This window comes from Ambystoma mexicanum, chromosome 13, assembly GCF_040938575.1.
Source record: "Ambystoma mexicanum isolate Mex_15411 chromosome 13, UKY_AmexF1_1, whole genome shotgun sequence".
In the NCBI taxonomy this organism is placed as follows: domain Eukaryota; kingdom Metazoa; phylum Chordata; class Amphibia; order Caudata; family Ambystomatidae; genus Ambystoma; species Ambystoma mexicanum.
This window is the reverse complement of record NC_090938.1, coordinates 44,748,917-44,892,016: the sequence shown is the minus strand read 5'-3', so window position 1 is coordinate 44,892,016 and position 143,100 is coordinate 44,748,917. Positions and strand designations below refer to the sequence as shown.

Sequence of the window (143,100 nt, the reverse complement as noted above, 5' to 3'; positions counted from 1 at the left end):
GGTGCGAGGGTGTACAGATCATCGACCCTTTCTATTTTCCTGGGAATCCAAGCACCGGGAGACAAATCTTGTGTGATGCCCCATCTGCCAGGAGACCCACATGGTCCACATCAAGCTGGCTCGTGAAAGATTAGTGAAAGTGACGTGTCGATGCAGTAATCCAGTGGCTTTATGTTAGCATGACATAAATAAGCAAAGAAACACACACTACTAGTGTTCCGCTCTGCGGCTACATATGTTTCGCGCATACGTGCTTTGTCAGTGTGATGTGTATAATGGCAAACAGGAATGCACATGCGCAGGGGTGGACTGGCCTTTAGAGAACTCTGGGGATTTCCCAATAGACTTCTGCACCCTGGGCAGGGGTGGACTGGCCTTTAGAGAACTCTGGGGATTTCCCAATAGACTTCTGCACCCTGGGCAGGGGTGGACTGGCCTTTAGGGAACTCTGCATATTTCCTGGTGGGACTCTACATGCTGGTTAGGGGTGGACTGGCCCATAGGGAACTCTGGAGATTTCCTGGTAGGCTTCTGCAGCCTGGGCAGGGGTGGACTGGCCTTTAGGGAACTCTGCAGAATTCCAGGGAGGCCTCTGCACCCTGGGCAGCGGTGGACTGGCCTATATGGAACTCTGGAGATTTGCAAGTAGGCTTCTGCCCGGGGATCGTATTTCTCCAGCTCTGCAATCTCTTCACTGGCTGCCCGTGGCTGCAAGGATCAACTTCAAGACTCTCAGCATTGTCTACAAGTCTTTCTGAAGCCTGGGACCGCTCTACCTCCAACTTTCTCTTCCAAAACATCTTCCTTCTCAAGCTCTTCGTTCAGCCACCTCCAACTCTGTGAGGGTCAGATGCTTCTCCAAGCCGAGATTTGGAGGCAGATCTATCTCCTCGGTTGGGGCCTCCCTCTGGAACAGCCTCCCTGCCTCTCTCAAGCTTGAGCAGAACCACCTCCGGTCCCGGAAGCAACTCAGGACCTTCATTTTCGCTTCCACTTTCTCTCTTCCTCTCCCCTGCTGATGCACCTGAGTGCTCCGGGCACTGGTCACCTGGTCACCCTCTGAACTTGGGCCCAGGCTCCTGCATGTCCAGTTGCCCTGCGCACTGCCTCCGGGCACCCCAGCACTGAAGGGTGTGTATCTGCAACCCTACAGTCCCTTCTCTCTGCACTTATGAGCCACCCCCTGGCTGCACTTGTGAGTTAACTGCACTTCCCCCTCCCCCTGGCACTTCTCCCCTCCCCGCCTCCCTGCACTTGCATGATCTGAATGACACAAGACCTAGCACGATTGTTATTTTGTCCTCCCTTGTTGTCCCCTCCTTGTCTTGTCGCGCCTAGAAACACTTGTCTACAGGCGCATTATAGATGCCACATCAGATCATATATCATATCACCTTGCCCCAATAATGGGCATTGGTGGCTAGAAGCAGGCTGCAGCCGCTTTATTTAGCAGGGGTTCACTTAATGGCAGCACTGGCTCGGGTTCCACGCCCGTGCCCCGCATAAGGAATAATGATTGCTCCTGGGAAGGGAGGGCTCAGGAATTGTTCCCGCTGCTGCACAAGCACTCATCTGAGGAGCCGCAAAGCGGTCCCGATTCTGCTCTTCGGCCTCTAGTCAGGCCTTGCCTCCTTACTTCCGTGGCCACCTACATTCTGGGTGATATTCTTTGGGACTCAGCCCTAGGTCCACGTGACCACTTACTTTCTCCCCGTGGACTCTGCGCGGTCTAGTGCCCACAAGTGCCACGAGCCTACATTTGTACCTGCACAGTACCCTTGTGGTTCAGACAGCTGCAGCGCACGAGCAGAACTGTTGGGACGTTTGTGTGCCGCTTTTAAGTAAGGGCCTTGCCGACTTCGCTTTTATTACCACACCCTTTGCTATGGCCTGGAGGATAGCTCGGGGTCAACGTGTTTGTCTTGGGAGCAAGACAACACAGAGCAACGCAGGTTTGAATCCCGGTCCTGCGCTTAGAAACTGGTATTGGCTATTAAGCGCTTTATAAAAGACTAATTAATTAACCCTGCACCTCTTCCTGTCTAGCCGCTGCTCCCCCCCTTTTCTGTGTTTTGAACCTCTCTCCTTGTGGTGCCCCATTTTTAGGGGTAAGGGGGTATTAGGTCTCACCAGCCAGTGTGCATCGCTGCTAAGACTGGCAGCTACCAAGGCCTGCCCATGGTTGGCACAATAAAAAATAGAAACCACGAGAAGTGACCAGGGAGAGCGAGGCCGAGAGTGACGCGTTCTCCTGTACTATCCTGCATACAAGGACAGCCAGGACACTCACTCCCCACATTCCCTGCAGCAAAGAAAAACTCCCTTATACAAATAGAGGCGTCTCAATGCCCTAAATGCCAGGGTGGAAAGCAACACATGTGTGCCTGGCGCTGGAGGAAACAGTGCACATAAAATAAAACAGCCAATTAACTGCAAAGGTACAATTGTATTATTATTTTATGTGCTCACTGTGTTGACTTTGGCAATATGTCACTGGTTTTTCTTGCCAAATATTGACTTTGCATTGTGTTTTGGTGTTTTGAAAAATTCATGCAGTGCCTCAAAAGGTCACTAGGGCGCGCTCAAGGCTCAGAGTGACAGGGCCAAGTCTCTTAAGCAGTCACAACGCCCTTGACCACGGCAGGCGAGCTGAAGGAAACAGTCCATTCCGTGGAGAGCTGGCAAAGGTTCATTACCTCCACGTCCTCTCTTCCTCGTCCCAGTACTTACCTCATGAGGCACCCGCCTCGGACACAGGACCTTCTTCTATTTCTTCTTATTTCTATAACTCCTCCCCCACACCCACGTCACTTAGTTTAATTTTTCCTGCAGGTTGGGCTTGTTTTTTCTTCCCAGCGCGGGGCGCTGGGGAGCTCCGAATGCTGGCCCCCTGGTGGGGCTGTGTGGCGGGGCCTTCGGCTCCCTCAGGTGTGGCAAGACTCCTGGGTTCCCTGCGGGGCTTGGGACCCGGTTGAGTCAGGCTGCCTTGCCTGGTTTCTGCTGGGCTTTGGCCAGCGCAGGGCATCGTGGCCCGGGTTCTGGGAGAACGGACCCGGGTTAAGGTAAGGAGAAGGGGGCATGTTTTTCCTGTTGCATGGCCATGCTGCATGGGCGGCTGTGCACGGATTGGCGGCTCCTTTTTCTTGTTTGAGCCACGTGCTCCGGAGGAGGGGGGGCTCCTCCTCTGGTGCTGCAGGCATGTTGCCATGGGAATTAATTGATGTTGTTCCTATTGGTTGTTGTTCTTTCTGGCCTCTATTTGAATGTGGGAGAGGCACGTTAGCAATTGTTTGTATGTGGAGCCTTGATTCGGTGTACAGGGGTCTTTGGTGAAGCAGGCTTCCTTGGTCACTGTTTTTGAGCTTACTCAACATGGGAAAACATTCTGCAAAGAGCAGGCATCTGGTCCTGTCTTCTTCTTCTTCGTCTTCCTCTTCTCCTGATTTACACAGAAAGAGAAAGAAGAAGGCTAAGCGTTTTTCCCTGACCAGAAAGGAGTTGAAGAAGCTGCTTAAGCATCGTAGAGGGAGTCGCACACGTGCTCATGGACACAAGCGCAGGCGTCTGTCTTCCTCATCCTCCTATTCTTCTGGCACTGAGTCATCGGCCTCTTCTTGTTCCTCTTCGGCTGATGCTGTAGGGAAGTATCTGGACAGAGAGGGAGTGGAGGAGGTGCTGGCTCAGGTTGGGGATTGCATGGGATTTTCAGAGCCCCTGGTGCCGGTGGAGGGGGCCGACCCTTCTATTCCCCAGGATAGGCATACACCTAGGAAGGGGTTGCCATTGGTTTCCGATATCCAGGGAAAAAATCCTCCGTGAATGGCATGACCCGGAGAAGATTGCAATGCCCCGCTTCATGTCCAAACTTTACCGTTTGAAGGGCGAGACTTTGCTGTCTGATCCAGTTGAGGTCGACGATATCCTCGCCAGCCTGGTGGGTCGCTCCTCTATGTCGGCCGAGGAGGCGGCCGTCCGGGATCCAGTGGACCGCCGAGTTAATTCCGGCCTTAAGAAGGTTCATGCAGGGGCGCATCTGGCCCTTCGAGCAAATGTCTATGGTTCCTACACAGCTGAAACAGTGTAAATGGTTTCAGGAAGTTGAAAAAGGATGTCAATGAAGGCTCTGATTGTGCCCTTTTGCTTACAGACATGCTGAGACATGTTGGGTTTTTGGCTAAATTGGCTTTTGATGGGGTGCGTGGCTCAGCCATGGCCATGGGGGCTGGTGTATCTGCCCGGAGGCATTTGCACCTAAGGGACTCGAAGACTGATGGGTCTCAGAAGGCGGCTGCCCTGAAACTTCTTTTCACTGGGTCCAGCCTTTTTGGTGATTGCCTTGAGGATAAGGTGCACAAAGTTTTTAGGGCGGACAAACATGCTGACAGACTTCGACGCAAGCCTCCTTCAACGGCCAAGAAGTCTTCCTCTGGGGCTGGTCCAGTGACCAGCAGGTCTTTTCCTGGCTCCTCATCACATTCTTTTCGGAGAGCCAGGGGGGGTCGGGGTCCTCCACGCTCTTCACGTCCTGGGCCAGCACCTAAGTCCTGACGGTTTGGAATTGCCGGTGGGCGGGCGGCTCCGGCAGTTTTTTCCAGTATGGGAAAGGTGGTGTTCCGACTCATGGGTTCTGGACACAGTACGATGGGGGTATCGAGGGCATTTCCTGTCTCCTCCTGTCCAGTATTGCATGGTTCGGACTGTGGTTCCCAGGTCTCGGCTCAAGAGGTTGGCCATGGACGCCGCGCTTTCCGAATTAGTGTTGAAGGCGGCCATCATGGCCGTTCCTCTCCCTGTGCTGGGTCAGGGGTTCTACTCACGGGTGTTCCTGGTCCCCAAACCTTCGGGGAAGTACCATCTAATTCTGGACCTCAAAGCCCTGAACTGCTTTGTCCAAAAGGAACACTTCAAGATGGAGACTTTACAGAACATTCTTCCGATGTTATTAAAGGGGGATTGGATGACATCTCTGGATCTCCAGGACGCTTATTACCATGTGGCTCTCCGTCCCTGGCACATGAAGTTCTTCCGCTTTGCAGTGGGATCCCGACATTTTCAGTTCAGGGTGCTCCCGTTCGGACTGCGATCTGCCCCCAGAGTTTTCACCAAGCTGGTGGCTCCCCTGGTGGCGCACTTACATCTGCGGGGCATTCAGATATTTCCCTACCTGGACGATTGGTTGATCAAAGCGTCCTGCCGGCAGACTGTCATTTCTCATCTCCGATTGGTCTGCCAGGCATTGCAGGACTGGGGTTTCCTGGTGAACTGGCAGAAGTCCCAACTGGAGGCTTCTCAGGATCTAGTTTTCATTGGTGCACAGGTTTGCACCAGGATGGGGAAGGTGTTCCTGTCCCTGGAGAGGGTCCGTCGCTTGCTGACTGTTCTGGGCAGGGTTCTCGGGAGGCAGTATGTCCCGGCCCGCCTATTGCTGAAATTGCAGGGGCACATGGCTTCTTGCGTGTTTCTAGTTCCCTGGGTCCGTCTTCATCTATGCCCCCTGGTGTCCTACTTTCTCTCCCACTGGCTCCCTTCATCTCAAGCTTTCGAGGCTTTGATTCCGGTGTCTCTGGCGCTGCGGGTCTCCCTGCAGTGGTGGTTGAGGGTTCCGAAACTACGGGCTGGGGTGTCCCTGATCATTCCTCCTGTGACCACACTTGCTACTGACGCCAGTGGAAGGGGCTGGGGAGCTACGTGGGAGTCCTCTCTGCTCAGGGGTTGTGGGATCCAGAAGAGAGCCATCGGACATCCAATTGGCGAGAGTTGTGTGCCATTCTCCGGGCTCTGGTGTACTTCAGGAGGTTGCTGATGGGCCGGGCAGTTTTGGTCCGGACGGACAATACGACAGCTTTGGCATACGTCAACCGCCAAGGGGGTTCCGGCCGCTCCTTGAATGCCCTGGCAGCTCAGATAGGTGCTTGGGGGGAATCACATCTGGTGTCCCTGGTGGCTTCACATATCAGGGGGGTGGACAATGTTCGGGCGGATCTACTCAGCCGCCGGTTTCCCTCCTCGGTGGAACTGGTCCTCTCGACCCAGGTTTTTGCAGAGATCTGTGTCAGGTTCGGGACCCCTATTCTGGACCTGTTTGCATCTCCAGCCTCAGCAAAAGTTCCCCTCTTCTGCTCTCGTTTTCAGACAGAGGGTGCGTGGGGGGTGGACGCCCTCTCTGTGCAGTGGCCTCAGGGTCTCCTTTATGCTTTTCCACCTATTCCTCTTCTGCCTCGGGTGGTTCAGCGCATCAGAATATCCAGAGTGACTGTATTGTTGTTCGCTCCGTACTGGCCCCGCCGGAGTTGGTTCCCCTCTCTGTTGGAGCTTCGGTGCCAGGAGCCTTGGCTGGTTCCGAAGTGGCCTTGTCCCCTTCTGGGGGAGCTACGGTTGGGGGTCCGCCAGATACAATGGGCAGTGTGGATATTGCACGGCCAGGCTGATATCTCAGGGGTTTTCTGGTCCTGTGGTGGATTCCATAATGAATGCTCTTAGACCCTCCACTCTTTAAGGCTTACGGCAGACATTGGAGCCATTTCCGGGACTGGTGTGGGTGGTCTGGGATCCCCCCCCTGCGTTCTGGCCTCCCCGCTATCCTTCAATTCCTCTGGGATGGGTTTGACAAGGGCCTGGCGGTTTCCACGCTTTGCTCTCAGTGGGCCTCCATAAAATTCCTTTTGGGGGACTCTGATGGGCACTTGGATGGGGAGGTGTTGGTGGGGAAGTTGCTCAGGGGTTTTTCTTCTTCCCGTCCTTGTACTTATAAGGGGTTTCCTTCTTGGGATCTCCCTCTTGTCTTAAAGTTTCTTCAAGGGCCTCCCTTTGAGCCCATTTCCGAAATTGATATGAAACATCTGACGCTGAAGACTGCTTTTCTGATTGCCATAACTTCTGCCCGTAGGCTTGGGGAGATTGGGGCTCTGTTATGTCACCCCCCTTTCCTGAGGGTTCTGCCGGACTCGGTGGTGCTAAGGTGTGATCCGAAGTTTCTCCCTAAAGTTGTTTCTCGTTTTCACACCTCTCAGGATCTGGTTCTCCCTGCCTTTTTTCAAAATCCGCAAACGCCAGAGGAAGTGGCTTGGCATGACATTGATGTGCGGCGGGCGGTGTTGGAGTACTTGGCTAGAACTGCCCCTTTCCGCCGCTCTGACAGTCTTCTGATTACTTTTGGCCCGGCTGGGGCTGGGCGTAAGGCATCTGTAGTGTCCATTAGCCGATGGATCCGTCTTGTGGTCTCCATGGCCTATGTGGCTTCGGGCCTGCCTGTGCCTGCGCACGTTCAGGGGCGGTCCACCAGAGGTTTGGCGGCCTCCTGGGCCGATGTTAGGGGGGTTTCTCTACAGGAGATATGTAGAGCTGCCACTTGGGCTGATCAGAGCACCTTCATCAACCACTATAGGTTGAATGTCTCCCACTCGGGGGTTGGTTCCTTCGGGGTTGGAGTTTTGTCTGTGGGGATGTAAAATTGGAGTTATTAAAGGTGTGTGTTTCTGCACTGTTTTGACTCTGTGTCTCATTGGGACCTTTTTCCCCGTTTGTTGTTTTGGTATACCTCATGAGGTAAGTACTGGGACGAGGAAGAGTGGACGTGGAGGTAATGTTCTGATTACTTCCCGGTAATCTTCATTATTCCTAGTCCTACTCTTCCTCGTCACAGTACTGACGACCCTCCTCACCCTCCCTGCGGGGAAGGTCCCATACTACGGCTTGGTAATATGAAACTAAGTGACGTGGGTGTGAGGGAGGAGTTATAGAAATAAGAAGAAATAGAAGAAGGTCCTGTGTCGGAGGCGGGTGCCTCATGAGGTAAGTACTGTGACGAGGAAGAGTAGGACTAGGAGTAATGAAGATTACCGGTAAGTAATCAGAACATCCCAAACAGCCAATCAGGGCAGGGGAATATTATGGGTTGAACTGGGTTGCGTGAGCTGTAGGCATAAAAAAAAACATACAACACAAGCTACCAATAATGGAGTCACTTAGTGGCTTAATTAATAATCATTTAGCATTTATATAGCGCTACGAACCCTCAAGCATCTGAGCGCTGCTTATTATTACCCATGGTGTGTGGTGCTCATTTATCGACCTTGGAAGGATAAAAGGGCATTTGGCCCTCCTGGGATTCAAACCTGCTTCGGGAGGCTCTGCACAGATGTCAAAGCTAGCACTCTACAGAAGCGAGCGCTTTACTGGCTGTGCTATCGGACCAATTATTTTAAGTGGGGTAAAGCTGAAGACCAAGCACCTTTTATATCTCAGCAAGACCACTGGGCAGAATAGCACAGTTTTGAATAAATCATAACCACTGGCTATTTGCTCTGGTGGTCAGCCCTCCAAAGTAACGTTGCTCAGCCAGCCAAGACCTTTACAGAAGGGGGCAGAATATATACAAATCAGGCCTAGTCCCTCCCAGCCCCCCAAAAGAGCCAGTCCAGTCCGCACTGCTCGGTCACATCCCTTCTGCCGGAGACCACAAGCATCCCCAGGCATGTTCCAGGCTCATTGGGCGACAACGGCGAGGTGTGCCTGGGATCTCTATGCCCAAATTCTGGGTGTACCCATCCCACTTGGGGTAACTATCGCAACACTGAAGAGTGATGGCTGAAAAACAATGGTCTGGAGGGTTGCCGAGAGCAAGGACACGAGGGTCTAACACCAGGAGAGGAGAAATAGCCAGATGCCCGCCACCCTGGTAAGGCCTCGTGAGTGGGCACGTGGCTCAGCCATGCAGCCTTGCTCATTCTCAGTTGAGAGGCCCTTACCTGTTTGGAACATGTGAAAGCGCCCAGGGATTTCAACCTTAATAAGAGTAATATATATGCGGCTAAACCATGGGTCTGGGGATGCTCTGGGTAGCCTGGTCTGTCGCTGCTGGACCCCACTGATAGGCAAATGGCTATTTCTCCTGTGGCACGACACTTGGGGGTGTGACGCTGTTGAAGCCCACTCAGCATGTGACGGGAAGGCCACAGAGGGCCAGGAACCGGCCCCAGAGACTCATAGAAGAAATGAACTGAAGTACAACATTATGTTAAGTAAGGGGGGGGTTGACGTTGCTGAAGCCCACGTCGGTTTCATGTGGACAGCGACACGGGGCTTATGGGAATGGGCAGGGGCGGGGGCTTGGAATGGAGTAGCAGGGAATAAAGACACACGTTCTATCTCTCTGCCTGTGCCCGCCTCTTTTCTCCCAAACACATGCTGCGCTGAGAGAAGCCGTGTAGGCCATAGTGTTGACGCAACCCGCGGGGTCGGATTTAACATTGGCGACGAGGCGGGCCGAGTCCCTGCCGCGAGGAGAAAATCATGTGGGAAGGAGGAATCGTGTGCGTGGAAGCACCGTTAGCCCTGCCTCGGGTCCTGGATGCTGGGAAGGCACGAGTGACAAAGAAGACGGCGCTGATCTCCGGCCAGGTCCCGGAGAGTGCATGTGCTTGCGCAATTAGCCAGGCTGCAGGAGCCGGCACGTGAAGAGAAGCAAGCTGCAGGCCCAAGTGCAGCCGGGTTGAGGGCCTCAACTCGCTGTGGAGATCATCACACGACAAACCAAGGTCAATTACACTTAAGGGGGCCCTGCAGATTTCCCAACACCAGCCCCACTGCAAAACCAGCAGAGCATTAAAGATAGGCACCGAGTGGCCCACTTCACAGCCAGTGACACAGGCCTCATGAACACAGTCCATACCCACCACCACCCAAGATGTCGGATGATGAGAACCCGTCAGGATCCCAGCTGACAGTTCCCCTCACCCTAGCAGCGGTCCTACCCTCTAGATCACAGGACAGCCTCATCACACAGCTACCCACACACTTTGATCTGTCGGAGACCAGCAGTCTAGGCCCCGATGGAAGAGATGGGTCAGAGATTTCGAAGTGTGCATCAAGGCCATCGGGCCCCTGGAGGAAGACAAAAAACACAGCCTCCTCACGTCAGGTTCTCCCACGTCAGGGTCTCCTTGCCACAAGGTTCCAGTAAGCACCAGGTTCTCCCACGTAAGGCTCTCCTTGGTGCAAGGTTCCAGTAAGCGTCAGGTTCTCCCACATCATGCTCTCCTTGCCGCAAGATTCCAGTAAGCGGCAGGTTCTCCCAGCTACAGGATCTCCTTGGTGCAAGATTTCAGTTAGTGTCAGTTTCTCCCTGTGTCAGGCTCTCCTTGCTGCAAGGCTCCCGTAAGCATCAGGTTCTCACATGTCAGGCTCTCCTTGCCGCAAGGTTCCAGTAAGCGCCAGGTTCTCCCTACATCAGGCTCTCCTGGCCGCAAGGTTCCAGTAAGCGCCAGGTTCTCCCTACCCCAGGGTCTCCTGGGTGCACGATTTCAGTTAGTGTCAGTTTCTCCCTGTGTCAGGCTCTCCTTATCGCAAGGTTCCAGTAAGCGTGAGGTTCGCCCTACATCAGGCTCTCCTGGCCGCAAGGTTCCAGTAAGCGCCAGGCTCTCTGCGCATCAGGCTGTCCTTGCTGCAAGGTTTCAGTTAGTGTGAGGTTCTCCCTGTGTCAGGCTGTCCTTCCTTCAATGTTCCGGTAAGTTTCAGGTTCTCCCCGCGTCAGGATCTCATTACCACAAAGTTCCAGTAAGCATCAGGTTCTCCCAGCGTCAGGCTCCCCTTGGTGCAAGGTTCCAGTAAACATCAGGTTCTCCTCGCATCAGGCTCTCCTTGGTGCAAGGTTCCAGTAAGCGTCAGGTTCTCCCTGTGCACTGTACTCTTGGTGCAAGGTTCCAGTAAGCAGCAGGTTCTCCCCGCGTCAGGCTCTCTGTGACGCAAGGTTCCATTAAGCGTCGGGTTCTTTCTGTGGCAGGCTCTCCTTGCTGCAAGGTTCCAGTAAGCGTCAGGTTCTCCCCGCATCAGGCTCTCCTTGATGCAAGGTTCCAATAAGCATCAGGTTCTCCCTGCTTCAGGTTCTCCTTGGTGTTAGGTTCCAGCAAGCATCAGGTTCTCCCTGCATCAGGCTCCCCTTGCTGCAAGGTTCCAGCAAGCATCAGGTTCTCCCTGCGTCAGGCTCTTCTTGCTGCAAGGTTCCAGTAAGCATCAGGATCTCCCCGTGTCAGGCTCTCCTTGCTGCAAGGTTCCTGTAAGCATCAAGTTCTCCCCACGTCAGGCTCCCCTTGCTGCAAGGTTCCAGCAAGCATCAGGTTCTCCCTGCGTCAGGCTCTTCTTGCTGCAAGGTTCCAGTAAGCATCAGGATCTCCCCGTGTCAGGCTCTCCTTGCTGCAAGGTTCCTGTAAGCATCAAGTTCTCCCCATGTCAGGTTCTCCATGGTGCAAGGTTCAGTACGTGTCAGGCTCTCCTTGCAGCAAGATTCCAGTAAGCATCAGGTTCTCCCCACGTCAGGCTCTCCTTGGTGCAAGGTTCCAGTAAGCGTCAGGTTCTCCCCACATCAGGCTCTCCTTAGTGCAAGGTTCCAGTAAGCCCCAGGTTCCCCATATCAGGCTCTCCCTGCCGCAAGGTACCAGTAAGCGTCAGGTTCTCCCTGCTTCAGGCTCTCCTTGATGCTAGGTTCCAGTAAGCTTCAGGTTCTCCCTGCATCAGGCTCTCCTTGGTGCAAGGTTCTACTAAGCGTAAGGTTCTCCCCATGTCAGGCTTTCCTTGGTGCAAGGTTCTGGCAAGTGTCAGGTTCACCCTGCGTCAGGCTCTCCTTGGTGCAAGGTTCCAGTAAGCGTCAGGTTCTCCACGCGTCAGGCTCTCCTTGGTGCAAGGTTCTGGTAAGTGTCACGTTCTCCCTGCGTCAGGCTCTCCATGGTGCAAGGTTCCAGTAAGCCTCAGGTTCTCCACGCGTCAGGCTCTCCTAGATGCAGGGTTCCAGTAAGCGTCAGGTTCTCCACGCATCAGCCTCTCCTTGGTGGAAGGTTCCAGTAAGTGTCAGGTTCTCCCCGCTTCGGGACCTCTCCTTGCTGCAAGGTTCCAGTAAGTGTCAGGTTCTCCCAGCGTCAGGCTTTCCTTGCTGCAAGGTTCCAGTAAGCATCAGGTTCTCCTTGCTGTAAGGTTCCAGTAAGGGCCAGGTTCTCCCTGCATCAGGTTCTCTTTGCCACAAGCTTCCAGTAAGCGTTAGGTTCCCCCACATCAGGCTCTCTTTGCTGCAAGGTTCCAGTAAGCGTCAGGTTCTCCCCGAATCAGGCTCTCCTTGGTGCAAGGTTCCAGTAAGCGTCAGGTTCTCACATGTCAGGCTCTCCTTGCCGCAAGGTTCCAGTAAGCGCCAGGTTCTCCATACATCAGGCTCTCCTGGCCGCAAGGTTCCAGTAAGCGCCAGGTTCTTCCTACACCAGGGTCTCCTGGGTGCACGATTTCAGATAGTGTCAGTTTCTCCCTGTGTCAGGCTCTCCTTACCGCAAGGTTCCAGTAAGCGTGAGGTTCTCCCTACATCAGGCTCTCCTGGCCGCAAGGTTCCAGTAAGCGCCAGGCTCTCCGCGCATCAGGCTCTACTTGGTGCAAGGTTCCAGTAATAGTCAGCTTCTCCCTGCGTCATGCTTTCTTTGGTGCAAAGTTCCAGAAAGCGTCAGGGTCTCCCCACATCAGGCTTTCCTTGGTGCAAAGTTCCAGTAAGAGTCAGGTTCTCCAACATCAGGCACTCCTTGCCGCAAGGTTCCAGTAAGCGCCAGGTTCTCCCCGCATCAGGCTGTCCTTGCTGCAAGGTTTCAGTTAGTGTGAGGTTCTCCCTGTGTCAGGCTGTCCTTCCTTCAATGTTCCAGTAAGTTTCAGGTTCTCCCTGCGTCAGGATCTCATTACCACAAAGTTCCAGTAAGCATCAGGTTCTCCCAGCGTCAGGCTCCCCTTGGTGCAAGGTTCCAGTAAGCATCAGGTTCTCCTCGCATCAGGCTCTCCTTGGTGCAAGGTTCCAGTAAGCAACAGGTTCTCCCCACATCAGGCGCTCCTTGCCGCAAGGTTCCAGTAAGCACCAGGTTCTCCCCACATCAGGCGATCCTTTCCACAAGGTTCCAGTAAGCACCAGGTTCTCCCCGCATCATGCTCTACTTGATGCAAGATTTCAGTTAGTGTCAGTTTCTCCCTACGTCAGGCTCTCTTTGCCGCAAGGTTCCGGTAAGCATCAAGTTCTCCCCGTGCCAGGTTCTCTTTGTCACAAGGTTCCAGTAAGTGCCAGGTTTTCCCCACATCAGGCTCTCCTTGGTGCAAGGTTCCAGTAAGCGTCAGGTTCTCCCCATGTCAGGTTCTCCTTGGTGCAAGGTTCCAGTAAGCGTCAGGTTCTCCCCGTGCACTGTACCCTTGGTGGAAGGTTCCAGTAAGCGGCAGGTTCTCCCCGCGTCAGGCTCTCTGTGACGCAAGGTTCCATTAAGCGTCGGGTTCTTTCTGTGGCAGGCTCTCCTTGCTGCAAGGTTCCAGAAAGCATCAGGTTCTCCTTGCCGTAAGGTTCCAGTAAGGGCCAGGTTCTCTCTGCATCAGGTTCTCTTTGCCACAAGCTTCCAGTAAGCGTTAGGTTCCCCCACATCAGGCTCTCTTTGCTGCAAGGTTCCAGTAAGCGTCAGGTTCTCCCCGAATTAGGCTCTCCTTGGTGCAAGGTTCCAGTAAGCATCAGGTTCTCACATGTCAGGCTCTCCTTGCCGCAAGGTTCCAGTAAGCGCCAGGTTCTCCCTACATCAGGCTTTCCTGGCCGCAAGGTTCCAGTAAGCGCCAGGTTCTCCCTACACCAGGGTCTCCTGGGTGCACGATTTCATTTATTGTCAATTTCTCCCTGTGTCAGGCTCTCCTTACCGCAAGGTTCCAGTAAGCGTGAGGTTCGCCCTACATCAGGCTCTCCTGGCCGCAAGGTTCCAGTAAGTGCCAGGCTCTCCGCGCATCAGGCTCTACTTGGTGCAAGGTTCCAGTAATAGTCAGCTTCTCCCTGCGTCATGCTTTCTTTGGTGTAAGGTTCCATTAAGCGTCGGGTTCTTTCTGTGGCAGGCTCTCCTTGCTGCAATTTTCCAGTAAGCGTCAGGTTCTCCCCGCATCAGGCTCTCCTTGACGCAAGGTTCCAATAAGCATCAGGTTCTCCCCGCTTCAGGTTCTCCTTGGTGCTAGGTTCCAGCAAGCATCAGGTTCTCCCTGCATCAGGCTCCCCTTTCTGCAAGGTTCCAGCAAGCATCAGGTTCTCCCTGCGTCAGGCTCTTCTTGCTGCAAGGTTCCAGTAAGCATCAGGATCTCCCCGTGTCAGGCTCTCCTTGCTGCAAGGTTCCTGTAAGCATCAAGTTCTCCCCATGTCAGGTTCTCCATGGTGCAAGGTTCAGTACGTGTCAGGCTCTCCTTGCAGCAAGATTCCAGTAAGCATCAGGTTCTCCCCACGTCAGGCTCTCCTTGGTGCAAGGTTCCAGTAAGCGTCAGGTTCTCCCCACGTCAGGCTCTCCTTAGTGCAAGGTTCCAGTAAGCACCAGGTTCCCCCCACATCAGGCTCTCCCTGCCGCAAGGTACCAGTAAGCGTCAGGTTCTCCCTGCTTCAGGCTCTCCTTGATGCTAGTTCCAGTAAGCATCAGGTTCTCCCCGCGTCAGGCTCTCCTTGGTGCAAGGTTCTGGGAAGCGTCAGGCTCTCCTTACCACAAGGTTCCAGTAAGGGTCAGGTTCTCCCCGCATCAGGTTCTCCTTGCCACAAGCTTACAGTAAGCATCAGGTTCCCCAAGCGTAAGGCTCTTCCTGCGCAAGGTACCAGTAAGCATCAGGTTCTCCCTGCATCAGGCTCTCCTTGATGCTAGGTTCCAGTAAGCTTCAGGTTCTCCCTGCATCAGGCTCTCCTTGGTGCAAGGTTCTACTAAGCGTAAGGTTGTCCCCATGTCAGGCTTTCCTTGGTGCAAGGTTCTGGCAAGTGTCAGGTTCTCCCTGCGTCAGGCTCTCCTTGGTGCAAGGTTCCAGTAAGCATCAGGTTCTCCACGCGTCAGGCTCTCCTTGGTGCAAGGTTCCGGTAAGTGTCACGTTCTCCCTGCGTCAGGCTCTCCATGGTGCAAGGTTCCAGTAAGCCTCAGGTTCTCCACGCGTCAGGCTCTCCTAGATGCAGGGTTCCAGTAAGCGTCAGGTTCTCCACGCATCAGCCTCTCCTTGGTGGAAGGTTCCAGTAAGTGTCAGGTTCTCCCCGCTTCAGGACCTCTCCTTGCTGCAAGGTTCCAGTAAGTGCCAGGTTCTTCCAGCGTCAGGCTTTCCTTGCTGCAAGGTTCCAGTAAGTATCAGATTCTCCTTGCCGTAAGGTTCCAGTAAGGGCCAGGTTCTCCCTGCATCAGGTTCTCTTTGCCACAAGCTTCCAGTAAGCGTTAGGTTCCCCCACATCAGGCTCTCTTTGCTGCAAGGTTCCAGTAAGCGTCAGGTTCTCCCCGAATCAGGCTCTCCTTGGTGCAAGGTTCCAGTAAGTGTCAGGTTCTCCCCATGCCAGGGTCTCCTTGCTGCAAGGTTGCAGTAAGCATCAGGTTCTCCCCGCATCAGGCTCTCCTTGGTGCTAGGTTCCAGCAAGCATCAGGTTCTCCCTGCATCAGGCTCCCCTTGCTGCAAGGTTCCAGCAAGCATCAGGTTCTCCCTGCGTCAGGCTCTTCTTGCTGCAAGGTTCCAGTAAGCATCAGGATCTCCCCGCGTCAGGCTGTCCTTGCTGCAAGGTTCCAGTAAGTGTCAGGTTCTCTCCACATCAGGCTCTCCTTGATGCAAAGTTCCTGGAAGCATCAAGTTCTCCCCATGTCAGGTTTTCCATGGTGCAAGGTTCAGTACGCGTCAGGCTCTCCTTGCAGCAAGATTCCAGTAAGCATCAGGTTCTCCCCAGGTCAGGCTCTCCTTAGTGCAAGGTTCCAGTAAGCACCAGGTTCCCCCCACAGAAGGCTCTCCCTGCCGCAAGGTACCAGTAAGTGTCAGGTTCTCCCTGCTTCAGGCTCTCCTTGATGCTAGGTTCCAGTAAGCGTCAGGTTCACCCCGAATCAGGCTCTCCTTGGTGCAAGGTTCCAGTAGCCGTCAGGTTCTCCCCATGCCAGGGTCTCCTTGCTGCAAGGTTGCAGTAAGCATCAGGTTCTCCCCCCATCAGGCTCTCCTTGGTGCTAGGTTCCAGCAAGCATCAGGTTCTCCCTGCGTCAGGCTCTTCTTGCTGCAAGGTTCCAGTAAGCATCAGGATCTCCCCGCGTCAGGCTCTCCTTACTGCAAGGTTCCATTAAGTGTCAGGTTCTCCCCACATCAGGCTCTCCTTGATGCAAAGTTCCTGGAAGCATCAAGTTCTCCCCATGTCAGGTTCTCCATGGTGCAAGGTTCAGTACGTGTCAGGCTCTCCTTGCAGCAAGATTCCAGTAAGCATCAGGTTCTCCCCACATCAGGTTCTCCTTGGTGCAAGGTTCCAGTATGTTCTCCCCACATCAGGCTCTCCTTAGTGCAAGGTTCCAGTAAGCACCAGGTTCCCCCCACAGCAGGCTCTCCCTGCCGCAAGGTACCAGTAAGTGTCAGGTTCTCCCTGCTTCAGGCTCTCCTTGATGCTAGGTTCCGGTAAGCGTCAAGCTCTCCTTACCACAAGGTTCCAATAAGGGTCAGGTTCTCCCCGCATCAGGTTCTCCTTGCCACAAGCTTACAGTAAGCCTCAGGTTCCCCAAGCGTAAGGCTCTTCCTGCCGCAAGGTACCAGTAAGCATCAGGTTCTCCTTGGTGCAAGGTCCCAGTAAGCGTAAGGTTCTCCCCATGTCAGGCTTTCCTTGGTGCAAGGTTCTGGTAAGTGTCAGGTTCTCCCTGCGTCAGGCTCTCCTTGGTGCAAGGTTCCAGTAAGTGTCAGGTTCTCCACGTGTCAGGCTCTCCTTGGTGCAAGGTTCCGGTAAGTGTCACGTTCTCCCTGCGTCAGGCTCTCCATGGTGCAAGGTTCCAGTAAGCCTCAGGTTCTCCACGCGTCAGGCTCTCCTAGATGCAGGGTTCCAGTAAGCGTCAGGTTCTCCACGCATCAGCCTCTCCTTGGTGGAAGGTTCCAGTAAGTGTCAGGTTCTCCCCGCTTGAGGACCTCTCCTTGCTGCAAGGTTCCACTAAGTGTCAGGTTCTCCCAGCGTCAGGCTTTCCTTGCTGCAAGGTTCCAGTAAGCATCAGGCTCTCCTTACTACAAGGTTCCAGTAAGCATCAGGTTCTCCTTGCCGTGAGGTTCCAGTAAGAGCCAGGTTCTCCCTGCATCAGGTTCTCTTTGCCACAAGCTTCCAGTAAGCGTTAGGTTCCCCCACATCAGGCTCTCTTTGCTGCAAGGTTCCAGTTAGCGTCAGGTTCTCCCCGAATCAGGCTCTCCTTGGTGCAAGGTTCCAGTAAGCGTCAGGTTCTCCCCGCATCAGGCTCTCCTTGTTGCAAGGTTCCAAAAAGCGTCAGGTTCTCCCCGCTCCAGTCTCTCTTTGCTGCAAGGTTCCAGTAAGCATCAGGTTCTCCCATTGTCAGGCGTTTCCTGCTGCAAGGTTCCAGTAAGCGCCAGGTTCTCCCCGCATCAGGCTGTCCTTGCTGCAAGGTTTCAGTTAGTGTGAGGTTCTCCCTGTGTCAGGCTGTCCTTCCTTCAATGTTCCAGTAAGTTTCAGGTTCTCCCTGGTCAGGATCTCATTACCACAAAGTTCCAGTAAGCATCAGGTTCTCCCAGCGTCAGGCTCCCCTTGGTGCAAGGTTCCAGTAAGCATCAGGTTCTCCTCGCATCAGGCTCTCCTTGGTGCAAGGTTCCAGTAAGCACCAGGTTCTCCCCACATCAGGCGCTCCTTGCCGCAAGGTTCCAGTAAGCACCAGGTTCTCCCCACATCAGGCGATCCTTTCCACAAGGTTCCAGTAAGCACCAGGTTCTCCCCGCATCATGCTCTACTTGATGCAAGATTTCAGTTAGTGTCAGTTTCTCCCTACGTCAGGCTCTCTTTGCCGCAAGGTTCCGGTAAGCATCAAGTTCTCCCCGTGCCAGGTTCTCTTTGTCACAAGGTTCCAGTAAGTGCCAGTTTTTCCCCACATCAGGCTCTCCTTGGTGCAAGGTTCCAGTAAGCGTCAGGTTCTCCCCATGTCAGGTTCTCCTTGGTGCAAGGTTCCAGTAAGCGTCAGGTTCTCCCCGTGCACTGTACCCTTGGTGGAAGGTTCCAGTAAGCGGCAGGTTCTCCCCGCGTCAGGCTCTCTGTGACGCAAGGTTCCATTAAGCGTCGGGTTCTTTCTGTGGCAGGCTCTCCTTGCTGCAAGGTTCCAGTAAGCATCAGGTTCTCCTTGCCGTAAGGTTCCAGTAAGGGCCAGGTTCTCTCTGCATCAGGTTCTCTTTGCCACAAGCTTCCAGTAAGCGTTAGGTTCCCCCACATCAGGCTCTCTTTGCTGCAAGGTTCCAGTAAGCGTCAGGTTCTCCCCGAATTAGGCTCTCCTTGGTGCAAGGTTCCAGTAAGCATCAGGTTCTCACATGTCAGGCTCTCCTTGCCGCAAGGTTCCAGTAAGCGCCAGGTTCTCCCTACATCAGGCTTTCCTGGCCGCAAGGTTCCAGTAAGCGCCAGGTTCTCCCTACACCAGGGTCTCCTGGGTGCACGATTTCATTTATTGTCAATTTCTCCCTGTGTCAGGCTCTCCTTACCGCAAGGTTCCAGTAAGCGTGAGGTTCGCCCTACATCAGGCTCTCCTGGCCGCAAGGTTCCAGTAAGTGCCAGGCTCTCCGCGCATCAGGCTCTACTTGGTGCAAGGTTCCAGTAATAGTCAGCTTCTCCCTGCGTCATGCTTTCTTTGGTGTAAGGTTCCATTAAGCGTCGGGTTCTTTCTGTGGCAGGCTCTCCTTGCTGCAATTTTCCAGTAAGCGTCAGGTTCTCCCCGCATCAGGCTCTCCTTGACGCAAGGTTCCAATAAGCATCAGGTTCTCCCCGCTTCAGGTTCTCCTTGGTGCTAGGTTCCAGCAAGCATCAGGTTCTCCCTGCATCAGGCTCCCCTTTCTGCAAGGTTCCAGCAAGCATCAGGTTCTCCCTGCGTCAGGCTCTTCTTGCTGCAAGGTTCCAGTAAGCATCAGGATCTCCCCGTGTCAGGCTCTCCTTGCTGCAAGGTTCCTGTAAGCATCAAGTTCTCCCCATGTCAGGTTCTCCATGGTGCAAGGTTCAGTACGTGTCAGGCTCTCCTTGCAGCAAGATTCCAGTAAGCATCAGGTTCTCCCCACGTCAGGCTCTCCTTGGTGCAAGGTTCCAGTAAGCGTCAGGTTCTCCCCACGTCAGGCTCTCCTTAGTGCAAGGTTCCAGTAAGCACCAGGTTCCCCCCACATCAGGCTCTCCCTGCCGCAAGGTACCAGTAAGCGTCAGGTTCTCCCTGCTTCAGGCTCTCCTTGATGCTAGGTTCCAGTAAGCGTCAGGCTCTCCTTACCACAAGGTTCCAGTAAGGGTCAGGTTCTCCCCGCATCAGGTTCTCCTTGCCACAAGCTTACAGTAAGCATCAGGTTCCCCAAGCGTAAGGCTCTTCCTGCGCAAGGTACCAGTAAGCATCAGGTTCTCCCTGCATCAGGCTCTCCTTGATGCTAGGTTCCAGTAAGCTTCAGGTTCTCCCTGCATCAGGCTCTCCTTGGTGCAAGGTTCTACTAAGCGTAAGGTTCTCCCCATGTCAGGCTTTCCTTGGTGCAAGGTTCTGGCAAGTGTCAGGTTCTCCCTGCGTCAGGCTCTCCTTGGTGCAAGGTTCCAGTAAGCATCAGGTTCTCCACGCGTCAGGCTCTCCTTGGTGCAAGGTTCCGGTAAGTGTCACGTTCTCCCTGCGTCAGGCTCTCCATGGTGCAAGGTTCCAGTAAGCCTCAGGTTCTCCACGCGTCAGGCTCTCCTAGATGCAGGGTTCCAGTAAGCGTCAGGTTCTCCACGCATCAGCCTCTCCTTGGTGGAAGGTTCCAGTAAGTGTCAGGTTCTCCCCGCTTCAGGACCTCTCCTTGCTGCAAGGTTCCAGTAAGTGCCAGGTTCTTCCAGCGTCAGGCTTTCCTTGCTGCAAGGTTCCAGTAAGTATCAGATTCTCCTTGCCGTAAGGTTCCAGTAAGGGCCAGGTTCTCCCTGCATCAGGTTCTCTTTGCCACAAGCTTCCAGTAAGCGTTAGGTTCCCCCACATCAGGCTCTCTTTGCTGCAAGGTTCCAGTAAGCGTCAGGTTCTCCCCGAATCAGGCTCTCCTTGGTGCAAGGTTCCAGTAAGTGTCAGGTTCTCCCCATGCCAGGGTCTCCTTGCTGCAAGGTTGCAGTAAGCATCAGGTTCTCCCCGCATCAGGCTCTCCTTGGTGCTAGGTTCCAGCAAGCATCAGGTTCTCCCTGCATCAGGCTCCCCTTGCTGCAAGGTTCCAGCAAGCATCAGGTTCTCCCTGCGTCAGGCTCTTCTTGCTGCAAGGTTCCAGTAAGCATCAGGATCTCCCCGCGTCAGGCTGTCCTTGCTGCAAGGTTCCAGTAAGTGTCAGGTTCTCTCCACATCAGGCTCTCCTTGATGCAAAGTTCCTGGAAGCATCAAGTTCTCCCCATGTCAGGTTTTCCATGGTGCAAGGTTCAGTACGCGTCAGGCTCTCCTTGCAGCAAGATTCCAGTAAGCATCAGGTTCTCCCCAGGTCAGGCTCTCCTTAGTGCAAGGTTCCAGTAAGCACCAGGTTCCCCCCACAGAAGGCTCTCCCTGCCGCAAGGTACCAGTAAGTGTCAGATTCTCCCTGCTTCAGGCTCTCCTTGATGCTAGGTTCCAGTAAGCGTCAGGTTCACCCCGAATCAGGCTCTCCTTGGTGCAAGGTTCCAGTAGCCGTCAGGTTCTCCCCATGCCAGGGTCTCCTTGCTGCAAGGTTGCAGTAAGCATCAGGTTCTCCCCCCATCAGGCTCTCCTTGGTGCTAGGTTCCAGCAAGCATCAGGTTCTCCCTGCGTCAGGCTCTTCTTGCTGCAAGGTTCCAGTAAGCATCAGGATCTCCCCGCGTCAGGCTCTCCTTACTGCAAGGTTCCAGTAAGTGTCAGGTTCTCCCCACATCAGGCTCTCCTTGATGCAAAGTTCCTGGAAGCATCAAGTTCTCCCCATGTCAGGTTCTCCATGGTGCAAGGTTCAGTACGTGTCAGGCTCTCCTTGCAGCAAGATTCCAGTAAGCATCAGGTTCTCCCCACATCAGGTTCTCCTTGGTGCAAGGTTCCAGTATGTTCTCCCCACATCAGGCTCTCCTTAGTGCAAGGTTCCAGTAAGCACCAGGTTCCCCCCACAGCAGGCTCTCCCTGCCGCAAGGTACCAGTAAGTGTCAGGTTCTCCCTGCTTCAGGCTCTCCTTGATGCTAGGTTCCGGTAAGCGTCAAGCTCTCCTTACCACAAGGTTCCAATAAGGGTCAGGTTCTCCCCGCATCAGGTTCTCCTTGCCACAAGCTTACAGTAAGCCTCAGGTTCCCCAAGCGTAAGGCTCTTCCTGCCGCAAGGTACCAGTAAGCATCAGGTTCTCCTTGGTGCAAGGTCCCAGTAAGCGTAAGGTTCTCCCCATGTCAAGCTTTCCTTGGTGCAAGGTTCTGGTAAGTGTCAGGTTCTCCCTGCGTCAGGCTCTCCTTGGTGCAAGGTTCCAGTAAGTGTCAGGTTCTCCACGTGTCAGGCTCTCCTTGGTGCAAGGTTCCGGTAAGTGTCACGTTCTCCCTGCGTCAGGCTCTCCATGGTGCAAGGTTCCAGTAAGCCTCAGGTTCTCCACGCGTCAGGCTCTCCTAGATGCAGGGTTCCAGTAAGCGTCAGGTTCTCCACGCATCAGCCTCTCCTTGGTGGAAGGTTCCAGTAAGTGTCAGGTTCTCCCCGCTTGAGGACCTCTCCTTGCTGCAAGGTTCCACTAAGTGTCAGGTTCTCCCAGCGTCAGGCTTTCCTTGCTGCAAGGTTCCAGTAAGCATCAGGCTCTCCTTACTACAAGGTTCCAGTAAGCATCAGGTTCTCCTTGCCGTGAGGTTCCAGTAAGAGCCAGGTTCTCCCTGCATCAGGTTCTCTTTGCCACAAGCTTCCAGTAAGCGTTAGGTTCCCCCACATCAGGCTCTCTTTGCTGCAAGGTTCCAGTTAGCGTCAGGTTCTCCCCGAATCAGGCTCTCCTTGGTGCAAGGTTCCAGTAAGCGTCAGGTTCTCCCCGCATCAGGCTCTCCTTGGTGCAAGGTTCCAAAAAGCGTCAGGTTCTCCCCGCTCCCGTCTCTCTTTGCTGCAAGGTTCCAGTAAGCATCAGGTTCTCCCATTGTCAGGCGTTTCCTGCTGCAAGGTTCCAGTAAGCATCAGGCTCTCCTTGGTGCAAGGTTCCAGTAAGCGTCAGGTTCTCCCTGCGTCAGGCTCTCCTTGGTGCAAGGTTCCCGTAAGCATCAGGTTCTCCCACGTCAGGCTCTCCTTGGTGCAAGGTTCCAGTAAGCGTCAGGTTCTCCCCAGGTCAGGTTCTCCTTGCCACAAGGTTCCAGTCAGGTTTTCTCCTCATCAGGCTCTTCTTGCCGTAAGGTTCCAGTAAGCATCAGGTTTTCCCCGCCTCAGGCTCTCCTTGCTGCAAGGTTCCAGTAAACGTCAGGTTCTCCCATTGTCAGGCTTTTCCTGTGGCAAGGTTCCAGTAAGCATCAGGCTCTCCTTGGTGCAAGGTTGCAGTAAGCGTCAAGTTCTCCTACGTCAGCCTCTCCTTGGTTCAAGGTTCCAGTAAGCATTAGGTTCTCCCTGCATCAGGTTCTCCTTGCCACAAAGTTGCAATAAGCGTCAGGTTCTCCCCACTTCGGGCTCTCCTTAGTGCAAGGTTCCAGTAAACGTCAGGTTCTCCCCGCATCAAGTTCTCCTTGCCGTAAGGTTCCAGTAAGCATCAGATTCTCCCCACGTCAGGCTCTCCTTGGTGCAAAGTTCCAGTAAGCGTCAGTTTCTCCTACATCAAGCTCTCCTTGCCGTAAGGTTCCAGTAAGCGTCAGGTTCTCCCTGTGTCAGGCTCTCCTTTGTGCAAAGTTCCAGTAAGCGTCAGGTTCTCCCACATCAGGCTCTCCTCGCCGCAAGGTTCCAGTAACCGTCAGGTTCTCCCTGCATCAGACTCTCCTTGGTGCAAAGTGCCAGTAAGCGTCAGGTTCTCCCACATCAGGTTCTCCTTGACACAAAGTTCCAGTAAGCGTCAGGTTCTCTGCGCATCAGGCTCTCCTTGGTGCAAAGTTCCAGTAAGCGTCCGGTTCTCCCACATCAGGTTCCCATTGTCGCAAGGTTCCAGTAAGCGTCAGGTTCTCCCAGCGTCAGACTTTCCTTGCCGCAAGGTTCCAGTAAGTGTCAGATTCTCCCTGCGTCAGGCTCTCCTTGGTGCAAAGTTACAGTAAGCATCAGGTTCTCCCCACATCAGGCTCTCCTTGCCGCAAGGTTCCAGTAAGCGGCAGGTTCTCCCTGCATCAGGCTCTCCATGCCGTAAGGTTCCAGTAAGCGTCAGGTTCTCCCCGCATCAGGCTCTCCCCGCGTCAGGCTCTCCTTCGTGCAAATGTTGCAGTAAGCGTCAGGTTCTCCCTGCGTGAGGTGCTCCTTGCCGTAACGTTCCAGTAAGTGTCAGGTTCTCCCTGTATCAGGCTCTCCTTGCCACAAAGTTCCAGTAAGCATCAGGTTCTCTGCGCGTCAGGCTCTCCTTGCCGCAAGGTTCCAGTAAGCGTCAGGTTCTCCCTGCGTAAGGCGCTCCTTGCCGTAATGTTCCAGTAAGCGTCAGGTTCTCCCTGCATCAGGCTCTCCTTGCCACAAAGTTCCAGTAAGCGTCAGGTTCTCTGCGCGTCAGCTTCTCCGTGGTGCAAAGTTCCAGTAAGCGTCAGGTTCTCCCTGTGTCAGGGTCTCCTTGCCACAAAGTTCCAGTAAGCGTCAGGTTCTCTGCGCGTCAGGCTCTCCTTGGTGCAAAGTTCCAGTAAGCATCAGGTTCTCCCACATCAGGCTCTCCTTGCCGCAAGGTTCCAGTAAGCGGCAGGTTCTCCCCGCGTCAGGCTCTCCTTGCCGTAAGGTTCCAGTAAGCATCAGGTTCTCCCCGTGTCAGGCTCTCCTTGCCGCAAGGTTCCAGTAAGCGCAGGTTCTCCGCGCATCATGTTCTTCTTGCTGCAAGGTTCCAGTAAGCATCAGGTTCTCCCCGTGTCAGGCTCTCCTTGCCGCAAGGTTCCAGTAAGCGCAGGTTCTCCGCGCATCATGTTCTCCATGCCGTAAGGTTCCAGTAAGCGTCAGGTTCTCCCTGCATCAGGCTCTCAATGCCGTAAGATTCCAGTAGGCGTCAGGTTCTCCCCGCGTCAGGTTCTCCTTGCCACAAAGTTCCAGTAAGCATCAGGCTCTCCCCGCGTCAGGCTCTCCTTCGTGCAAAGTTGCATTAAGCGTCAGGTTCTCCCCGCGTCAGACTCTCCTTGCCGCAAGGTTCCAGTAAGCGTCAGGTTCTCCCTGCATCAGGCGCTCCTTGCCGTAACATTCCAGTAAGCATCAGGTTCTCCCTGCATCAGGCTCTCCTTGCCACAAAGTTCCAGTAAGCGTCAGGTTCTCTGCGCGTCAGGCTCTCCTTGGTGCAAAGTTCCACTAAGCGTCAGGTTCTCCCTGTGTCAGGGTCTCCTTGCCACAAAGTTCCAGTAAGCGTCAGGTTCTCTGCGCGTCAGGCTCTCCTTGGTGCAAAGTTCCAGTAAGCGTCAGGTTCTCCCACATCAGGCTCTCTTTGCCGCAAGATTCCAGTAAGTGTCAGGTTCTCCCCGCATCAGGCTCTCCTTGCCACAAAGTTCCAGCAAGCGTCAGGTACTCTGCGCGTCAGGCTCTCCTTGGTGCAAAGTTCCACTAAGCGTCAGGTTCTCCCTGTGTCAGGGTCTCCTTGCCACAAAGTTCCAGTAAGCGTCAGGTTCTCTGCGCGTCAGGCTCTCCTTGGTGCAAAGTTCCAGTAAGCGTCAGGTTCTCCCACATCAGGCTCTCTTTGCTGCAAGATTCCAGTAAGTGTCAGGTTCTCCCCGCGTCAGACTTTCCTTGCCGCAAGGTTCCAGTAAGCGGCAGGTTCTCCCCGCGTCAGGCTCTCCTTGGTGCAGAGTTCCAGTAAGCGCAGGTTCTCCGCGCATCATGTTCTTCTTGCTGCAAGGTTCCAGTAAGCATCAGGTTCTCACCGTGTCAGGCTCTCCTTGCCGCAAGGTTCCAGTAAGCGCAGGTTCTCCGCGCATCATGTTCTCCATGCCGTAAGGTTCCACTAAGCGTCAGGTTCTCCCTGCATCAGGCTTTCCATGCCGTAAGGTTCCAGTAAGCGTCAGGTTCTCCCCGCGTCAGGTTCTCCTTGCCACAAAGTTCCAGTAAGCGTCAGGCTCTCCCCGCGTCAGGCTCTCCTTCGTGCAAAGTTGCATTAAGCGTCAGGTTCTCCCCGAGTCAGACTCTCCTTGCCGCAAGGTTCCAGTAAGCGTCAGGTTCTCCCTGCATCAGGCGCTCCTTGCCGTAACGTTCCAGTAAGCATCAGGTTCTCCCTGCATCAGGCTCTCCTTGCCACAAAGTTACAGTAAGCGTCAGGTTCTCTGCGCGTCAAGCTCTCCTTGGTGCAAAGTTCCAGTAAGCCTCAGGTTCTCCCACATCAGGCTCTCCTTGCCGCAAGGTTCCAGTAAGTGTCAGGTTCTCCCCGCGTCAGACTTTCCTTACCGCAAGGTTCCAGTAAGTGTCAGATTCTCCCTGCGTCAGGCTGTCCTTGGTGCAAAGTTCCAGTAAGCGTCAGGTTCTCCCACATCAGGCTCTCCTTGCCGTAAGGTTCCAGTAAGCATCAGGTTCTCCCCGTGTCAGGCTCTCCTTTCCGCAAGGTTCCACTGATTGTCTGGCCCTCCCTGGCACAAGGTTCCAGGCTTATGGCAAACTCGTCAGCAGCATACTGTGTTTCAACAAATATTGTGCAGTGTCCTTGGCTCCAATAGACAGAACAGTGGGGCCCCTGAGGCCCACATATCAGGACAGTTGGGATCCTGAGACCTGCCAATCAGTACAGTGGAGCTCCTGTGGCCTGAATTCAGTACATTGGGGCCCCTGAGGCCTACCTATCAGTGCAGTAGGGCCCCCAAGGCTTGCCAGTCCGTACAGTGAGGTCCTGAGTTCTGACAATTAGGATGCAGGCGCATGCGCTGTGCTTTATGCATCAGAACCCCAGCTATGAAGCGCTGGAGTGCTTTAAAACAAGGGGGGGGGGGCAGTGCCAGCCCTCCATAGCATGGACACAGTTAGAAGGCTTTGCTATACAGTATCCCCTTGGAAGGCGGCGGGGGCACGGGGGGGGGGTCTCCCCTGCTAACGCTGCTGTTCTCAGAGTATATCACACCCACCAGCTCTATAATCACGGACTTTGATTTTCAAAACAAGTTCGATACAATCGGGAGAAACTACCATGAAAGAAGACCCTGCCATAAAGCACACCCCCTACCTCCCCCCCCACACCGCTCGCCTAGCTAAATGAATACCTCAGCAGGTGCCCAGTGCTTATGCTAAACTTGACAGTATCAGCCTGGCAGGGTGAGGAGGGTGGACTTTACACCGAAGTGTGCGAAAGGGGCAGGGTGTCAGTATGAAGATTTCAGAGGGGGCTGGAGGGGGGGGTCGCGAAGTATCCTTGGGGTCCCCCACTGGGGTGATAAAGGGAACAGACCCCACACTTCAGGGCAGGCCGCGGACACAGCTCATCTGCACATCTGCCCACCACAGACGCAGGCCTCCTAGTGGGGCCCTGAGTTCTGGCAATCAGTCTCGTGGGGCCCTGAGGTCGGGCAATCAGTCTAGTGGGGCCCTGAGGTCGGGCAATCAGTCTAGTGGGGCCTGCGTTCTGGCAATCAGTCTAGTGGGGCCCTGAGGTGTGGCAATCATCTAGTGGGGCCCTGATGTCTGGCAATCAGTCTAGTGGGGCCCTGAGGTATGACAGTACAGTGGGGCCCTGAGGTGTGACAGTATAGTGGGGCCCTGAGGTATGACAGTACAGTGGGGCCCTGAGGTGTGACGGTATAGTGGGGCACAAAAGTCTGGCGATCAGTCTAGTGGGGCGTTGAGGTCTGACAGCATAATGGGGCCCTGATGTCTGGAAAGCAGCACAGTGGGGCCGCTGATGTCTGACAATCCATATGGACATGGGGTTCTGATAAGCAGTGTGGCGGTGCGAGTCCTTACAAAAAGTACAGCAGCGCCCTGGGCAACAGCATAGAAGGGCTCTGGCCTCTTGGTGCAAAGCAGCACCCTAGGGTCTGACTAACAGCAAAGCAGCACCCTCATTGCAGCCGCTCTCTGCATCACCCAGAGCCCCAGCACCCTGGCTCGCTTAAGCTGTGGGAGTAGCCTGGAGGCATGGGAACACTTCATGCGCCCCCCCCCCTGCCCCCGCACCCCAGGCCTGACGCAGAAGCGTGCTCGGAATGTGGGAGGGCATCCACCGGGTAAGTGGACTTCTCGTGGCTTTTGTTCTTGCCACACAATAGTTGTCTTGGGGAAGCTTTTGTGAGCCGTGTTGCTGCTGCTGTAAACGCTGAACAGGTGAGCACTGTGCAATGTCCTTTCCTCTGTGCACAGAGTGTTCACCTGTATCAGGTAACCCCGGGGATGGGACGGAAGCCCAGTCTGCAGCACCCCCTTCTCCTGTGCAAATACAGGGCCACGATGCACAGGCCTGGCCTAAAGACCGCCCCTGCCCCCTCTCCCCATGCAAATACAGGGCCACGATGCACAGGCCTGCCTAAAGACCCCCTCGCCTGTGCAAATACAGGGCCACGATGCACAGGCCTGGCCTAAAGACCGCCCCTGCCCCCCCTCCCCCGTGCAAATAAAGGGCCACGATGCACAGGCCTGGCCTAAAGACCGCCCCTGCCCCCCATCCCCGTGCAAATAAAGGGCCACGATGCACAGGCTTCGCCTAAAGACCGCCCCTGGCCTCCCTCCCCCATGCAAATAAAGGGCCACGATGCACAGGCCTCGCCTAAAGACCGCCCCCTGCGCTCCCCACGCAAATAAAGAGCCAAACTGCACCGGACTGGCCTACAGCCCACCTCCCTGCTACCAAATAAAGACACTTCACCGGCCAGACCTACATCCAACCCTCCTGCTACCAATAAACACACTGCACCGGCCTGGCCTACAGCCCAGCCCCCTGCTACCAAATAAACACTCTGCACCGGCCTGGCCTATACCTCACCCCCCTGTTACCAATAAACACACTGCACCGGCCTGGCCTGTAGCTCACCACCCTGCTACCAAATAAACACACCGCACCGGCCTGGCCTACAGCCCAGCCCCCTGCTACCAAATAAACACTCTGCACCGGCCTGGCCTACAGCTCACCCCCCTGCTACCAAATGAACACACTGCACCGGCCTGGCCTATACCTCACCCCCCTGTTACCAATAAACACACTGCACCGGCCTGGCCTGTAGCTCACCCCCCTGCTACCAAATAAACACACCGCACCGGCCTGGCCTACAGCCCAGCCCCCTGCTACCAAATAAACACTCTGCACCGGCCTGGCTACAGCCCACCCTCCTGCTACCAATAAACACACTGCACCGGCCTGGCCTACAGCCCACCCCCCTGCTACCAATAAACACAATGCACCGGCCTGGCCTACAGCTCACCCCCTCCTACCAATAAACACACTGCACCGGCCTGGCCTACAGCCCACCCCCCTGCTACCAAATAAACACACTTCACCGGCCTGGCCTACAGCCCACCCTCCTGCTACCAATGAACACACTGCACCGGCCTGGCTACAGCCCACCCTCCTGCTACCAATAAACACACTGCATCGGCCTTAGCTACAGCCCACCCCCTTGCTACCAAATAAACACACTGCACCGGCCTGGCCTACAGCCCACCCTCCTGCTACCAATAAACACACTGCACCGGCCTGGCTACAGCCCACCCCCCTGCTACCAAATAAACACACTGCACCGGCCTGGCCAATAGCTCACCCCCCTGTGACCAAATAAACACACTGCACCGGACTGGCCTACAGCCCACGCCCCTGCTACCAATAAACACACTGCACCGGCCTGGCCTACAGCCGACCCTCCTGCTACCAATAAACACACTGCACCGGCCTGGCCTACAGCCCACCCTCCTGCTACCAATAAACACACTGCACCGGCCTGGACTACAGCCCACCCCCCTGCTACCAATAAACACACTGCACCGGCCTGGCCTATAGCTCAACCCCCCCTGCTACCAAATAAACACACTGTACTGGCCTGGCCTATAGCTCAACCCCCCCGCCCCCTGCTACCAAAGAAACACACTGCACCAGCCTGGCCTACAGCCCACCCCCCTGCTACCAAATAAACACACCGCACCAGCCTGGCCTACAGCCCACCCCCCTGCTACCAAAAAACACACTGCACCGGCCTGGCTACAGCCCACCCCCCTGCTACCAATAAACACACTGCACCTGCCTGGCCTACAGCCCACCCCCCTGCTACCAATAAACACACTGCACTGGCCTGGCCTACAGCCCACCTCCCTGCTACCAAATAAAGACACTGCACCGGCCAGACCCACATCCCACCCTCCTGCTACCAATAAACACACTGCACCGGCCTGGCCTACAGCCCAGCCCCCTGCTACCAAATAAACACTCTGCACCGGCCTGGCCTACAGCCCACCCTCCTCCTACCAATAAACACACTGCACCAGCCTGGCCTACAGTCCACCCCCCTGCTACAAATAAACACAATGCACCGGCCTGGCCTACAGCTCACCCCCCTGCTACCAAATGAACACACTGCACCGGCCTGGCCTATACCTCACCCCCCTGTTACCAATAAACACACTGCACCGGCCTGGCCTGTAGCTCACCCCCCTGCTACCAAATAAACACACCGCACCGGCCTGGCCTACAGCCCAGCCCCCTGCTACCAAATAAACACTCTGCACCGGCCTGGCTACAGCCCACCCTCCTGCTACCAATAAACACACTGCACCGGCCTGGCCTACAGCCCACCCCCCTGCTACCAATAAACACAATGCACCGGCCTGGCCTACAGCTCACCCCCTCCTACCAATAAACACACTGCACCGGCCTGGCCTACAGCCCACCCCCCTGCTACCAAATAAACACACTTCACCGGCCTGGCCTACAGCCCACCCTCCTGCTACCAATGAACACACTGCACCGGCCTGGCTACAGCCCACCCTCCTGCTACCAATAAACACACTGCATCGGCCTTAGCTACAGCCCACCCCCTTGCTACCAAATAAACACACTGCACCGGCCTGGCCTACAGCCCACCCTCCTGCTACCAATAAACACACTGCACCGGCCTGGCTACAGCCCACCCCCCTGCTACCAAATAAACACACTGCACCGGCCTGGCCAATAGCTCACCCCCCTGTGACCAAATAAACACACTGCACCGGACTGGCCTACAGCCCACGCCCCTGCTACCAATAAACACACTGACTGGCCTGGCCTACAGCCCACCCCCTTGCTACCAATAAACACACTGCACCGGTCTGGCCTACAGCCCACCCCCCTGCTACCAATAAACACACTGCACCGGCCTGGCCTACAGCCGACCCTCCTGCTACCAATAAACACACTGCACCGGCCTGGCCTACAGCCCACCCTCCTGCTACCAATAAACACACTGCACCGGCCTGGACTACAGCCCACCCCCCTGCTACCAATAAACACACTGCACCGGCCTGGCCTATAGCTCAACCCCCCCTGCTACCAAATAAACACACTGTACTGGCCTGGCCTATAGCTCAACCCCCCCGCCCCCTGCTACCAAAGAAACACACTGCACCAGCCTGGCCTACAGCCCACCCCCCTGCTACCAAATAAACACACCGCACCAGCCTGGCCTACAGCCCACCCCCCTGCTACCAAAAAACACACTGCACCGGCCTGGCTACAGCCCACCCCCCTGCTACCAATAAACACACTGCACCTGCCTGGCCTACAGCCCACCCCCCTGCTACCAATAAACACACTGCACTGGCCTGGCCTACAGCCCACCTCCCTGCTACCAAATAAAGACACTGCACCGGCCAGACCCACATCCCACCCTCCTGCTACCAATAAACACACTGCACCGGCCTGGCCTACAGCCCAGCCCCCTGCTACCAAATAAACACTCTGCACCGGCCTGGCCTACAGCCCACCCTCCTCCTACCAATAAACACACTGCACCAGCCTGGCCTACAGTCCACCCCCCTGCTACAAATAAACACAATGCACCGGCCTGGCCTACAGCTCACCCCCCTGCTACCAAATGAACACACTGCACCGGCCTGGCCTATACCTCACCCCCCTGTTACCAATAAACACACTGCACCGGCCTGGCCTGTAGCTCACCCCCCTGCTACCAAATAAACACACCGCACCGGCCTGGCCTACAGCCCAGCCCCCTGCTACCAAATAAACACTCTGCACCGGCCTGGCTACAGCCCACCCTCCTGCTACCAATAAACACACTGCACCGGCCTGGCCTACAGCCCACCCCCCTGCTACCAATAAACACAATGCACCGGCCTGGCCTACAGCTCACCCCCTCCTACCAATAAACACACTGCACCGGCCTGGCCTACAGCCCACCCCCCTGCTACCAAATAAACACACTTCACCGGCCTGGCCTACAGCCCACCCTCCTGCTACCAATGAACACACTGCACCGGCCTGGCTACAGCCCACCCTCCTGCTACCAATAAACACACTGCATCGGCCTTAGCTACAGCCCACCCCCTTGCTACCAAATAAACACACTGCACCGGCCTGGCCTACAGCCCACCCTCCTGCTACCAATAAACACACTGCACCGGCCTGGCTACAGCCCACCCCCCTGCTACCAAATAAACACACTGCACCGGCCTGGCCAATAGCTCACCCCCCTGTGACCAAATAAACACACTGCACCTGACTGGCCTACAGCCCACGCCCCTGCTACCAATAAACACACTGACTGGCCTGGCCTACAGCCCACCCCCTTGCTACCAATAAACACACTGCACCGGTCTGGCCTACAGCCCACCCCCCTGCTACCAATAAACACACTGCACCGGCCTGGCCTACAGCCGACCCTCCTGCTACCAATAAACACACTGCACCGGCCTGGCCTACAGCCCACCCTCCTGCTACCAATAAACACACTGCACCGGCCTGGACTACAGCCCACCCCCCTGCTACCAATAAACACACTGCACCGGCCTGGCCTATAGCTCAACCCCCCCTGCTACCAAATAAACACACTGTACTGGCCTGGCCTATAGCTCAACCCCCCCGCCCCCTGCTACCAAAGAAACACACTGCACCAGCCTGGCCTACAGCCCACCCCCCTGCTACCAAATAAACACACCGCACCAGCCTGGCCTACAGCCCACCCCCCTGCTACCAAAAAACACACTGCACCGGCCTGGCTACAGCCCACCCCCCTGCTACCAATAAACACACTGCACCTGCCTGGCCTACAGCCCACCCCCCTGCTACCAATAAACATACTGCACTGGCCTGGCCTACAGCCCACCTCCCTGCTACCAATTAAAGACACTGCACCGGCCAGACCCACATCCCACCCTCCTGCTACCAATAAACACACTGCACCGGCCTGGCCTACAGCCCAGCCCCCTGCTACCAAATAAACACTCTGCACCGGCCTGGCCTACAGCCCACCCTCCTCCTACCAATAAACACACTGCACCAGCCTGGCCTACAGTCCACCCCCCTGCTACAAATAAACACAATGCACCGGCCTGGCCTACAGCTCACCCCCCTGCTACCAAATGAACACACTGCACCGGCCTGGCCTATACCTCACCCCCCTGTTACCAATAAACACACTGCACCGGCCTGGCCTGTAGCTCACCACCCTGCTACCAAATAAACACACCGCACCGGCCTGGCCTACAGCCCAGCCCCCTGCTACCAAATAAACACTCTGCACCGGCCTGGCTACAGCCCACCCTCCTGCTACCAATAAACACACTGCACCGGCCTGGCCTACAGCCCACCCCCCTGCTACCAATAAACACAATGCACCGGCCTGGCCTACAGCCCACCCTCCTGCTACCAATAAACACACTGCATCGGCCTTAGCTACAGTTCACCCCCTTGCTACCAAATAAACACACTGCACCGGCCTGGCCTACAGCCCACCCTCCTGCTACCAATAAACACACTGCACCGGCCTGGCTACAGCCCACCCCCCTGCTACCAAATAAACACACTGCACTGGCCTGGCCAATAGCTCACCCCCCTGTGACCAAATAAACACACTGCACCAGACTGGCCTACAGCCCACCCCCCTGCTACCAATAAACACACTGCACCGGTCTGGCCTACAGCCCACCCCCTGCTACCAATAAACACACTGCACCGGCCTGGCCTACAGCCCACCCCTTTGATACCAATAAACACACTGCACCGGTCTGGCCTACAGCCCACCCCCCTGCTACCAATAAACACACTGCACCGGCCTGGCCTACAGCCCACCCTCCTGCTACCAATAAACACACTGCACCGGCCTGGCCTACAGCCCACCCTCCTGCTACCAATAAACACACTGCACCGGCCTGGCCTACAGCCCACCCCCCTGCTACCAATAAACACACTGCACCGGCCTGGCCTACAGCCCACCCTCCTGCTACCAATAAACACACTGCACCGGCCTGGCCTACAGCCCACCCCCCTGCTACCAATAAACACACTGCACCGGTCTGGCCTACAGCCCACCCCCCTGCTACCAATAAACACACTGCACCGGTCTGGCCTACAGCCCACCCCCCTGCTACCAATAAACACACTGCACCAGCCTGGCCTACAGCCACCTCTCTGCTACCAAATAAACACACTGCACCGGCCTGGCCAATAGCTCACCCCCCTGTGACCAAATAAACACACTGCACTGGCCTGGCCTACAGCTCACCCCCCTGCTACCAAATAAACACACTGTACTGGCCTGGCCTATAGCTCAACCCCCCCGCCCCCTGCTACCAAATAAACACACCGCACCAGCCTGGCCTACAGCCCACCCCCCTGCTACCAAATAAACACACCGCACCAGCCTGGCCTACAGCCCACCCCCCTGCTACCAAAAAAACACACTGCACCGGCCTGGCTACAGCCCACCCCCCTGCTACCAATAAACACACTGCACTGGCCTGGCCTACAGCCCATGCCCCTCCTACCAATAAACACACTGCACTGGCCTGGCCTACTGTTCATCTACCAAAGAGACCTTATTGGATGCTCAGACAGCCTCTTCTGTCCAATAGAAACAACCAGTTTCAATCCCTCTGTTTGTGGCTCCTCACAAGGGTCCAGGGAGTTTTATTTGCTCAGAAGCAAGACGGCAGGGATGTCCATTTCACCAAAATGCCAGGGGTAGCGGACGTGACATCACATGACCCTTGACCCCCTGATGACATCACAGGAAGTGATGTCATTTGACCCCACCCCGAAGTGATATTGCAGGAAGCGATGGAACACGACCTTTCACTCGTTGACAAAACAGGAAGTGGTATCACATAGCATTGTACACTACGAAAAATATGGTTACGATATCACTTTTATGTGATGTACATTTCATACAAGAATGGATCGCCATATGTATCATTAAGATCAGTGTGTATAGGCTCATATTACCATGTTACTGTGAATGCAAGCAGACATCCATGACCAAATGATAATAATGTGTTATTATATAGCACTTATGCTCAAGCGCTTTATATAGAAAAAATATACACCCAATATCACCCAACCTGTTTTGGTACTCATTTATCAACCCAAGAAGGATGAAAGGCTGAGTTGAGGCGTTTAAGAACAGACTAAATCAGTGACTCCCCCCTGACGTGTGCCTGAAATAAACCTTTAATGAGTCTGGCAATTATTGTATAGAATTCCTGAAAGACACATTATTTGGGATTCCTATTCATTCTTATTTAGGATCTGAGGTGAAAGTGTTAGACTTGTGGCACTCCTGTTCTTATTTTTCTTCTTTTTTTTAAGGGGCCTGAACAAGAAAGCCAGCCACTCCAGAAGTAAAGAGCCACATGGTGCTGGCCACAGCTCAGGAGCTTGCAATACAAAAAAAAAGGAGCGACCTCTGGCGACCCCTAAATGACGTCCCTGCAAGATGGGTAGGCTTTGGCTGAAAATGTATTAAAATTCAGATTGAAATCGCATCTAGAAAGTGCTGAAATGTGTAGATGTTGTGTGTCTTCAGTCTTCTGTGGGCCAAGGAGTGCAGCTCTTCACCCTGTAAAGTACCCCGTGCCATTCCTGACGCTTTACACATTTTTCTGAACACTCCCGGTTAATTTGGGGTTTGTTTGCACATTTCCTTAAATTCTCCCAACCTTACTCCCCATTCCAATCCCATACCATACCATGAGGCTGAGGGTTGTCCAACTCCAGGCCTCGAGGGCTTAATCCATGCCGGGTTTTCAGGATACCCCTCATTAATATTCATGAGATGAATTTGCATGCAATGATTCTAAAGGTTTGCACATTTTTCCTCATGGATATTGCTGCAGGATACCCTGAAAGCCTGTCAGGAATCCGGCCCTCGAGGCCCAGAGTTGAACAAACTCATGCCTGGCCCTGCCAGTCTATCAGAAGCACTGGTCCAGCCTGCAGGTCCAGCATCCGCATTTATTTATAGTCCAGTCCTGGTGATGCTCTGACCGCGTCTTCCGTTCCACCCAGGCTCTCCAATCGGCCAGGGTTGGGCGCTTCATTTAATGTTATAATTAACACACACTGCGGGGTGTGTGTGAACTGGATCTTGCAACACTGTCTGCGCAGGTGAGTCACTAGGCTGTGTGATGAGTGTCCACACACGGACCAGCGTTTGGGCTAAGCCTCTGAAGTGACTCTGGCCTTGTCTTAGCCATGTGTCCACCAGCCCAGGTTTGGGGCGCCTTTAAGGTGTTTCAAACACACACCTATTCCAAAACGAAACATTGAAACACAAAATAGCCACCCGTCGCTTCCCCTTGAGTTGGGTGAGTGCAAATGTAAGGTTGTGTAAAGTGGTCTTGTATGGTGCAACATCCGCCATTTTGATGACCTGAGAGAACCAATCACAGATGAGTACCGCATGGATACTGTAATGATCATGGATACCTAAAATGCAAAAGAGAGATCTATATGGGAAGCTACATAATGAATATCACAGAGGAGACGGAAGAAAACTATTGGGAAAGACGCCTCACTGTTGAAAAAATTGGCAAAACTCTTGATGCATTCAAATTTGTTGAAACGTTAAACTTGAATCAGGAGGAGTAAGGGTCTGATCTGTAAGAGAAAGCTAAGAGTAGTCCTAGGTAATTAATGATTGAGTTACCTTGATTACCCAAACCCTGGAATAATGGAACAGTGGATCATAATGTAACGGAGAGACTACGACAATGATCTGGTAATTACTGTCTGAAGAGAATTGGAACTAAGGAAGTTTTAACAAAGGAACAATGATTTTACTAAAGGAATAAGGATGTGATGTTTAAGGTTTAACTATACTTAACCAATAAAAAAAAAAAGATACCTTCATACTTGTTGCATGGCAACAAGCAGGGGGGTTGCTGATGGGTCTGCTATAGATAGAATCAGGAATATCAAATAACCGAAGGTTTAGAGAATTGTACTAACACAAGGATGTAATTATTGACCTCCTCTCTGCCAAGTAAACTGCTTGGACTGTGGTCAATAACTGCTGTTATTGACTGCTTGTGAGCATTCTGGCTTCAGAAGAAACAGCAGAGAGCATTTCCCTGTATTGAAGAAATAGCAAAGCAATTGCCCAGCAAGAGTTCTCCCAAGACTTTGAGAGCATTTATTTTGCTGCTACTTCAAAATGACAAATAACTTCCGATGTAATGCAAACATGCTAAAACGTGGCAAAATGTCCATTCTCTCCTATAGAAAAACATGATTTGTTTTCATTGCACCTTGCATATTTATGTTAATACGGTTCCAGTTCAGCCAAGCTTAAAATTAACTCTTATAAAGGCAACCTTGTTATTTAAAAACTACAATACCATGTTTAATTCACCAACACATTTTGTCTATTTACTCACTGGTTTATAGTCATAAAATCGAATACAATAATGTCAAAAGTCAAAAAAATCGAAAAAATTATGTTGAAAAAAAAAAGTCTAATTTCTTTTTTATTACATTTTTTATTCGAAATGGGGGGTTCCCCCCAACCACCGTTTTTTTTGTTTTGACCTTTTTTTTACATGCGGAACCCGAAAAAAATATATATAAATAAAAAAATTAAAACAGTCGACTTTTTTTTCGACATCATTTTTTCGAATTTTTTGTAATTCAACATTATTTATTCGATTTTATGACTGCACACCTTACTTACTATTAACATGTTATATACCTCACTGCCACAACTCTCAAACCTTTCTTGCCATTATCCCTTTTTTGCTAATAGCCTTGTAGACCTCAGAAAGGTAATTTTAGTTTGGAATAGTCTCCCTTCCCCAACGTGTATCCCTCAGCTTTGCTTCTGGACATAACTTTGAGGCAGATCATTAACCTGTGATAATGCTCACATTACTTACAGGTAATCTTCATTACTCCTAGTCCTACTCTTCCTCATCACAGTAATTACCCATGAGTACATGAGTACTTACCCTTCCCTACAAGAACTTTTTTTAGAGGTATATACTTCCCACTTATCCAAAATACATCAGTACATAGCAAGCCTGCAAAGACACCAGACCCTTCCACACCACGGGTGGGTTCGGAGCGCAGCAGTACTGTAACGAGAGAGAGTATGACTAGGAGTAATGAAGATTACTCATAAGTAATCTGAGCATTACCTCCACATCCCTCTTCCTCGTCCCAGTACTTACCCATGCCAAAACCAGTGGAAGGGTCAGAAGGTAAGCAGGAACCCAAAGGACAACCAGCAGAGCAATTGAACAAGCAAATACTACAGCTGGGCCATGGACAGCACCCCCAGCCCAAAGGAACCATCCCGACAATCACCCACATTGAGCCTTTAATGTGTCATAAAGGTATTAGGTTCCGCACAGGTAGCGGCCCTGCAAATCTCATGCAAAGGAACCCCTTGAGCATCGGCCCAGGAAGCTGCGATACCCCTGGTAGAACGACCCTGCACACCCAAGGGGATAGAAAGACCAGAAGCCAAATAGGCTATAGAAATCACCGACTTGGTCCAGCGACTAATGGAAACAACTGAAGCTTTCCTCCCACCCCGGCCGCACCAAAAGTCACCAGAAGACTGTCAGAATGCCGAACTGATTTCATCCTGGTCAGGTACTCCAGGACAGTACGATGAACATCAAGGGAGTGCCAAGAAACCTCCCCAGGAGAAACAGGATCCAGAAAAAAAGCAGGGAGCACCCCCTCCTGAGCCAAATGAAACTTCGAGGCAACTTTAGGCAAGAACCGGGGATCACATCTCAACACCAAGAAGTCAGGCAACACACGCAGAAAAGGAGGACGGCAAAGCAGAGCCCCAATCTCCCCCTGCCGCCGAGCAGAGCTGATGGCCACCAGAAAAGCCGTATTAAGAGTTAAATAGTTTAATATCCACCAGGCCAATGGGCTCAAAGGGAGAAGACTGAAGGAAACGCAAAACCAGGGACAGATCCCAAGGGCCGGAACCCGAACACACAGGAGGCCTAGAAGAAGAAGCCAGGCTCTTAAGGAACCGGCACACCAGACCCAAATCCAACCGAGTCACAACAGGGCCTTCAACGCAGGAACGCAAAGTGGCCACCGCCAAACCTTCATCGAAGCCATCCTGCAAAAACTGTAGCACCCCCGGCACACCACAACCATGGGGGGAAACACCGGCCCTACCACAGCAGCCAAGAAAATGGGCCCAAAGACGATCATAGGCTTTCAAAGTACTAGTCCTCCTGGAATGAAGAATGGTTTCCACCAGTGGAGCCGAGAGACCCAAAGTTAAAAACCTTGTCCTCTCAGGAGCCAAGCTGACCAGCGGATCCACCCGTCCACCGTGAAGAGGGTATGGCCAGCTGGGAATCCTCCAGACCTCCCGCAACTGGAGATCCATGAGCAACGGGAACTACCCCCTGCAAGGCCAAAAGGGAACCACCAAGACCACCAGAGAAGGATTTTCGGAACCACCCGGGAGATGAGAGCTAAAGGAGGAAAAGCATACAGGCCCCACCGATGGGAACCAGGAGCAGAACCTGGGAACCTTGGCCAAGGAGGGGGAAGCAAACAGATCCAACACCGTAGTCCCAAACCAGTGAGAAATCCCCACAGACACCTGGCCGGACAGCGCCAACTCCCAAATGACCAGGAACGCCCGGCTGAGGCGATCCACCACTACATTCTCCACCCCACGAATGTGCACAATGCTGCTTGGCCCAAATCCCTATGGAACCCGCCAGAGAATTCATGGCATCGAACCCCAAACCCCCTTATTTTGACATACGCCATGGCAGAGGAATTGTCGGTTTGAACCAACACATCTGTAATGTTTTGACACTAACCTGTCTCGTGCAGCAATTTACGAGGCAATTGGGGAGTCCCCTGAGGCCCCTAACACCTCCCTCCTCCCTAAGAGGGAACCGAAGGGGTGTGCAAGGGATCCCAGGGAAACCCTCCTGGGGGAAAAAACCCTGCTGGAATGGACGAGAAGCTGGATCGGTCGCGTCTCCGCTGGCTGCAGCTCCTCAAGTTTTACAGGAATCACTGGATCGGGTCACTGAAGTCCTGATTTAAAATAAGTAAACGAGAGATGAGAGAAGGAACTAGGTACGAGAGGAATCAATATAATGATTGGGTAAGTACCTAATTTGTCTGAAAGGGGGGACTATCTGTGGACTGCGGAACGGGAAGGCTAGGCAGGATGGTACGGCTGTAAGAAAGAGTAGAAAAGAAAAGGTAAGCATAGGTAGGAGGGATAGAATAGTAAACCCCCTAGTTGCGAACTCACGTAGCGTCTGTAGAGAGTAGCGACGCTCTGGGCTTCGGCTCTGCTGGACCATATCCGGAATCCGTGAGAGAACGAGATGACGTCAGAGGACATCTGACTTGTGAACGTGAAAACACTGCACCGTAACCCAGAGGATGAGAAGCCATCTTGGAAGAGGGGAAAACGGCGAGTGCACGCAATCTCCAGCGTCGCCACAGGGAACGCCGGTGCCAGCCAGTCGTGACAGTATGCCCCCTTTCGAGGGTAACACCTCCTGGTTTGCCCGGATGACACCTGTGGAAACGGCGAACCAGTAAGGGGGCGTGAACTGCCGAAGCCGGTTCCCACGTACGGTCAGCCACCGAGTAACCCTTCCAGTGGATCAAATACTGCAGTCGACCGCGATGATAACGGGAATCACAAATGCCCGAGACTTCGAACTCCGGACCTTCCATAGTAGCCACTGGAGGCGGGTAGGCCCTTATAGATCGACCAAAACGATCCGATTTGTGAAGTTTGAGTTGCGAAACATGAAAAACTGGGTAGATCCTGGACCAAGAAGGTGGGAGCTGTAACTCAAAAGCCAAAGAACCTTTCGCTCTCAATACTGTAAAAGGACCAAAATATTTCGGAGACAATTTAGAGGGAACCAGATGTCTGGGCAGAAACTTTGCTGAGAGCCAGACCAAATCCCCCGGGACAATCACTGGAGTCGATGAACGATGCAAGTCAGCATAACGTTTAGAATGCTCTTGAGCTTCCAGTAATGCGGTTCTGGCCAAAAGATGTCCCTGTTGAATGTCGCCCATTAGGGCGTCCACATCTGGAAAGGCCGAAGCTCTGAGAAGAGATGAGGAATAGCAGGAAGGATCGTACCCATAGGTACAATGAAAGGGACTAGTTTTGATAGAAGCATGAGGAGCATTATTGTAGGCAAACTCTGCCAAGGGTAACAAATCCTTCCAATTGTCCTGTGCCGCTGATACAAAACAGCGCAGATACGTTTCCAGAGTCTGATTTAAACGTTCAGTCTGCCCATTAGTTTGAGGATGGTATCCCGAACTCAAGGCTCTCTTTATGCCTAAAGCAGAGCAGACTTGTTGCCAATATCGAGAAATATATTGGGAACCTCGATCTGACACTATGCTGTCAGGAAGACCATGCCGGGAAAAGATGGAGTCTATGAACTGTCTTGCCATCTGTGGAGCTGTTGGTACTGAGGGTAGAGCCTGGAAATGAGCCATTTTGGTGAAATAATCCACTGTTACCATAATGGTTGTATGATCTTTAGACACAGGTAAGTCAACGATAAAATCTGTGGAAATCAATTGCCAAGGACGAGTAGGTATTTGGGCTAGAGCCAGCTTTCCCAACGGTTTACTGCGAGGAACCTTGACTTGCAAACAGATCACACAAGAAGAGACGTAATCAGTCACGTCCCTTCTTAAGGTTTCCCACCAGAAATGTCTCAGTATGAGTTCTTGGGTACTGGCTATTCCACGATGTCCAGCAACCATAGAATCGTGACACATGTGCATGACTTCCGTTCGGAGCAGGAGTGAGGGAATGTACACCTGATGACCCCGGTAGAAACATCCGTCTTCGAGACTTAGTCCCCATTTGTCTGCCTGACCTCTAATGGAGTCCATTAAGACTAGAGTTTGGGCTGCTACAGAGTGGAGGAAGTCCTGGACCATAGATATGAACGTAGCATGAGGAAACAATCTCTCGGTCTGAAAACCAGATTTGCAATCCGGATCTCTGCGAGATAGAGCGTCAGCTTGAAGATTGGTTTTACCTGGAATTATAGTGAAAGTGATATTGTAGGGAGAGAAAAAATGGGCCCATCTTGCTTGCCGGCTGTTACGAGTCTCAGCGTATTGTAAACTCTTGAGATTCTGATGGTCGGTGCGGACCTCAATGGGATGTTGGGAACCCAACAGGAGATGTCTCCATTCCTGAAAGGCCCGTTTTATCGCCAGCAACTCTTTCTCTAACACCGTGTAATTGATCTCAGAGGAAGAAAAAGTCTTGGACAGAAAGGCCACAGGGTGTTCTGGTCCGTGAGTAAAGGCTTGTTTAAGTACCGCACCCAACGCAAAATGGGAGGAATCAGTTTCCACTATAAACGGTAAGCTTTGATTTGGGATTCGTAAGAGAGGAGCAGAAGTAAAGAGAGTCTTCAAAGTATCAAAGGCTGACTGGGCGTCTTCTGTCCAATAAAAAGGCTTTCCCTTCTTGAGTAGTCTTGTAAGGGGCAGAACGATTGATGAAAATCCGGCTATAAATTTCCTATAGAAATTCGAAAACCCCAGAAATCTCTGTAGTTCCTTGACAGAACCAGGAGAGGACCATTCCAGAATAGCGGTCACCTTGCGAGGATCCATGGAAATTCCAGTAGGGGACAAAACGAACCCCATGTACGTGACTGTAGTCTGATGGAATATACACTTTTCAGGCTTGCAATAGAGGTGATTACTTTGTAATCGGTGTAACACCTGACATACGTGTCGGTGATGTTCTTTAGGATTCCTGGAAAATACCAATATGTCGTCAAGATACACCACTACCGTATGAAGAAGGAGGTCTGAGAATATATGGTCAATGAACCTTTGAAAAACTGCCGGGGCATTCGCGAGTCCGAAGGGCATTACTCGGTATTCAAAATGTCCAAAAGGGGTACGAAACGTGGTCTTCCACTCATCCCCTTCCTTGATTCTAATGAGGTGATATGCCCCTCTGAGGTCCAACTTTGTGTAAATAGTTGCCCCTTTTACTGCTTCTAGGATGTCCGGTATTAAGGGCATTGGGTATCGATCGGGAATCGTGATCTTATTAAGACCCCTATAATCAATGCAGGGACGTAATTCTTCCGTGTCCTTCTTAGCTATGAAGAATAATGATGCACCTGCAGGGGAAGTCGATTCCGTAATCAAACCGTTTCTGAGGTGGGTATCCAAATACTGCCATAGGACTAATTTTTCCTTCTCGGAAAGGATGTACATCTTTCCAAAGGGAAGTGGCTGAGAGGAGTCTAGACGGATGCAACAATCATCTCTCCGATGAGGCGGAAGTTCAGAAAATTGGGAAGAGGAGAAAATGTCCTGAAACTCTTCGTACTCAGGAGGAACAGGACTAATCAGGTCTACTATCCTTTGAGAGGCCACAGGGTTAGATGAAGGAGCACAAAATCCAACTGATCCTTCAGTAAGACAGTGTTGGGTACAATATTCAGATCCCAAAAAAATGGAACCGGCTGCCCAATTTATGTATGGGTTATGTAGTTTTAACCAGGGCAAGCCCAGAATGACAGGGTAGTGAGCTGCTTTTATTATATCAAATACGGCTTCCTCCCTATGTGAACCAATGAGCATTGTCAAAGTGTGAGTCGGTTCTCGGATAGGTCCCGATATTAGTGGGGTTCCGTCTACGCCTTCAACTGGTATCGCGATAGCTTTGGGAGATCGGGGAATATTCAGTTTTCTCGGCCAAAAATCGTCCATGAACCAACCAGCTGCTCCACAGTCAACCAATGCTGGGACAGAAACGATGTTTTCATCTGGCAAAGAAAAAGTGACGCGCAAGACTACCATGTCCAGCGAGGGAGACAACCTTGTAGGAGATTGGGAACCTGTATCAGTTACCCCGACCGTAGGTCCCCTTACGGTTGAGGTCTGGCGTTTCCCGAACGAAAAGGTTTTCTGAGAGGAGCGACTGGGCACTCGTGCACGGTATGATCAGAAGAGCCACAATACATGCATAGTCCCTGGCTTCTTCTACGGGCGCGTTCCTCTTGAGTCAGAGGACCCCGTGTAGTGCCTAACTGCATAGGTTCGTCTGCAGTGGCTGTTTTAGAGAAGGATACTAATTCTGGCGCAGAGCGATGGCTTCTCCCTTTCCTCTTCTCTGCATGCCTTTCTTGCAGTCGATAGTCCAGCTGCATGGTTAATGAGATTAGTTCAGCTAAGGTGTTTGGTCTCGGAACTCGAGCCAATTCATCCTTCAACTCCTCACTCACCCCTCTCCTAAACAATGTGATAAGTGCATCATCGGCCCAGGATGTGCCTAAGGCCATTTGTTTAAAGCGGGTAATAAATTCTAAGATTCCTAAAGAACCTTGCTTGAAGTCTAGGAGTTTCTCTTGAGAGGAGACATTGTATTCTCTCCGAGAAAACATAGCTTTTAGACTCGCCGTAAAAGCAGGCACAGAATCCAATATGGCATTATTGGAAGTGACAATAGGCGTGGCCCAGGCTAGTGCGGGGCCCGTGAGATGAGTAATCATATATCCCACTCTATCTCTGTCTGAGGGAAAGAATGATGTCTTAAAAGCAAATTGCACCGTACAAGCATCCAAAAATTCCTTTAAAGAATGCGGGTTTCCGTCATATTTCCCGCCTGGTAGAGGGCCAGGAGGAATTTCTGAACTAGTGGGGGCCTTATTGAACATTTGCTGTTTAAGGATTGCATTTTCATGCTTTAAGGCTTATACCTCGTGGGACAATCCTTGTACTGCGGTCGTCAACTGCTGCACTTGATCTAAGGCTGCCTGCAAAGTAGTCATGATGTGTATCTAAGCCTTCTTCCCCTAATTAGGCGTCGCTAGCTGTAATGTTTTGACACTAACCTGTCTCGTGCAGCAATTTACGAGGCAATTGGGGAGTCCCCTGAGGCCCCTAACACCTCCCTCCTCCCTAAGAGGGAACCGAAGGGATGTGCAAGGGATCCCAGGGAAACCCTCCTGGGGGAAAAAACCCTGCTGGAATGGACGAGAAGCTGGATCGGTCGCGTCTCCGCTGGCTGCAGCTCCTCAAGTTTTACAGGAATCACTGGATCGGGTCACTGAAGTCCTGATTTAAAATAAGTAAACGAGAGATGAGAGAAGGAACTAGGTACGAGAGGAATCAATGTAATGATTGGGTAAGTACCTAATTTGTCTGAAAGGGGGGGACTATCTGTGGACTGCGGAACGGGAAGGCTAGGCAGGATGGTACGGCTGTAAGAAAGAGTAGAAAAGAAAAGGTAAGCATAGGTAGGAGGGATAGAATAGTAAACCCCCTAGTTGCGAACTCACGTAGCGTCTGTAGAGAGTAGCGACGCTCTGGGCTTCGGCTCTGCTGGACCATATCCGGAATCCGTGAGAGAACGAGATGACGTCAGAGGACATCTGACTTGTGAACGTGAAAACACTGCACCGTAACCCAGAGGATGAGAAGCCATCTTGGAAGAGGGGAAAACGGCGAGTGCACGCAATCTCCAGCGTCGCCACAGGGAACGCCGGTGCCAGCCAGTCGTGACAACATCTCGGCCCAGCAGCAGGGGAGCAAACCACAGGAGAGCCCGATGAATGGCTACCAATTTCCTCCAACTCGAGGAGAGAAGGAGACCCACCCAGACCCACAGCCCCTGAGCAGAGAGAGACCCCAGGAAGGCCCCGAACCCCAAGCTGCTAGCATCGGTGGTCACAACCACACGGGGGAGACGATCCAACCCCACCTCTCTAAACAGGGAAGAAGTCCTCAACCACTAACTCAGAGAAACACGTAGGCCATCTGAAATCGGAACCCTCAGCTCCAGAGAATGCGACAAGGGAGACCAGCGAAGCAGAAGATGGACCACCAGAGGACGAAGATGGAGACGGGCCCAAGGGACCAGAAAGATACAAGAAGCCATGTGCCCCTGGACAACCAGGAGCTCCCGAGCAGTCGCTCAGGGACGCCGGAACAAAGTGATTGGAGCCTGAGAGCCCTGGGCTTGGGCAAAATAACCTTCCCACCCTTTGTGCAGAACCAATCCCCTATAAATACCAGGTCCTGGGAAGGGGCCAACTGAGATTCCCCCCAATTGATGAGGAACCCGCACTCCTGGAGCGACTGACAGATAAGCAGAAGGTGGGATAGAACAGTGCAGTCGAGATCCGCCTCGACCAACCAGTCATCCAGGTAAGGGGAACAGCTGGACTCCCGCCAGATGTAATTGAGCCACCAAGGGAGCCGCCACCTTCATAAACACATTTCAGCCGATTTCAGCCCAAAGGGAAGGACCCAGAACTGGTAATGCCCCCCCCCTCACAGAGAACCTGAGGAACTGCATGCAAGACGGGTGTATGGGTACATGATAGTATGCATCTTGCAGATCTAAGGAGGCCATCCAGTCCCCCCCCCAGAGGAATAATCTTCTGCAAAGACTCCATCCGAAAATGAACAGTCCTGACCAGGGCATTCAGATGTTTCAAGTCCAGGATCAGACGAAACTTCCCCCGAGGCTTCGGAACTAAGAACACCCCAGAGTAGAACCCTGGACCCCACTGGGGCCGGGGCACCGTCACAATGGCCCCCTTGGCCAGAAGTTCGGCCACAGTCGAAGACATGGCCAACCTCTTGACGGGATCCTGGGGTACAATAGTCATGATTGAGGACAGCTGAAGAGGAGGAGACAGAAAATCCAATCGGTAACCTTCCTGGACAACCTGGAGGACCCAGGCACCTGAGGACCACTGCTCCCACACAGGAAAATAATGATGGAGGCGGTCCCCACGGGTCCACATTGGTTGTCAGGACTTCTGATGGCCGTACGCTGGCTTAGCACTCCCTGGCCTGGGATGGAATCCCCTGGAGCGATGAAAAGGACCATGCCTGCCCCCAGTCCCACGACTCTGAGGAGCATCACCCGAAGATCTCCGGACCTGAGGAGCCAGCTTACGCCTCAACCTGTCAGCGTGTCTATGAGTCTGGGACACCTGATGAACCTTGTGCTCAATGGAGTCCCTGAAAAGCTTACTGCCCAGAAACGGAAGCCTAAGAGCGGCAGCCTTCTGGGAGTTGTCGGATTTCCAGTCCTGTAGATGAAGGTGACAACGAGCAGAAATGCAGGCACCCGGGCCATGGTGGTGCCCCTGACACCATCATAAGAGAGATCAGAAAGGTTTGATTTACGGTCCACAGGACCCCGAAGAGCAGCGTCCTCGGCTGCCATTGAGGAGCGCCCCACCGAGCGGGACAGGATATTATCCACAGCGGCAGAGTCCGGCAGAACATCCTCAGCACCCTTCAGAGGATAGAGATGAGCCATGAAGCGTGGCATGGCGATGTGCTCTGGGTCCTTCCACTCCCGCAGCACCTTTGACTTGATATTCGAGATAAGGGGAAGCCGCATCTTAGGAGTGTGCTTACACTGCCGGATCTTGGGGTCAGAGGAGCACTCACCCGCCACAGGGACTGAAAACCCCATGGAGTCCAGACCTGGGAAATCACAGTCTCAACCTCATCTCTGGAGAGATATTTCATTTCCAGCTCCTCATCAGACTCAGAAACCAACGAAGACTTGTCTGAGGCAGCGGAAGAAGAGGAGGGGGGCTGGCCCTATGCCCGCGCCTGCCCCGAGAGCTAGCACACTCCTCACCAGGGGAGTTGCTAGGCCTGGAAAAGACCCGGGGCTAAGCTGATGTCGGAACTGTTGGGACTGGGGGCTAGCTAGTCTTTTGGCTGTAACTCCTGAGATTCTATCCGGGGCTACAACCAAAAGATCAGGGGCTATAGCCCCCTTAGCCCCCCCCTAGCAACGCCCCTGCTCCTCACTGGTCTGCTTCACAAGGCCTTTGATATCTTTCTGAGTCAGGGAAAACTTCAAAGCCAAGGACTTCTGCTTTCTATGCTTCTTTCTGGAGTGACGATGTGCAGGACTCCACGACCACATGCCTCCTCTTCCCCGAATGCTTGCCAGCACGATACCACACACCCAGAGCATAAAACAGCCGAAGGCCACAGAAAACGCAACCCGGCAACAGAGCATGTCAGGAAGCCGAGCCCCGGGACTCAAAAGGAGAGCTGCCCCACAACCAACCAGGCAATGAGCCACCCAGCGTAGCTGCAATAGGAGAGACAAACCACGCCCCCAAACAGGCAGATGCCGGAAGAGGGTATGGGCCAAGGGACGTCAACACAAACCCCCAAAATACAAGCGCCAAGTGCTGAAAAATGACATCCACAGCGGAGTGGGAACCCAGAGAGTACCAGAAACCCAGGGACCCGCTCTGCTCAGCCTATACGGGCCTCTGAAGCCGCTGGTCGCAGGAAAACGAAAGGCCAACTAGGACCCCAAGCCCTGAAGGGGATCCCGGCCACAGCCAACTCAATCGAGCCCCCAATCCTGCAGGAGGCCCGGTAGTGCTACCTTCCACCGCGCAAACCGCCACTGCCCCGCAAAAAACCGCAGCACGGAGGGAACCGCAACGTCATCCACCGGAGTCCCACAACAGAAGCCAGTCTCTGCTGAAGACAGGAGAGAAAAAAACAGATGGTTTGTCGATAAGTGGGAAGTCTATATCTCTATAAGAAAAAGTTCCTGTAGAGGAGGCGGAACCTCATGATTAAGTACTGTGACGAGGAAGAGTAGGACGAGGAGTAAATGACCTTTCCCTGCATCTCTAAGGCAATATTATGAGAATGTTGAATGGTAGGAGCAACAGTGATATTCTGGAAAAATCTATCCGGGTAACAGATAAAACAATATCCAAAGTCGATTCGATTTGTGTGTACAGTCATGACATCGGCCTCACAGGTGCTGAGTAGAGGGAAGCGGGGGCAAAGTAGGCAATTGTCCTCTTCTGTAGCAACGAGGGCAGGAACCACACTTTGCCCCATTGAGATAATGACACTTTTCAGCTGCCGACTCTACTTCCCAAATGAGACCGCCCCATTGTCAGCGCTGCAGGCGATGGAACACCATTGGCTTCTGAGCAAGGACCCTGCGGTGCACTGGCCCTAATGCAGTGGCTTTGAGCGGTTGCCAGTCATTTGGTCGAAATCAATTGGTCGACTGGACAACTGGTCGAATCAATTTGGTCGAAAACCAAATGGTCGAATTTTTTTTTTTTTTTTTTTTTACCCCTTTTTTTTTTTTTTTGGGGGGGTCCCCCCCCCAACCCCCTTTTTTTTCTTTCTTTTTTTTTTTTTAACACGAAAACCCACAAAACACATATATAAATAAAAAAAAAAAAATTCGACCATTTGGTTTTCGACCAAATGACGTCGACCAAATTGCAGTCGACCAGTTTGTAGTCGACCAAATGACTGGACACCGCTTTGAGCAGGAGCAGAGATCCGCCTGCAGAGCTGAATTCTTTACAGGTGAGGGACGGCCACCACAGCGGGAAGCTGCCAGGTAGCACAGCAGGTTCAGTGACTGTTGCCGAAATATTATATGGTGCGATCAACCTATAAATCTTTTGAGTTTTTTAAAAATGATTTCTGCAAAATGTGCTCTAAAATGCACCCTTTGCACCCGGGAAGCGGTTGAGGGTGTTTGCTTGCTCATATTCTTGGGTGGGAGGGATTTTTGCTGTGCAGTGAAACATCTAAAGTAGGCACCGAGGCTTCCATTAAGTGGAATGGATACAACCTCAATTTAGCAAGTGACTGAATTGGATCAGGTGCAATGAATGAATTTTGGCAAAAGTGTACATTCTAAAAAATGCCAAGGTTAGGGGGAGAAGTGAGAATATTTGAACAATTAGTCGTCACGGAAGTCTGTCGTCAGTTATTGTGGAATTAAAGCTCCACCGGGAAGATTCAAGATGGGTAAACCCACTCCCAAAACATAATACAAAACTAAGGAAAGGGAACCCGGGTATACATACGCACAGCTCGCGAATGTGTACGCCAGCGGAGGAGACTTGGAAAGTTAAATAGCCAACAACGATAGAAGAACTGGGGCCGACTGAGAGAATAAAACAGTGATGTGAAGCCTTGGAAGAGAGCGGATTCAGTAATGTATTTCAGAAAGGCTATGGTACCACCATATAACCTTGGGACGAGCAAGCGGGAGCAGCACTGGCGTGGAAGAGCTCTGGATTTGCCATTCTACCACGTAAGATATGGAAGCCATTGCAGTCTCCCCAGGTGGGATCTGTTGGATACTACAATGATCCAACTCCCAGGCAAACGAGCCAACATTTGCTTGATCCTCTTTAAAAATATTGGCAACATGGAAAAAAGTATACTTACCCATAAATAGAAAATGGAAAGCGAAATTGACCATCATGATGTAGATTAATCGCTTTGATTGACCTCCCCAGAAAAATCTTTGCAAAATGTTTTGATAAATGAGCCAACAGATTGGGTGGAAGAAAGAAGTAACTTATAATTTGCATAAACGTATACGTCTCTTACTGATGACAAAGCAAGCATTCACAGATAAAAGCAATATAATATGCAGCACATTGAGATCTTACTACAGCAATTCATGTAGAGGACAGTAAAACAAATTATGGGGAAAACCTGTGAAGTGGGCTGCAGAGGATATCTTATTCAAGGGATCATGACAGAAAAGCACAGCAGCAGCCGACGTTTGGGGAAGTGCCTCTTAAACTGCAGTGATGAGGAGTGGCCTGAAACTAGGCTGCCTTTATGGTTTAATGTATATATGTGGCGTTTATCTGCAGCGCTCCAAATGATCTGTGCCTTTCCCTCGAAGTTGGGTAAGCAGTATTTCACATCTCCGGCCAACACTCGAGATATCACCAGGAACTGCGGCCACTGCCATCAGAATGTGATGCTTATGTAAGGGGGCTGGGATGCTGCTGAGTCAGAACAAATTGAAAATCATGATTTTTGGTAAACACTCGGGTATGTAGGGAGGGAGCAGACCCAGTCACTGAGAGGGTGCCAATATCTAAGAAAACGGCTGGGTGAAAATGAAACGTATGGGTAGGTGCTCAACATTGGAGGAGACTGCTTATGGCTGTCAGGCGGCAGGCCTTTAATAAAGGCATTTAAACAGAAAACACCCCTAACTTTATTTCATGGAATAAAGGGCTACAGACGATAAGATTTGGAAGGACTCTGTAGAAGGGTTAATTTAATGAGAAACATTGGGAGGAGCGTAAGGAACAAGCATAAGACTGGTAAGGGCTGGCATGATTCTGTGCCCCTTACACTCCCTTGCCTTCCTACAGTACATTTCTTACTGCAAGAAATTCTGGTTTACAAATCAGATAACACTCGAGGGGTGATGAGGCAATGTTTATTTGTATAGTTTTGATCAAGAAATGCATTGATTTTGAGGGATATGGTACAAAATGTAAAATGAATACAAGCAAAGCCCTCTTTAATATATATATATATATTGATCAGAACATCTTAGAGATGTTATTAAGGTTGGAATTTGGGAGGATCTGCTTTTACAGTTGGAATTGGAGAGGATTTGGTTGTACGGTTGAGACCGGAGAGGATTTGGTAAAATGTTGGTGAAGATTTCTTAATACGGTTGGTATTGGGGAGGATTCTTAATATGATTGGGATTGGAGAGGATTTTAAAACACAGTTGGGATTGAAGAGGATTTGGTTTTATGGTTGGGATTGGAGACGATTTGGTATTAACAGTTCCGATTGAAGAGGATTTCCTAGCACAGTTGGGATTGGGGAGGATTTGGTAATATGGTTGGGATTTAAGATGATTTCATTGTACAGTTGGGATTAAAGACACAGATTTAAAGATGCATCCTTCTGATCCAACCAAGAACACCAAACAACTAGATTACCTGATCAGAAAAGAAATCAACAGAAAATTTCACGCAGTTATATTAATCAAATACCATCGGGCACAGAGAGTACCTAGGGGACTTTGTATGCCCCTACGCCCCACTCTATGTAAGGGGAACAAGGAGTTCGTAAGAAAATGGGAGAAGATTCTGAATAAGTGTTCACTGGATCTGATCCTCTTAATGATTCAACAATTATGTAATGAACTCAAATTGATTACAACTGAAATTGAAGACATCAAGACTGAATTGATACAGACATGGAGTAAAGTGGAAATTACAAAGAGTCTTGAGGATATTAACACCAAGCTGGATAGTTAAAGAAGAACTTGAAACCAAAAAGTACGCAAATTTAAACGTCACACTTGTGATTGCCACAACAATGAAGTTTATACATGGATTTACAAATATAACAAACCAAGCCGTCTGCCACGCAGAACCTCTACTGACCATTCCAGTTCCGACTCAGACCAACAGAAAGGCAGACCATTACCAGATAGACCCACACAACAGCAAAATCCAGAAAGCAATAACACCAAGGACACCAGCAAAGGCAGACAACCGGATGCAAGGCCAACAACTTCACCAAGGCAGCAACCTTTTTTAGGATCAGGCGGCAACCGAAGAAAGGAACCAGGAGGGGGAGAAGAAAGACGCGACACATCAGACTTTCAGAGCCAGTATCCGAGCAGAAGAATTTAGTCATCAACCTCTCAGCCGGAAGTCTAAATGCAATGGAAACACGCATCCTACAGAAAGGATTAAACTTTGTTCCCACATATGGGTTAAATCTATTTGACACCACAGTTGAGATATTGAAATGTATACGTATATTGAAACTTCGATCCGATTTCTCCAACATTTCTGCTGATACAGCCCAACCAGACACAGGGTTCCTAGAATTACGCCCCAAAAGTAATTTGGTACCTCCACTTCCACACGGTACAATAGATGGCTTTCACAAGACTCTACTGAAAGATCTAGAACAGGTATCCTACAAGACTCCAAGACACAGGAATTTGAACAAAGGTGAAATGACCATCATTAGAAACCTGTATGAGGACAATAGCATCGTCATCCGCCCTGTGGATAAAGATGGAGCTCTAGTGATTATGAACGCCACAGATTACAGTGAAGAATGTAATAGACAATTGAGCGACACAACAATATACAACATTCTGCCTGAAGACCCGACAAAAGAAATTTAAAAAACTACTGAATCCTTGCCAGCAATGGCAAAAGATAACATTTGGATCACTGATAAAACAAGGATATTCATGACTACCAATTACCCTAAAATACCACACTTTTATTTGTTACCCAGGATCCACAAGTCTTTACTGAAACTGCCTGGACTCCCAATCATTGCAGCAACACATGGGATCTTACAACCAATGGCTATATACATTGATCAAATCTTGCAACCCATCATTCAAAAATTCCTGTCATATATCAAGGATACCACACAATATATCAAGGATACCACACACTTTTTGAATAGGCTGCACAGGATCGAAATAAATGACAATGATATCTTGGTAACTATAGATGTATGTAGTTTGTACACCTAGATACCACATGATCTAGGCCAAGAAGCTGTCGAGAGGATACTGCTTAAAGAGGACGAAGTTGGATCATCAAAGGAATGGATCATGATCATGTTAGAATTCATCTCACAAAATGCCTACTTTGAATTTGAAGGTAAATTCTATCTACAAACCAGTGGAACAGCAATGGGAGCCACAATGGCCCCGCCCTACGCTAATGCCTTTATGTTAAAATTTGAGGAAGACCAGATATGGATTGGAGACGATTTGGTAATAACAGTTAGGATTCAAGAGGATTTGATAGCACAGTTGGGATTGGGGAGGATTTGGTAATACAGATGGGATAGCAGAGGATGGGATTGGAGAGTATTTGGTAATATGGTTGGGTTGGAGACAATTTGGTAATAACAGGATTGAAGAGGATTTGATTGCAGAGTTGGGATTGGGGAGGATTTGGTAATACAGATGGTACTGTAGAGGATTTAGTAGTAGACATGGGATTGGAGAGGATTTGGTAATATGGTTTTGCATTCAAGAGGATTGGAGGATTGTATATTAGAATTTAAATTGGAATGTTTTATATACGTTTGTACATTTTGTACATTTGTAAGAATTAGGGCTAGATGTACTTTACAATTTTTTATGAAATAATGTGGTCATATGGAGTGAATTTATTAAGAAAATTATTATATATTGTCTATTCCTGAATAGTGAATAACTGTGGATCATATTATTATTTTGAAATCTTAAATGCTATAAATTGTTATTAATGAATATGCATTTAAGGTTTTTTGGACCATATAAACACTGAATGCAAATTGTATTTATATATAAATACATAGATTATTGAATCTCAAAATCTGTCCCCTTATATCCAACATACAGCACTAAAGGACGAGATATTATCTTCAACTAAAGAGGCCCATGTAATAAGCCACCTATCAATACTTAATATTTATTGGAATGATGTGGATGTTCATCCTGTTTGTATGTTGGACAAGATCACTGATGCTATTGACGTGGGCCTGTCATTCGACCACCCATCTATTGTTATCTGTGGGCATTTTAATATGCCTTCCTACGCCTCAACTGGCAGCTCCAAGGTAAGACCATCCACTATGGACAGGAATAGGAAAACATGGCTCTGGTGCCACTTTGTGAAAAATAGGGATTTTCATATGTCTAACTGCCACTTTGAATCTAATAAAGTTTGCCACCTGACGTGGTAAAGGGATACCCAGGAATCTTTCCTCGACTACATCTTTGTTTTGAGAGACTTGGAGTCACTGATAACAAGTTTGGAGGTCATAGTGTCTGATAAAAGTGATCATAAGTGGCTAAAGCTAGCCTGGAGAGCCCCCTAAGTAGCCTGCCATTCGCTGCTTGGCATACAGGTCATGGCCGCAACCCAGGGTAATTGTCTCTGTTTGGATGCAGACAAAGTTGACCAGCTTGCGACGGATCTATCTAATGCATTCAAATGATCTAGGGCAGCTAATTTATCCATGATGGTAGGCTATACACAGCTGTTGGCAAGTTTGAAAGCAAAGAATGTACATGGCCAGGTGCATCCACAACAAGAAAATCAACATAACTTCGATTCTGTCTTAGTCTCAAAAAGGAAAGAAATGAGGAAAGCTCTCCACGCTATAAGACATGCCTCGACAAGGGACAAGGCATTGGAAATTAAATTAATTAAATCCAACTATAGATCATGGTGTAAAATTCACAAAGCAAGTGTCTGGCAAAATTATGCAGAATGTATCCTGATAGTTATGAAGGGCAAATCGTCAGCCTGGCTGTGGACCCTCTTAAAATCACCCTGGGACACCCAATGTCACTTACAAGCCAGTGGAGTATGTTAATGTTAAAGTGTTAATGTTAAAGGACATTTGTACCGCGCACTATCACCACCGTAGTGGTCCCTTGGCGCTCTGGCGGCTCTGAAAGAGGAGGGGAGGATGAGTCAGTGGGAGGAAGCAGGAAAAGTGCAAAAGAGCAGTGATGTGCTGTTGGCGGCCTCAGCCCGGTGGGTCCGTTGGCTGGCCCTGGGGTGTTTTCAGCTGGTAGTCGTCATGTGCTGTTGTGCAAGGCTATGTGTGTTTTTTGTTTTGTTGTTGCAATGTAGTGAAGTTTGAGTGGTTTGTTGTGCTGTAGATTTTGGTTGTTTGGTTTGGGGTTTGAGAGGTGTATGCAGAAAGGGAAATTGTTAGTAGGGTTGGTTAGTTTGCGTCTATATCCTGAATTGAAGCGCTCGGCTTGTGTAGTCTCCCCTGTTGCGGCTCTGTCCTGATCTGGGTCTGACTGGTATACAGGTTCCATACTCCTCTAGTCCCCGCCTCTAATATGCTCTCTGATAGGTCCCCTTATCCTCCATTTAGACTCTAGTGGGCCTGCCAATGTAACCTCTCAGGTGGTGGGGAGATTGCCAGTGCCGATAATTCCACACCAATGTGGTATCTGGCGGTAATTAAATTGAGGGGCGGGCGAAAGTGTTGGTGGGATTGTCTGGGTTAGTTGACTCAGTCTCTGTGCGTGCCACCTGTGTTCCTGTCTATCCGATGTCACCCGTCCAGCTGCCGTGGGCTTTACTCTCCCCGGTCAGGGATTGTCCGTGTCTTTTCGGTTTAGTTATCCTTTTTTCCAGTTTCGTTTTCCAGGTTTAGTCTGTGTTGTTGTAGAGCCAGGTATTTAGTGATTTCCTGAATTTTAGGTGATCTTCAGTGTTTCTTTGGGATGTTGTTCCAGGTTTTTGCGGCTAAGTGGTAGAAATTGTTTGGCCAAAATACTATTTCAAGCTTTTCGAAGACCCAACTAAGACTGGTATTAGAGAGCATAAAACCTGAGTGGATTGGTCCTTACCCAACGATTTAGAAGATCTGATTGTAATGATCCAAAAACTAAATCCTTCCAGAGCTCAAGGCCCGAATGGGATTTCTAATAAAACATTTAAGGAACACCCAAACTGTGGGCTAGGATTTTGGATATTATCTTTCAAGAAATCCGGAGGACAAAGCAGACACCAAAATCATGGAAGAGGGCCAATAAAATTCCAATCTTTAAGAATGGAGGGAGGGCTGAACCATCCAACTACAGGCCCATCGCCTCCTAGACGCTATGGGGAAGGTATATGCATCCGTAGCACTGAAAAGATTGATCAAATGGCTGGAGCAGTCCGGTTTACAGGATCCATTTCAAGCACAATTCGTAAAGGGCCTAGGGACGATTCCCCCAGCATTTATCATCTCGATATTAAAAACTAAAGCCCTGAATTCCAACATTAAAATACACCTGGCTTTTTTGGATTTCACAAAAGCTTTTGATAACATCAGTAGAGATGAATTATGGGCTAAATTAAGAGCGAAAAACTGTCCAGAAGACCTACTAGAGCAAAACGAGGGCCTTTACACCGAAACCTCTGTCAGATTACCGCTTTCAACAGCCGGCGAGTTGAGTGAAGAAATTCCTACATTCGAGGAGTCAAGCAGGGCTGCGCTCTGGCCCCAGCTTTATGCAATTTCTATATTTCAGATTTGGATGTGAACATGGCAAAGATACAATGCTTCCCGCCAAAACTGGGTAATATGATCATCACTCACTTACTCTATGCTGACGACGTCGTCTTGCTAGACAGTACTGAAATAGGCTTGCAGCGGCAGTTAGCAGGCCTGCATAAATATGCTGTGGCCAACCAACTGCAGACTAACAACGCAAAGGCAAAAATGGTAACCCTTAAAGAAGGACAGAGAGATAGAACATCAAAGAAATTCTGCAGGTATTTGGGTAAGGAAGAGGTGACAACGGTCCAGTCCTTCAGATACCTGGTTATAATGATCTCTTGGAGCAGAACGGAAATGGAAGCAGTCAAACTCTTGATTCTAAAAGTATGCACCCTGAGAAGTCAAGCCCTGATTATTAAAAGGAAGTTTTGTAAATTTTCTCTGATACCTATCCCTGAATTTTACAAATCCAAGGTTATTTCAATACTTACATATGGGTCGGAAGCTCTTATGAACATTCTAGATAAGTGGTGGCCGCGATCGATTTTGGAAAAAACTCCTGGGAGTTCCGTCCTCTGCACCAATACAAGTGATTCGGAAAGAACTTGGCTTAAACTCCCTTCTGATGGCAGTGCAATGGAAAAAACGTTCCTTCTATGGAAAACGTTTGTCAGTTTCGGCAGTACCCATGATAAAAGCTATCCAAGAGGAACTACATAGCAGATCCAACCCAAGGGTCAAAGCATGGGAGAAAGTCTGTATCGAGTTGAAAAAGTCCTTTGAAATCCAAACAGACGATTTGTTATATTCCCCAGCTTCAGTGAAAAAGAAACTGAGATTAGACGATTGGATAAAAACAAATGACGAGAAAGCACAACTAAGTCTCTACCAAGATCTGGCAACAGAGTCCAGGAAAAGGGGGGGTTCCCCACCCATACATCATCAAATGCCCAGACCCTGAAGTCAGGCCATGCTTTATGAGGATTTGTTTTCATCTTTGTTTAACTGGAGAGATCTTTGCAATAGGAGATACAACACAAGCAAGGACATCAGGTTGCAGGTTCTGCCTGGGGAAAGACAGCAAAGGATCTCTTAAACATCTCTTTGTATCCTGCCCCTTCTTCACAGAACAAAGGACTCGCTATTTTGGCCGCTTCCTGGTTAAGCTTGAAACCAGACCCTCAGGCATGTGGTGGTCACACTTGCTGGCAGGCCATAAAATGTCAGTCACTTTAGCTATGGTGGCCTTCCATAAGACCATTTTGGAAAAAGAGCTGGAAAAAAGGAACTTGAGTCACAACATATCATCTCCTCTGAGTACTTCTACAGGCTTAACAGGCGGCGCTGGAGTGCCCCGTGAGTTGGTCTGTGCGCATGTCCGCATTGTGACATGATTGATTTGGCTAAAGGTTTATCTGTAAACTATATAGCTTTATAATAAAAAATAAATATATATATATATATATGCATAGCTGACCCACTGTCGCAGACTAGACAGGGACCAAATATGGGTTGAATCTATTTGACACCACAGTTGAGATATTCAAATGTATACGTAAATTGAAACTTCAATCCGATTTCTCCAACATTTCTGCTGATACAGCCCAACCAGACACAGGGTTCCAAGAAGTACGCCCCAAAAGTAATTTGGTACCTCCACTTCCACACGGTACAATAGATGGCTTTCACAAGACTATATAGCTTTATAATAAAAAAGAAACATTATATATATATATATATATCGCAGAGTAGACAGGGACCACCGGCCCTTGGCTGTGGTAATGGGCCCTACAATTCAAAGAAAATGCTGCCAAACGCTACCTCTAAAAGTAGGGATAAAATATCCCATTGGCCGACTGGGCAATTATTGTGGATAATCTTCCACCTTGACCCCGCCCACACAAGACGTACAAGGTCTTGGAATTACCCCACTAGCAGTGTGCTCTATACATTCCAGGAAGAGAACACTAAATATAACATAATACGTCTAATGTGTGCATGTGGGTAGTGCGGTGGGAGTGGGCGGCGCGCCTTCTCAGTTCTCACCAGAGCATCACCTGACATTCCCTTACGATGATGTCACTGTGGGAAAGTGGCTATTATGGGCTTTATTTCCCACTTACACTTCATTTGATTAAATCTCATGTTACAATGGTGTGATGAGAAACCACAGGCCTGTGGGGTTTACTGCACAGCTTCTGTCGCCAGAGCAGAGTCCTATTGGGTAAAACTGTGGTTTGGGAGCGCAGGAAGCATGCCGGAAAAGGAGTATATGGCGAAAGCAGGCAGGCACGAGAGAGAAAGAGAAAAACAGAGAAAGAGAGAGAGAGAGAGAGAGAGAGAGAGAGAGAGAGAGAAAAGAATCTAGGCCCGGATAAACGAGGCTTTGCTAGTTGCTGCCCCACTCAGCAGCTTACCACACTCGACACACCCGCTGCCACTTCAGCTCAACCCCCCAGGTGTTTATTGTTTGTTTCTTTTTATTTTTTCACAATTCAAATTCTCTGAAGACCTAGCAGGAAGTCGCTCCATTCTGAAACCGAGCAATGCTTCCGGTATCACTAGGCCTGCTAGTGCCTCGCATGATGTGCAGCAAAAGGCGCTATATATTTGCTTTGGCGCTGTTTGCGCAATCTGCCCTGAGCAGTAAATGTGTTTATTCGGACTGCTCCACCTCTTATCCTTCATGCAACGCACACTTAGCAGCCTAGGTATGTATGTTCAAAGGTTGTGGACAATAATATAACTAGCGTAGGTGTTTGCATATTGTGAACTTTATGGTTTCAGGCGGTGTCCAGTCAAAGTTTCGAAACAATAGTTTCAAAAAGAAAAGTTGCCAATGTATTTTTTTTTTAATATTAAAGGGTTTATTTTAAGTTTGTATGGCAAAATAAGTGTTTAAAAAAAAAGAAAAAACAGGGGTTTGGGGGCGGACCCCCCATAAAAAAAATGTAACAAAATGTGTTTTTTTTTACACTTTTGTGTCAGAACTTTTGTCATTCGAAACTATGACTGTCGAAACAGTCACTATGAACCTTTCAGCCGCAGATCCATGCGCTAAGGGGTATGCAGCCAGTAACTTGCCAGATATTTTGGACTACGAGTCCCATGATTCCTCGCCATGGACTATGCTGACTAGGGCTCATGGGAGTCGTAGTCCTAAACGCCTGTCCAGCGAAGGTTTCTTTTTTTTTAAATTTATTTAACATTTGTAGAGCGCCCCAAACCTGTAGGTATCAGGGCGCTGGAGAGCGGGTAATACACATTACAGGAGTTACCACAGGCAACAATAGAAAACATAGGTTTGGCATGCTGGCCTAGTTTAAAAAAAAATGTTTCTACATGCAAAGGTTTCGACACAAAAGCATCGAAAAAAAGTTTTGAATGCATTTTTTTTATGTTACAGGTTTTTTTTCATATAGAAAAAAAAGTTTGTTTTAAAAAGGAAACATGGGGTTGGGGGTGAACCCCCATACATTTTTTTTTTTAATGCATTCGAAACTTTTGCTTTCGATGCTTTTGTGTCGAAACTTTTGTATGTAGAAACTTTGACTGTCGAAACAGTCACTATAAACTGTTTGGCATATATCATATTAAAGACATTTACAGGCATAAGTTATTTACAGATACTGATCATTATACCTACGGGAACAATGTAATATTTACACGTGCAATCTTATTCACATAAGTAATTTACAAATGAAGTAGAGCAGGTGTATTTACAGAGGCATATTGTATAGGGGTGATACTGTAAGCATTGAAGCAAAGAGGGCTACACATTGGATGTGAAGAACCAGGCTTTAAGTTTTCTATGGAATGAAGTGTGGGAAGGATCAGCTCTCATGTCTACTGGTAGGGCGTTCCATCCTTTGGCTGCCACAACTGGGAAGCTACGTCCCCAGCCTTAGTTCGTTTGAATTTCGGAACAGATAGAAGGAAGGCTGAAGCAGAGCGTGTGTGCTTGGTGGTTTGGGTTGGAGTGAGCAAGTTGGTTAGATATTTAGGAGCTATGTTAGTGGGACATTTGTGGGTGATTGCCATTGTTTTGAATTTGATCCGGTCCTGAACCGGTAGCCAGCGCACTTTGCGTCTGATTTCAGAGAGATGTTCTCTTCTCGGTATGTTAAGTGCTGCCGTAAGGCGTTGTTTTGAGTGACTTGTCGTTTTTGATGCTGCTAGTCGCAGTGCCAGCCAGGACGATATTACAAAAGTCGAGTTTCGACAGGATTAGGGCACCTGCTGAGGTTAGGCAACTCTCTGCTGATAAGTAGGGTCTGCAAGCGTTAATGAGTTTGGCAGTGTAGGCTGCTGATGAGATTACAGAGTTAACTTGTCTGGAGAAGGTTAAGGAGGAGTCCTAATACACGCCCAGCGTTTTAACTTCTTTTGAGACAGTCATGGTATTTCCATCAATTATGAAGTTTTTGTATTTGGGGTCAAGTAGCTCTGTTTTGTCATCGTTTAGAGAGAGTTCATGTTGGACCATCCATGATTGGATCATCTGGTAGGTGTCGTTGAGGATGGTAGAGTCTGTGTTGTAGTCACCGGTAAGGTGGATTAGAATTTGTGTATCGTCCGTGTAGTTTTTATAGGACACTCCACGTTCATCATGGGGGTCAAATAGCAGCTTGGTGAATATGTTGTAAAGTGTTGGTGACATGCAGGATCCTTGAGGTACCCCGCAAAGAATGGGGGCAGGGGTGGCGTTAGCTAGATTGGAAAAAACTCTCATAGTACGCTCAGAGAGAAATGATTTTATCCAGGCGATGGCATTGGGTGAGAAGTGTGACTCTTTAGGCACTACGCAATTACAAGTGTGCTGATGTATGTCAGGTCAAAAGCCAAGCAAACAAAAGAAATTCTTTAAAATGTCCAGAGTTCACGATTGTGCATTGCTTGACCCCTTTAGTGATGTCACTTTCATAAATAAATTATCTTTATAAACTTTGATATAGTCCTTAAACGTCACTTCAGCTTCAAAAACAATTGTTGCTTAACATCAATCAAAGTAATGGTACTCAAATGATCGAGTTCAGAAAGATGAAAGGAGGAGGCTGCACCCCTGGGATTTGAACCGGTGACTTGCAGGTTACACACAGATCTTTGCAGCAGGTTCACTAAGCCTCAGAACCGTGATGCAGGTGATTGAGGCTTCAGAACCGTGATATGGGTGATTGTGACATTAGAACCGCGATGCAGGTGATTGAGACCTCATAACCATGATGCGAGTGATTGAGGCCTCAGAACAGCGATGTGGGTGATTGAGGCCTTAGAACCGCGATGTGGGTGATAGAGGCCTCAGAACTGTGTTAGGGTAATTGAGATCTTAGAACCGTGATGCAGGTGATTGAGACCTCAGAACTGTGATGCGGGTGATTGAGACCTCAGAACCGTGATGCAAGTGATTGAGGCCTAAGAACCATGATGTGGGTGATTGAGGCCTCAGCACTGTGATGCAGGTGATTGAGACCTTAGAACCGTGATGCGGCTGATTGAGACCTCAGAACCGTGATGCAAGTGATTGAGGCCTCAGAACCGAGTTGTTGGTGATTGAGACCTCAGAACTGCCATGGGGTTAACTTCGTCATCTTGTTCGCCATTGCTCCGACAGTGAATGGCGCTATGAATTAGTGCCATGTTGCTCCCTTATATTAAAGTGACTCCGCTCAAGGCGCTTGTTTTATGTTGTTTCCCAATATGACCAAAAATTACTTGTAAGAAATCTCTCTACTATTTCTAAGGATTATCGGAAAACAAATGGCTTCCCCCCTGAAGAAGAGTCAACGAGTCAAAACGAGTTGAGTAGCGATTAGAGCGAGAAAGAGAAAATGCTAGTCAAGTGTTCCCCGCCATGATCCATATGATTCATTCCATGCTCATAAGCTTTGCTTAAACCTTTGTCATTTGTTCTTTCTTTTTGTCCTAACTATTGTGACCATTATCTAATAGTGAAGATTTTGCAATAATTTTGATGGGCAATTTTCCATAAAAGCCCTTTATTGTTTATCAACTTTTTATTTTGGGCTTACAACAGTTACACCGTAAAGTATACATCTTTCTGTTAAAGCTTTAAGAATCAAATTCAAACACGATCTGGCATGGAAGTGCATCTTACGCCCCACTTCTGAGAGCAGTGGGGTACAGCCACTGAGGTGTCTGACTAAGTGTTCCCTGGCCCCCATCTCAAACCAGAACCAACCAAAACTGAATCCACCCTCTACAGCAGCGAAGCTAAGCCAGCAGTAGTGCAGCGATGGCTGGAAGAACGGGTACCCCTCGAACCCCATGCACAGGTTCACAGCTTCACCACCAACATCGGCAGAAACTGCTCCCTAACACCTCAGCTGCTGGGCTAGTATGCAGGTCTATGCAAATAGGACGAGCATACCCGTGCCCTCATGTCACGCAGACATGTCTCGGGAGCTGGAGCTGGTGCCTTGGAGCCAACTGGTATGTCTTGGGTCCCCCTTGCGGTGTATGTGATGCCTGACATGGGTAAAGAGCTTACGCCTACCCGAGGCTCCAGGCCCAGCATTTCCCTGAAGTCACCTTTTAACTCTAACCCTCACAGACACCTCCTAGTGCCGTCGGGGCGGGCGATGTACTCACAGCCCAGTCTCCCTAAGGCTGGAGAGGCACCAAAAGATCTAGAATTCTCCACAACTACGTGCGACACAAACAATGCAAGGTATACAGCAATCACTACTCAGAACCACAGGGCCAGTGAGTACAGAGGTGCCCTGGGAAACTCGAGATCCAGAAGAGCCGAGTAACTTTGCTGAAAATGTTGGGGGGCCTGGGGGGAGACGGGGACATGACATCAAAATGAAAGGGGCCCCTGCCAAATGAGGGGGACAAAATAGTGTGCCTCAAAAGTTGGGGGGGACAAATAGTCTTGTCACCTCCTAAAATTACGCCCATGCAGACAGGAGACCTCAGTTGAGGAAGGCCCGGTCAGTGCCTTAGGTGGCGCTGCTAAATGAGTCAGGGCTCATCAAGAGGGCGTGGCCTAACGGCGGGGGTGCCTGCTGGCCTGTTAGGCCACGCCCCCTTGACCAGCCCTGGCTCAATGGGCTACTGGCAAACCCTGCTGTTAGCAAGCTTTGTCTCTTTAAGAGGGAGAGAGAGCTCACGTGGGGAATGAGGTGGCAGCGGGGAGGAGAGAAAGGAAAGGGCAGTACGCATGTTGAGTTTAATAAAGAAAGACGTACAATCATCTCCGATGTTGCATCCTCCTTTATCGAGCCATTCCGGCCCAACAACTGGCGACGAGGCAGTCTACCTGCGACCCAGAGTCCTCCTCTCCAGCTGAATCCAACGCTCGACTCCGGTGCGCATTGTACAATAATCCATCATACGCGTTGGTGATCCGCCGAGCGCCGACGCACCCGATCCCGGGCCTCCATCTGGAACATACGCATGATACTCCACGCTGCTGGAGCAGCACAAACTACGCCTGCAAAAAGCCGCGTGGCAATCTGCCAACGACCGTCCCGGTTTCCAACTAGCAGGAGCATGACAGAGCACGATGCACCATCAGGTGGGTGGCTCCTCCTCCCCGACAACCGCTAGTCCCAGCAATACTACGCAGCACCTGCACTACACGCTGCATAGCGCCTGGGCGGTCCCGGATGCTACGCACACACGCACAGGCTGCTCCAGCTAGAAGCAGACCCTCAGTGCCCATCCTGCCCATGCCACAAGCAACTCCTCAACTGCCAAGGCGGGCCTATGCCCTCGTGCAACTGGGACACATCAAGCATCCATCCCTATGCACCACGTTCGCCTCCCTGCCTCCACACTGGTAGTGCGGTGTGTTAGGAAAGATTTCATATGTGTATGTAATTTTCCCTCCATGTGTCAACCCCCAAACTTTTTGCTGCTGTTAAGACACCACTTACTGACTTTGCCAGAGAAGCACAGCCTTCCGCCGCACTCCTCTGGGCTTTCGCTCACTTTTTTGGGGGAAACTGACATGCCCTTAAGACAGTCAGCACTGGGAGACTTTGTTTCCCTTAGTCCTTTCCTCATGTTGCAACTTTTGTGCAACATGTAACAAGTGTGCAAAGTATCTTACCATACAGCACTCTTGGGTCTATAGTCATTTCCAAAGGCCCTAGATACTCTCGCTGGACTTTTAATGAACTGTGCAGATGTGTCATGGACAGGACTGGTGGCAGCTATCGTTTTGCATTATGTTTAACCCTTTCCTGCCATGTTACCACGTTAACCGCATTTGGCACGAACAGGTGGCCTGGCTCCAAAATTGTTATTGTTATTGTTATTGTTATTTTGCATTTATATAGCGCCTTATATACCATTGGTATGGTCTGAAGGCGCTGGTAGGTTGAACGCCCTTGGGAACCGAAGTTCAGGTCAGTATAGAGAGTAGAGGGAGTCCAAAAGTGCGTGTGCGCACTAGGTATGTGTGCAGCTGGTGCGGAAATTGAGTGGTAGCTGCTTCTTAGTTGTACGTGTGGTGGTTGAGAGGTCAGGAGTATGTGTTTGCTCTGGTCGGTTTTACCCAGAACGAGTGTGGCTGCGTTAGGCCTGAGGAGAACGCCTGGCTGGGGGGTGTGAATCCAGCAATGATTACTTAGAGTGATGTGGAGTAAGAGGGAGATGTGGATATGAGAACAGTTATACCGAATGGTGTCATAGTATCTCTGTGTTCTAGATGAGTGGTGGTGTAAGAGGGAGAGTAAGCGTGGGGTGTGGTATGATGTATGTTTTCAAGTGTTTACTTCATTCCAAAGCATATTAAGCATCGTCTGTTGTACAAATTCGTCCGTTCCTCATATTCGTCCGCTCCACACATTCGTTCAGTCATTATCATCGTCTAGTTCACACCCTCGTACACTTCTAAACGCTGCTGGGAACAGTTCTGAATTCAACTTTCACAGAGAGGCTATTGGGTGCAACTTTCAAGTGTAACTGGGTACACTTCTAAGATGCAATTGGGTACACTTCTAAATTAAGGTGGGAACCGTTTTACAATCAGCTATCAGATAGGCTATTGGGTGCAGCTTCTAAATGCAATTGGGTATATTTCTAAAATGCTGTTGGATACACTTCTAATTGCAAGAGGGTACAATTCTAATTCAACTTTCTCTGAGGAGGTGCGGGGTACAGTTCTAGTTGCGAGTGGGAACAGTTCTTTATTCAACTTTCACAGAGAGGCTATTGGGTGCAAACTTTCAGGTGCAACTGGGTACACTTCTAAATGCAAGTGGGAACAGTTCTAAATTTCAGCTTTCACAGAGAGGCTATTGGGTGCAGCTTCTGAATGCAATTGGGTACACTTCTAAATGCCGTTGGGTACATTTCTACATGTAAGAGAGAACAGTTCTAAATCAACTTTCTCACAGAGGCTAACCGGCGCAACTTCCAACTCTAATTGGATACACTTCCAGGAGCAGGTGGGAGCAGTTCTAATGCGGGTGGTAACGGATTTAAATTCAACTTTCGCAGAAAGGCTATTGGGCGCAGCTTCTAAATGCAATTGGGTACAATTCTAATGCAGGTGAGGACAGTTCTAAATTCGACTTTCTCAGAGAGGCTATTGGGTGCAGCTTCTAAATGCAATTGGGTACACTTCTACATGCCAGAGGGAACAATTCTAATTCAACTTTCTCAGAGAGGCTATCCGGCGCAACTTCAACTGCAATTGGGTACACTTCTAGATGGATGTGGGAGCAGTTCTAATGCGGGTGGTGACAGATCTAAATTCAACTTTCACAGAGAGGCTATCGGGCGCAGCCTCTGAATGCAACTGAGTACACTTCTAAATGCAAGTGGGAACAATTTTAAATTCAACTTTCACAGAGAGGCTAATTGGGGACAGCTTCTAAATGCAAATTCTAGTGTATCTTTCTCAGAGGGCTATCTGGCGTACTTCTAAATGCTAACATTCACAATTCCATCTAAGAGTGGACATGCTAACATTCACAATTCCATCTAAGAACATGCTATCATTCACAATTCCATCAAGGAGTGGACATGCTAACATTCACAATTCCATCAAGGAGTGGACATGCTAACATTCACAATTCCATCAAGGAGTGGACATGCTAACATTCACAATTCCATCTAAGAACATGCTAACATTCACAATTCCATCAAGGAGTGGACATGCTAACATTCACAATTCCATCTAAGAACATGCTAACATTCACAATTCCATTGAGTGGACATGCTAACATTCACAATTCCATCAAGGAGTGGACATGCTAACATTCACAATTCCATCTAAGAACATGCTAACATTCACAATTCCATCAAGGAGTGGACATGCTAACATTCACAATTCCATCAAGGAGTGGACATGCTAACATTCACAATTCCATCTAAGAACATGCTAACATTCACAATTCCATCAAGGAGTGGACGTGCTAACATTCACAATTCCATCAAGGAGTGGACATGCTAACATTCACAATTCCATCTAAGAACATGCTAACATTCACAATTCCATCAAGGAGTGGACATGCTAACATTCATAATTCCATCATGGAGTGGACATGCTAACATTCACAATTCCATCTAAGAACATGCTAACATTCACAATTCCATCAAGGAGTGGGCGTGCTAACATTCACAATTCCATCTAAGAACATGCTAACATTCACAATTCCATCTAAGAGTGGACATGCTAGTATTATGGCACTCTATGTTATTGGTAGGTAAGGTAGAGTGGCAGGGGTTTTCAGGAGTAGAGTGATTGCTCTACTCCCCACCCATGCCACACTCACGGTTTTTGTTGGTGTTTGTTGGCTTCCTTGGCGTCCCCTGCGGACACCTGCTGACACATCCTGGAGCCGCCTCTGTAGGAGCCGCCCTTCGCCAGAGGGGCTGCCGGGCAGAGGGCTGCCCTGGGAAAGTCGGGGATAAAGGGGAGGTGGACGAATCAGGGCAAGGGGAGGACAAAGGGGGCGGGACTGAGGGAGGGAAGCTGCCGTGCAGAAGGGAGGCAGCAAGGGCCTCCTGGCCCCAAAATGGTGGCATGGGGGGGCAGGGGCACAGAGATTCCTTTGTGGGGGGCATCTGGGGTCGGCTTGCCCTGCGCAGCACTCACCTGCTTCCCGATGGTAAAGGAAGCAGGGAGGCTGCCGCGGGTCGCTAGACCCGAGCCCACGGGCCCAGTTAGCCAATGGGGAACGGGGGGCGGGATGGGAGGCGGGAGCAGGGATCCAGGAAGGAGCGGGGAGAGGGGACGCAAAGAGGGTGCAGGGGCCTGGGGGCACAGAGATTCCTTTGTGGGGGGCATCTGGGGTCGGCTTGCCCTGCGCAGCACTCACCTGCTTCCCGATGGTAAAGGAAGCAGGGAGGCTGCCGCGGGTCGCTAGACCCGAGCCCACGGGCCCAGTTAGCCAATGGGGAACGGGGGGCGGGATGGGAGGCGGGAGCAGGGATCCAGGAAGGAGCGGGGAGAGGGGACGCAAAGAGGGTGCAGGGGCCTGGGGGCACAGAGATTCCTTTGTGGGGGGCATCTGGGGTCGGCTTGCCCTGCGCAGCACTCACCTGCTTCCCGATGGTAAAGGAAGCAGGGAGGCTGCCGCGGGTCGCTAGACCCGAGCCCACGGGCCCAGTTAGCCAATGGGGAACGGGGGGCGGGATGGGAGGCGGGAGCAGGGATCCAGGAAGGAGCGGGGAGAGGGGACGCAAAGAGGGTGCAGGGGCCTGGGGGCACAGAGATTCCTTTGTGGGGGGCATCTGGGGTCGGCTTGCCCTGCGCAGCACTCACCTGCTTCCCGATGGTAAAGGAAGCAGGGAGGCTGCCGCGGGTCGCTAGACCCGAGCCCACGGGCCCAGTTAGCCAATGGGGAACGGGGGGCGGGATGGGAGGCGGGAGCAGGGATCCAGGAAGGAGCGGGGAGAGGGGACGCAAAGAGGGTGCAGGGGCCTGGGGGCACAGAGATTCCTTTGTGGGGGGCATCTGGGGTCGGCTTGCCCTGCGCAGCACTCACCTGCTTCCCGATGGTAAAGGAAGCAGGGAGGCTGCCGCGGGTCGCTAGACCCGAGCCCACGGGCCCAGTTAGCCAATGGGGAACGGGGGGCGGGATGGGAGGCGGGAGCAGGGATCCAGGAAGGAGCGGGGAGAGGGGACGCAAAGAGGGTGCAGGGGCCTGGGGGCACAGAGATTCCTTTGTGGGGGGCATCTGGGGTCGGCTTGCCCTGCGCAGCACTCACCTGCTTCCCGATGGTAAAGGAAGCATGGAGGCTGCCGCGGGTCGCTAGACCCGAGCCCACGGGCCCAGTTAGCCAATGGGGAACGGGGGGCGGGATGGGAGGCGGGAGCAGGGATCCAGGAAGGAGCGGGGAGAGGGGACGCAAAGAGGGTGCAGGGGCCTGGGGGCACAGAGATTCCTTTGTGGGGGGCATCTGGGGTCGGCTTGCCCTGCGCAGCACTCACCTGCTTCCCGATGGTAAAGGAAGCAGGGAGGCTGCCGCGGGTCGCTAGACCCGAGCCCACGGGCCCAGTTAGCCAATGGGGAACGGGGGGCGGGATGGGAGGCGGGAGCGGGGAGAGGGGACGCAAAGAGGGTGCAGGGGCCTGGGGGCACAGAGATTCCTTTGTGGGGGGCATCTGGGGTCGGCTTGCCCTGCGCAGCACTCACCTGCTTCCCGATGGTAAAGGAAGCAGGGAGGCTGCCGCGGGTCGCTAGACCCGAGCCCACGGGCCCAGTTAGCCAATGGGGAACGGGGAGCGGGATGGGAGGCGGGAGCAGGGATCCAGGAAGGAGCGGGGAGAGGGGACGCAAAGAGGGTGCAGGGGCCTGGGGGCACAGAGATTCCTTTGTGGGGGGCATCTGGGGTCGGCTTGCCCTGCGCAGCACTCACCTGCTTCCCGATGGTAAAGGAAGCAGGGAGGCTGCCGCGGGTCGCTAGACCCGAGCCCACGGGCCCAGTTAGCCAATGGGGAACGGGGGGCGGGATGGGAGGCGGGAGCAGGGATCCAGGAAGGAGCGGGGAGAGGGGACGCAAAGAGGGTGCAGGGGCCTGGGGGCACAGAGATTCCTTTGTGGGGGGCATCTGGGGTCGGCTTGCCCTGCGCAGCACTCACCTGCTTCCCGATGGTAAAGGAAGCAGGGAGGCTGCCGCGGGTCACAAGGTTCTTTGTCCTGTCCTTTGGCCATCTTGCCCCTTCACCTTCCCCAGGTTGTCTCGACCTGGGCCAGTCCATATTTGGTCATGCATTTTCCTGCAAATCCCAATGCTTTGGCAGGCTTCTGCATGCCTTGTGTGTGTGCCTCCAGGAGGTGGGCTGGGATGTCTGGTCCCAATACACATCCTGGGTGCCAGAGAGTCTGGAGTGTTGTGAATGCCTGAGACCACCGTGGTCTGTGTTTGGTCCACGTATGGAATTAGTGTTTGTGAGCAGATCTCCCATTGAGTCCTCTCTGTTTTGGCACAAAGGCAACTTTGGATAAGAGGAGGCTGGAAACACCACTACCAGGTCGATCTCCTGAGTGCTCACTGAACAAGGGATAGGATCCAAGTATCCTGCAACTATGAAGCTGAGTCGAGGAACCGCTGGTGACCCGCTGGAAGGTTTGACACCCTGAGCCCACTATCGTCCCATGGGACCCCTCTGCATCTGGTCGTCCTAGAAGGTCTGAAGACGCTTCAACCCTTTGGAATAGTGGGACCAACTATTCTCAGCACCTTCACCAAAGCCTGCAAGTTAGCCTTCTCGGAAGTGTCCCTGGGCCAACCAGTGGGCTGACCAGCTTACACAGGACCTTTGCTCTGTCTCTGCCGTCATTTTGAGGAGGCCCTCGAAACTTGGTGTACTGCTAGCTCTTTGTCCACGGCACCATCACACTGAATTTCATACACTTGGCATTCCCAGGTCAGAAATTAGACGAGTGCGTCCGGACCGGAGTAAATGCGGTTACCGTGTTGCCCTGCTGTGGCATCGTCCTTTGCAAGTCTGCTGCATTTGTGAACCTCTTGCCCCTGAAGCCTGCTGCAGTGAAACTGGGGCGATTCATCCACCCAGAGTGGAGAAATCACCACTGTCCCGTTTGGGAATCCTCGCTGGATCTCAGGAACTAAAAGGTGCCGAGACGACCTTTTTGCCGCTGTCGAACCTGCAACCGAATTGGACTAAACTGCCGAAGTTTGGGTCTCTTTGCCTCAGGGACTGGTGAGTAATCTTTACCCCAACCGGTGGCCCCTAGCGCAAGAGCCCAACTTTACGCACAAGTGGCCCTTGGGGGCCCCTCTCCTGTCCACTGCTATTGCGAAATAGCGTCTCCATCCCGAACTCTCGAACTGCCTCTGCCTTCAAGTGGAGATCCTTCTTGAGTAGTGGGCACTTATTCTTCATCGCCTTATCCACCTTCCCGAGCTGCTAGAGACCCCTGAAGAGACCCTGCTTTTCCCATTGGAATAACCGCATGCATTGGCACACATGTACTATTGAATACAAGGCTCCTCTCTTCTTAGGGCTTGGTCTGCCTCTTAGATAGGTGAATAACTGATGTTGAACTGGGTCTAATGATTACGTGCACTGCCTGTTTTCTTCCCCATCTAGGTGGTCTACATATTACGTGCTCATAACTCCTTAGACCCCTCGGTCTTGTATATATATTGTATTGATTGTGATGTGTTGGTTTACTTTCGTATTATTGTGATTCTTTGCTATGGTCGATGTTACAAAGGCCTTGTAATAAATGTGCCTATATTTTTAATATAACAACTGTCTGGAATAATTTGTAAGTGTCCTTGCTCTGTGTGCTCATTGAGGTCCTTCAGTCACCCTCCCTCCTCCTGAGACTTAGTCTTGACCACCTGCCATAGCTACCCTGATTGGTCTGGCTTGTCCAGAGGTTACCCTGTTCCAAGAAACTAGGTTGGCCTTCTGAACCTCTGCCCGTCCAGGTCAGAGTTCAGAAATCCTTCTTAACAGGGTGCACCTACAGTGATCAACCAGCCATCCATCGTGTAGTGGGTGCCGCCCACAACAGTCATTGACCGGGGATGTCTGCCCCCAAGGACTTCCTGCGGGTGGATAACCTCCCTTTGCCAGCCTGCCTACTTCCCATAAATAGACCCACACCTACCGGTACACGTATACCTCGACTGCCACACCTGCCACTATGAGTGCACCAGCTGCACCTGCGCCACAACCGCCTGCTATGCCGGACCCTCCCGCAAGGTCCACGCCCACCGCGTGGAGCATGCTACTCCCGTTCACCATTACCCTGCAGGCAGACAAAGGCCTGCGGTGGGTAGAATGGCTGAAGGACTTCATGAACTTCATAAAGGTGGCAGGGGAGGAGAATTCACACTCATCAACGACCACCAGGCCCTGCTGTCTCTTACCAAGATGCCCACCCCCCGGATCGGACAATGGGGCATCAGACTCCAAGAATACGACTTTGAGATTATCCATAGGCTTGGGGAGAAAACAACCCCGCTAATTATCTATCTCGATATCCGGCAGGCAAGCCTATCTCCAGAGCCGGAGACACGGAGTACATAAACTACGTGGCCTCCAATGCTCTTTCCCCCACCATTTCCTTATAGACAGTTGCAACAGCATCCCCCGCAGATCCCTCCATGGCATTAGCAATCAGCCTAACCGAGAACCACAAGTGGAAGGACTACCGTGAGGCCGTGCTGACCCACTCGGGGCTGTGAAGAGACGTAATTGAATGACTCGCCAAAGTACACACAGAACTGGCTGCGAAGGACAATGCATTGCTACTGAGAGGGTGCTGACTAGTCATCCCTGTGACGCTCAGAGCAGAAGTAATCCAGATGCCACACGAGGGACAGAGAGGTGCTGACAACACTAAGAGGCAACTCTGGTGTCACGCGTGGTTCCCTTTCCTGGATTCAATGGTTGCTAGGTGGGTGTAAAACTGCATTGCGTGCCAATGCACAGCCAGAGCAGAGGCACCGGTCCCACTCCAGCCAACACAAATCCCAGAGAATCCCTTGGAAAGGGTAGCCGTTGACTTTTATGGACCCCTGGAAACAGGGGAATACCTCCTACTGTGCATAGATGAACATTCAAGATTCCCCATCGTAAAGAGAAGAGTAACCACAGCATTCGCTCATGTGACAGCAACATTTGACGAAGTGTTCAGTGAATGGGGAATCCCCGGCACAATCAAGTCTGACAACGGGCCTCCATTCAGTGGACATGAGGCTGTATCCTTTTGAAACACATGCAGTTTGTCCATCAGAAGATTACTCCCAGATGGCCGCAAGCCAATGGAATGGCCGAGCGGTTAATGGCCTCCGTTAAGAAGACGATGCAGAGGGCCCGCATTGAGGGAAGTGACCCTCATCAAACGCTCTTTCGGCTGCTGCAGGACTACGAAAACATGTCCCACGTGGCTACTAACAAGGCCCCAGCTGAGCTAATGATGAGATATGCAGTTCGCACCTGCATCGTAAGACACCCAATGACCCAGCAAGAGGCCAATTCAGAGGTCATAAGAAGGGACACGGAGCGGAAAGAAAAGTTCTGAGTGGAGACAGACGTGAGAGGAGGGGCCAAGCCCAAGGAGTTTCGAGTAGGAGTTGAGGTGCTGGTACAGCATGCGACTTCGAAGAAGACGGATACTTGGTTCGCCCCACAGCCATGGTAACGGATGAGAATGCGGACAAACAGGTGACAAGGAACAGTACCCAATTCAAGCATTTCGTCAAGAGGGAGATTGAAAGACCTCCATCACCTGACCCCGATCCTGAGCCTCGAGAGCCGTGTAACAGAGCCGGTGGGAGCAGCGGGGCTGCCCATGAGTGGCGAAAGGAGTGCAAGGCTCCAGCGGACCATCAGAAGACCGCTTTGTCTAGTGGAAGAGTGCTAGGCGGACGTCAGGACATTTGTCCAGGGGTGATGTTAGCAAGCCCTGTCTCTTTAAGAGGGAGAGAGAGCTCACGTGGGAATGACGTGGGAGCGTGGAGGAGAGAAAGGAAAGGGCAGTACGCATGTTGAGTTTAATAAAGAAAGACGTACAATCCTCTCCGGTTTCGCGCCCTCCTTTATCGAGCCATTCTGGCCCAACACCTGCGGGGCAGCCTTTTGTATAGATCAGCACCCTCTCGCTATGTGGGATAGGGTGCTGATCTCTGCCTTTATTTTCTAAAGGCTTGCCTATTCAGCCTTAATGGTGGCGCTGCCCCTCGCCAGCCGGGGAGGGGCAACGTCACCATTAAGGCTGAAAGAGTGAGGCCTCTGGAAGCACAGGCCTTTTTCCTAAAGACTGAAACTCCCGCCAATCCGCGGGAGCTTCACTATTTAGAAAGAAAGGCCTCTGCTTCCAGCGGCCTCACGTGGTGGCGCCGGATCTTGCTTGAAGGGATGCCTCGCAGGTGCAGCGCCACCATTATGGGTGAAAGGCATTTTTTTCTTAAGCTTGAAGCTCTCGCACACGAGTGAGAACTTCAGGCTTTTAGAAAAAAATCCTATTCATGCAGTGGCCGGGGCTGCCATGGGAGATTAGTGAGCCCCGACAGGGCCCCGCCTCAAAACGAGATTTCAGAGCCTGCCAGGGCTCGTCCCCAGCTGGCCCCGGCCCACTTAAAGCCCTGGCAGGGTATATATCACCCCAAGAGCCTGTTTGTGGGCCCTACTAGAATCGAAGAGGCGAGCACGTCCACTCAAGAGCAATCTTTCCTAACTCGTGGGTGCAGGCAGCATAACCATTGAGAGAGGGATAGGTGTGCCATGTTTGCCGGGCACACAGCTCTCCCTGTTTACGGCCATCTCTGCTAGAACGTAGCTCGCCCACATACAAACCATGTGTGTGTTGACTGTTTACCGCTATCTGCTCCTTTTCCCCTTATTTTCCGCCTGTGCGTGTTTGAATTATGTTAATGCTTTGTCATACAATGTGTTTTTGGCTTTCCGTTACTGTCTGACTACCTTAAGAGCGCTTTGAAGCAGACCCCTGAAATCTAGCGCTATACAAAACTATAAAATAAATGAACACATGGAACATATTTGCCTAGGAAACTGTCATTGTTAAATCCCTCCACAAAAACCCCACAGCAGACCCCAGTGAGCCAGCCAACTGCCACTGAAACCACACAACGCCTTTCACCAACAGGCTCTCCAAAACATGATGCAAATACCAGAAGCTTTGTGACTAAGTCAAGGTCAACAACCCCCTCCATGAACCCCAACACCGATTCAGGCGCCTGAGAGGGGTGCAATCCACACTTGGCTGAAGAACACGGCGGGCAACAGCAACATTGGTGCACTCACCCCACTGGGAACCTAAGCAGCTTTCTACACCATTAGTCATGAGGTGCTACTAAAGCGCCCAGAGGACATTGGGGTAACGAGGAATCGCCATACACTGGCTCGTGTCCTTGCTGAACACAACAACAAAAAACAACACTGATGGCTCTTTCATTTCTTTTCCTTTCAACTTGAAACGTGGAGTCCCTCACGGCTCCAGACTGTCCCCTCTTCTGTTCAACATATACACAACTCGCACCTTTCCTGGAACTCATTAGGAACTATGCAGATGACACCCAACTTGCCTACAAACTCATCACTCACCCAACAAGGGACACTACGTACCTCAACGCGTGCCTCATAAACGTGGACTCCTGGATGACAGCGAGCGGCCCACAGCTCAACTCACCCTAAAAAGACTGTCTGTCTGCCCAGCAGCTCCAATCCCCTTACCGAAAGTAACGGGACTGTGCCCACTCCCGAAACCACTGTGAGTTACAGTGGACACTGACCTCACACTAGAACCTCAGATCAAAGCCATCATGAGGGCGGTCTCTTCCAACTCTGCCTTCATGATGCATCGTGCCCTACCTGACTGGCACACACAGAACCATGAAAGCCATCTCTCTGCTGCTCTGGAGACTGGATTATGCCAACAGAACTTCCGCTTGGGCTTCCAGGGTATCTACTCAATGGACTACAAACACGCTACCAAAAGATTTCTCCATGGACCAAAAAGGCGCAAGCGTGTCGCCGCACTATACCGCACACTCTCGCGTACCCCCATGAAAACAGGATCCATTTCAATACCCGATGTATCGCTCACCGCTCTTACTATGGCAGGGGAGTGGAAGCCATCAGAAGGACCTTCTCGCACTACATACCATCGAGAACACTGGTCCAGCAACCACAAACTCGAAACTGTTCGAACCTTCAACTCAAAAGGACGAGGAGGCTCCATTTTCTCTTCCCTAGCAACCAGACTCGGGAATCGCTTAGCAGAACACCTCCGTACAGAGGAAGACCACCTAACCCTCAGAAAGCCTCAAAACAACAGACTTCTCAACTAACCACCACACGCTCACAGTTCGTGACGCCATGATCTGTAGACCAGCATGTCTCCAAACTACAGAAACCACCAGGAGCCCTCCTTCACCCCACCAACTAACCGACCGGGGCGGCTCATCAATAATGTGCAAGAGGACGCTGACCCACCAGTACCCTCGGCCATTAGGGAGAAGCCATAGCTTAAATTGTCAAAGGAAAACATTTAATTTGGGCAGTTTCTGTTCCCCAGCTTGCACGGCCAATGGACCCTGCAAGGATGGGGGAGTGTTTCCCTACTGTGGCATGGAACATTTTACTGGAGTATCTTTGATAAAGCATGCCTGATAAGTGTTCTTACGTGACTACCCTGGACTTTTGGTGCAGCCAGTCTAGCTATTTGTTACTATGGCATGGCATTTTTTACTAGCATCTATGATAATGTAAAAATGATAAGCATGATTACTTTGTCTAGACTGGCCTACAGTGTAGCCGGATTGGACAGGTTTTCTTATAGTCTCATTATTGGAATATTCGCAAAGCAAACATGAGTATGCTCTGATATGGGAATACTGGAATATATTGGCAGAGCCAGCCTGGAGATGTTTTCTTATAGTCTCATTATTGGAATATTCGCAAAGCAAACAGGAGTATGCTCTCATATGGGAATACTGGAATATATTGGTGCAGCCAGCATGGCAATGTATGGGCACAGCCAGTGTGAACATGTTTATACTGGCACAGAGTGTGGGCAAAGGCCTCATGGGCATGCATTAGGAAAAGCTCCTGTGCATTGTTGGTGACTTGCATCTATTGTATTTTTGCACGAGATACCCTAGAAAACCAATGGCAAACTGTATGGCTTTTTGCCCAACTGTTCACAGAAAGTTTGCTCTATAAGGCACAATTTTAACCCACAATTCAAAAAATATTCTGGGGGGAGAAACCCCTTACCGCCCTTGCTTGTTTCGGGCTCCCTCGCTAGGCTTGGTTGCTCTCGTATATTTCTGGAAAATATTTGCTCCCCTCCAACAAAACAAAAAATCACCAGCCAACACTAATCCCAATACACCCTACACGTGGCGTACTCCCTGAAACCCAACAAGATGGCACCCAGCAGCAACAAAGACTAACAAGCCACAGACCCACTGCACCCACAAGCACATGGGATCTCGCCGCAGAAGGCCCCTTTACGTTACCCCTACCCCCCAAAGCCCCCGAAACCACGACCATGCTCATACAGCACTCTGGGACGCCCCCCTAGTGACTCCCATCACAGCCAACAGCACCTGGACACCAGCCCCTCGGCCTTTTATCATTGCAAGTTTCATGAAATGAGTACCAATGGATTGGGTACCGATAAGCAGCTGTTATCAGCGGCCAGCTGCCCCTGGGGGTGGGCACGGCCTCTGTTTAAATACACCTGCTGTGTGCGCATGATAACGTCATGTAGATGGGTGGCCGGGACCCGGCCTGTCACCCCATCCTGTATGGATTGCCGGTGTCTGTACATGAGCCCTAATCCCCATGCCTTCCTGCTGCCCCTGATGCCATCAGCACTTGCAAAGTGCATGAGTGACTATCAAACGGCCACGAGGGTTTATCTCGCCTCGAGTACCCAAACAAGTCCATCACAGCTCCCCGCCCCCCTCCGCCCCACAAATCCACTTACTGTCATCCGGGGCGGGGGGTCTGTGATCTCCCAGCCCCTGATGACATGTCCCCCAGCGGGCTTCCCTCACGCCCACCCCGGGATGCCAAAATCTGCCACCTAGCTGCCAGCGGGCGAGAGCCGTGCAAATCCTCCAGTCTGCGGGGGTCCCGTGTGACCCCCGCACTGTCACCCCTCCTGCTTCGCATTTGCTGAGTCAGTACTTCATAATAAAAGTTGCGCACTTTTTATTAGGAAAACGCTGCCGCACCAGGAAGCAGAGGTTCATTTTATCGGAAAGGGGGCGGTGAAGCGGGGAGCATTCAGCGTAAGTTCATTTCACTAGTACAGTTACTTCTTTGATAGTTGAGTGGACCCGCACCCCAAAAATAAACGGCAGCAATAAAGGAGCAGATAGGCTGGAGAGTCGCGCCAGGCTGGCCTGCTGCTTAAAGTGCATAGTAATAAAAGGTGCGCTCCTGAAATTCCAGCCTGCTTTTCACTTTGCAGACAAGCTTGGGCTGCGCCAAAGAAGTGAAAGTAGAAGGAAGGTGTCCGGGGGGAGGAAGAGGTTTGGGGCCGTTTGTTGATGAATAGCTGACGGGGCGGAGTTATGGACAGGGGCGGGCGGGCTGGCCAATGGGCGCCGTGGGCGGGGCTAGAACGCGACCGATACAGTGTAGCGGGGAAAGGAGGAAGTTTCAGAAGAAGGTGAGAGGCGATCGCAGTTGATCACACAGTGTGTGTGCGCGCGGGAGTCCTGTTGGAAGACACCCCTCATTCTCCGGGCACCCCTGATTCAGCGACCACCACGCATCCTACCCCGGACACCCCCCCACCCTCCCCCATGGAGCCCCCGGCCAGGCACAGCCTGCACCCGGGCTCGGCCCTGCAGGGGCTGCTGCTCCTCAAGCCCCCCCAGAAGAAGCAGGCGGTGAAGCGACACCACCACAAGCACAACCTGAAGCACCGCTACGAGTTCCTCGAGACCCTAGGCAAGGGCACGTACGGGAAGGTGAAGAAAGCCAAGGAGAGATCCGGCAGAGTGGTAAGTGCCTGGGGACACGGGGGCGAGGGGGTGCAGCGGGGTTCAGGGCCTGGGGGCGCCTCTTCATGCTCGGGCGTCTCCTCTGCATGCCCGGACTTGCTGGAGGGGAGGAGGTCCTCGGTTTGGGGTTCAGTGAGTCTCACTTTTATTGAGTGGGGGGTGCCCCCCAACCACCCACATCCTTAAAAATGGTTGGGGGTGTCAACCTGCTGGATTAGAGGGAAGAGAAGCCCCACTTTCACTGAGGGCTCAGCTGCTGGTCTCGACCACTCTTGGGTGTTGTGGTGAAGGTCTCCTCCCTAGCAGGGTCCTGGCTCTGGAGGGTCTTCAGAATAATATTGTGAAGGGCTTAGTCTGGGCCAGTCTTTGATCCATTTCTTCTTTACACTTCGGGGGTTCTTTTGAGGTTCGGCTTCACTTGCTCATGCTGAGCGCCGCCTTGCTTTTTGTGAAGTATGGTGTTTTTACTGGAATAAAAAAGGCGCTGCTTTTATTGTAGGCCGCAGCGCCTTTCCACCTGCAACTTTTCCCATTTTTATCACGCGGTGCACAGCCCGGTGGCGGTTGTCTTAATATGAGAGATGTCCTCGGGGCTAGGGCGAAAACCCTGGTATTTGTTTTTTTTTTTAAATATGTTGTTTCTTGAATTGTCCAATTGGTTGAAGTTGCGCTACCGCTCCTCTGCCCGCCTGTTCCCTTCTGCTGCTGTCAGTGCTGTACCCTCAGAAAGGCCAGCTGAAGAGACTTCTGCGAGGAGGTGCTCAGGCCCCGGCTCATCGTGCAGGTGTCAGGAAAGACCCCAAGTGGCATTTGCCAACCCTGTCCCCATAGCTTTCAGGAAAAGCCCAAAGCAGCATTTGCCAACCTTATCCCCATAGATTTCAGGAAAGGCCCCAAGCAGCATTTGCCAACCTTGTCCCCATAGATTTCAGGAAAGGCCCCAAGCAGTATTTTCTAGCCCTGTCCCCCTAGGTTACAGGAAAGGCCCCAAGCAGCATTTGCCAGCCCTGTCCCCATAGCTTTCAGGAAAGGCCCCAAGCAGCAGTGAAAGGCCCCAAGCAGTATTTTCTAGCCCTGTCCCCCTAGGTTACAGGAAAGGCCCCAAGCAGCATTTGCCAGCCATGTCCCCCTAGGTTACAGGAAAGGCCCCAAGCAGCATTTGCCAGCCCTGTCCCCCTAGGTTACAGGAAAGGCCCCAAGCAGCATTTGCCAACCTTGTCCCCATCGATTTCAGGAATAGCCCCAAGCAGTATTTTATAGCCCTGTCCCCATAGCTTTCAGGAAAGGCCCCAAGCAGCATTTGCCAGCCATGTCCCCATAGGTTTCCTGAAAAGCCCAGAGCAGCTTTTGACAGCCTTGTCCCCATAAATGGACGCCAGGAGTGATATCACGCTCGTGGCCCCTCACCAACTCTCCTATCACCTGTTGCCAGATCTCTAAAAACCCACTATCTTCTGACCGAGGCGGGGAAGTGCTGCGTAGGGGGCGACGAGGGTATTCCTTGGGAGTAACTCCTGTCCGTCCACTTATTGGGGACTAGGGGGGGCGGGGAGGGCCTTATTATTACAGGAACTTTTGGGTTCCAGGTGCAAGTACTAGGGTCAACATTGTCCAAATGCAGAAACTATTCTTTCAACGCATGTGTGCACCAGGGCAGTGCATGTGTGCACCAGGGCAATGCATGTGTGCACCATGGCAGTGCATGTGTGCACCAGGGCAGTGTTTGCACTAGTGAGGAGTGAATGTGTGTCCTGTTGCACCGGTGCCAAGTTTCTGTAGTCTGGCTGTTGGTGTCTCTGTAGATGTGGGCACCTCTCTCAGAAGTGACGGCCCACTTCCCTCTGTGCCCCGGGCATAGAGCAGCCCCTACTGTTGATGCCAGGGTCGGACTGGGGCATGGGTGAAAAAGTGGCCCACAGTTGCAAATGGCAATTCATTCCTTTTGTGACAGACTGTTTGAGTAGTACCCAAGGGGGAGGTATTTGATACGATGCAAATTGTGCATTTCAAAGAATATTTATTCGGCAACACTGGTCAAAACTACTAGCCACATGGTGAAGTGACTCATCAAACTGGCCCACATGGGCCGGGAAAGAGCCCACTTCGACCAAAAAAGCTCCCCCACAATAGCATTTTGTGTTTTTGGTTCAGGCATTGCCCTATGGGCCAGTCCTTGCCTGCTTGCTATAGGCCAGTCTAAGCTTGCTTGCTATAGGCCACCCGAGCTTGCTTGCCTGTAGAATACTGAGACAGTGTCTGTGCAGCCCCAACGACGGGACTGAAGGAACCATCCTGAGGAGGTGTCCCACCGCCCCCCCAAGTCCATGGACTCGGACTCCGCCTGAGTTCATAGGGGCACACAAGGGGGGCCCAGTGGTAGCGGCTCTGGGGTCCCCCTCTATATGTGGGATTGGACTATGAAAGAAATGTGCTCTGGCAGCTTACTGTTTGGCTGGCAGCATGGGCACGTTTTGGGTGTACTCTGTTGGCACAGGGTGCTTTTAAATGCAGATTGAGTCATTCTCCGTGCTCGGATCTGCCAGCAGGGGTGAGCTCCAGTCCCATATTGGCCTGGCACACGCAGGACATTTTCTCCCACGCATTTGACGGGGACCCCTTTCCTTTAGATGTTGTGTCGCCCCCAACACTTTTAGCAACGTTGCTCCACTGGCTGGAGGCAGTGCTGTACGGTTGGGGGTACCTGGCCTTCCACAGACTCCACGTGTGATCCTGCGCTGCTCGCTCTTTGGACGAATGCCGGGGGCCTCGGCGATATTGGCTTTTTAGGGGGGGGGCATAATATAATATAAATGGTGCATTTCTAAACTGCCCCAGGTGCACTTGTCAGCCCGCTCCATGTTTGCGGGGCAGGAAGCAGCGTGTACATTTTAGTCAAGTCCTAGCCTGCTCCGAGAGAAGGGATGCGGTGTGCACGGGCTTCCATGCTCCATCAGTCCAATTCTTCCTGCTCTGTGCATCGACTCCATTGCATGGGTTCTGGCTGCGTGCATGTCACGTGAGCACTCTGCCGCGCTGCACCCTGGGTAGGTCCAGTGCTGCCTCGCTGGGACCTGGTACCCAGCTGCTTGCGGCCCCTCGGGCTCCCGATGCTCCGGCAGACTCCTCCCCGGGGTGTGTTGTCATTTGTTGGGGTTGCTGTTGCTTTGGGGACCAGTTCTGTGGAAGCGAAGCTGTTAATCCGTCCTTGTTGTGTGTACTCACAAGTCTGAGCGCTGGGCCTAGCCCTGCACCTTTAGGAATCGAGAGACACCCTTCGCTCCTCACGCTAGCACGTGCCCCTGCTTGCCCTAGCTCGGCACTAATGGAAACCCAAGACGGATGGAGGGAAGGCTTTGAATTAATCATAACCACTGGCGTTGCTCTCGACATCTTGTGTTCCATCTTGCTTAGGCTGTCCTGTTGCAGGAGGGGTCCACGCAAACGATCCTTCCTCCTGCCACCTAAGCATTCTAGCCTGGCATGTTGTGCCATGCTCCCCCCCCCCCACACGCGTGTCCGCCCCATTTGTCGTTGCCAGTCAACCATGCACTCTCTTTTAGGGAGGGAAACGAAATCCAGAACGTAGTGGATAGAACGTTTTGGGCAGTGTTGCGGGCACCAGTGGGCAGTCGTAACACTCGTTCCCGGCGGTGTGTGCCACCGCAGGTCACTCGTGCCTGTCTTTGCTTTTCAGGTGGGTTGGGGGGCACATCCACACAGCCCCACGCGTGCATCACGCTGCTAAGTTTTAGCACGCCAGTAGTTGTGTGCTGTGCTTTTACAGCACAGCTGCCGAGAGGGTGATTGGCTGAAGACCTGCTTCTGCATTCCTGGGTGACGTGGAGGCCATATGCCAACGCTTTTTCTGTTCCTGCAGGTGCATTGGGTGGGGGAGGGGGTGGCAATGTTGCTGCGACGCACACTGGCATGGAGGCCAGCAGGTGTTTGATCACCTGCGTGATAAGTGAATTCAGGGAGGGTAAGCTTCCTGGCGCTTGGCCTGGGTCCTACCATGGGCCAGAGTCAAGCCTTGGGCGTAAGGACACGTCTTTTATGATGGGGGCACTGTAGCTGGCGGGCACGCGCGGCGGCGCAGGAGTGCATGGCCGCCAGCTACTGTGTGTAAGGTCTCCCGTGCAGTCACTCACACCACCTGCGGGCAGAATCTAGCGCTGTGCTCACGTAGAGCTCTTCACAGGCTCCAAGACGCTTTAGAATAAGTGCAGGGGTGGACTGGGACCAAAAGAGGCCCTGTAAATAATTTTCAAGTGGCCCCATATTACACATTTTCAGCAATCCCCTCCTTTTTCCACTGGTCCCTGGGACCCCACAGACAAGGAATGGCCTTTTTAAAGCCTGTGACACTGGGATGGGCGAGTGGCGAGGTCTGGATTGCACCCCCTGACCATGTTCCAAGAACCCTCCTTAATACCTTAGAGACGGATCTCCCTCAGCCAGGAATGAAGATGAGTGAGGGCCTCCTGTGAGGGAAGGGGTACAGGAGAGACCTTCACCCTTCAGTCCTGTCAGCGATAGCCTTCCACAGGTGGCAGCTGGAGTAGGGGCTTCCTCCAAGCTTTGGGGTCTCTGGAGTGGTGGGGGGCTCAGCTGGTCAGGGGGAAGACTCCTCTCAGAGCCTGTCTAGACTCTGTGTTACAGGCCGAGTGCACACGCCTTTGGGGCCTCGAAAGCCATCAAACCTTTGGGGTGTCTTCACATCTCCTTGAAATGGGTCCTTGGTGTGGTCAGTGCTAGCTTCCAACTGGCAGAGTTTCTTTCTGCCTTTTTTTTCCCGGGATCCAGTCGGTAACTCCTAAAAGCTAAGAGGTCCTTTGCTTGCATTGCCCATGTTTCGCTGCTCCTTGCTGGCTTCTTCAGCGATACATTGCTCTCCTTTCTCCCATGAAGAAGGCATCAGAGGGTGGCAAAACCTCAGGCCAACCAGGCAGAAGTCTTCCTTTGTGCCTGCGTGCTACCGGGCAGAAGTCTTCCTTTGTGCCTGCGTGCTACCGGGCAGAAGTCTTCCTTTGTGCCTGCGTGCTACCGGGCAGAAGTCTTCCTTTGTGCCTGCGTGCTACCGGGCAGAAGTCTTGCTTTGTGCCTGCGTGCTACCGGGCAGAAGTCTTGCTTTGTGCCTGTGTGCTGGATGGGCAGAAGTCTTCCTTTGTGCCTGCGTGCTACCGGGCAGAAGTCTTCCTTTGTGCCTGCGTGCTGGATGGGCAGAAGTCTTCCTTTGTGCCTGTGTGCTGGATGGGCAGAAGTCTTGCTTTGTGCCTGTGTGCTACCGGGCAGAAGTCTTCCTTTGTGCCTGCGTGCTACCGGGCAGAAGTCTTGCTTTGTGCCTGCGTGCTCCCGGGCAGAAGTCTTGCTTTGTGCCTGCGTGCTACCGGGCAGAAGTCTTCCTTTGTGCCTGTGTGCTGGATGGGCAGAAGTCTTCCTTTGTGCCTGTGTGCTGGATGGGCAGAAGTCTTGCTTTGTGCCTGTGTGCTACCGGGCAGAAGTCTTCCTTTGTGCCTGCGTGCTACCGGGCAGAAGTCTTGCTTTGTGCCTGCGTGCTACCGGGCAGAAGTCTTGCTTTGTGCCTGCGTGCTACCGGGCAGAAGTCTTGCTTTGTGCCTGCGTGCTACCGGGCAGAAGTCTTCCTTTGTGCCTGTGTGCTGGATGGGCAGAAGTCTTCCTTTGTGCCTGTGTGCTGGATGGGCAGAAGTCTTGCTTTGTGCCTGCGTGCTACCGGGCAGAAGTCTTCCTTTGTGCCTGCGTGCTACCGGGCAGAAGTCTTGCTTTGTGCCTGCGTGCTACCGGGCAGAAGTCTTGCTTTGTGCCTGCGTGCTACCGGGCAGAAGTCTTGCTTTGTGCCTGCGTGCTGGATGGGCACAAGCCTTGCTTTGTGCCTGCGTGCTTGATGGGCAGACGTCTTGCTTTGTGCGTGCGTGCTTGATGGGCAGACGTCTTGCTTTGTGCCTGCGTGATGGATGGGCAGAAGTCTTGCTTTTTGCCTGTGTGCTACCGGGCAGAAGTCTTGCTTTGTGCCTGTGTGCTACCGGGCAGAAGTCTTGCTTTGTGCCTGCGTGCTACCGGGCAGAAGTCTTGCTTTGTGCCTGCGTGCTACCGGGCAGAAGTCTTCCTGTGTGCTACCGGGCAGAAGTCTTCCTGTGTGCCTGTGTGCTACCGGGCAGAAGTCTTGCTTTGTGCCTGTGTGCTACCGGGCAGAAGTCTTGCTTTGTGCCTGTGTGCTGGATGGGCAGAAGTCTTGCTTTGTGCCTGTGTGCTGGATGGGCAGAAGTCTTGCTTTGTGCCTGTGTGCTGGATGGGCAGAAGTCTTGCTTTGTGCCTGCGTGCTACCGGGCAGAAGTCTTGCTTTGTGCCTGCGTGCTTGATGGGCAGACGTCTTGCTTTGTGCCTGCGTGCTTGATGGGCAGACGTCTTGCTTTGTGCCTGCGTGCTGGATGGGCAGAAGTCTTGCTTTTTGCCTGTGTGCTACCGGGCAGAAGTCTTGCTTTGTGCCTGCGTGCTTGATGGGCAGACGTCTTGCTTTGTGCCTGCGTGCTGGATGGGCAGAAGTCTTGCTTTGTGCCTGCGTGCTGGATGGGCAGAAGTCTTGCTTTGTGCCTGCATGCTGGATGGGCAGAGGTCTTGCTTTGTGCCTGCATGCTGGATGGGCAGAAGTCTTGCTTTGTGCCTGTGTGCTGGATGGGCAGAAGTCTTCCTTTGTGCCTGCGTGCTGGATGGGCTATGCCCTGTGTGAGTTGAGATCACTTTGCATTGTAATGTCTCCCTGGGCACCTGACTGGTTCATGCTGGTCTCGCTCTGCCGTGGGCACTGCCTTTTCATTTCCTGCACTTTTAGTTTGTGCTATTAAGTGGCTTAGTTTGGGCCTTCTAGGTGGCGCTCGCACCACCTATAACTGAAATATATTGCATTAGAGTGCAGATGGGGAGAAATGGCACATGAGGATGGCCACACAGCATGTAGGTGTTGCTTGGGTTTTTGCCCACCAATTGGGTGCCCATTGAGATGCTAATCTCTATGGCCATTCCCACCCAGTTCCTGGCCCTCCCTGCCCAAAACACCTCCTCATGGGAAATCTTTGAGCTCGCTTTAATCAAGCCTTACCATCAAAGTTTGCACTCGAAGTGCCTGCCAGTGCTTTTTCAAAGCATTGTTTTGAGAGTTAATTCGATCTGTAAACCTGCTACTGGTGTAATAAAAATGTCTTAACCAGGTCTGCCTTCAGCCACTTGATTTATAAGTACTAGGTGTCATTAAAGTCCAGTTAAAAACCAGCACTGGCAAAGCCAACAGTTTCAGCTGGTGTATACATAGTAGGCATTTGCCAGGCACTATTAGATGCCCAGGTACTCTCACTATTTTGCAGTTGCTACCATCAATGGCCAGTGAGTACCACTACGGCTGTGCCTGGCAAGTGTCTTTCCCATGCCTACACAAAATCCAAAACTGTTGTCATTGCCACTGTCTTTTTGCCCCCCATCCCCTGTTTTTCGCCCAACAAAAACTTTGTAGCTGAGCCAGCCCTTGGGGGCGAAACACCAGCCGTTCCCATTGTGCCATGGTATATGGGCGCTCCTGCAGAAGGTATGTGCGTCGCTGGGATGGTGGAAGGCACGGCCTACTTGGGTATCATTTGCTCCAGGAAGTAAAAGTGATACGTGTGAAGCACTCTGCGACCTTGGATGTGCACTACTCTTCTGCTACTCTTCTGCTCACCGGAGTACGAGCAGAGGAAAGTGAGGTGCGTGGGCAGGGGCGGCATAGACATAGTAGGGCCTGAGCGGGCACGGCCCACCAAAAATCTGTAATACCAACTCAGCAGCGCTGTGAGGGCATTTACAGATGTTAATGTCACTGCGGTGGGACCAACTACATCAGCTTCAGGCCCAACTTGTTAGACAATCCTGGCTACGGGAAAAGCCTGGCACAGGTACCCTTCCATAGCGCCATGATTTACCCGTAATCTGCCTCACTCCGGGTCATCGATTACTCGTTATCGTATGACAGAGACGTAGACGGGAAAGGGCTTGAGCGGGCAAGGCCCACCCATGCCCACTCAGCAGCACTATGTGGGCATTTAAAGATGACAATGTCACTGTGGTGGGCCCAACTACATCAGCTTCAGGCCCCACTGGTTACACAATCCTGGCTACACCTCCTGATCACAGTATGTCCGTCCCCGGAGAAGGGCTTTAAAGTTGACCAACTCCACTTTTTTCTTTTAAGGGCCATGGGACTCAATGCCCCCCACATTCCCCCCCCTACACGCCTTTAATATCACAGACATAACACAACATACATCCTTTTAATGTCAAGCAATGAATACTGCGAAACAAGATTAATAGGGTGGGTGAGGGGAAGTGATGGCTTTCGTGTTGAAGGTGTCGCTTGCACCTAGCATCCCAGATTCCAGCGCCAAGAGGCCTCCCAGGCGGAGAACGCGGCGCTCCATACGTGCTCATGATAGTACTATCTACATAGGTGCCTTAGATTGGAGGAATGGACTGCTCGGCTCTCTAGAGCCGTCCAAGCAATGAACGTCTTCCAAATGATCCGTTTGAATGTAGCTGGTTGTTCTCTCCGGCATCCCTGCCCCTGGACGCTCTACAGTCTGGACACACACTCCGCATCATAAATGCGGCACTAAACTCCCACGCGCCCACTATTGGCCTTCCCCCCGCATTTCATGGCCCTCCCCATTTACAGCCGAAAGTGCCATGAAGCTGTTGGGCGTCACAGGACACGGCTGCCTTCACTGCACAATAGAAAACTCCACAGAGAGAGAGGGGGTTTCATCTCTGTACGTGTGTACGCATTCTATATACTAATGGAACGTTTAATGAATGCATTTAAATATAAAAAATGGAAAACCATAAACTGTTATCGGTAATGCCCGCATTACAAAGTTGACCATGTTTCCAGATTGAAACGTGGGGCATTAGAAGGCCAGCAGAAGGCGTGTGGCCCCCATTATAGAAGAGGGAGGGGGCTAAGGGGGAAAAGCCTGTGTTTTGGAAGACACTATTTGGAGAAGCAAGTGTGCTTCTGTAGATTTTCAATGCCCTTTTAAAAAAAATTAAAAAAAAACTTTCGTAAATTACATTTTCGGTTAAAACTGGTCAGATAGCTCAGCGAGTACAGCGCTCGCTTTGACATCTGTGCAGAGCCTGCTGATGCAGGTTCGAATCCCGGCAGGGCCAAACTCAGCCTTTCATCCGTCTGAGGTCGATAAATGAGCACCACACACCGTGGGTAATAATAAGCAGCGCTCAGATACCTGAGGGTTCGTAGCGCTATATAAGTGCCCAACCAACCAAAACCAACCTAAACCAACCTAAGCCAACCTAAACCACGCCCGCAGGCAGATGTCGGGCCCTACCAACATTTTCTACGTTCTACTTTATTTTGTTTATTATTATTAAGTGTTTTGGTTCAGACATAAGTTGTATAAACCTTTCACTTGCACAAAAAGACAAAGACACCCTCCAGGCCAGGGAGCACAAATGCAGCCGGACCAATGGGAGTCCTGAGGCTTCCGCTCCGTGTCCAAAAACACAGCCAATACACGGAGTAAGGAGCGCCCCCTACCGTCTGTCATTCCTCTAGTGATGCCAGGCCAAGGATCGCCCCATCCTTCTCCGTCACTCCTAGAGTGATGCCAGGCCAAGGATCGCCCCATCCTTCTGTCATTCCTAGAGTGATGCCAGGCCAAGGATCGCCCCATCCTTCTCCGTCACTCCTAGAGTGATGCCAGGCCAAGGATCGCCCCATCCTTCTGTCATTCCTAGAGTGATGCCAGGCCAAGGATCGCCCCATCCTTCTCCGTCACTCCTAGAGTGATGCCAGGCCAAGGATCGCCCCATCCTTCTCCGTCACTCCTAGAGTGATGCCGGGCCAAGGAACGCCCCATCCTTCTCTGTCATTCCTTTAGTGATGCTGGGCCAAGGAGCGCCCCATCCTTCTCTGTCATTCCTAGAGTGATGCCGGGCCAAGGAACACCCCATCCTTCTGTCATTCCTCTAGTAATGCTGGGCCAAGGAGCGCCCCCTACCGTCTGTCATTGCTATAGTGATGCCAGGCCAAGGAGCGCCCCACCCTTCTCCGTTATTCCTAGAGTGATGCCAGGCCAAGGAACGCCCCATCCTTCTCTGTCATTCCTCTAGTGATGCTGGGCCAAGTAGCGCCCCCTACCGTCTGTCATTGCTATAGTGATGCCAGACCAAGGATCGCCCCATCCTTCTCTGTCATTCCTAGAGTGATGCCGGGCCAAGGAACGCCCCATCCTTCTCAGTCATTCCTCTAATGATGCCAGGCCAAGGAACGCCCCATCCTTCTCCATTATTCCTAGAGTGATGCCAGGCCAAGGATCGCCCCATCCTTCTCTGTCATTCCTAGAGTGATGCCGGGCCAAGGAACGCCCCATCCTTCTCTGTCATTCCTAGAGTGATGCCGGGCCAAGGAACGCCCCATCCTTCTCCATTATTCCTAGAGTGATGCCAGGCAAAGGATCGCCCCATCCTTCTCTGTCATTCCTAAAGTGATGCCGGGCCAAGGATCGCCCCATCCTTCTCTGTCATTCCTAGAGTGATGCCGGGCCAAGGAACGCCCCATCCTTCTCAGTCATTCCTCTAGTGATGCCAGGCCAAGGATCGCCCCATCCTTCTCTGTCATTGCTATAGTGATGCCAGGCCAAGGAGCGCCCCACCCTTCTCCGTTATTCCTAGAGTGATGCCAGGCCAAGGATCGCCCCATCCTTCTGTCATTCCTAGAGTGATGCCAGGCCAAGGAGCGCCCCATCCTTCTCAGTCATTCCTCTAGTGATGCCGGGCCAAGGAACGCCCCATCCTTCTCTGTCATTCCTCTAGTGATGCCAGGCCAAGGATCGCCCCATCCTTCTCCGTCACTCCTAGAGTGATGCCGGGCCAAGGAACGCCCCATCCTTCTGTCATTCCTAGAGTGATACCAGGCCAAGGAGTGCCCCACCCTTCTCCGTTATTCCTAGAGTGATGCCAGGCCAAGGATCGCCCCATCCTTCTGTCATTCCTAGAGTGATGCCAGGCCAAGGATCGCCCCATCCTTCTCCGTCACTCCTAGAGTGATGCCAGGCCAAGGATCACCCCATCCTTCTGTCATTCCTAGAGTGATGCCAGGCCAAGGATCGCCCCATCCTTCTCCGTCACTCCTAGAGTGATGCCGGGCCAAGGAACGCCCCATCCTTCTCTGTCATTCCTTTAGTGATGCTGGGCCAAGGAGCGCCCCATCCTTCTCTGTCATTCCTAGAGTGATGCCGGGCCAAGGAACACCCCATCCTTCTGTCATTCCTCTAGTAATGCTGGGCCAAGGATCGCCCCATCCTTCTCTGTCATTCCTAGAGTGATGCTGGCCAAGGAGCGCCCCCTACCGTCTGTCATTGCTATAGTGATGCCAGGCCAAGGATCGCCCCATCCTTCTCCGTCACTCCTAGAGTGATGCCAGGCCAAGGATCGCCCCATCCTTCTGTCATTCCTAGAGTGATGCCAGGCCAAGGATCGCCCCATCCTTCTCCGTCACTCCTAGAGTGATGCCGGGCCAAGGAACGCCCCATCCTTCTCTGTCATTCCTTTAGTGATGCTGGGCCAAGGAGCGCCCCATCCTTCTCTGTCATTCCTAGAGTGATGCCGGGCCAAGGAACACCCCATCCTTCTGTCATTCCTCTAGTAATGCTGAGCCAAGGAGCGCCCCCTACCGTCTGTCATTGCTATAGTGATGCCAGGCCAAGGAGCGCCCCACCCTTCTCCGTTATTCCTAGAGTGATGCCAGGCCAAGGAACGCCCCATCCTTCTCTGTCATTCCTCTAGTGATGCTGGGCCAAGTAGCGCCCCCTACCGTCTGTCATTGCTATAGTGATGCCAGACCAAGGATCGCCCCATCCTTCTCTGTCATTCCTAGAGTGATGCCGGGCCAAGGAACGCCCCATCCTTCTCAGTCATTCCTCTAATGATGCCAGGCCAAGGAACGCCCCATCCTTCTCCATTATTCCTAGAGTGATGCCAGGCCAAGGATCGCCCCATCCTTCTCTGTCATTCCTAGAGTGATGCCGGGCCAAGGAACGCCCCATCCTTCTCTGTCATTCCTAGAGTGATGCCGGGCCAAGGAACGCCCCATCCTTCTCCATTATTCCTAGAGTGATGCCAGGCAAAGGATCGCCCCATCCTTCTCTGTCATTCCTAAAGTGATGCCGGGCCAAGGATCGCCCCATCCTTCTCTGTCATTCCTAGAGTGATGCCGGGCCAAGGAACGCCCCATCCTTCTCAGTCATTCCTCTAGTGATGCCAGGCCAAGGATCGCCCCATCCTTCTCTGTCATTGCTATAGTGATGCCAGGCCAAGGAGCGCCCCACCCTTCTCCGTTATTCCTAGAGTGATGCCAGGCCAAGGATCGCCCCATCCTTCTGTCATTCCTAGAGTGATGCCAGGCCAAGGAGCGCCCCATCCTTCTCAGTCATTCCTCTAGTGATGCCGGGCCAAGGAACGCCCCATCCTTCTCTGTCATTCCTCTAGTGATGCCAGGCCAAGGATCGCCCCATCCTTCTCCGTCACTCCTAGAGTGATGCCGGGCCAAGGAACGCCCCATCCTTCTGTCATTCCTAGAGTGATACCAGGCCAAGGAGTGCCCCACCCTTCTCCGTTATTCCTAGAGTGATGCCAGGCCAAGGATCGCCCCATCCTTCTGTCATTCCTAGAGTGATGCCAGGCCAAGGATCGCCCCATCCTTCTCCGTCACTCCTAGAGTGATGCCGGGCCAAGGATTGCCCCAACCTTCTCTGTCATTCCTCTAGTAATGCTGGGCCAAGGAGCACCCCCTACCGTCTGTCATTGCTATAGTGATGCCAGGCCAAGGATCGCCCCATCCTTCTCTGTCATTCCTAGAGTGATGCCAGGCCAAGGAACGCCCCATCCTTCTCTGTCATTCCTTTAGTGATGCCGGGCCAAGGAACACCCCATCCTTCTGTCATTCCTCTAGTAATGCTGGGCCAAGGAGCGCCCCCTACCGTCTGTCATTGCTATAGTGATGCCAGGCCAAGGAGCGCCCCACCCTTCTCCGTTATTCCTAGAGTGATGCCAGGCCAAGGAACGCCCCATCCTTCTCTGTCATTCCTCTAGTGATGCTGGGCCAAGTAGCGCCCCCTACCGTCTGTCATTGCTATAGTGATGCCAGACCAAGGATCGCCCCATCCTTCTCTGTCATTCCTAGAGTGATGCCGGGCCAAGGAACGCCCCATCCTTCTCAGTCATTCCTCTAATGATGCCAGGCCAAGGAACGCCCCATCCTTCTCCATTATTCCTAGAGTGATGCCAGGCCAAGGATCGCCCCATCCTTCTCTGTCATTCCTAGAGTGATGCCGGGCCAAGGAACGCCCCATCCTTCTCTGTCATTCCTAGAGTGATGCCGGGCCAAGGAACGCCCCATCCTTCTCCATTATTCCTAGAGTGATGCCAGGCAAAGGATCGCCCCATCCTTCTCTGTCATTCCTAAAGTGATGCCGGGCCAAGGATCGCCCCATCCTTCTCTGTCATTCCTAGAGTGATGCCGGGCCAAGGAACGCCCCATCCTTCTCAGTCATTCCTCTAGTGATGCCAGGCCAAGGATCGCCCCATCCTTCTCTGTCATTCCTAGAGTGATGCCGGGCCAAGGAACGCCCCATCCTTCTCAGTCATTCCTCTAGTGATGCCAGGCCAAGGATTGCCCCATCCTTCTCTGTCATTCCTCTAGTAATGCTGGGCCAAGGAGCGCCCCATCCTTCTCTGTCATTCCTAGAGTGATGCCGGGCCAAGGAACGCCCCATCCTTCTGTCATTCCTCTAGTGATGCTGGGCCAAGGAGCGCCCCATCCTTCTTTTTCATTCCTCTAGTGATGCCGGGCCAAGGAGCGCCCCATCCTGCTCTAGCATTCCTCTAGTGATGCTGGGCCAAGCAGTGTCCCATCCTTCTTTATCATTCCTAGAGTGATGCCGGGCCAAGGAGCGCCCCATCCTTCTCAGTCATTCCTCTAGTGATGCTGGGCCAAGGAGTGTCCCATCCTTCTCTGTCATTTCTATAGTGATGCCGGGCCAAGGAGCGCCCCATCCTTCTGTCATTCCTCTAGTGATGCCAGGCCAAGGATCGCCCCATCCTTCTGTCATTCCTAGAGTGATGCCAGGCCAAGGAGTGCCCTATCCTTCTCCGTCACTCCTAGAGTGATGCCGGGCCAAGAATTGCCCCAACCTTCTCTGTCATTCCTCTAGTAATGCTGGGCCAAGGAGCACCCCATCCTTCTCCGTCACTCCTAGAGTGATGCCAGGCCAAGGATTGCCCCATCTTTCTCTGTCATTCCTCTAGTGATGCCAGGGCAAGGAGCGCCCCCTCCTTCTCTGTCATTCCTCTAGTAATGCTGGGCCAAGGAGCGCCCCATCCTTTTTGTTCATTCCTCTAGTGATGCCGGCCAAGGAGCGCCCCATCCTTCTCATTCATTCCTAGAGTGATGCCGGCCAAGGATCGCCCCATCCTTCTTGTTCATTCCTATAGTGATGCCAGTCCAAGGATCGACCCATCCTTCTCTGTCATTCCTCTAGTATTGCTGGGCCAAGGATCGCCCCATCCTTCTCCGTCAATCCTAGAGTGATGCCGGGCCAAGGATCGCCCCATCCTTCTCGTTCATTCCTATAGTGATGCCAGGCCAAGGATCGACCCATCCTTCTCAGTCATTCCTCTAGTGATGCTGGGCCAAGGAGTGTCCCATCCTTCTTGTTCATTCCTAGAGTGATGCCGGCCAAGGAGCGCCCCATGCTTCTCCGTCATTCCTCTAGTGATGCCGGCCAAGGAGCCGCCAATCCTTCTCATTCATTCCTAGAGTGATGCCGGCCAAGGAGCGCCCCATCCTTCTCTGTCATTCCTCTAGTGATGCCAGGCCAAGGAGCGCCCCATCCTTCTGTCATTCCTAGAGTGATGCCGGGCCAAGGAGTGCCCCATCCTTCTCAGTCATTCCTCTAGTGATGTCGGGCCAAGGAGCGCCCCATCCTTCTTCATCATTCCTAGAGTGATGCCAGGCCAACAATCGCCCCATCCTTCTCCGTCATTCCTAGAGTGATGCCGGCCAAGGATCGCCCCATCCTTCTCGTTCATGCCAATAGTGATGCCTGCCAAGGAGCGCCCCATCCTTCTCATTCATTCCTCTAGTGTTGCTGGGCCAAGGAGCGCCCCATCCTTCTCTGTCATTCCTAGAGTGATGCCAGGCCAACAATCGCCCCATCCTTCTCAGTCATTCCTCTAGTGATGCCAGGCCAAGGATCGCCCCCTCCTTCTCTGTCATTCCTCTAGTAATGCTGGGCCAAGGAGCGCCCCATCCTTCTCCGTCAATCCTAGAGTGATGCCGGGCCAAGGATCGCCCCATCCTTCTCGTTCATTCCTATAGTGATGCCAGGTCAAGGATCGCCCCCTCCTTCTCTGTCATTCCTCTAGTAATGCTAGGCCAAGGAGCGCCCCATCCTTCTTGTTCATTCCTCCAGTGATGCCGGCCAAGGATTGCCCCATCCTTCTCAGTCATTCCTATAGTGATGCCAGGCCAAGGATCGCCCCATCCTTCTCCATTTCCTAGGGTTCACCGCTTTACTTCAACAACCTTTGCAGGGGGTCGGAGTGGGGGATGAAGAAAGAAATGCATCTTGAGACTGCTAGAAAAAAAAATGCTGGTAACCCACACTGGTACTGGGGGGGGGGGGCGAGAAAGGAGAGGAGCGCATTCAATATTCACCTCCCTGAGGTGCTCGCAGCAGGCAAAGAAGCTGGCAGTGTAAGGAGCGTAAGAGGGTGAAGCAACGCTTGCGTAGGACTAAGGATGCACTGTGGCAACTGGAACCCCTCGGGGGTGGACTGCCCTAGGGAGAACTCTGGAGAGAGGGCCGAGCCCACTGTATATTTCAAAGTGTCCTGACCTTAGGCCGGGTCCACTCTACATGTTACCCCAATATGTTTCTTTTGGACCCACTAGGTGGCCACGGGTGAAGGCCGTGGCCACGGTACATGTCTTTCCGGACCACTAGGCAGGGCCTTCGTGTTCAATGGCCAGGGCCGTATTGCACCCCTTGGCATGTTGCCCCACTTCTCACTGTAGCTGTACAATTCCACTTTTGTAAAATCAATTTTTTTTTTAACACTTTTTTTTTTTTGTTAAACTTTTGTCGTATAACTGGGGTGATATTAGCAATGGGCCACAAATAACCCAGAATATTTTGCTGAAATATCTGTGGTTATTATACATGTGACACTTTCACTCCCGATCCCGTATGCAAAAACGTTTGAGCTCTGAGCGTGGTCCCCGGCGCCTCACCCAACTCCCCAATTTCACATGGTATCCTCCCCACCTCTAGTGTGATTCAATTTAATCCTTTTGCCTCCTCCAAAAGGCATTTTTTTCAACTTTTCGTTTCTGAATATTTGCGAACATGTCTCGCATTGAACCAAAAAATGGCAGCTTTTTACTTTCTGAAAAGCCACTCTGCTGCAAAGCACCATGGGTGATATAGCTATCATTTTGTGGTAAGGGGGCAACCCCTTCTCCATCAATTTTCAAAAAAAAAATTCTGGACACAATAACCCTAGACACTCCCCCCCCCCCCCCCCTCCCATCGAGTTACCGCTTCATGCCCAAGTTGTTTCGTATCTGGTCCAGTTGTATCCAGCGGTTTTCGCTGTGCATTGGAGCAAACACTTGACATTTTTATCCATGGTAAAATTAATGGGGACTAGGCCGACAACTGTAATATATTTTCATAAAAAAATGTCTGCACTGAACGTTCCCTTAAACAGCAGGTGCAAGTGTTGGGGGTGTGTTTGGTGTGAGGGAGGGGACGTGGTGATGGGGTTTGTGGGGAGCGAGGGCAGGCCAGCAGGAAACATAGTACCACTACTTCTTTTCGCACACTTTGACCACTAACTTAACTATAGTGCAGCGGTCATATATAATGGGCAATTCCAGGAAGAGGCTGTGCGAAAGAGCACAACTAGCTGAGCTGCCTATTCCAGACAGAGGCTGTGCGAAAGAGCACAGCTAGCTGAGCTGCCCATTCCAGACAGAGGCTGTGCGAAAGAGCACAGCTAGCTGAGCTGCCCATTCTTGGAAGAGGCTGTGCGAAAGAGCACAGCTAGCTGAGCTGCCCATTCCAGACAGAGGCTGTGCTGCCAAGTGAGAGCGTTGCATGACGGTATCTCTCAGCTCATACTTAAGATGGGTGAAGGGCTGGCACCCGTGCCCTGGGGCCTCTACAGGAAGCTCTGGGCAGACCCTTGCCGAGCCCAGAGGCATCGCCCAGCATGCCTGCATTACTGCCCCTGCAGCGCTGGGCCCAGAAGTGCAGAGAAGAGCGGTGATGCTGCGCCAGCCTCGGCAGGGCTGCCATTCAGGGCACGGCTTTTGTTTCTAGATGAAAAGTAGTCGGAGAATGCCCCCCCTTGCCTCCCCCCCCCCCCCCCCGGCTCTTGCAGATCTTCAATGTTAGGCGACAGAAGGCCCGCAGGCGAGATGGAGAAGAGGGGGAGGGGGGGTTAAACACACTGTGCGCCTTCACCCAAACATAATCCATTAGTTTCGGAGGGGGGGGGGGGGGCACTGACTCAGCTGGGGTCACTGTTCAGTCCTCGGCGCCTTTTACATCTAAAAGGCATTCTATGCGGGTCTCCTGGGAGACCCGCGCCGCGCCCCCCCCACCACGTCCCCCAAACCTAGGCCAATGACTCAGCAATCCGAAATGCCAGAGGGTGGGCATGAGTGCCAGTCAGTTGAGTTAACTGCCATTACATATCCCTCCCTGCCACCCCCCACTCAGTCCCTCAGTTGTTTGCCTTTAGAGCTTGCCCCCCCACCCCCCCAGCTTCCCTCATGACTTTCCGATGCCCACGTGATGGGAGCTTCTTGCCCATTGCCTGTTCACATGTGCACCCCAGCCTGAGCAAAAGGGGTCCCACCATCCCCTGAGCACCCCAGCCTGAGCACCCCCGCCTGATCTAGGGGTCCCACCATCCCCTGTGCACCCCAGCCAGAGCACCCCAGCCTGAGCAAAAGGGGTCCCACCATCCCCTGAGCCCCCCAGCCTGAGCACCCCCGCCTGATCTAGGGGTCCCACCATCCCCTGTGCACCCTCGCCTGATCTAGGGGTCCCACCATCCCCTGTGCACCCCAGCCTGAGCACCCCAGCCTGAGCACCCCAGCCTGAGCAAAAGGGGTCCCACCATCCCCAGTGCACCCCAGCCTGAGCACCCCAGCCTGAGCAAAATGGGTCCCACCATCCCCTGTGCACCCCAGCCTGAGCACCCCAGCCTGAGCACCCCAGCCTGAGCAAAAGGAGTCCCACCATCTCCTGTGCACCCCAGCCTGAGCACCCCCAGCCTGAGCAAAAGGGGCCCCACCATCCCCTGTGCACCCCAGCCTGAGCAAAAGGGGTCCCACCATCCCCTACGCACCCCCGCCTGAGCTAGGGGTCCCACTATCCCCTGAGCACCCCCGCCTGGTCTAGGGGTCCCACCATCCCCTGAGCACCCCCGCCTGATCTAGGGGTCCCACCATCCCCTGCGCACCCCCGCCTGAGCACCCCAGCCTGTACACCCCCCTTCCCCCGCCTGAGCAAAAGGGGTCCCACCATCCCCTGTGCACCCCAGCCTGAGCACCCCAGCCTGAGCAAAAGGGGCCCCGCCATCCCCTGTACACCCCAGCCTGAGCAAAAGGGGTCCCACCATCCCCTGCGCACCCCCGCCTGGTCTAGGGGTCCCACCATCTCCTGAGCACCCCAGCCTGAGCAAAAGGGGCCCCGCCATCCCCTGTACACCCCAGCCTGAGCAAAAGGGGCCCTGCCATCCCCTGTACACCCCAGCCTGATCTAGGGGTCCCACCATCCCCTGTGCACCCCAGCCTGAGCACCCCAGCTTGAGCAAAAGGGGTCCCGCCATCCCCTGTGCACCCCAGCCTGAGCACCCCAGCCTGAGCTGAAGGGGTCCCGGCATCCCCGGTGCACCCCAGCCTGATCTAGGGGTCCCACCATCCCCTGTACACCCCAGCCTGAGCAAAAGGGGCCCCGCCATCCCCTGTACACCCCAGCCTGAGCACCCCAGCCTGAGCAAAAGGGGCCCCACCATCCCCTGTGCACCCCAGCCTGAGCAAAAGGGGCCCCACCATCCCCTGTGCACCCCAGCCTGAGCAAAAGGGGTCCCGCCATCCCCTGTACACCCCAGCCTGTGCACCCCAGCTGATTATGGGGTCCCGCATTCCATGTGCACCCCCGCCTGAGCTGAGCAGAGCCTCGTGTACAGAAGCGCCTGAGCCGAGTACAGGAGCAGCTTCTCGCACTCCCCACCGCATGGGGCTGAATAGAGGCGTCTGTGCACCCCCGCCCGGGCCGCAGACGGACGGGGGGCGTGTGGGGGGGGGGTGTAAAGTGGCTTTCTCGTTTCCTGGCTCCCTCCCAAGTTAAACACAAGTGGATTCGGTTTCCATGGCGGCGGCGGCGGCTGGAGTGAAAGGCAGCGTGTGAGGGGGCGGAAGGAGGGGGGGGAGCGGGGCTAATAATAGCACCCTGGCCTCCTGCTTTCATTCTGGGGTGGGGTGCTTCTGTGTGGGGATCCCACGCAGGTGTAAAGACCGGCCGTGCTGCCCCGGCCTGCACTCTGGGCCGGCTGGCAGTGCAGCAGCCCGCCTGGAGAGCAGGGCCAGTGCTGCCCCGTGCTGGACCAGCCTCTTCTGAGCAGGGCAGGCCCCATCCTATTCCAACCAGAAGCCCATCCTATTCCCCACCACCCCGCAGAACCATCCAGTCCCTCAAACCCCCTGAGTTCCCAGGGAGGGGGACCGAGTCCCGCCCATCTCCTCTGGTTGCCATTGAGTGTTGGGCCCAGGTCGGCCTTGGCTGACGTTGGCGCGCCGGGCACAGCTGCCCCAGTGTCCTATGCGGTTGCCAGGGCTGCCTTGGTGGATGGGAGTGGCACTGCCCTTTGTGCCCGGGATCCTCTTGCAGGATTAGCGCTGGTTCCGCATTCCCTCGCGCCACCCAAACAAGAGCTTCGGACGCCTTGCGTTGTACACTGACGCCGCGGCCATTGTCCCCGGTCCCTTTTCATCGGGGATTAGGGAATAATGACCTCGCTGCTCCGCGCCTCCCCATGCCAACCAGCTCCCCAAAAAAACAACTCGTGGGTCGCCTGGCACGCAAGGGATGTGGCCACCAACCCTCCTGACGAACATGTTGCACCCTGCTTCAGGAAGTTGGTTACTGTGCTGGGCGGGAGCCCTCTCTTGCCCCGTTTGGGTGCGTAAAAACCTTTGGATTAGTCCTGGGCAATTCTGGAAGTTGAGAGGTCCCGCTAACCCAACCATGCCCGCAGTCCTTCAGTGTGAGCTTGCCCCTTTGGTGTGGTGGCCTCCGGGAAGGGGTTCGCCTGTTGGTACGGCATTGGTTTTGGTGTTGGCATCAGGATGGCAGTGGAAATATTCAGGCAACGGAGGTGGAGAACCCAATTTTCTCAGCTGTCTGTCCGTGAACTACCTACCTGACCGCTTTCAAAGTGAACTGGGGTTCACAGATCCTGTCAAATAAACCTTTTGAGTGTAGTGGACCATTGTTGGCTCACAGCTACCCTTGCCATCTGCCAGGAAGTTGTCCTTTGAGGGTTTCAAGAAGTGTTGAAATGCTGTGTTTTGGTGAATTGGGTTAGTTTGCTGCTGGTTAGCGTGAGTGGCTTTGCGTGTGGCCACATGGTCTGTGCATTAATGGCACCGTTCTTAAATTCGCTCATTGAGTGGCAACAAAGACCCAGCCAACCATGTTACACCCATGAGTGCCACTCTCCATAGACTTTGTGTCATGTACAAAGGTTGCCGCTTTGCATTATGGGATTGTATGTAGGGGAGGATGCGCGTGTGGTTTTTACAGCTGTATGTATCGTTTTTTTTGACAGGTGGCCATCAAGTCGATTCGAAAAGAGAAGATCAAAGACGAACAGGACCTGGTGCACATCCGGCGGGAGATTGAGATCATGTCGTCGCTGAACCACCCGCACATCATCGCCATCCATGAAGGTAAGGGCCGCGCCAGTCCTCTTTCCGCCTGCCCCGTGTCTAATCCCAAGGCCTCTTACTGGGAAGGTAATGGCTGCCCTCTCTCTTCACCGCTTGTTGAGGCCTCTTCCTGGCAGGGGATTGGCGGGCCCTGCTGCTCCACTTCAGTGAGCTGCCACCCTCTGTCATCCAATCACAAAGCTTTCTAGTGCTGTCCCTCTGCGCCAAGGCCGGTCTTCTAACCTGAAGGCCTCCCTCAAGGACAATCTTTGACGACTACCTCGTGGAGATTGTCCAGTTCCTTACCCCGAGGCTCTCCTGAGGTCCGGCCTGTCCGGCTGTTGCCTAAAACTTCCAGGCGGCCTCTATCTCCCATGGCTGGGTCCTCTGCAGCTGGCGTGGCGACCTTGGCCAATGGTTGGCCAGTCCAGCAGTCGAGTCGGCAACTTGGCGGCTGCTGGCTCGATGCATTTTGCCCATGTCAGTGTTCCCGTCCTCGAGTTTCTTCTGCTACACAGTGCGCAGAGGATCCTTTTTCTGAAGCAAGCTGCCTGGCAGCACCCTGAAAGCGGTGCAGGGTAGCAGTTGCAGCCGTTGCATGGCGGGGACAGAGGGGCATTGCCAGAGCTTGGTGTGGTTCCCAGTGCTGCAGGGCAGGAGTATGCTTCAGGCAGGGCTGTATTTGGGTGGGGGGGGGTATGTGTGTGTGTGTGTGTGTGTGTGTGTGTGTGTGTGTGTGTATATATATATATATATATATATATATATATATATCACTACAGAGGTGCCCCTACGGCGAGGCATCCGTGCTCACAATCCCGAAGCCTTGGCACCGCACTCTGCCCCCTGGGCTGCTTCAGCTGGGTCCGGGGGTGCACTGGCAGAGCGGTGTGTGGTAGGGACAGTGGTATAGTGCCAGTAGTGGGGCCCCGAATCTGGGTGGAAGGGTGTGCGTGTGTCCCCCTTACTAGAATAACCAGAGAAGTCGGTTAGCAGTGCTAACCTTAAAAACCCTGTTCTTGTCACCCATTGGCTCTCTGATTTTTTTTGTTTTGGAAAAAAAGGACAAAGTGGACTAACCGGACGGAACTGGAATGAGAAGTGCAGCCATTTGTTTGCCTGCACTTATTCAAAGCAACTTTGAGGTGTGCCCAAAAATGTTGGTCTGTGCACACCTGGAAGTTCCCTGAAGAGTGCCGGCGTTGCTAGTGCCTGTGTGTGGAGGAGCGGTTAGGGCAGACAGTGCCAACGACTAGTAGAAGTAGGAAGCTGGTTGCTGTAGGCAACGGTTTGTTGCAATGGAAGGTACCTGGTGCTCGCCTAATAAGACTGGTCCTTTGGCATTGCCAGCCACTAGGTGTCGGAAGTCTGTGGCCAGGGTGGCTGTCTGCCACTGCACACACTGTACCTTTCTTTTATTTTGACTGGGCCCTCACCGGTTTCCCCTCCCGCATCTGATGCCCGTGTCGAAACCCTTGTGTCATGATGCTATTAATACACAACAAAACAACGTGGGTCATCACACAAACATGCCCTCGTGTTTCCTCGGTACAGGGACAATCTGCTGAGCACATGCCGCGTAATCCGCCTCCGCCGCCACAGGGACTTTTCAGAACACTGCTTCTGCTCGCCATTTCCGCCTAGGGGCTATACTCCCAAGACCAGCAGATCACGAGGGGAGAGGGAGGTTTAACCACCACCGCTTGAGGTTCTGCTCCACTGTCTGGCCCCACTTTCTGAGCCAGAAGTTTCTGCTCCACTATCTGGCCCTACTTTCTTGACCAGAAGTTTCTGCCCCACTATCTGGCCCCGCTTCCTTGACCAGAAGTTTCTGCCCCACTTTCTGGCCCCGCTTTCTTGACCAGAAGTTTCTACTCCACTATCTGGCCCCACTTCTGGCCCCACTTCTGGCCCCACTTCTGGCCCCACTTCTGGCCCCACTTCTGGCCCCAGTTCTGGTCCCACTTCTGCCCCCGCTTTCTTGACCAGAAGTTTCTGCCCCGCTTTCTTGACCAGAAGTTTCTGTCCCGCTATCTGGCCCCGCTTTCTTGACCAGAAGTTTCTGCCCCACTATCTGGCCCCGCTTTCTTGACCAGAAGTTTCTGCTCCACTATCTGGCCCCACTTCTGGCCCCACTTCTGGCCCCACTTCTGGCCCCACTTCTGGTCCCACTTCTGGCCCCACTTTCTTGACTAGAAATATGTGCTTCATTATCAGGCCTCTCTTATTGATTAAAAAAGTGTTGCACCTGAAGTATGGACAATGGGAAGTTTGAGGCCCAACCGCCTTATATGGTGACCAACAGCGCTAAGTGTGTCGGCATACATGCCATTTGTATGTAGTTAGAATATTTTTGGGACATCTTTGTTTGAAATCTTGATTCACGAAGTTGTTGTGTCTTGAGACTTTGCCCTTTACTGCATCGCCACACAACACTCTCCCCTCCCTCTTGTGCTGCATGACAAGTCATTGGCACGCAAGCTGTCTTGCATTCTATCTGATACGTGGGACTGCAGACTTCTGCAGGGCACTGAGAGAAGATCATTGGTACGTGTTACGCTGTACACTCCACACCACGCCTGTAATGGGGCCACTGAACCTGATTGGGGCCACTGAACCTGATTGGGGCCACTGAACCTAATTGGGGCCACTGAACCTAATTGGGGCCACTGAACCTAATTGGGGCCACACCTTCTTACTGGCAGGTGACTATACAAGTCCACTTTCAGTTTCGACTGCTGACTTGCCGTGCCAAGCCTTATTTACTGTGGCTGATCTTCTTTCAAATGCCCCCGGCACCCTGTTCAAATATTCTTTTATAATCGCACCAGTCACGTGAGCGCTAAAATTGGCCTGGTCCTAATCTCGCCCGCCTCTCAGGATCCTGGCACAGCTTTCCAGTTTAGATCAGGATAAGACATGCCATCTGCATTGCCCTTCATTCCTGGACGTCAGAATGCCACTGCACGGGCCACTTGCCGCGACATCTTAATGGCCGCCAGGCCTCCGTATCTTTGTGGCTTGATAGCGGGCACGTAGCTTGGACGTGTGTATAAACCGTTTAAGGTTCAGGGGCCAGTGTGCGGGGAGGGCAGAACATGTACGGCTCGTTCCCGGATCCAACGGGTGGAAGTTGTTGAATGAGGCGGGGGCATGTCTGCACCCAGTGGGTGAGCTCACACAGCCATACACATCTGGACCAGGAAATTGCTTAATTTGCTTGGCACAGCTTCTGGGTGCTCTCTGCATCAGCTAAGAAGCTGAGGCGCGGGTGGTTTGTGAGTTGGCCATGGTCAACTGTGGTAAGCGGCCGAGCACGGACTTCAACATGCTGTGCTGCTAGGACTTGTCGCGTGCCAGGCCCGAGTGCTGCTGGATGCCCGTGACCTCTTGTATAGGCATTGCCATTATATGCCCAGGTGCTGACCCCATTTGCCAGCTCTTACCATCTTCTGGTCAGGCAGTGTCAGTATGAAAGTATCTGGCAAATGTCTCTCCCGGTAACCAGTGAAATTGTAACCAACAAAAAATGTAGTTGTTGAAAAAGTCGTGATGAAAATACCTCTGTAGTGAAAAAGTTGCCAAGCAAAAAGCAGTCAATAAATGCAGCTGATGACTGTACAAAATGCAACACTGCTGGCTCGCCCAAAGCTCTACTGCCTAGCGCCCACTTACGGATGCATTGCACTGCCACTACTCGCCAAACCTGGTTGCATGGTATTTTACAAGCTTCCTATGCTCAGTGGTGTCTGAAACTGCCATCCACCCCCCCCCCCTCCCCCCCGTACAGGTCTCTAGGTCTCTACTTTTTTTTATGTCCAGCATGGAGGCTGAAATTATTCAGAAGCCCCTTTTAATCACGGCTGCCTTCCATGTTCCTATGGAACACGGACGTAGCACCTTCACTTCAGACCACCCCCGCCCCCAAATGTTGCTGCTCCTGAGTGGGTTAAGTGCATCTTACTATAAATATGAGCGGTATTGTTATGTCTGCAGCCTGTTCTGAACCCCCCCCCCCCCCCCCACTCTTCCCTTTCCGCCTTGATTCCAGTTAATCTCCAGGCAGCCACATCTCGGGAATTCCACCGGACATTCCCAGACGGGGCGGAAATGCAGGCTGCCCGTTCTCCCGTTCTCTGTATTGTCTTAATCCTGAACTGTGCGGGTCGCTGGGTGGACTGGGAACCAAAGAGGCCCTGGAAATTATGTTCAAAGTGGCCCCATAGTACACATTTTCAGCAAGCCCAACCCTTTTCCTATGAGAACATTTGGAAATAAAACAGATTAGCAGACAAGAGGCCTGGGGTTCAGAGGCCTACCAGGAAATCTCCAGAGTTCCCTCTAGGCCAGGCCAGCCCTGACCAGGGTACAGAGGCGCACTGGCAAATCTCCAGAGTTCCCTATAGGCCAGTCCACCCCTCTGCAGTGTGCAGAGGCCTACCGGGAAATCTCCAGAGTTTTTATTTTTTATTTTTATTTTTTACATTTATAAAGCACGCAAGTTGGCCCTGGAGCATCGTGGCGCTGTTACAGCAAAGCTTACTTAGTTACATGACGCAAAAAAAAAACAATGGAACGACAGTCTGTGGTTCTTGGTTACAGTGAACCTGTAGCAGGGCAGGGCAGAGCAGGGTAGTTGATGGATACATTGGCATAGTTACATGCTCACGGTTACATGTTACAGTGAACCTGTAGCAGAGCAGGGTAGCTGATGGATTCATTGACGCTGGCATAGTTACATTCTCACGGTGCCAGGGTACAGTGAACCTGTAGCAGAGCAGGGTAGTTGATGGTTTTGTTGACTTTGGCATAGTTACATTCTCACAGTGCCAGGGTACAGAGAACCTGTAGCAGAGCAGGGTAGTTGATGGTTTCATTGACTTTGGCATAGTTACATTCTCACGGTGCCAGGGTACAGTGAACCTGTAGCAGAGCAGGGTAGTTGATGGTTTCATTGACTTTGGCATAGTTACATTCTCACGGTGCCAGGTTACAGTGAACCTGTTACAAGACAGTTGTTGGATGTATTAACAAAGATATATATTGAGCAGAGTTACATTCACAATGGTTCCATGGTTACAGAGCAAATTAAAAGGCCTTCCTGGGGTGACCATAGGTGTGAGCCGTGAAGTGGGTTAATTGAAGAGCTTGGTTTTGAGTGACTTGTGGGAGGTCTCATTCCTTAGTGTCGTAGGGAGGGCATTCCAATGTTTAGGCGCTAGGAATAGGAAGCTAGAGCCTCCCGCTTTGGTTCTTTTGTAGGTCGGGGCGTTAAGCTGATTTGTGTGATGTGAGCACTTGGGTCTGGAAGGTGTGGCACAAACTATTTTTTCTGATAGATAAGATGGGTCTGCCAGTGAGAGGCACTTGTGTGTTATGGCCAGGGTCTTGAATAGTATGCGTTCTTTCACCGGGAGCCAGTGGGCATGGCGTTTTGCAAGTGAGATGTGTTCCCTTTTGGGAAGGCCCAGAGCTTCCCTAAGTGCATTATTTTTAATGGTTTGTAGTCTGTTCAGATTCTTTGAATAGGTTCCAGCAAGTAGGACCTTAGTAGTCCAGTTTGGCCTCAGTGGCAGTTCTAGCCATTACCAGACACTTCCGAGAGGATAGATGGGGTTTGACTGCATTTATCAGTTTGGTGGTGAATGCTGCCGAGGAAGCAATAGCGCTAACTTGGCACGACATGCAGAGCATGGAGTCAATGAATGCTCCTAAGGTTTGCGAGACGGTGATCTGGGTGTTGTCCATGTTAAAGCTACTGTAGTGTTTGTCAAGTTTATTGAGCGTTTCCTTGAGACCTACCAAGAGGATCCCGGTTTTATCACCGTTGAGGCACAGCCCATTTGCTGTCATCCATGCGTGGATGGTGGAATATGTTTTGCATAGTGTTTCTCGTAATAACCTGCGAGTGGAAGGAGGACCTGTGTAGCATCGGCATAGTTTCTGTGAGCTAAACCGAGATTGTCCAACTTGTTGAAAGAGTGGAAGGGTGAGCATATTGTACAGTGTTGGTGAATTGCAGGACCCTTGTGGAACCCCACAGTGGACGGTGGTTGGTCCCAGTCAATCTGGAGAGTTCCCTATAGGCCCAGTGTGCAGAGGCCTTTCAGGAAATCTCCAGACTTCTGTATAGGCCAGTCCTGGGAAATCTGCAGAGTTCCCTATAGGCCAGGCCACCCCTGTGGGTAGCACGGCAACCCCCGGAGCAGTGGGTGTCTGCAGAATGTTCCGGTGGAAGCAGTAGACGCAAACCACCAGCTTATTCTCTATGCAGACCCTACTCCCCATCCTACTGCATCGCCACGCCTCTGTATAGGTGGCACATGCTGACCTGCTGACCCAGCCTGCCCATCAAGATGGCCGCCATGTTTCTTTTCCTTTGGTGGCGGTGGCTTGCGCGTGCTCACTGCGCGCCTTTGTAGAGTAGAGACCCGTGATTTCAAGTGCTATAGTCCTGGGTCTTTGCACGTGAAATGGGGGCAATGGAGCTCCTTGGGTCTCGTGAGCTGTGTGATGGCGCCGGGATCTGACTCTCTCTCTCTCTCTCTCTCTCTCTCTCTCTCTCTCTCTCCCCCTCCCTCCCTCCCTCTCTTCTTCCACCCTGCAGTCTTTGAGAACAGCAGCAAGATTGTGATCGTGATGGAGCACGCGTCCAAGGGGGACCTCTATGACTACATCAGTGACCGGCAGCGGCTGACGGAGCAGGAGGCGCGCCACTTCTTCCGGCAGATCGTGTCTGCGGTCTACTACTGCCACAAGGTGAGGACCCCCACCCCCCTATCCCTTCTAATGTCCTTACCACCCCCGTGGGACTCCCCAGAGGCTTCTGCGGCACTCCAAGTACCGCTAGTGACAACATGTGGGGCAAGTGCTCATGAGCCCAGTAAGGGGGTGCGGGGGGTGCTTGACGCTTCATAACCCACACCTGCCAATAGAATGGGTTCACTACCTCAGCAACCAATCACCTTGCGCTTGTTCTTCTTCTTGCTGATAGATTTTTATCCATCAGCTGTGATTATTGGACACCGAGGCTGGAGCCTCATTACTCCATCTTCTCAGGTTGAGGGTGTAGTCGTGGGTTTGTTTTCTTCTTGGCCTGTGTGGTCTTGTCACAGTAGAGCTGGTTTCACGGGGTCTTCGCAGTGATGGGCCGCGGGTAGCGGTCGAAGGGGTTTGCAGAGGTGGCAGTGAGTCTTCTGATCAGAGGGTTCGGGTTCTGATCCAGTCCTCTGTAGGAGTTCTTGCTCAGTTTCGCTAGATGTTCGTCCAACATCTCGATGTCCAGGTCTCTGTGAAGGTCAGCTATCCTTGTGAGGATTGGAGCTCCAGACGATATCCGCAGGGCCTTGTTCTGGACTATCTGAAGACTCTTCCGGTGTCGCTCATGGCAGGTCATCCATGCTGGGGAAGCATACGTCAGGGTGGGTCTGATGATCGCCTTGTAGACGTTGATCTTTGTCCGGAGTGGCATGGACTTGCTCTTCAGGAGTGGGTACAGTGCTGCCATCATTCCTGTAGCCTTCTGCTGAGTGTTCTCGATGTGGCTTTCCCAGTTGAGTTTGCTGTTCTGGGCGCAGCGAGGTACCGGCTGCAGCTCTACCACTTGATGGTCTCCCCGTTGAGGCTGATGTGTGGGTGCTCCTTGATCTTCTTTCTGGTGAACAGTGTGGCAGTGGTCTTGCAAGTGTTGAGCTCTATCCGCCAATCACTGTACCACTTTGCGATGGTATCCAATGAAGCTTGCCGGTTCTTCGCCACTTCCTTTTCGCTGAACGACTGGGAGGTAGATGACTGCAACATCGTCTGCACACAGCGCCAGGTCGGTCTTGTGGAGATCTGTCGGGATGTCGTTGGTGAAGAGGTTGAACAGGAAGGGTCCGAGGTTTGATCCCTGTGGCACGCTTGCTCAGATGGGATGTGATGAGGACATCTCAGACCCCATGGCGACATGGAAGGTGCGGCCTCCCAGGTAGCTTGCAGTCGTCTTCACCGGGTAGTTTGGAAATCCCAGGTCCATGATCTTGTGCAGCAGTCCCTTGTGCCAGACTTGGTCGGAAGCTTTGGCGACATCCAGGAAGACGATTTCCGTGGACTTCTTGATGTTGAATCCGTGGCTGATGGTGTCCACCACACTCAGCTGATGAGTCATCACCTTGCATGCAAGAGCCCGCCCCCCGCTGCCTGGCACGCCCTCCCAGGTTCTGCTGATTACCAGCTTCCGAGCTAATCACCAACAAGTGCAATCGTCTGTTTCACTTGGAATGCACCGTATATTAAATTCGGCTTATGCATGCTTGAATGACAGCCCAGCCCTGTGCATGGGAACTGTCAAATCCTTTTCATTCTTTAAAATCCTCAAATGCAGAGACACAATTGCTCGTTGGAGGGGGGAGAGGGGGGTTGTGTATTTGTGGGTGAATTTGTGTGTGGGTGTGTGCGCACCATGCTTGAGTACAGTAGGCACACCCACTGTGCCCACCCTGCAGTCGTGACCAGTGGACATGGCGCTCAGGATAACTGGGCATAACGAGTACACCCCTAGCCCCCACTAACCACAAGGCATGGCCTATGACCCTGTGCATGACACCTGTGGTGGCTGCATGTTGGCTGTGGCGTGGCCTTCTGCCATGTACGGGTACGGGGTAGGCACCCTCAAGGCTCACTCAAACGGTGGCACTGTGTAGCACCTGGAGAAAGGTACTGTTTCTCCGGAAACGCCAATTTCGCCACCATTCTCGAAGTTACTTAATCCAAAGAAGCCCCCCTGATCCCTCAATAATGGCCCTCGGTCTTTCCTCCTCAGTCCTTCCTCTGTCAAGGCCTGTGACAGGAGGCCTTGAAGTGGGCAGTTTCCTCAGCCGCATCTTAGCAGGTGTATTTCTCTATGGTCACAAGCGCACCCGGAAGCCAAATATCCCCAAACCTACCACGCTGCGTGTAAGGGCGTCCATATTGACACGGGGTGAGACAGGACACTGTGTGTAAGGGCGTCCATATTGACACGGGGTGAGACAGGACAGTGTGTGTAAGGGCGTCCATATTGACACGGGGTGAGACACAACACGGTGTGTAAGGGCGTCCATATTGACACGGGGTGAGACACAACACGGTGTGTAAGGGCGTCCATATTGACACGGGGTGAGACAGGACACTGTGTGTAAGGGCGTCCATATTGACACGGGGTGAGACACAACACGGTGTGTAAGGGCGTCCATATTGACACGGGGTGAGACAGGACACTGTGTGTAAGGGCGTCCATATTGACACGGGGTGAGACACAACACGGTGTGTAAGGGCGTCCATATTGGCACAGGGTGAGACAGGACACTGGGTAAGGGCGTCCATATTGACACGGGGTGAGACACAACACGGTGTGTAAGGGCGTCCATATTGGCACAGGGTAAGACAGGACACTGGGTAAGGGCGTCCATATTGACACGGGGTGAGACACAACACGGTGTGTAAGGGCGTCCATATTGGCACAGGGTGAGACAGGACACTGGGTAAGGGCGTCCATATTGGCACAGGGTGAGACACGACACTGTATGTAAGGGCGTCCATATTGGCACGGGGTGAGACACTACACTGTGTGAGGGCTGTCCATATTAGCCCACGTTTAGCAACTACACCGTTTGTAAAGGTTTTCAATACTGACTTTAGATGGATTGTGTCCTTTTTACACCAGCGTCTTGCAGCCACACTGGAGGGCCTTACTGTGCCATATAAGCCCTGCTAATGACACCTTTTTCTGCGGCACTCTCCTGGTGGTAGCGGCCTTTCAAGGTTGACGCCTCAGGTGTACGGGTGGGTCCGAGGGTGCATTCCACGCCGACACCTTAAGGCGTGGAGCGCATTAGCTGTGTTTTGGAAAGTGGCCGGTGGTGAGGTTGGACAGTGAGGTGGAAAATGCCCGCTGGCCTTCTCCGCTCCCCGGCCTGGAATGGCAGTCGGCGCGCGCCGCAAGGGCATTCGGGCTCTGTCCAATAGAGACATAAGCAAGGGCGGTGTCTCTGCTTTGATGAAATATTTCAAATATGCGCTGTTCATAATCCCCCAGGCTGGACTGAGCCGCTACCTTCAAACGATTGGGGGCATTAACCTATATTAATGTAGCGCTTTGAACAGCCATGAACTCAGACCGCTTCTGTTCTTCTGTAGGGAGGCATGGGACCTGCCTGAGCTCCCTGCCCCCGCCACCCCAGAGGAGTTCTGGGTAGGAGGAGACCTGTCTTTCTTATAGTTCTCCCATAATGAGACTGCTCTGCCCTTTCATGTCCTCTGGCCCTTCTTTAGTTTCGGCTATTCGGTGACGCTTTAGCGCCACCTGTTAGCTGAAACTATTGCAGTAGGGAACAGATGAGGAGATATGGCATATGAGCAAGGTAAAAAGCTTATAGGTGTTTGGTTATTTACCCAACCAGTTCCCGGGCTTCCCTACCCAAATGCCTCCCCATGGGAACTGTTTGAGCTCGCTGTATCAAGCCTTACCGTCAAACTTTGCACTTGAAGTTCCTGCCAGTGTTTTTTCAAAGCACTCTTCTGAGTGTTAATGACCTAATTGGAGTTGCAAACCCACTACTTGTGTAATACAAACATTAAAACCAGGTCTGCCTTCAGCCGCTAGAATTATAAGCACTGTGATTGTCCTTCACAGAAGTTCTGTTAAAAGCAAGCACTGGCAAAGCCAATAGTTTTCGTTTGTCTATAAGTATTAGGCATTTGCCAGGCAGTGCTGTTAGATGGGCAGGTACTCATGCCATTTTCCCCCCGCTACCATCATTGGCCAGTTAAAAGCACTACAGCATTGCCAGGCAAATTACTTTCCCATGCCTACACAAACAGTTGGTACTGCCAATGCTTGTCTTCCCTTACCTCCCCTTTCAAACTTTCTCCCCAGCCCCGCACTACCGTCTCACCCCCCCCATACCTCCCACACTTCCCTTTTCTCAGGGTGCTGTCTCCCATGGTTGCTTAACATGTTAACCCTTCCATCCCCAGAAGCTGACTGCCTATTGGATTGAGTTAATACGAATTATTTTGGCTTCTTCTAGAACGGGATAGTCCACCGAGACTTGAAACTGGAGAACATCCTCCTGGACGCGAATGGGAACGTGAAGGTGAGTGAGTGGGCGGGAGGGGAGGGGGGAAGGAAGCGCCTTCCAAAGAAATGCCCTCTACGGGGGCCAATACATGGGGCGAAGTCTCTCAAGGAAGCTCTCGGCAGAAAAATAAGCGGAGTTGCACTTTGACTTCCTTACAGTTGATGTGCGTGTGTGTATGTGGGGGCGGGGGCACTGGCATGGTGCCCATTCTTTCAGGAAGAGGGGGCGGTGTGTGTATTTGGGGGGGGGGGGCACTGCCAGGTTGCACATTCTTTCAGGAAGAGGGGGCGGTGTGTGTGTATGTGGGGGCGGCACTGGCAGGGTGCCCATTCTTTCAGGAAGAGGGGGTGGTGTGTATATGTGGGGGGAGCACCCTCCAGGTCCTAGCAGTCCAGTCCCATGGAACCCGCTTCCTCTCCGGGTCCTAGCAGTCCAGTCCCATGGAACCCGCTTCCTCTCCTGGTCCTAGCAACCCGCTTCCTCTCCGGGTCCTAGCAGTCCAGTCCCATGGAACCCGCTTCCCCTCCGGGTCCTAGCAGTCCAGTCCCATGTAGCCCGTGTCACCCTCCGGGTCCTAGCAGTGCAGTCCCATGTAGCCCGTGTCACCCTCCGGGTCCTAGCAGTTCAGTCCCATGGAACTCACTTCCCCTCTGGGTCCTAGCAGTCCAGTCCCATGGAACCCACTTCCCCTCTGGGTCCTATTATCTCGGTCTAGGTAAGGTAGAAAACCATCTCGGGTGTCATTGACACAGGAGGCGCTTCAGCACTCATGGCGCCTTGGTGCCACCTGGTGAGGCTGCATAGTTTTGGCTCATAGGAGGCACTTGGCATCACAATTTTTTTGGTTTCCCGAGTGAATGCTTTAATACCAAAAAATGTTATAAATAATGGCATGTGACTAGCGACTGATGGGTGGCTGTGGGAAGGCTGCACGGACCAGCCGCTGTACCCAGACTGCCTGTGTAGGCTGCAAAGGCCTGCTCTCTATGCCCTATACTCTGAGCTCCCTGGGAAGGCTGGACCAGCCTGCTCCATACCCAAGCTCTCTGTGCCCTCTACTCTGAGCTCCCTGGGAAGGCTGGACCAGCCTGCTCCATACCCAAGCTCTCTGTGCCCTCTACTCTGAGCTCCCTGGGAAGGCTGGACCAGCCTGCTCCATACCCATGCTCCCTGTGGCCTATACCCGGGCTCCCTGGGAAGGCTGGACCAGCCTGCTCCATACCCAGGCTCCCTGTGGCCTATACCCAGGCTCCCTGTGGCCTATACCCAGGCTCCCTGGAAAGGCTGGACCAGCCTGCTCCATACCCAAGCTCTCTATGCCCTATACTCTGAGCTCCCTGGGAAGGCTGGACCAGCCTGCTCCATACCCAAGCTCTCTGTGCCCTCTACTCTGAGCTCCCTGGGAAGGCTGGACCAGCCTGTTCCATAGCCATGCACCCTGTGGCCTATACCCAGGGTCGCGAGGCAATCTCTGTACCCAGGCTCCCTGTGGCCTATACCCGGGGTCGTGGGGCATTCTCTGTACCCAGGCTCTCTATGCCCTATACTCTGAGCTCCCTGGGAAGGCTGGACCAGCCTGCTCCATACCCAGGCTCCCTGTGGCCTATACTCGGAGCTCCCTGGGAAGGCTGGACCAGCCTGCTCCATACCCATGCTCCCTGTGGCCTATAACCGGGCTCCCTGGGAAGGCTGGACCAGCCTGCTCCATAGCCATGCTCCCTGTGGCCTATACTCTGAGCTCCCTGGGAAGGCTGGACCAGCCTGCTCCATTGCCATGCTCCCTGTGGCCTATACTCTGAGCTCCCTGGGAAGGCTGGACCAGCCTGCTCCATACCCATGTTCCCTGTGGCCTATACCCGGGCTCCCTGGGAAGGCTGGACCAGCCTGCTCCATACCCATGCTCCCTGTGGCCTATACCCGGGCTCCCTGGGAAGGCTGGACCAGCCTGCTCCATACCCAGGCTCCCTGTGGCCTATACCCAGGCTCCCTGTGGCCTATACCCAGGCTCCCTGGGAAGGCTGGACCAGCCTGCTCCATACCCAGGCTCCCTGTGGCCTATACTCTGAACTCCCTGGGAAGGCTGGACCAGCCTGCTCCATACCCAGGCTCCCTGTGGCCTATACCCGGGCTCCCTGGGTAGGCTGGACCAGCCTGCTCCATAGCCATGCTCCCAATGGCCTATACCCGGGGTCGCGAGGCATTCTCTGCACCAAGGCTCCCTGTGGCCTATACCTGGGGTCGCGAGGCATTCTCTGTACCCAGGCTCCCTGTGGCCTATACCTGGGGTCGCGAAGCATTCTCTGCACCCAGGCTCCCTGTGGCCTATAGCCGGGGTCGCGAGGCATTCTCTGCACCCAGGCACCCTGTGGCCTATAGCCGGGGTCGCGAGGCATTCTCTGCACCCAGGCTCCCTGTGGCCTATACCCGGGGTCGCGAGGCATTCTCTGCACCCAGGCTGCCTGTGGCCTATACCCGTGGTCGCGAGGCATTCTCTGCACCCAGGCTCCCTGTGGCCTATACCCGGGGTCGCGAGGCATTCTCTGCACCCAGGCTCCCTGCGGCCTATACCCGGGGTCGCGAGGCATTCTCTGCACCCAGGCACCCTGTGGCCTATACCCGGGGCCGCGAGGCATTCTCTGCACCCAGGCTCCCTGTGGCCTATACCCGGGGCCGCGAGGCATTCTCTGCACCCAGGCTCCCTGTGGCCTATACCCGGGGCCGCGAGGCATTCTCTGCACCCAGGCTCCCTGTGGCCTATACCCGGGGTCGCGAGGCATTCTCTGCACCCAGGCTCCCTGTGGCCTATACCCGGGGTCGCGAGGCATTCTCTGCACCCAGGCTCCCTGTGGCCTATACCCGGGGTCGCGAGGCATTCTCTGCACCCAGGCTCCCTGTGGCCTATACCCGGGGTCGCGAGGCATTCTCTGCACCCAGGCTCCCTGTGGCCTATACCCGGGGTCGCGAGGCATTCTCTGCACCCAGGCTCCCTGTGGCCTATACCCGGGGTCGCGAGGCATTCTCTGCACCCAGGCTCCCTGTGGCCTATACCCGGGGTCGCGAGGCATTCTCTGCTTCTCTGTACCCAGGCTCCCCTTGGCCTCTACCTGGGCTTGCGTCCCCTTCTCTGCTTCTCTGTACCCAGGCTCCTTGTGGCCTATACCTGGGCTTGCGTCCCCTTCTCTGCTTCTCTGTACCCAGGCTCCTTGTGGCCTATACCTGGGCTTGCGTCCCCTTCTCTGCTTCTCTGTACCCAGGCTCCTTGTGGCCTATACCTGGGCTTGCGTCCCCTTCTCTGCTTCTCTGTACCCAGGCTCTGGGTGCTTCTTCGCTGGGCCTCCTGGGAAGGCCCTGCCCACCACACCCTCCCTTCACCGGAGCAGGCTGCACAGACATGCCCTATACTTAAGCTTGCTGTATGTCCTTGTTTCCTGGTAAGCTTCACAGGCCTGCCCCAGCGGGCACATGGCAGGATGTTTGCTGCACTCCCTCACACCTGGCCCAGGGATCCGGGTGTGGGCAGCATGGCACAGTGCCACCCCAGGAGGGATTACAGAGAAGGGAAAGGATTGTGTGAAAACCAGTTCTCAGCACTGCGAAGTGCTTGGCGTGCCCTTAAAACCTTGTATCCCAGGCATTGCGCCTTGCAGCCAGTGCCCACATTACTGCTTTCAAAGACGGCTGTGAAGTCACTCATTCTCCACGGCACTGGCCTCCCCTACCACACTTTAGTGGGGCCTCACCCCTTGGCCGAGCCAAGGTTCCCATGTAGCTTGGGGTGCATGGGAATTGGGGGACCGGCTCATCAGGTGTCTGTGCAAAGAGGGGTATCCTCTGCCTGCCCCCCACTTTCATTGCCGACAGACACCCAGCCGTGGCCTGTGATTAAGTGCCCAGGGCTCAGCAGACCTCACCTCACATGCCCAACTTCTTTCCGGTCAGAGGAAATGGGGGAGGGCTGGTGATCAAGGGGAAGGGGTGAGATTCAATCACCATAAGTGGAGGCAGTGAAGTGGGGGGGGGGGCTCATGTTTGTTTGAGGAAATACTATACTATAGCCTCCAACCACACCAAACAGTTATCAAAAGAAGAGTTGTGATGCCTCTCTCCTGGTCTGACCATGCTCTCCTCTCCTCTAGATCTCTTGGGTCCCCCGGTTAAGTCTCCCCCACACTACCAGTCTCCTTCTCCGTCATTAGTGTCAGCTGCTGCTTTTGCCACCACATTTATTCCCCCTCCCACCACGGACCCCCACACTGACTCTGCCCTTGCTAATCTTCACTTCTCTATCACCAACACCGTGGACATCCTTGCCCCTGTCATGAGGATCTGCATGAAGCGCGTCTCCAAGCGCAACACCTGGTAGGACTCCAACCTAGCCTCTCTGAAACGCATGTACAGAGTTGCTGAGCGGAAGTGCGGGCATTGGGCACATCCTCTGACACACTGGCCTGCTGCCATTCTCCAAAGGCAGTACAGACTCTCCATCTGAATAAGAAGAGGGTCCATAGCCAAGGCTGCATCTCTGGAGACACAAACATCACAAGCAAAATGTTTAAAATCTGCAAGGAACTCGCCAATCCTACTGCAATCTCCACTTCTCTGCCATCCTTGACCCTCTGCACTGTACTGGCCTCCCATTTCCTAACCAAAACTCAGGACATTCTCTCCTCACTCTCCTTTACTCCCCTCCCTCTCCCCCATCTCTCAGGCCTTCCTTTACTCCCCTGCCCTCCTCCCTTCACTTCTACTCTCCTCTTTCTCTCCCATATCACTAGATGAGGTCTCCAGTCCGCTCTATGAAAGTCTCCCACAAACGGATGCTCCCCTGCTCCTCTAGAACTGTCATGGACACCATTGCCTCCTTTGAAACTTCCCTGGCTGATTTCAGGAACCACCCCTTTGCCCCTGCATCTTTCCTCTCACTCCCCTCCTCAAAAAGCCCTCTGTCGACCCTTCATGCCTGCCTGGCTAACTACTGCCCTATCTCGATTAGCCCTTTCCCAGGCAAACTCTTGGAGAAGCTGGCCAGCACCCAGCTGATCTACCACACTGAATCTGTTGGTTGTCTCCATGACCACCAGTCTGGCTCCAGAGCAGCCTGGAGCATGCAAACTACTCTACTGAACACCTGTGAAGACTTGCTCTGCAATCTCGATTCCAACTCCCCTTCTGTTCTTATCCTTCGGGATCTTTCCTCTGCCTTCAACATGGTCCATCATGCCACCCTGACAAATCGCCTCCATGACACCCTTGGCATCACGGGCCTGGTAATTTACTGGTTCAACCCATTCCTCTCCGAATGAACCTTCCCAGGTCCAACTGGGCCCTTTTCTCTCCCCTAACACCCTAACACACTCTCCATCTGTGGCATCCCTCAAGGCTCTCTCCTCTCACCGTGGCTCTTCAACATCCACCTTGCCCCTCTGGTTGACCTGATCTCCTTCACTGCTCACTTTCAGTGTTATGCAGACGACACGCAGCTCTCCTTCAAGCTTCCCTCATCTTCCTCCTCTCTCATCACTGACTGCTATTCAGGCATGGTGTGCTACCAATGATCTCTGCCTTGATGTCAGTAAGACTGAGATCCTTCTCATTGGGACCCTTGCTCCCTCCCTCTGACTGCCCTCTATGGGTCCTCTCCACTCACCCTTCTGTGAGGCAAAAAACCTAGGTGTCATCTTTAAATCTTCTCTCATCACACCGCAGACCTTGGCAAGAAGGCCCACTATCGGCTTCCCCTCCTCAGAGGTATTCTTCCTTCCCCCAGAAGCTCATTGTCTAGAGAGCCCTGGTCCTCTCTAGGCTGGACTACTGCAACAGCCTCTTGCTCGAGCTTCCTTTACCCTCCCATCAACTAATCCAGAACAGAACTGGTAGACGTATCATTTGCCTCAAGCCGAGGGACTGCATCTCTCCAGCCCTAAAATCTCTCCACTGGCTCTTGGCTGCTGACAGGATCAAGTTCAAGACCCTGTGCATTACCCACAAGGCTTTCTGGGGCCTGAGGCACCGCTACATCAAACTCTTTCTCATACGTCCCTGCTAGAACCCTTTGGTCCTCTAGCACCAAGTCTATGCAGATCAGATCCCTCTCTCCCTCTCTCCCCCTCTCCCCCTCTCCCCCTCTCCCCCTCCTCCCCCCGTCCCTCTGTAGGTGACTCCCTCTGGAATGGTCTTCCTGACCCTCTCAGGATCTCCTTCATTTCTCCTCTTCCACCTGCTAACACCCCCACCTGCCTCAGTGGCTGGCTGCCTGTCTGGTTCCCACTGAGTTACACAGGCCACCCAGCCCCCCCCTCCCCAGCCCAATCCACACACCTTGTGGTCCTGCACCAGTGCACCCCATGCAATCCTGGCACCTGCCTACCTGGCCTCCCCTTAGCATGCGCCTAGCCCCTGTGGCCCTCTCCCTCCCATGCACTTCCTTATTCCCCCCCCCCCTCCTTTTTGTCTTGTGGTGGCCTGAAACACAATTTGTTGCATAGGCGCCTTAGAAATATCCAATCAATAAGAATTGACATTGACGCCATTTTGGATGCTGCTGTGCTGGGGTGTGGTGGGTTCTGTTTAACGCATGCTTGCAAAGGAGTGGAACCCATACTGCTTTTCTGACCCTGACTGACCTTTCGCTCCTTTCCAGATTGCAGACTTTGGACTCTCGAACCTCTACCAGCAGGACAAGTACCTGCAGACGTACTGCGGCAGCCCCCTGTACGCCTCCCCGGAGATCGTGAACGGCAGGCCCTATAAGGGACCAGAGGTGAGAGCCCCCACCCCCCCTTGAAGCCGGAGGGAGGGAGAGCTTGAGGCAGGGAGAGAGGGAGAGAGGGAATTGAAGCCGGAGAGGGGTGAGGAGAGGGGGGGTGGCAGAGTGGTGGGGTGAAAGAGGGTGGGGGGAAGAGGCACACACTGTGGCCTTCATTTGTCACGGTATGTGGCCTGGTGGAGCCCAGAGCCCCAGCCTATATAGATGAGCTGTCCGCAGGCTGCGGCTCCCAGCATAGGGGTCAGGGGAGGTTTCTGCCCACATCACTCATGCCTGCGCCTTTCTCGCCTTCTCTTGCAGGTGGACAGCTGGTCTCTGGGCGTCCTCCTCTACACCCTGGTCCACGGCACCATGCCCTTCGATGGGCAGGACTACAAGCAGCTGGTGAAGCAGATTAGCAGCGGCGAGTACCGGGAGCCAAGCAAGCCTTCAGGTGAGCCAGACGCCTCGCGGCGCTATAACCAGTTAGGACCTCAGGAGCCTTGCTGCGCTGAGTTGCCCCTTACCACTGATGCCTCCGGGCCCTGGGGTGCTTCACCTCGCCTTATCACTGATGCCTCCGGGCCCCTGGGTTGCTTCACCTCGCCTTACCACTGAGGCCACCGGGGCCCTTGTGTGCTTCACCACCCTCTAACCATGGAGACATTACGCCACTCTGGGCCCTTCACTGCCCAATGGCACCCTCCCTTTAGACCATCCTAAGCCCCTGCGTAAACGCCTGTTGGCACTATGCCGCTCCCACCCCTCTGATAAACCATTCTTACCACCGAGACCCTCTGACGCCTTCATACCAGGCCTTGGCTGTGAAACCCACCGCCCCTCCACCACCCCCCCCCCCTTTCCACATACGGACTACGCCTGTGAGTTCTGGAAGCACATCCATGTACCCCCAGGGTTGGACGTGCACTCGACTGGCTGCCTTTCACCCTGGCCTTTTAAGGGGGTGCAATTCCCAAGGCAGAACAACAGATGGCGTAAGTGGTTCCTCGCCCACTCGAGGGCTCCCCCGTCTTTATTGCTTTGCTAAAAGCTCCTAATTCTGGGCTCTCTCCCTTATCAGGGATGCCCCCCACCCCCGCACTTATTAATTACACGTTTTCGGCGGCCCTGGGTTACCATTAAGGGGGAACATGAAGCGCAGCCGGTGGGTGGAACGGCTGCTTGAGAACAATGCACGGGGTTTCCTTGTCTCGGGCTGGCATCTCGCTCCAGTTGAACGTCTTCGATAAATGCCCCTCTGCGGTTATTAACAGTAACTGTCCCAGTAATTGCCGACCAGGGACTAAAACCTAGCGTGCCCTATTGAATCCACCGAGAGCAGTGCCAACTGCCCCTATGGTAGGCGGGCCTGCTGTGTCGCAGGCCACTTAGCTACTTAGGAGAGCATGCCTGCTGTACCTTCTCGCATCTCATATGCAAACCCAGAAGGGCAGTCCTTTTGAAGGAAGATGGCAAAGAGTTTTTCCGAGAATTTAGGAAGGAATTCACGCACGGGTGGTCGCCCCCTTGGCAGTGCATAGCAATACAACGGTCTAAGGTCTCGCAATTTTGCCCCTTTTGTGCTTTTCTGATTTGCATATGATCTTTCCCCCTTCTATAATGGCTTGGTGGGCTGAAGAACGATGGTCTGTAGGGTTGCCCAGAGCGATGCCGGAGGTTACGATTAATTCTAAACCATCCCCTGTTTTGCTTTAGTCCATATTGAACTGACGAGGGGCATCTACACATTGGCACTGGATGTAACGATGCTATATGCAACCGTCGCTCCCTCCCTCCCTTCGGGTTGGTGTCTCTGAGCTTGACTAATCCTTTGCGCCTATGCAATGCCACTTGTTAGTCCCACACACACCCCAGTCTAAGTATGCGAGCGCAACCTTCGGCACTCCTTTTTTTGGGGGTGGGGGGAGAAATGTCAATACTGTATCCCACTGCTGACGCCATCCTTGCGGCAGCCAGTCGGCCATTTGGTAGCGCACATTGTCTTCATGAGGGCGTGGCCTTGCGCTGATAACCTTGCTGCCATAGAGGGTCAAGTTTGTATTGCCTTCACGCGTCAATCCGCAACGGATTTCAAATATTTAGGCTGTGAGAACCTTATGACCCTTTCACAACTGACTGCTTACGACACCTTATTTCACAATTTTTACCAAGCGCGATCCAAGTCCTGACAGGTTGTGGGATGTGGCATCTCTTGGCCAGAGCGTGCATGCAGTGGGACCGAAAGATCAGATGTTCTCATTCACACTCCTTCCTGGTGCACTCACCTACCGCCTCCAGTCCTAGAATATGTGGGAAACGTGTTGTGCAGTGGGAGGAACAGCTCGTTTCTCTTGGGCAATGTTGAATATGTGTAGTGTTTTCACCTGTTATAGAACGCAGGTCCCAGCACACAGACTATGGCACAAGAGCATTCTGATGTACCCTACAAAAGTGCCAGTAATGTAAGCTAGCAATGCCGCCCAGTGCTGCTGCGTGAGGGCCGTCTTGTCGAGGAGGAAAGTGTGGTAGTAGGATTGGAGATGTGGGGGGGGGGACATGGCTGGGGGAGGTCTCTGATAAGTAATATGTACAACAGCTGGATGTGGTGTGTTATTGTGGCTCTAATATCTAAATCTGATTTTTCTTGGCAGATGCATGTGGGCTAATCCGGTGGATGCTGATGGTGAACCCTGAGCGCCGAGCAACCATAGAGGACGTTGCCAACCACTGGTGGCTGAACTGGGGCTACAAAGTGCCCATGGGTGAGCTTGAGTCCATGCGGGACAGCGAGTCGACGCTTGCCACTGTGGCCGAGTGGCTCCGGCGTTCGTCCAGACCCCTCTTTGAGAATGGATCCAAGGTGCGCTGTTTTCTGAGGCAGCGTATGCCCGGCGTCACGCTAGAGCGCCAACGCTCCCTGAAGAAGTCCAAAAAGGAGAACGACGTGACGCAGACCATGCAAGAGGGCTCAATGATAAGTGCAGCTGATGGGCCGCCCAAGTGCAACCTCAAAAGACCCAAGGGCATCCTTAAGAAGCGTGGAAGCGGCTGCGAGCCACGCATGGTGTGCCGGAAGGAAGACAGCTTGCCACCGTCTCCCGAGTCCAGCCCTGTCCTGCCAGTGAAATCCCTCAACCAAAATACGTTGCCCCCAGAAGTGCCGGCAATGCCCAAGAAAGGAATCTTAAAGAACTCCCGGAATCGGGAGTCTGGCTACTGCTCCTCTCCTGATCGCAGTGAATCTGGGGAGATCTTGGACTGTGAACCCAATGACCTGGAAGCCCTTGTGTTCGATGCCCCGGACTGCCCTATGCCATCTCCAGAGGGGATGCCATTCCAAAGGAAGGGTATCCTCAAACACAACAGTAAGTACTCTGTGTGTGGCCCCATTGCACATGGACCTGGGGCCTTCGGCTCTCTGGACGAGCTCTCCTTACATTGCGCCCCGCTGTCTCCCTACTGCAGCCGCCCCTCTAGCGCCATCAGTGAGGACAGCATCCTGTCCACGGAGTCCTTCGACCAGCTGGATCTTCCGGAGAGGATGCCGGAGAGCCGGGGCATGCGCGGCTGCATCTCCGCAGACAACCTCCTGCGGCTGGAGGAAGGGGAGGATGTCGAGTTACGGCCCCGCCTCTGGGACATGAAATGTTACCAGAACCGGGTGGGCGATAGCTGCTTCTCCCTGACGGACTGCGAGAACGTCACTGAGGTCTACAAGCAGGCGCTGGAGATCAACCGCAGGCTCAGCTGAGGGTAGGCACAGACCCTGAGGCTGAACACACTCACTGTGGCACAATTGAAGTGCCTTCATGGTAAGGAGACCCTCTTTAGGGTGCACAGGAGAGCCCCTTTCGGGGGCCTTGGCGCGATTACGTCAGCAAAGGTCCTCATGACGCATGCTCACTCCCTGACCATCGAGTGGAGGAGGAGGAGGTGGTGGTGCTTGCGGAGCAGCACTCCCCTCCGCCAGGGGGCTATTGTGTTGGTGCATATCTGACAATGCACCTGGATTTGCTAGGATCTTGAGACGTCGCTCAACTGCTCTAAATTTTGCACTGTGCCGCGAGCACAATTTCGCCAGACACTTGAAAGTCCGGGGGGAAAAAACTTGAAATACAAGCCTTGATTTGCAAAAGAAAAAACATAACTGGAAACCAGTTTGTACTGGATTTTGATGTTTCTACTAAAATGTAGCCTGAGAGAATGGTCTTGCCTTAATCTGGGTATTTATTTGGGGCTCTGCTGGTTTGACCGTCTAGGTGTGTACACGCCCTAGGCTTTCTTATGCAGTTAAATTCTGCATGAGAAACCCCTGGGGGTCTCCTTCACACCATCTCCGCCCTGCTGGAGAACCCTCTACCCGAGTGGTAGAAGAAGAAAGAACACCTTGAAATGGCCATGCTCATCTTGGAAACTTCCAGCAGTCCCTCCAGACGCTCCGCTTTTAGCTCAGCCGCCATCAGTCCTAAGCAGGTTTCAGCTTTAGGCTTCTGGCTTTAGGAACTGCTGGCCAGTACTGGGGACCAGTGCACAGGCCCCAGAATGCCTTCCTGTAGCTATCCTAGAAGCCTTGCCAGATCGCCCTAAAGGCTCTGAGAAATACAGCACAAGCAGCTGGCCTAGTAGCCCAGGAGATGTGCCACAACCAGTGCTTAGGGGGCAGGTTTTTAAAGGGAAAGTGCCTCTTTTTAAGAAGTTCAGGCTGCGAGAAGCTGTAAAAGCTGCTGTCCGGGGGATTTGCCTCCTGTAAAGCCATTCTGCGGGTCAGACATGACATTACGCACGTGCTGGGGCTCAGACCTACCATGGACTCTGAATGCACTCGCTCCAGCCAGCAGCCCCCCGAACTTTGATTGTATTGAACTGAGAATTGTAACATGCCAACTGCACCCTTATGCATTTTAAGAAAGCGGAGCCGGCTCGGTTTCTGCCCCGCTGCAAAAAAAAGTGTCTTCTGCGTCACATTGCTACTCCTCCCAGACTGAAAAACGCACAAAGGGAGGGCGGGGAGGGCGGGGGGGGGGCAGTCTCGTAGGAAGTGGCTGCAAAAAGCGCCTTCTGGGCTACGAGATATTTGCGACCAGTAGAGAAGCTTCTATATTTCCAGTCAATTACATTGTAACTTGACCACATGTCACATTTCACGCTGAAGTTGCCTATTGTTTGTGCCTTGTAAAAATGCCTTAATTTATGATTTGCTAACGTTTTTTTGTTTTGTTCTTAATGTGTAAACCTGGGTGGCCTGGATGAGTTGGGTTTTTTTATGGGCACCGTTATGGGGGAGAGGGGAGGGGTTGGGAGGGATTTGGGCGGCTGATAACTTTGCAGCTGAACTTGTAAGGAGGGCAGTTTGGTCTATAAAAAAAAAAATGAATAAAAAGTCCCATCTTCAAGTGGGGGGCATTTAGGACGTCTGCAGATATGTGAAAGCTGACACGGATTGCACTACCCCGTGGGTATTGGTCTTGTTGTTCACCCATGCTGCTCACATTTTTTTATGGTGGTTATGGTCCTCAAAATTCACTGGAATTAAAGGCATGTTTTGACTGCAAGCTGGTGTCTGCCTCGTCTAAGGGTGTGTTTGCTGTTCGCGCCTTGATGCAAATGTTGGCTAATCGCTTCCTCCCACCTGCAAGAGCTGAACGTTGTGCAAACTGCGATACTGGGCAAGAAGCTTCCTTGCCTCCCACACCAGGCACCTGGGCATGTGTGAGGGCGATGGGCCTGCTCAGGTGTGTGGGCACCCTGCACTGCTTGTAAGAACAGAGATCCCTGTCTCACGTCAGGGTGCTTGGCACAGAAGCCATGTTTCCACTGAGCACTGAAACCCACTCAGTGCGGGGCTGCGGGGGGACCAAACACTGGGCACTGAAACCCACCCACCCACCCACTCACTGTAGGGCAGCGGGGGGACCAAATGCTGGGCACTGAAACCCACTCACTACAGGGCAGTAGGAGGAAGTGGGGGGCAGAATGCTGGGCACTGAAACCCTCACTTTCTGCAAATTTCACTTCAAGAAATAATTAAACTGAGCAGTAGTGAAAGCAATCATCATGTAGTGTTGCACGATTTTGATCTTCCTGCAGGCTTAAAAGGCTAGCAGTAGACCTAAAGGTCTAAAAGGACCAAACGGGAGACAGTCGCAATATGACCAAAAACAGTAAACATAGCAAACTAAGACAGAAAGACTAGAACGAATCATCAAGAGGACCAGGACCTAACGATGACCTTCCCCAACAGCCCTTAGAACAATACATAGAGAGGGAAAGGAAGCACTGCACCACGGGCCCAATGCAATGGGTGAGAAACAGAATGTTTCATCACTACACACGGTCCACCAATACAAAGCAGGAAGCACAATGCCCCACCACACAAAACTACAACTAAACAACAGTCCCAAGGATGTTCACCCCACGGAAATCAAAGAACCAGTCAGGACAGAAGGATATGAAAGTCTGAATACACACGCTCACCAAGACGGTTCTACTAGGACAACACTTCAACACGACTCCGACCCTGAACCACGCAAAGCCTTAACCGACCAGGGTCACACTAGATCACCTGCGAACAAATATCACCCACCCAGTCCCACACATGAAGATCAGGTTCAGACGCACCCACCAATCCAAACTATACTCAATAGGATACAGTTGGGTCAGCGCAACATCACCAAAGCGAGTCGGCCCCTGAGGAACCAGCAACATCCCAACCCACAGGTATACAACCAGGGGTGGACTGGCCTTTATGGAACTCTGGAGATTTCCCGGTAGGCCTCTGCACCCTGGGCCTCTTTTGTGTGGTATTTCCACTTTTTCCCCATAGGAAAAGAGTTGGACTTGCTGTAAATGTGTAGTATGGGGCCACTTTGAACATTACTTCCATGGCTGCTTTTGGTTCCCAGTCCACCCCTGTAATACAACTCTAACAGAATCATAAGTACCTGAACCAGTATACAGACCCCACTAACCCAACCCTCAATCTTCTGCATACTTAAACCCACACAACCATCTCTCTCCCAGCAATCCGCACACACTTTACCACACCGCATCAACAACACATAAACTTCACCCACAGCACTCTAGGCCTTCATCTGATCCGATACTAGCACCAAAGCCCAGCACTCTGTGTATACCGAGCTGAAGCTGCAACAGCACACCGCATCTCCCACTCTCCTTTTCCTGACTAACCGTACCCCACCCTTCCTGTTTACAGATCCGCCAGAGCGCCTGGGGACCAATTCCGTTGGTGATGGTGCGCTATACAAGTACCGATAACATAACATTTCAAGATTGGTACCAATACATTTGGCAATTATGGTTTCACCCACACTTTTGTTTAAAATAAACACAGGGTGATTTAGTGGTTTGTTTTTCAGACACCCCCCCCCCACTTTGGTCTGTGTTAGGGTAGTCAGACAGAAAAATTGGAATGATTTGGGGAATTTTGGATTTCAGATTTCCCCCCCACCACCCCTCACCCACCCTCCGTAATGACGTAAAGAAAGGCCTATGCTGGGGACGCTGGATAATAAGGTTGGAAAGATTTAAGAACAAAGACACCCCACTTCCTTGGGCTCGGCAGGACAAAAAGTGTTACCCAATTAAATGATAGGCTATAGTTTTTAGCGCAGACTGGGAACAAAATTCACCCCGTAGTGTTCTGCCAAATGGGGAAATTAATATATTTAGTTAAATAGGCTAATGATCTACCCTGATTTGCCCCCACTGCCCCCACCCCCGTGTATGGCATGTAGTGAGTTTAGGAAAATGTGTGCAGATTAGCCCCACACATTTTCCAGAGGTTGATCTACCATCATAACATTTCATTTAAAATTTAAAAAAAAAGCCCAAGTGAGCGCACACCCACCGCGAGGATGATCGGACTCCTCACAATGTGTGACACCTCAAGCCAGTCCTGCTTTTTGCTTCCAATTGCATGCAGGCGCTTGTTTCATTTTGCCATTGGCAGGGTGGGCCTACAAGTCCCAGCAGGCAGTGTGGAAAAAAATAGGACAAGCTCAAAGATTTCCGCATGGAACTGGGAAACTTGGCAGCTATGCTGTTGGAAAGAATGGAATGGCTTCTGTTTGAACACTGAAGACTGACAGCTGGAGGGTTTTGAATTCATCTACCCACTGGCATTGTCTTGGGCAGGCTTCCAGCCTTGTTTTTCAGCTTGAGTGTCAGTCACAGAATGGGAAAGACTAAACACAAATCAGGCTTGGTCCCACCTCCAAAGGGACAGGCCAGGTTACTTCCTTACTGCACGAGACCACAGGCGACTCCAGCCATGTTTCTGCCCTATTCGGGGCAGCACTGAGATTGAGCTTGGATCTCTGAGCACTGCAAGCTCAGGAACTCCTTCTGAGAACACCTGCCCTACTCTGGGTGATGATTGCAACACTAAAGCGTGATGGTCTGTGTGGAATCAGAAAAAATACAATATTACGGCTGTTTCACCAAACAAAGGAAAATACACCGACACGGGCCTGTAAAGATTCCCAGAATCTTTATTACAAAACTGAACAGTATTCAACAAGGCACACAAATAGCTATTTGGCCGTCAATACATCACAGAGACCACCAGCAGGGTTCAATATGAGCAGTGAGGGAATTTCCTAGCTGGACATCGACGCATTTATACAATTTGTAAAATGATGTCCAGTCCTCTTACAGGTTAATCATACACTGGGCTAGGGTCGCGCCAGGTTCACTTTCCTAATTTACATATCTCGTGCGTGCGGTTTACTTTTGAATACATTTACTAAGACACTCCATTATTCTTTAATTTAACATTTACACTCTTTACTTTAACATTTACACTCTTTACATGCTGGTTTAATACAGACCAAACAAATGTTTCACATATTATATTCGGATAGCATTACTGTTCTTGTATACCTGTAGTTTAACATTGCTAATTCAAGTAATCCCCTGCTCCCGAGGTCAACAAAGGACAAGGTCTACATGACCCTTACATGTAGCCTGAAGGCAGGTTGGACATTAACTCTCCTACAGAGATTGGCGAGGTTAAGGCAAGAACAAGGGCACACGAGACGGCCATTTTAGATTACAGGGTGACTTTGTACAAAACCCCCCCAAAATGGCGGTTCTAACCTAAAATGGAGGCTTAATTCAAGATGGCGGCTTACATCAATTTCTAAGGTCAAGACCTTGCCGTAGAGAGTTATTTGCGTACAATTTTAAGCAACTTGGCGTAGGCCAATATACATACATATCGTTATAATAGGAGGCATAATTTAATATCCGGTTTGACAGTCTGCAGGTTTTGAATGAATCCACAGAAGGGAAAAGGGCATATACATAATATGCAATTGTATCACCCCCAAAAGGGGAGATCCTGCTTTCAATTTAGGGTGACCAGACGTCCTGGTTTTCCTGGGACAGTCTGGGGAAATCAACCTCTGTCCCGGGGTGCCAAGAGTTTTTGTACATGAATGAACCCCTTCCTGGAATTGGATGGGCGGGTGGCTGCGGTCCCGGCATTTGTTGAGAACTGATTCAGAAATCCTGCTCATGATGGCTTTTCACACCCCCATGTCCTCCCCATTCCCATCCCTGGTCGCTCTCCTCCAATGAGAGTAGTTTGTATGCCCTCCCACCCCCTGTAACAGGCCAGCGACATAGAAGTAGGACTACACATGTATCGAGTCCTGTTTGTGTTTACTGTAGTCCTACTTCTATGTCTATGGCCTCTCCCATTTTTTTAATTATCTGGTTACCCTACTTTAATTCAAACAGCAAGGTGGGGTGCAAGGGTTACTGCAGCACACGTCACCTGCACTCTTTGTGCATGGAAAGTCCTGCCTTCGGTTCCAGGTAGCAAAGAGTATTGTGCTCCCCGCCTGCATGTCGGGTGTCTTTTATGCTGGACACATGTACGTGAAAGGAATTTTCTGGCAGTGGGTTCAAACAGCAGGTAGTGTTGCACACTTAACCTACACCCCCCCTACGCTGTGACAGTTGTATTGCAGGACTCACTTTTGTGAACAGGAGGGCCCCTTGGGGCCAAAGATGCCCAGCGCCTATGTGGGGGCTACCTGGGGATCTGCTGCATTCCCCAGGCCAGCATGGACCCTAGACACAGACGCCGTCACCCGCCAGAGTATCTATGGTCCAGGATCTCCTCTTCTAGGTCACCAGGGATTCCTTTTAAGCGGGTCCCCTCGCCTATGTCCCATCTCATCACAGCAGTCGGGGAAACCTGTTATCCCAGACCCTAGGGCACGCCCCGCAGACCCTACTCGGGCAGGTCTTTCCAAGACACGTGAGCAGCTAGGACGCCCAAGCATGTTTTCCAAAACCCTCCCCCGCGTCTCAGACCTGCTCCATGGCCGCCTTACGGAGGAAAACATTGAAACCCGCAGTGTGCGTGAACCAGGACAAGCGCAGAGTACACTGAGCACACAGCCAACCAACTCTTCTGTGTGTTCCCAAAATGGCGGCTGGCCCTCAGCTGCTGCTCAACCAGGAGTCATTTAACATCTAACAAGGAGGAATTGCATGCCACCAGCTGGGGAACGAGGATAAACCAATCACAAGATGGATGGGTGGGCGGGAGGGCCGAGGGGCGTGAAGAACACCAATCATAGACCTTATTCATTTATCAAGCCTAAAAAAAAAACCTGCAGGAAGACCAGGTTAGAAAGTCAGGAGGAAGCTACAATGAGACAGAAAATAAGACCAGGCCCAGAGGAAGAGTTCAAACTGGAAGGCTGCTGAGGGCTGATTCTCAGGCACTGGCTGAGACGGGATCGATGGGGTTAAACTGGAAGCCTGCCCAGGGCTATTTCCCAGGGGAAGAGGAGAACACAATCAGATACCTTATTAGGTTATCAAGACTACCAGTTACAATATAAAAAGCTACAGGGAGTGCAGCAGAAGAGATTAGCAACCTGAATCGGGCAGAAAGTCAGACCAGGCCCAGAGGAAGCATGCCCGGGGCTATTTCCCAGGGGAAGAGGAGAACACAATCAGATACCTTATTAGTTTATCAAGACTACCAGTTACAATATAAAAAGCTACAGGGAGTGCAGCAGAAGAGATTAGCAACCTGAATCGGGCAGAAAGTCAGACCAGGCCCAGAGGAAGCATGCCCGGGGCTATTTCTAAGGCACTAACAGAGAGGAGCAAAGGGAAGAGGAGAAACTGGAAGCCTGAGGAGGGCTGTTGCTGAAACGCCGGCTGAGACAGGAGCAAAGAGGAGATACTGGCCAGGGAAATTTCTAAGGCACAAGTGGATATAGGACCAAATCGAAGAAGAGAAACTGGAAGCCCGCTGAGGGCTTTTTCTCAAACTGACTAAAACCAGACCCACGGGAAGAGGAGAAACTCAAATTCTTTTGAGGGCTTTTTCTCTAGAACTTGCTGTAACCAGGACTAAATAATGAGTGTTCCACCAGCCTAATGAGGTGCAACCAAAAAAGTGATGGGTGGAAGGTTATGAATAGATCTGAACCACTTGCAATGCTCTGGGCAACCTTCCACACCACCGTTTTTTAACCCGTCCGCACCATTGCAAAAGGGGTCCAGCCATATGCAAATCAGTCAGGTACTGCCACCAATGGTGGCAGCCCAGCCTGAACTGCTAGGCCAGGTCCTCACTGCAGGAAACACGAGCAACCCCAGACATGTTTCGGCCTAGTTGGGCCTCCTCAGTGAGCTGGAGCTTGGTTCCCTATAGCGCAGCGAGCAAGGGACCCACATCTGGTCACATCTGGGCATAGCCTCTCTCACATAGGGAGGCAAACTGCAAGCACAAAAGGGATGGGTGGAAGGTTATGAATACATCTGATGGGGGGCGTAGCTAAGACCATGGCAGGTGCCGAAAACCAAAAAAAGAGAAACTCGCAAGACAGTGCAGGGCTAATGTCTTTTGGACAGGAGGGTACCCCACTGCTGGAGGGAGAGAATACCTATTGGAAGCAAAAGGTGGGGCGAGGATTTATTGCTGGTTGGAGTTCTTCAAGAAGCGCGATGGGCACTGCGACCTGGAAGCAGTGTCTTAGATCATAGAATCTCAAAGCTGCTGGTGGTCCCTTTAGATCAAAGACGGGCAGCCCCCCCCCCTTCATCCTAGTCTTGAGTTCTACAAGAGATGGTTCCTGAGGCCAGCGACTATTATGTGAGTTCCCCAGTCTTACTGTTGAGCTATCCACGCGGACCCGTTTAGTACAATGTCCCTCTCCGGGTTTTAGTTAAACCCAAGTCCCTGCTGAAGTTCACCCCCGACCCCTGCCCACCTGCTGGAGTTCACCCCCCCCCCCCTCCAACCTGCTGGAGTTCTTCCCCCATGCCAACCTGCTGGAGTTCACCCCTGCCAACCTTCTGGAGTTCACCCCCCCCCCCCCCCGCCAACCTGCTGGATTTCACCCCCCCCCCCCCCCTGCCAACCTGCTGGAGTTCACCCCTGCCAACCTTCTGGAGTTCACCACCCCTGCCAACCTACTGGAGTTCACACCCCCCAACCCCCCCCTGCCAACCTGCTGGAGTTCACCCCTGCCCACCTGTTGCTTATAAATTAAGATGTTGCACTGCGGTTTGGCATCGTGGCTGTGGTCCTCCATCACACTGCATGAAATGCCACACCTGCTGCAAACTGGCGGAGTGCGGCACCTAAGGCCCTGGGGGTGTGTTTATTACATGGTATGCAGGCTCTGACTCTTCCCCCCCCCGCCCCCCCCCCAAGGAGTTATTTTCCAGTGTTTACTGCTCGCTCTGCTCGGATGCCTTCGCCACAGACTATGTTCCCTGCTCAAGTGCACACACAGCGCGCTGAGAAACCACCAGACGGGGACGTTATCCTGGTGGGGGCTGAAGGTGACCAGGGGCTGGCTGCTCTCCCTTGCCCCCCTGCGAAGCATTCTCCTCATACCTGTGCAGTTCATCGGATCGTAGATCACCGGGGAGGGAGGGGGGGGGGGGGCAGGTGGAGGGTCTCACCCACCTGGCGGGGGGGCCCTGATGCATGCCGGTCCGGCCTCCAGGTGTCCAGGCTGGAGGGTGGCTGCCCCTATCCCCGCACCACTGGCTTCCAAGAGTGGCTGCTCCCAGCCACGGGGTCTTCCAGGCACCGGCCTCCGAGGCACAGCGCGAACAGATGTAAAAAGTAGAAACCCGGCACAGGGCAACCAACATAAAAGTAGGACTAACTCTTGCCAGTGTCTGTGAAGGCACTGCACTTAAGCTGCATTGGGAGGAGAAGGGGATTTACGTGTTACTGTTCAAATAAACACATATTACAATTAATTTATCACAAACTAACACTATGTTAAGTTGTAAAATGCAGCCTTTCTTCTGTGTGAGGGTGTGAATTCCTGCCTGCCAGCTATGAAGACCTACTACCAAAAACCGGGGCCACTGCATTTTCCAATGGGAACATAATCTTGAGAAAGGGGGACAGAGCACCAAAAACCGGGACGTCTGGTCACCCCAGCGAGGCATCGCTTGGTCTACTCTTCCCCTGGGTCAATGCCCGACTTTTGCGCCTCAGAGGATAGAAACCCAGGCATCACCACGAGTGAATAGTGTTTAACATTAATGAGGTGGGGGCTTTCAAGGGAGGGGAGGGGGGGATAGAGTCCCGCTGCAATTACCCAATTGAGGTCTAGGTCTGCAAATGAGTTCCAATAGCGCCCAGGTGCACTAAAATAGACCGTATGAGTTAGACTAAAGCCCCCTCCCCCACATTGCCTGCAATAGCCGGGGATTAGCTACAGACGCCCCCAAATTAGCTGCAAGAGCCCCCAGATGAGTTACAACAGACCACGACTGAGCTTAAATACACCACAGATGAGATGGAATAAACCCCCTCCCCCCCGGCCACGTGACCGGCAAAAGACCACAGATTATACTATGATAGTTTATTTGTATCGCGCTCATACACAAGTGTTCCAGGGCACGACGAGGCAAGGGAGGGGGGACAAGGGAGGACAAAACAACCATCTTACTAGGCCCAGTGACATTGAGAATGCACAGGTGCAGGTGAGAGGGAAGGGGGAAAGTGCTGAGCAAGGGATAAAACAACAACTGGTAGTGCAGCCAGCAAGGTGACAAGTGCACGTTTAAAGCGCAGGACTGTAGGGTTACAGATACAGACCCAAGTGAAAGGCTTGCTAGGCGGTAGTGCGTGTGTGCGGCTGGATCCCGAAATCGGAAAGTAACCAGGTGTAGTGCCAAAGCTGACAGATCAGCAGGGGAGAGGAAGAGCGAAGGCAGAAGCAAAGAGGAAGGTCTTGAGGTGCTTCCAGAATCAGAGATGATTCTCCTCAAGTTTCAGAGTGGCAGGAAGGCTGTTCCAGAGGGAGGCCCCAGCCGAGGAAAGAGATCTACCCCCAAATCGTTGCTTGGAATAGCGACTGACCCTGAGGGAGTTGGAGGAGCAAAGAGCTCGAGTGGGAAGGTATTTACGGAGGGAGAGTTGAAGGTATTTTGGACCCAGGCCCCAGAAAGCCTTGTGGACAATGCAAAGGGTCATGAATTTAATCCTGGAACTACTGGGAGCTAATGAAGAGATTTGAGGGCAGGAGAGATATGATCCCAGGGCTTGAGGCTAAGGACAAGTCCCGTAGTCCTGTTCTGGAAGAGTTGCAGAGGGAGGGCGGAGAGTAGGAGCAGGCAGATTTAGAAAGAGGCTGTTGCAGTAGTCCAGCCTAGAGAGAACCAGAGCTCTAGAGACAGTGAGGTCCTGGGGGTAGGGGGGGAGAGGAAAGGAATACCTCTGAGGAGGTGCAGTTGGTAGTTTGACTTCTTAGAGACTTCAGAGATGTGAGGGGAAACGGAAAGTGAGGAGTTGAAGATGACCCCAATGGTCTTCTCCTCACAGGTGGGACCAGGGAGCAGGAAGCAGGAAGAGGGACAAGGGAGGCCGGACAGAGAGTGACAGTAAAGGAGGGGGCAGGTGTGCCAATGAGGAGAATCTCTTATCTTGCTGGCATTAAGGCAGAGATCATTGGCCGAACACCATTCCTGGATAGCAGACAGTCAAAGATGAGAGGAGGTGGCAGAGGGAAGCCTGAAAATGAGCGGAGTGTCATCCACATAGCACTGAAAGTTGGGGCAGAGAGCGGCAATGCAGTGGTCAAGGGGTGCTAGGTATTGCTTGAACATCCCAGGAGAGAGATTAAATGCCTGGGGAACACCACAGGTAGAGAGTGAGATAGAGGAAAGGAAGGGCCCAAGTTGGACCTGAGAGGGTCGATCAGAGAGGAAAGAGGTCAGCCAGGCCAGAGCCTGATCAGTGGTACCCAGGTTATCACAGAGATGGTTGAGCAGGATGGCATGGTTGACCGTGTCAAAGGCACAAGAGAGATCGACTAGGATGAGGACAGAGGGGATGTTAGAGTCAAGGTTGGAGAGCAGGTCTTCAGGGATGTTCAGGAGAGCAGTTTCTGTGCTTCCTACAGCTCTAAATCCAGACTGGTGGTCATGGAGACAACCAACAGAATCGGTGTGGAGATTAAGCTGGCAGAAGGCCAGCTTTTCCAGGAGTTTGCCTAGGAAAGGAGTGATGGAGTCTGGGTGATGGTTAGCCGGGCATGAGGGGTAAGCTCTAAGCTGTGGGTTTCTTGACAACAGGGTGAACAAGAGAGTGCTTCAGAGGGGAGGGGAAGGCTCCAGTTGTGAAGGAGAGGTTGCAGAAGTTGGCCAGAGCAGGAGCAAGGGTGTCAATGTGGTCCTTGATGGTTTTAGATGAACAGGGAAGAACCTGTTTTAACGAGACTTTTATAGATTGGACTTGTCTTGAAAACTCATCAGGGGAGAACAGAGGAAAGGAGGAGAAAGAGGGAGGAGGGGAGGTTGCAGGAGGGCCAGAGTTAGCAGATAGCAAAGGGGGAAGAGGAGGAGAGGACGAGAGGGTGGACAGGATGTCCTGGTTTTTATTTTAGATGAAATGAGAGGCATGGGACGTGCAAAGTGCTGGGAGGTGAGGGGAGAGATAGAGACTGCAGCAGGGTTGGCCAGCTCCCTGCATATTTTAAACAGTCTGGCTGAGTTGTTAAATGCGGCAGAGACACAGGCTTGGATGTGGGTTCTCTTCTTATTTTGGACAAGGAGCCAGTATTGCCTTCGGAGCAGGCGGCTGGCCGGTTTGTCAGGATGTACAGGAAGCCTGCCATTTCCTCTCAGCCACCCTTCACTCACATTGAAGGGTAGCTAGGTTGGAGTCGTACCAAGAGTTGCACTTGGCTTTGGGCTTCAAGTGGATCCTCATGACAGGGGCAAGAACATCAGACTGTCAGAGATAGAAGAGTAGCGCATGGAAAGGGCTGTGTCAGGGTGTGAGACGGCCAGAGGAGGAGAGGGAGAGAAAGTGGCAGCGAATCCCTCAACTGACGCACGGTTCATGGGTCGGATGACCGAGAAGGTAGGTGGCAGTGTTGGAGTTGGCTTGGCCTGAGGGGTAGAGAGGGAGCGATGGGAGGAAAGGAGGGAGTGATCATTCCAGGTGAGAGGATTGGTCAGAGGGATGGAGAGGGGGAGGTCAGATGACATCAAAACACCCATCATGTGCCCTGCAGAATGAGTCGGGCCAGAGGAGAGAATAGAAAGAGAGAGACCATCACAGAGGTCACAAAAGAGTCCAGAGGAGGAGCAGGGAGCCTCCAGATGGATATTGAGGTCACCAAGAAGAAGGAGGAGTTGAGTGGTTGAGGCCAGGAGGGAGGAAGAGAGGTCTCAGAGAGGAAGGAGGTGATCTGGCCAGGTGACAGATAGCCTGTTAACTGCAATAGCCCACACATGAGTTACAAAACACAATGGACGCCATTCAATAGCCCTGCCCCACATGGCCTGCAATAGATCACTTTGAACACCCCCCTCTTCCCTCGTGATCTGCAACAGACCACATACAAGATGCAATAGTCCACACGTGCCCTTCAATATGCCACACATGAGCTACAGTAGCCCACCTATGAGGTACAATACACAGTGGATGAGCCACAACGGACCATGGATGAGCTGCAAAAGTCCACAAACAAGATACATTACATCATAAGCAGTAGTTTGTTCGTGCCTACACCTCTTTGCGCCAAATTTCTGATGTAAATGAATAAAAGTACGTAGTCAAGTTTCTTCAAGTATATTTTCTTAATTTATTTGATATATGTTCTGCCCATATGGATGACACGTGTTTCGGCGTTTCATTGGCGCCTTTTTCAAATCCGGGCTGAATGCAAGCGTTACATGTAATAAAACAAAACACAAAATATAACATATGAAATAGCATTTTAGCATATTTTGTAACACATTTAGTAGTTAGGATAGTGACTTAGGCTGTGTAGTATATCCTTTTAGCATTCTCAAATTGCATGAACACCTAAAAGTGCAGCACCTCTTAGTTACCTCAAATGGTTAAAAATAAATCCATTACAGTGACTAAGTTAGTTTTTTAAAATTAAATTTGTGCAATCCGAAAAAGAAGTAAGTATGGGATGGCATGGACCTAACAATTTCTGGCTGTCAGAAAAGCATGTGAATTTGTTTTCTTACCCTTATTGAATGTAGTGCGAATCTCCCTTTCCTTATTTCCGGGAATTAGTTTTTAGTTGAAGTGTATCACGGTAGTTCCAGGGTTAAATCCCACCTAGAACAAATTTGGTTGTTCTATTATGCTAACATTAGCCTTTTAACCTTCTATCGGATTGATTCTTTATGCATGATTCCCTGGCATATATTTAGACACAGGTTAAACTCTGGTAAGCATGACTAGTAACATCTTTCTCATTGCATTTATGTAAAAAGTGCTATTCATATTTGCAATCCTCCAATCGCATTACATATCCTTGGTCTCATGCATTCTGTTACTCTAGCGGTCACTAGGAATTACTTTTTCAGTTACAACGACTGGTAACCGATTTGCTCCCCATTTGTGTTTACCAAAACACCCTTTCGCGTGAGTTTGAAATCCCAACCAAAATATATTTTGTTTATGCCACTCGGCATCAAGCGTGCTGAATTCTACATTGAGCATGCTTGTAGCGGTGGTCTTTCCACCCCTTAAAAGCGCTTACCTACAAAATTCTCTTGCTCATGCCTCAAGCATCGGGGGTCCTGTTTTGGTTCTGGCAAATCCTTGTTCATAAAGAGTTACAGATTGCTAGTCCCTCTTTCCTTTTGTTCATTTACAAAATTTGGCGGCCATACTTTGGGCTGAGTTTTAGTACATTACATCATAGACACAATGCAATCGTCCACATATAACCTGCAGTATGCCATGGACGAGCTACATTAGCTTGCCTATGAGTTAGAATGCACAGTGGATGGGCTGCAACAGACCGGATGTGCTGCAATAGTCCAGAAATGAAATACAATACACCATAGATGAGATACAGTAGTCCAGACATGACCCGCAATATGCCACAAATGAGCTGCAATAGTCCACGAACGATATACTATGCACAAGGGAGTAGATACAATAGTCCACACATAACCTGCAATATGCCACAGATGAGCTACAGTGGCCCGCCTATGATTTACAATGCACAGTGGATGAGCTGCAACAGGCCACGGATGGGCCGCAAAAGTCCACAAACGAGATACAATACACCATAGATGTGATGCAATAAACGACACTTAACTTGTAATATGCCACAGATGACATAAAGTGGGCCGCCTTTGATTTACAATGCACAGTGGATGAGCTGCAACAGACCACACATGAGCTACAAAAGTCTACAAATGAGATACAATACACCATAGACGAGATACAGTAGTCCACTTGTGACCCGCAAAATGCCACAGGTGAGCTGCAATAGTCCACAGATGAGATACTATGCGCAAGGGAGAAGTTACAATAGTCCACATGTGACCTGTAATATGCCACGGATGAGCTCCAGCGGCCCGCCTATGAGTTACAATGCACAGTGGATGAGCTGCAACATACCACGGATGAGCTGTAATAGTTCACAAATGAGATACAATACACCATAGATCAGATACAGTAGTCCACACATGACCTGCAATATGCCACAGGCGAACTACAATAGCTTGCCTATGAGTTACAATGCACAGTGGATGAGCTGCAACAGACCACGGATGTGTTGCAATATTCCAGAAACGAGATACAATAAACCATAGACCAGATACAGTAGTCCACAAGTGACCTGCAAAATGCCACAGATGAGCTGCAATAGTCCACAAATGATATACTATGCACAAGGGAGTAGATACAATAGTCCACGCGTGACCTGCAATATGCCACCGATGAGCTACACTAGCCTGCTATGACTTACAATACACAGTGGATGAGATGCAATAGTCCACAAACGAGATACAATACACCATAGATGAGATACAATAGTGCACTCATGACTGCAATATGCCACGGATGAGCTCCAGCGGCCCACCTATGAATTATAATGCACAGTGGATGAGCTGCAACATACCACGGATGAGCTGAAATAGTCCACAAATGAGATACAATACACCATACAAGGCATAAATTAGTCTTGCAACATTGATTAGTGAAGACTGCTAAATAAAAATATTTTGATTAGCAATTCAACGTATATGATTAGCAAATGTGTATATCCTTACTTTCAATCAGGGCCAATGCAGGACATGTTTCCCCTGTATGGCAGCAGAGGGCCTAGGGACCTCACAGGCTTGTTTCACCACTGGTTCTATAATTAGGATGCCTTTTGTTGGACATGTGACCAGACACCGCTACCCTTGCAAATTCAATAGGGCTTCTCACTAGTGCCTCGCAAATAGTCAACAATTCCCAGAGCTACCTACGCCAACCGCATCACTCTGCCTAAATTCAAGAAGACCAAAGCTGGAGCCTCTAGTTTCCCAGCCATAGCTGGCAAACACTGGAACCTCCTCTCTCCGACCCTAAGTGCTAAACTCTCCTACTGGACTTTCAGAAGAACTCTAAAAACACTACTGTTTGCCTGAATGTTGGACACGGGCCCTTTACCTGGTCTGATCTTCGAAACGACAGTACCTTTTACTGAACAACTATTACACTGTGCTTATCCCAAGGTCTGTACATTTCTGAGTAACTGGTCATGCAACAGTGCCTTGATGCTCTTGGGCTTAGTGCGCTATACAAATGTAAAAATAGATAAGTGTGTGTTTATTTTATTTATCTGCAGAGCCTTTAAATGGTACGCTCCTTATTAGTGGTGGTTCATTGATGAACCATTGTTTCCGACAAGTGTTCACATGCCCATCACATGAGATGCAGTAGCAAGCATGATTCTGTCAAACAATGACTACAAGAAGGCGACCTTATCATACATTACCTTTAGGTGGGTCTAAGTCTTAAACGTATATTTTCCAAACTCGTAGGATGTTTTTTAGCTTAACATTACTTTGCGTTATTGTAATTTTCCATTCAAGAATTAGTAAATAAAGCTACAACCATGGTGTTTGTTCTCAACATGGATTTATATATTTTTCAGCTTGGATGTTTTTTTTGTAAGTTTCAAAACATCTCTAAAAACAGAGTGTTATTTAAAACCAAAGTGCTATTTCTACCAAATAAAGCTGGGAAGATATTTGGATATGGGCATTATGTTGCAGATTGGCTCAAATACCGGCTTCACAATTAACTAAAGTGTGTGATCCTTGGCAAATCATTTGATCTCACAGAAGTGCCCACGAGACATTCAGTTTGACATGTGTATGCTGCAAAAAAAGCTCACTCAAGGTCCTGCTTCATATATAATAATGATAATGCCGCTTAATCTGCACAGCAAAGTTATTTGGCTCTTGGTTTACTAATAAAAACGTTTTGTAATGTGACTGACCATCATCACATTTAGTATCCAAGGCTACGTATGAGCTCATTTTCTGTGGCATCGCTTCCGGCGATGTCAATACATATGCAAATTAGTGGAGGCTTCATGTAATGCAGAGCCACTTAAATTATAAACCAGGCAACTTTCAGTGGAAAGCAAAGTTCACATTTCTCACGAGTTTAATGCCAGCATGCATATCAAGTTCCCATCACATGGCATGTGCATTCATTAAAAAAGACTAGCCTAAGCTTTGCTTGCTTGGTTCGGACTATAGAACCTGGTAATAGATGGGTTAACCATAATGTTAGCTTTTGGTGCGGTCATTGAATTAAGATGGTTTCCAAATGGTAACATGTACAATTCCCCCAGCAACACATGCCATGGCACTGCAGCTTTGCATGAGCAATGCAGACTTTCACATGCACACAGTCCTCAGCCTTACATGGGCACACCTAGCCTTTCATATGCAGCGTAGCTTTTCAGGCACAAATAACTGTAGCCTTTCACATGCATGCACGTGTGCACACTCAGCCTTTCCCATCCTTTCAGATGCATGCCACAATAGGCTTTTTGCATGCACACATGAAGGCCTATCATGTGTAAGGCCATTGCAGTCTGAGTGCAATATAGAGCTCAGCAAAGGTCGACAGCGAAGGGAGGGGAATTAGACGACTGATTTAGGAAGCAAGATGTGTGAGAAAGAGACAGATGAAAGAAGAGCCTCTCAGAAGTGATGGGGGGGGATGGGCAAGAGAGAAAGGTATAGGGTTGGTGGATACACGAGAGATAAGTGAGCATAAAAAAAGGGGTAGACCTTTTAAGGGTGCAAAAGTAAGCAGACACATTATGAAATAGAAAAATGCTGGGGAACAGAGGTGGAAGCAATGACAGATCAGAGAGAACGGGCTAACGTGTTTAGTGCCATTCTGCATCCCTCCCAATATTTACAGTGGAAGACAGACAAGCTCCCACACAGTCACCCATATCTGCAGGTTTCCATCAGTCAAAATGCTCATTAAAAGTGAACTTTGGGGTCAGCCTGCATCCTGGATCTCTGCTTTCCTTTGTATAGGCCCTTACTGTCCTGGAGCTTGGTAAAAGAGTAATAAACAATGCTTGCCTTCTCTGAAATTACATACCAGTTAGTGCAACATGATTTATAAAATGAAAAGCAATTCATCATTCTTGTCTAGTGAATTGCATGCACAATAGTCCACACGTGACCTGCAATATGCCACGGATGAGCTACAGCAGGCCACCTATGAGTTGCAATTTACAGTGGATGAGCTGCAACAGACCACGGATGAGCTGCAATAGTCCACAAATGAGATACAATAGTCCACACGTGACCTCTAATATGCCACAGATGAGCTACAGTAGCCCGTCTATGAGTTACAATACACAGTGGGTGAGCTGCAACAGACCCCAGATGAGCTGCCATAGTCCATAAATGAGATACAATACACCATAGATGAGATACAATAGTCCACACGTGACCTCTAATATGCCACAGATGAGCTACAGTAGCCCGTCTATGAGTTACAATACACAGTGGGTGAGCTGCAACAGACCCCAGATGAGCTGCCATAGTCCATAAATGAGATACAATACACCATAGATGAGATACAGTAGTCCACACGTGACCTGTAATATACCACGGACGAACTACAATAGCCCACTAATGACTTACAATACCACATGGATGGATGTGATGCAATAACCGCTGCCCTCCGCCTGCATGACCTGCAATAGTCCGCTAACGAGATACAATAAACAAGGGACAAGATACAATAGTCCACCCGTGATATGCCAACGATGAGCTACATAGCCCGCCTATGAGCTACAATGCACAGTGGATGAGCTACATAGCCCGCCTATGAGTTACAATGCACAGTGGATGAGCTACATAGCCCGCCTATGAGTTACAATGCACAGTGGATGAGCTGCAACAGACCACAGATGTGCTGGAATAGTCCACCAACAAGATACAATACACCATGTCCGAGATACACTAGAACCATGTGACCTGCAAAAGCCCACCTATGAGTTACAATACACAATAGATGAGCTGCAATAGCCCACCAACGAGATAGCTGAGGGAAGGGGTCAGCCTGGAGTCTCCAATTGGTAATTGAGGGAAAATGGCAGCCTGAAGTCTCTACGTGTTACCTGGGAATCAGCAGACGAGGGAAGGGGTCAGCCTTGAGTCTCCACATATTACCTGGGAATCGGCAGATGAGGGAAGGGGTCAACCTGGAGTCTCCACTCATTAACTGGGAGTCGGCAGATGTGGGAAGGGGTCAGCCTAGAGTCTCCACTCATTACCTGGGAATTGGCAGATGAGGGAAGGGGTCAACCTGGAGTCTCCACTCGTTATCTGGGAATTGATAGATGAGGGAAGGGGTCAACCTGGAGTCTCCACTCATTACCTGGGAATTAGATGAGGGAAGGGGTCAGACTGGAGTCTCCAATCATTATCCTGGGTATCGGCAGATCAGGGAAGGGGCCAGCCTGGAGTTTCCACTCATTATCCTGGGAATCGGCAAATGAGGGAATGGGTCAACCTGGAGTCTCCACTCATTAGCTGGGAATATGGCACAGGGAATTGGAACGCTGGGTACAAGCTGAAACAAAGGCATGGGAAGACAGCGTAGCCAGATCGACGGATGCCTCGAGCATGACCCTAGCGGCCTTGAAAGAACTCACATGATCCCTGTCTCACCCCTCGGACGACAAGCCCCCATGAAAGGAACAAACCTACGGAAAACAGCCCTATGACCAATGTCACTGAACCCCCAGAGCAACTAACTTCTACCTTACTTGGTTCCTACAAGCTCAAGCCCCCTCTCCCCCCTATCACCGGCTTACCTGACCCCTCCTGAACTGACAATCCGTTCTATCGTAACGGAAGGAACATTTGGAGACTGTTAATGTTGAATTGTTAATTTGTTAATGTTCTATTACGAAATACACATCATCCTTTAACTATGCACATTTGTATGTCAACCTACTGTAATAACAATGATAAATGCTAATAAACAAATTTAAAAATAAATTAGCTGGGAATTGGATGAGGGAAGGGGTCAGCCTGGAGTCTCCATACATTACCTGGGACTCAGCAGATAAGGGAAGGGGTCAGCCTGGAGTCTCCACACATTCCCTGGGAATTAGATGAGGGAAGGGGTCAGCCTGGACTCTCCACACATTACCTGGGACTCGGCAGATGAGGGATGGGGTCAGCCTGGAGTCTCCACACATTCCCTGGGACTCGGCAGATGAGGGATGGGGTCAGCCTGGAGTCTCCACACATTCCCTGGGAATTAGATGAGGGACGGGGTCAGCCTGGAGTCTCCACACATTGCCTGGGAATTAGATGAGGGAAGGGGTCAGCCTGGACTCTCCACACATTACCGGGGACTCGGCAGATGAGGGATGGGGTCAGCCTGGAGTCTCCACACATTCCCTGGGAATTAGATGAGGCAAGGGGTGAGCCTGGACTCTCCACACATTACCTGGGACTCGGCAAATGAGGGAAGGGGTCAGCCTGGAGTCTCCACTCATTTCCTGGGAATTAGATGAGGCAAGGGGTCAGACTGGAGTCTCCACACATTCCCTGGGAATTAGATGAGGGAAGGGGTCAGCCTGGACTCTCCACACATTACCTGGGACTCGGCAGATGAGGGAAGGGGTCAGCCTGGAGTCTCCACACATTCCCTGGGAATTAGATGAGGCAAGGGGTGAGCCCGGACTCTCCACACATTACCTGGGACTCGGCAAATTAGGGAAGGAGTCAGCCTGGAGTCTCCACATATTCCCTGGGAATTAGATGAGGGAAGTGGTCAGCCTGGAGTCTCCACTCATTTCCTGGGAATTAGATGAGGGAAGGGGTCTGCCTGGAGTCTCCACTAATTTCCTGGGAATTAGATGAGGCAAGGGGTCAGACTGGAGTCTCCACACATTACCTGGGACTCGGCAGATGAGGGATGGGGTCAGCCTGGAGTCTCCACTCATTTCCTGGGACTCGGCAGATGAGGGATGGGGTCAGCCTGGAGTCTCCACACATTCCCTGGGAATTAGATGAGGGAAGGGGTCAGCCTGGAGTCTCCACTCATTTCCTGGGAATTAGATGAGGCAAGGGGTCAGACTGGAGTCTCCACACATTACCTGGGACTCGGCAGATGAGGGATGGGGTCAGCCTGGAGTCTCCACTCATTACCTAGGACTCGGCAGATGAGGGATGGGGTCAGCCTGGAGTCTCCACACATTCCCTGGGAATTAGATGAGGGAAGGGGTCAGCCTGGAGTCTCCACTCATTTCCTGGGAATTAGATGAGTCAAGGGGTCAGACTGGAGTCTCCACACATTCCCTGGGAATTAGATGAGGGAAGGGGTCAGCCTGGACTTTCCACACATTACCTGGGACTCGGCAGATGAGGGATGGGGTCAGCCTGGAGTCTCCACACATTCCCTGGGAATTAGATGAGGGAAGGGGTCAGCCTGGACTCTCCACACATTACTTGGGACTCGGCAGATGAGGGATGGGGTCAGCCTGGAGTCTCCACTTATTCCCTGGGAATTAGATGAGGGAAGGGGTCAGCCTGGAGTCTCCACTCATTTGCTGGGAATCGGCAGATGAGGGAAGGGGTCAGCCTGGACACACTATAGTGCAGTGCTCTTATGCTTGTGCTGTGTATTAGTGATACAGGATAGGGTTCAGTGTCTGTTGCTTTGAATCTTGCATTGTGCTGTTACCCCCCTACGGCGATGGTGCTGTGTGTGTGCGGTTTGCTGTGCCCTCAACCCAGGACTCTTGTTTACATTGTCCACTTGAACTGAAGGCCAGAGCAGGCGTATTTCATCGGCTGCAGTTCCAACTGCTCTCTGGTAAATACAAATGAAATGCTGAGTCACAGGGGCTCATTTTCACATCGGCGACTAAACTGCAGGCCGGTGCGCAGGTGTGTTTTACAATGAGGTGGTGTTGCGTTTCCGTGAAGCTTTCTCTGCTGTATCCCTAACACCCACACTCCAAAGTGCATATCAAGGACTCCCCACAGCCAGTGGTCGAAGTGCACAAAAAGATGTAGTGGAACTATGTGGCCGTACTGGCCTGTCCACACTTCCCACAAACTTCATTCTGTGAGGAATTCAACCACCCGCATGGTGGGTGTGCGCGCCCCTGTTTTTTTTATTTTTTACTTTTCAATAAAATTGAATGATGGTA

General features: G+C 52.0%; 1 protein-coding gene across 3 annotated transcripts; it reads left to right on the top strand.

Annotated features, from left to right (window-relative positions):
* Positions 1–34,746: 34,746 nt before the first annotated feature.
* On the top strand, positions 34,747–122,661 carry NUAK2 (NUAK family kinase 2). Of its 3 annotated transcripts, none has more exons than XM_069633145.1 (7): positions 34,747–34,871; positions 99,163–99,283; positions 105,870–106,021; positions 110,314–110,379; positions 117,005–117,124; positions 117,431–117,563; positions 119,761–122,661. In XM_069633145.1, exons 1-7 carry the CDS (start codon positions 34,785–34,787, stop codon positions 120,858–120,860), a joined length of 1,779 nt encoding a protein of 592 aa, XP_069489246.1. In that variant the 5' UTR covers positions 34,747–34,784; the 3' UTR covers positions 120,861–122,661. The 3 variants fall into 3 exon arrangements, with proteins under 3 accessions (XP_069489246.1, XP_069489244.1, XP_069489245.1); XM_069633143.1 differs by lacking the exon at positions 34,747–34,871 and adding an exon at positions 77,838–78,195; XM_069633144.1 differs by lacking the exon at positions 34,747–34,871 and adding an exon at positions 97,860–98,513.
* The last annotated feature ends 20,439 nt before the right edge of the window (positions 122,662–143,100 follow it).

What these genes read in the sequence shown, in the direction of transcription:
- NUAK2 (XM_069633143.1), top strand. Translation starts at nt 77,995, where the DNA reads ATGGAGCCCCCGGCCAGGCACAGCCTGCACCCGGGCTCGGCCCTGCAG. An exon ending in AGGAGAGATCCGGCAGAGTG is followed by an intron (nt 78,196 to 99,162) that starts GTAAGTGCCTGG and finishes TTTTTTTGACAG; the next exon opens with GTGGCCATCAAGTCGATTCG. An exon ending in ACGCGAATGGGAACGTGAAG is followed by an intron (nt 110,380 to 117,004) that starts GTGAGTGAGTGG and finishes GCTCCTTTCCAG; the next exon opens with ATTGCAGACTTTGGACTCTC.